Source organism: Engystomops pustulosus, chromosome 4, assembly GCF_040894005.1.
Source record: "Engystomops pustulosus chromosome 4, aEngPut4.maternal, whole genome shotgun sequence".
NCBI classification, from domain to species: domain Eukaryota; kingdom Metazoa; phylum Chordata; class Amphibia; order Anura; family Leptodactylidae; genus Engystomops; species Engystomops pustulosus.
In genome coordinates this window covers 80405080-80525985 of record NC_092414.1, presented here as the reverse complement: position 1 = coordinate 80525985, position 120906 = coordinate 80405080, and the positions used below count along the sequence as shown (strand labels likewise).

The following is a 120906-nucleotide window of genomic DNA, read 5'->3' as shown; positions in this document are numbered from 1 at the left end:
ATTGTTGGGAATAGGAAAAAAATTCTAGATATATATATCATGACAACATTATAAACATCAAAAGTGACAAATAGAAATAGAAATCGTTTTTTCCAGCTTCCAGTGCACACATTTTAACTCACATAGATGTTCTAGGTTTTAGACCAGAAGATGAGTAGAGAAACCCTAGAAAGTAAAGCAAAAAGTCAGTTTTCATCTAAACTTTTAGAATTAATTTATATAGGTTTTCTAACTTGTTTATAATTATTTTATATTTTTATTTACTATTTTACCTAAAATAAGAGAATACTGCTGACAGTATTGAATGACAAGGAAAACGCTTATAGCAGTACTTTTTAAGGCAATAAAAGGACAAGTAGGGACATTTAGTAATGACATGTAAGATGTGTTGTAACCAATATATATAATGTACCGTATATACAAGTATCTCATATAGTTGCAGTTTAAGTAATATAATTTATAAGTGATACATAAAAAGAGGAATATTATATGGTATTATAGTTCATACATTGTGATAATGTTTGGTCTCACATTAAAAGAGCAAACAGTCCTATGTAATATTAATTAAAACATTGTTAAATCTAGAGAAAGCAATGACTTACCTAGAATACAGAACAGGAAAGCATACAAGAAGAAAGTGTTCCCAGGTTTCATCAATTGGAGATTTCTCACAATGTTCATCTCAGTGTAACTTTGTATCCAGAACTGCATCCAAATAACTGACCTTTACTATTATGGCATCTTAGAAATAAGTTTCTTTGGAGTCTATTTAGATTGTTCATTGGATGCACGTTATTACCATTTCAAGGCTGCGAGTACAAAACATAGCTGTCTAATCTTCAGTTGCTCTGGGGGTTTTAGAAAAATTGCTAGCAACTTCCTTGGCTGAGATTTCCTCATTAGTGATGCATGATAAAGCCTTGTCTGTATCAGTTGCACATGCTCACGCAGACTGGCACATTGTCATCTGCTCAAGGTGGAATTATCCTTTTATAACTATTGTGGATGATGACACAAGATAAGGTGTCATATTAAGATGACTCTGTGTATTTGTTCACTATCTTTCTTTAACCCTTTGGTAAAAAACCCCCCACTCTTTTCAAACATTAATTTTACTAATGTCTTTATGTTACAAAACCACAATTAAATAAATCATGTGGTGTTTATACCATTTATAGATCTTCCATTTAATTTTTAATAAACTGAAAAAAATTGTTGGAAAAAAAATGTTATGCTGCAGACAGGAATTGAATTCTATGGGGCAGATTTACTTACCCGGTCTGTTCGCGATCCAGCGGCGCGTTCTCTGCGGTGGATTCGGGTCCGGCCGGGATTCACTAAGGTAGTTCCTCCGCCGTCCACCAGGTGGCGCTGCTGCGCTGAAAAGCATCGTTCCGCACTCAAATTCACCGGGCCGGATCAAGTGAAGGTAAGCGCGTCCCAAGCCACACTTTTTTTTGTTTTAAATACGGCATTTTTTCCAAATCCGTTGGGTTTTCGCTCGGCCACGCCCCCCGATTTCCGTCACGTGCATGCCAGCGCCGATGCGCCAAAATCCGATCGCGTGCGCCGAAATCCCGGGGCAATACAGGGAAAATCGGCGCAAATCGGAAATATTCGGGTAACACGTCGGGAAAACGCGAATCAGGCCCTTAGTAAATGACCCCCTATGTGTCAGTTTTCTGGTGACAAAAGATGTGATCTTTTTAAACTATTTTGAACTATTTTTTGTGCATTCTCATTTTTGGGGCTTAAGCAAAACAACATAAAAAAAAGACATATCTAAAGCGGGGGTGTCAAACTAATTTTCATCAGTCTCGTGGTTGCCTTAAAGTCATTCTGTATAAATGTATCTACTCAAGCTCTTTAGTACTTCAGAAAGAAAGCAGCACTCCAAAAGTCAGTTGAAAAAGCTGGGTGTCTTTATTCCATGTTGCCAAGCTCTTTAGTAGTTACATTTATACAGCATTACTATTACAAATAGCCATTTGAGGGCAACCACAAAACTGAACATATTCAACTCTTGGAAAGTCTCGGCCTCCCCATTGCTCCCTCAGCACCATGAGGGGGAAGTGCTCTTTCATAGTGTAAAAGCCTGTGAAGCGAAAGTATGGAACAGCTCTGGTAACACCCCAGAGCCCTTCTGGCTCATCAGCATAATTTTTAACATTTTTTAAAATGATTTTAGAAGGAAGGAGGTCATGGATAAAGAAGAAGATATAAATATAAGAAGATGACCACAGTTACTTTGCCTGTATCTATGAGTAAGTGTCCCTGGTTTATCATGCTTGATGGTAGATCTCTGGTAGAAAATCAGAAACATACGAAACAATGCCAGCAGCCAACAGTCAGAGTGCTCCCACACAGCACCCATTAGTCAGAGTGCCCTCACACTAGCAACCAATAATCAGAGTGCAACCACACCAAAAGCTTATAACAAAAGCTTATGCCCCAACACCAGCAGCCAAATAACCCCATGTCTGTACAATACTATGCTCCTCCTCCGATTTATGTCTTGCTGGGAAAAAAAGAAACATTTACTGACCTTTTCCCGCTCCCCCAAAGCAGCAGCAGTCTTCTTCTGCTTTGTGTTGTGGCTGTACGAGCTGGCTCTGAAGACAAAAGTAAATGAGAAGACTGCTGTATCTTCGGTGGGGCGGGAAAAGTAGAGTATCTGAGTACCCAAGCCCCTATGCTGCTCTTCTGACTATCGCAGCATAGGGATAGAACGATAATAACACAAGGCCTTGGGGGAGATGTTTTAATCTGTCTATGCCAGAAAACTGGAGTCATTTACACCTTAAATGCTGTGCGCCACATTTGGGCATGACCGGACAGAAAATAGCTCATGTGCCATAAAATTCAGTCCATGCACCAGAAAATTCTATATTGTAGTGCAGCATACTAGACCAACTAATATGAAATGTAAAGTACTCACCAGTCTTTTACTGCACAAGATTAATCATCCAGAATTAGGCAGTGATTAACCCGGTGCAGCACTTGTCTAGTTCTACTCCGCACTTGTCTAAAGACAGACACATTAATATTGCATCAATAGGCCAGTTCCGCAATTAGTTGAACCTATCCCATTTGAAAATATGTGTCTGTCCACATGTTCTCTATCTCACATGATCTCCTTGGTCTACGCTATGTTGAATCAGAAGGGAACAGGGAACTCTCTGCCTCCTTTTACGAGAGTGTGGGAACACACCCTTAATAAATCTTTTCTCCTGAACGATGGCAAAAAGTTTTTGTCCTGACCCATTAAGCTTCAGTTTCCAGCTGACTTCATCAGCTGAACTACAAACTCTTATCAAAATGGTATAGTACTCCATCCAGGTTACATCTGATGTTTCCTGAGGTCCCCTTTACCTTCTGGGGTTGCAGGATTGGTGAGGGCGACATACTCCATGGTGGACTTGCCATATCCTGTGCAAGCCCTCTGGAAAGAGGTATTTCATCTCTGCTCCAAAACTGAACTGACTTTACTATCGCTGTAAATTTTCAAAAAGTTGGCTCAGCATCCAGGAGATTAAATTCATTCCTCTTTATTTGAAAACATGAGGTCAAAAACAGCAGCAGCATACGCATTTCAGGGATCACCCCTTAGTCATGGCTATCTTAAGTTTCCATGCAGCCTCATTTAAAATACATACGGATAAATTGGGCATTCACACTGCTATCGCTGTACCGGGGTCCCACCTCCAAATTCAAGAAAAACTTGTTGTGTCATTTTCTTATGGCCATGAGGCAGATTATATCCCAGTTATGGAGATACTCTGACCCTCCAACAGTGCATGGAAGCCCTTAACCAAATTCTACATATTGCTTCCACAATGACTGGCCCCCTTTTCACACCTCACCTGCACCGAGCCTAGCTATGTTAAAATGGTTTAAGATGTTCTAAGAAAGAAATTGGTTGCAGCTCACCCCACGTTGTCCTGGAAGTTCCAGCGTCTTCGGATTCCACACGGACCAGGTGTGCGAATGCTCACAATTGAAGGACAGGAGGTGAATCCAGTGCTTGTATCCAGGTTCGTAGTTAAAACTTCATCTTTATTCAAAAATTGCTTATTCCCATACAACTTTAAAATACACAATTCCACCTGTATCACATGACATCAGATGGCTATTAACAGTTGTTAGTAGCCTGGCTTAGCCTACGCGTTAGAGTCACGGATGCCAAGAGGAAACTAAATGCACACGGACCGGAAACTCAGCTCTGATACAGCAGAGAATGGAAAAATCCGGTGTGGATTCCTTGGCGTGCGTGGCGCTTTGTGATTTCTGGTTGGTAACATTTTGAGTGTGAATACATCTGTGATTGAATAAGTTTACATAAATTTGTTGTACATTTACAAGGTATCCGCAATATTAAAAACAGCCAGTTCAATTAAAAACAAATACAGGTTACTATATATTCAAACCGCACTTAATCTGGGCGGTACTATTAGGACAGAAAGACCCTATCTTTCAAATTTTATCTCTTATATCTGGGCATGCTAATCATATAGATTTGCTCAATGTGATAATATTTCTTTAACCAGAATTTTATAGTGATATTAGTCACAAAAGAGACAGGGTGAAGGCAAGCCGAAGAGGAATTTGTTCAGGGACAGAGAAAAAACCCCGAGAAACTAAAACAGAAGAACACAAAGGAGCATATATTATTGGTCTATATGATTAAATTGTCCTTTATGTTGTTAGTAATGAAACCTGAGTTCATTTTTATGGTTTAGACCTTGAGCGTATCTGGTTTGTAGGTGAAAAATCCAAAAAGCCTCCCTATCGAAGAGGCGTTTCTGTATGTCACCTCCTCTTTTTCCTACTGATATTTTTTCTATATTGTGTTTGTCCATTATGAAATTGATTGAAATGTTTTGATGCCCCCGATATCATTTGTTTTTGTTGTATGGTATTTCCTATGTCCCTAAGGTGTTCCAGGAATCTTACTTTTAGTTTTCTCATTGTGGCTCCTACATATTTTTTATTGCATTGTATGCATTCGATAACATAAATTAAACCCTCACTGTTGCAATTCATGTATGACATTATATTGTGCTGTTGTGTATTATCGTGATTATGAAAAACTTTCGTGGGTAATGAATAGTTACATGTTTTACATGGGTGGGTGCCACATTTATAGTAACCCTTATGGTGTAACCAATTATTCTTGTTACCCATTTGGGAGAAACTAGGGGCTATGAGATTACCTATAGAGGTTGCTCTGCGCGATACTATGTTGTATCCGCTTTTCAAAATTTCTGCTACTTTATTATCCTGAAATAAAATTGGAAGGCAATTGTTGACAATTTTTTTAATTTGATCGAATTGTGGACTGTATTGTAACACTAATGTGGTTTTTGTATCCTTGTTAGAATTTCTTCCCTTAGATGTGAACTGTTCTCTAGCCATGAATAAGAGTGTCTGTTGACACTAGAAACGCGTAGGCTAAGCCAGGCTACTAACAACTGCTAATAGCCAGCTGATGTCATGTGATACAGGCGGAATCATGTATTTTAAAGTTGTATTGGAACAAGCACTTTTTGAATAAAGATGAAGTTTTAACTACAAACCTGGATACAAGCGCTGGATTCACTTCCTGTACTTCAATTAAGATGTTCTACCTCCCTCCCAATCCCTTTTTCTTCCCATCTCCTCCCCTTTTTTTTTGCCCTACCTCTGTCTTCTTACCCCCCCCCCTTGTCTATCCCTCTCTTGTGTTATTTGTGTCAGTGGCCTGTTGGGGCCCACTCAGGTTAAATATGTTTTTTATAGTTTTTTTTTGTATTTGTTTGTTGTGTTCTATTTGACATCAATTTGCACTGAAAATCCCATAGACAGTATGGGATTCATTGATTCATTGAAAGGCGTTTCATTGAAACTTAACATTGAAAACCGTATTGACAGTAGGCGTTTCTCTGCTTGGTACAAAGTCGGGAATGTTTATAAATGAAATAAGGAGCAGGGAATGTGATTGGTTTAAATATAGTACCAGGCTGTTTTACTACTTTTGTGAGTACAATAAATTTATATTTTTTTTAACTTTTGAAAGTCTGATCTATACCATGAATTTGTTTTGCTTTGTCTTGTTTTAAACCTGGATATCCTGTTGACACAGAGAAGTTTTGCTGTCACCAATCGGTGTAAATGGATCCCAAGTTAAATATACTGGGGAGGTGGTTACAAATTGGAAATTCCTCTGAGTATTATTACAACATGAAGAATGTACTGTGAATACTTGTGAACAAGTGGATGACATTGGCGGTAGCAGCTTGGCTTATTTTTACAATATTGGACGATATTGAAAGGTGATTGATTTGGACTTGGACATGTGCCTAAGTTCCCCCCTTGTGTTTAACACCCGTCATCTAACTTTACATTAACTTAAAAAATTAACCACAAGCTTTGTATGAATAAGTAGTTCAAGGAAACTATAATAGTCGCACAATAACCAGAGCACAAACATGTACACACAGTGGAGTACTACAGTTTGATGATAGACAAATTATTAATTTACACCTTAACTAGGAGTGACAAACTAATAGGCCACTGTGCTGTAAAACATAAATGGAGAGGGCTCGTCACCTGTCATTGATCAAAGTTTTACCATTTACTGAACAATAACACTTCTACTACAGTAGGTAGAAAAAAGTGAGAAAATAAGCCACCTTACCCAACCGTTAGATCAATCTAGGCTGTACACTATCCGGACATCTTCTGGTGCACAGAAAAGACTCCATCCATAGCCGTCTGGTACATTTATAAATTAAATCTTTGTTTCTTACCATTTACTGTTCTGTTCTAGTTGTATTTTCTTATGCTATCTTTTTCACAGACAAAAAAGTTTAATTATGCAAATGACTATGATTATGTTGGTAGATTTCCCTTGAAAGCATATGATTTACTTACCCAAACTTACTGCTATGTTACTTAGATGTATTCCCACACATGCCATCCATATATTTATTTTTATCATCTGGCTACTCCTTCTATGCCAAAACTGTTTTTATGGCCCCACATCTTGCTTAACCTAGGTGTCAAGTATCTGAAGAGAAAAGGATGTGAAAAGACAGCAGAAGTGTAGCAAGTCTTACTGCAGTTGAGACGGAGCCCTGAGGAGCTCTGCTAACACCATAACGGTATTTGAGCCTATTGTAGATAATTCAAAAGTTACAATAAACATACAGGCATGGGTGACATGTGTGGCTGGGCCGATTCTAACCATTTTGGTGCCTGAGCAATTGAAAATGCTGCCCCCCCCCCAATGATGCTACCTCACACACTAGTAGTCAGTCAATGACAAATACTGTACATTAGTGACATCTAGTATCTAGTAGCTTACAGGTGATGATCTGTTCCATCAGGCTCCTGGTCATAGTTTATCTCTGCTGAATACACAGTCAATTGTCTTTAGCTCCATGCAGCATGACTCCACGCAGCGCCCCCTAATAAACCACAGTAACTTACAGTATAATGGGTCATGTTACTAAATATATATGTTTTCCGGACAACAAAACAGAGCACATTATTCCCCACATACATCATATAGTCCCACTTATAAATTATCACACCTACAGCACCCATAAATTATTATATATATCACCCCCCTGAACTATGTCACAATGTTTAATTAAAATCCATTAGTATTTAGAACTACGCCACCCCCAGTAGCACACAACCTTACCAAGCTTCACACAGCCTCCCCTAGCATAAACAACCTCCTGCAGTATACACAACCTTTCCCAGTAAACACAGCTTCTCCCAGTATACACAGCCTCCCCCAGTATACACAGCCTCCTCCATTATAACCAGCCCTCCCCAGTATACACAGCCTCTCCTAGTATACAAAGCCTCCTCCACTATACACAGTCTCTCCAGTATACACAGCCTTCCCTAGTAGTACACAGTCTCCCCAGTATACATAGCCTCCTCCAGTATACACAGCCTCCCCAAGTATACACAGCCTTCCCAGTACATACTTCCTCCCCCAGGAATGCACATTGCCTCCCCCAACTCACACAGCTTCCCCAGTAATGCACAGCCTCCTCCATTATATACAGCCATGACACCCAAAAAAATAATAAAACTGGAAGTTAGCTCCACCTTCTGTGCTCCCCCACAGCTCCTCATCCTCTTCTCCCACTGATGCCAACGCCGACACCAGTGTTAAATATGAATAAGAGGGGAAAACTATATGCATATACTACAATATATTGAGGGGTCACAGTGTATTATCTTTATATGCAGGGGAAACTTTGTGGTCATTTTAAGGAGTACATAGCTGACATAAAGGGGATGTATTAACTGTGATGCTTTAAGGAATGGAGTGTGGAGATGTTCTCAAGAGGTGTAGAGGACAACATGGTGGCAAATGCTGCTGTGACAAGTCAAGGCCAGGAGAAGTTGCTATGTCGTTCTCTAACTGATGGTGAAGGACTGCCAACTTTGAGGAGTTTGTCAGTATGAAGCCCAGTACAGGCCAGGTCAACACAGATATAGTAGATAACAGCTGCAACGTAATTTAAACAGTAAGTGATGTCTGTGGTTGCCCGAGTGCAGCCCTGGTTTTCTGTAATTTATTGCTGGTATATATTTATGTGTGGTTATTTATTGCTGATATATATTAATGCATGCAGTATATTCATTTTTGGTATATATGAATATGTGCAGAATATTTTTATGTGTGCTGTTTATTCATTGCTGGTAAATATTTATATGTGAGGAATAGTCATTGATATCTATGTGTTGTATAAACATTTCTGGTATAGATTTATGTGTTTGTCACATTCATATTTAAATGTGTGGTATATACATATCAGGTATAGATTTATATGTGTAGTATTTTTACTACAAGTAAATATTTTTCTATTTGCACTATACTTACTGCTGGCGGTCTATGTTGTAGATCAGTGATTTTCAACCAGTGTGCCGTGGCACACTAGTGTGCCGCGACACATGGTCGGGTGTGTCGCGGGGAAAGTTCCCCAAACTATGGGTCCCCTGTGTTTTGTTTCCTGGCAATGCGCAGCGATGCGCAGTCACGGCTTCTTACAATGTAGGAGACATGTACAATAAGACATGCGCAAGCTTTTAACCTCGCGCAACAAAATGACGTCACTGAGGCTGGCGCATCATCCTGAGAGCAGAGAGACTCTCGCATTTGCCCTCCGCCAAGGTAATGCCCACCAATAATGCTGACTATATGAGCTTTTGCCTGAGTATATGAACTGTTGGCAGAATACTCAACATATGAGCTGGTACTTTTAGTACTCCAGCAGTATAATGCATATAACAATGAGAAATGTAAAATGAGAAATACTATAGTCATGAGGCTGGAGTACTACAAGTACCAGCTCATATGCTGAGTATATGAGCTGGCACTTGTACTTTGGCCTCATGGCCATAGTACTTCTCATTGTACCCCTGTATTTTGCAGTATATGAGCCACATAATAATCAGCACCATATACTAAAAACAGGGAGAAACAGAACGGTTGAGGAAGAGCTTTGTGTGTGTCTTTCCACCATTCCCGCCAGGATAACCCTTTTGTGTTTATCGAAACAGGCCCAGGTTTCACAATGAGTGAGTAAAATATATTTATTTCTATATTATTAACTATATGTATAATATGACTGTTTTAGTGTAATTTTGTGCTTTTTTGGTTGGTGGTGTGCCCCAGGATTTTCTAAGTATAAAAAATGTGTCCCGGCTCATAAAAGGTTGAAAATCACTGTTGTAGATGACCACACTATAGTTGGGAAAAGAGAATACCAACAAAGAGCATATGAGACCATGTATCATACTGCAAGTACCAATAAATACAAAATATAAATCTTTATTAATGCATATAGACAATCAAAAATTGGACATTAAAAACATACACATTAAAACCACAAGAACAAACAGCATGGTGGTGGTCAATGCATTAGCCATAGTAAAGAATAATACGTCATAACAATCTACAAAATCAATCCATGAATATAGAGATAAGGGCTGTACCGAGCACAGAAAATATAAACTACATCACAGTTAAATCACAAGTGTCAAAGTATTATACCTGTGCCTCAGGTCAAATTAGCCCCAGACCACCACCACAGCACCCCGACGCGCGTTTTCGCCTCTTAAATTTCTTTCCCATAATTTTTAATGGGGGGGAGGTAGCAATTTCACTCAATATCGGCCCTGATTCTGCCATGTTTTGCTACAATTTTACAGTGGAAGGGGGTGCAATTGTACTTGTGTGCCTAGGGCACTAAATGCCTTGTCCATTGTAGAGGGCAGTGCATGCATGTTAAGTGTTTTGCAGCAAAGACAGCACGTATAGCAGGCAGTACACTACATGTGTAGGTAAGTAGTAGCACATGCAACAAAAGGTAAATAGTAATACAGTAATACTAGCACACAGCACATGGAGTTCATGTGGATTTAAGTATAATACATGCAGTGTCCATAGAGATCAATAGAGGGCAATACAGTACATCTAGTACAAATTGAGCACAGTAACTTCAGTACAGATGCTTGCAGGTACAGTGAAGAGAAGAACATGTAGGGCTGGAAGAGAACATGTAATACAGTATATATGATATACAATATAATATGCCCCTAATATAATCTTGGACCTGATTGTTTACAGTGGATAACTGCAGGTATTTAATCAGTCAAATGGTTGTGTCTTTCAGCCGCCACTGCCTGTGGCATTCTGTATAAATTTTCCATATCATAATGAATGTTTTGAGGCCGCTATCATTGATTTTTTTTTGCATTTTTTGTATGCGTCATATGTATAAATAATACATGAACTTTATTCTTTGGTTCAGTGTCATAATGGAAATTACAAATGATTACCTTTTGTGGTACCACATTCAATTAGTCCTAATGTTTCCAGTTTTAATTAGTGTAACCATAGGAGGGCTTGTTATTTCTTTCCCATAGGAAGGGATTATTTTATTCTTGGATGAGGCAACCACAGTTCCCCGTAATGAATAGCTGTGTGTCAATAACATGTCAATTATTGGCCCATTATGGAAGTAGTACACGTCACTCAATGTTGGTGGTATGGGTGCACAAGTAGGCTGCAACACCTCTCAATAAATCTTGAAAAAAACTTGGCACTCCTGTGATAAGATGGAACGCATAGCCGGAACGTCACTTCCGGTTCCGGTCCCACAGTTTATATACCTGCGATCCGCGACATAACACCAGCGCTGCCAACCTACATCGGGGTCTCCCGCGCTCCACAGCTCCCCAAGCGCCACAACGGTCATAGAACCGTATTCATACCATCGCAAGCCGAGCAATTCGGTAAGACAGTTTCACCCTGGGACACTATAGGGTTACATTACTGGACACCATGTTGCCAGATATGACACCACTGATACCTTTTTATACACCTGCTGGACACAAACAATATCCTCTCAATACTTCCTTATTGCTCTATCTCATCTTGCCTGTACATTTGGTTCCTCTCTATGCTTCCTTAATATTCCATTTCATTGTGCCTGTACTTGGATCCCCTTTTTTATCTCCTAATATACTTCTCACCAGCATCTATCTAGACCTCATTAGTGGCCGTGTCTTCACCCCTGGATGGTTATGTCCACTGCAGCATCCACGATACCCATCAAGCCACCATCAAAATTTGGCTCACACTTATCATGATCCTTTTATTGTCATTTTTGTTAATTATACCGATTATTTTGCTTATTACCGAGATGTATGTATTTATTTTGTTTATATATTTCATTTTCTGTACAGTGCCTGAAGAAGGTCTGATATTATAAGACCGAAACGTTGCATCAATTTTGGAATGCCGATTCACTATAATAAAATATGCAAATCAAGTATCACAGAAGTGCCAAGTTATTTTCAAGATTTATTGGCCCATTGACTCTACATGATTTCCATGCGTAATTATCAACCCTATGGGCAGTGGATAGATGCACCGTAAGGTCATCACTTGTGTTCAGCTCCTGGAGCTGTGTGGCAGTGATCAAAAGCTATCCTCACTAGCTCAGAGACTATCCTCACTCAAGAAAAGTCCGTTCCCAAGGACAACCCTTGAGCTTTCCCTTTTTGATCAGGAAAAGTACTAAAGAAGCTCAGAAAAAAAATGTACAGAGAACTATGCAGACATTCAGTTACAGATGTAAAGTTTTTTTTCTGTCTCTTACTACTTCTGTGTAAAAAAGAAATTAAATAACCCTCCATTGTAGCCAAGTAGTATGCTGGAAGTCAGTGTTTCCACTGTACCACAGATATACAGGATAAACATTTCCAACACCATGAGAAATCTTGAGATTTCTCTAGACCACCAGGAATCCTTACTTGAACCACCTCATTGACCCAGACCACCAGGTATCCTTCTAAGGTATTTCCTCTAATATCCTATAACTGAAGGTCTTCTCCCTTTCCTAGAGCACTAGTATACTGACATTAGCCCTTTATTCCCCCTGATCACCAGGCGTACCACTATAAACCTTTTCACTGTCCTGGACCACTGGAATTCTGCTTTCAGCTGCTTTAGTTCCCATAATCAGCAGGTAAATTTATATTAACCCTTTCATTGTACTAGACTAGCAAGTATACATATAGGAACCCTACCCAGGACATGTACACCAACAATGCTGACTCCTACCTGCTTACTGCCAGATCAAAATAATGAATTCTGTTGAGCCACTTTAAAAACCCCTATTCATTATTATTACAGATGAGCGAGCACTAAAATGCATTTTTCAAGGGGACCAATAAAATGTGTCATTTTATTGAGAAATAAGGAAGTCAGTCCTGTTTCTTCGTTTTTTTTTATTCAATGGAATTTCAAAAAGGAGAATGACCTGTGTTAAACATCTGCAATGTGTTCTTCACACATATTGTTCTTCACATACTATTGTGAAGAACAACTTTCTGCACTCATGTGTTCTGATAAGTTAGCAGATGTATGGAAACATCTGCAATGTGTTCTTCACTTAAATGATCCTTAATGATCCTGTGTTCACTGTTTTCTTCACTGCGTTCTTCCCTTAAATGATCCTTAAGTGAAAGCTCGTTCTCGAGCAGGCAAAATACTCGTCCGAGCAACGAGCCGTTTCGAGTACGCTAATACACGAACGAGCCTCAAGCTCGGACGAGTATGCTCGTTCAACAATATGTCTAGGAATGGGTTCTTCCCCAATTACATCAGGGGCATGAGAGTGGGCATAAGTCTTAACATTCTTCTCTGCAGGACGGAAATGTATCATGAAGTTGAAGCAGGAGAAGAAGAGGGACCCACGAGCCTGCTGAGAATTGGGGCGCTGAGCAGTCTGGATAAATAGGAGATTCTTGCGGTCTGTGTAGATACAGACCGGATGACAAGCTCCTGCCAGAAGATAACCCCATTCTTCCAAAGCTAGCCTTTATGGCCAGAAGCTCCCAATCACCTATGGAATAATTCCTCTCTGCGGCTGAGATGGTCTTAGAGAAGAAGCCGCAGGTGAGGGTTCGACCCTTGGGCCCTTTCTGGGTGAGAACGGCTCCAGCACAACCCGATGAGGCATCAAATTCTAACAGGAGTGGTCTTTCAGTATCAGGCTGGGTGAGGACGGAAGCAGAGGCAAAGGCAGACTTCAGCTTGGAGAAAGCTTCTTCAGCTCCTAGAGGCCAGGGTTTTGGATCAGCATTCTTAGTCAGCGCCACAATGGGAGACACGAGAGGGGAAAAATGCAGTATTAACTACAGGTAGTAGTTATCGAAGCCCAGGAACCTCTGGATAGCACAAAGTCGTACTGGGCAAGGCCACTGAAGTACCACAGACAACTTGTCAGGATCCATCTGTGGTCCCTTGTCAGAGATGATGTATCCGAGGAAAGGAAGACTCTTTTGGGGAAATTGGCATTTCTCGAGATTGGCATTTAGGCGATTGGACATTATGGGACTCAAGGTCCGTGGAGAACACCAGGATATCGTCTAGATAGACCACGACATAGGTATAAAGTAAGTCTCTGAAAATGTCTTTGACAAACTCCTGGAACACTGGAACGCTGGTGCACTACAGAGTGCAAACAGAGTGCCCATCTCAAGTACTGAGGGCGGTCTTCCATTCATTGCCTTTACGGATACAGATGAGATTATACTGCATGCCCCGTGCAAGTCCAACTTGGTGAAAACCTTGGCACCATGTAGGCAATCAGAGCTTTCTGTGATCAGAGTAGTGGGTAGTTGTTTTCACAATAACTTTATTAAGACTGCGGTGGTCAATGCAATGGCGAAGAGAGCCATACTTCTTGGCCACCAAGAAGAATCCGGCACCAGCAGGAGAGGAGGACTTGTGAATGAAGCCTTTCTGTAGATTCTCCTTGACATAGGCTGACATAGCCGCAGTCTCAGGCACAGATAGTAGATACACCCAAACCCGTGGCGGAGACGTGTCGGGCATCAACTCTATAGGGCAGTCATAGAGGCTCGGTTCGATACTGGACCGCAGAGGATCTGCCCATTGATGACCAGCGTCTTCTCAATACAGACCACAGGGAGATGATGCTGGAAGACTAGGGCAGCATTCTTCCTGCAGAGATGGAATACAAGAAGGCAGAAGCCTGGAACTGGCTACCTGTCCCAGAGCTGAGCAGAACAAGGATATTCAAACGAGGAGAAGCTTTGCTCTCACCTAGGGATTCTTCTTCCAAGAACCCTAGGTGCATGCGTTTCCTGGATGCTGTGGATAGACTGGACAAGAAAGTGCTCCGGGCTAGCACAATAGAGGCAGAGATTCTCCTGTCTTCGTCTGGAACACTCTTGAGGAGTTAGACAAACTCTATCCACCTGCATGGGCTCCTCAGCAGAAACGGAGGATGGCAGAGGGGGAAGACTGGATCCAACAGCTTCTCTAAGACCATCTCAGCCGCAGAGAGGAATTATTCCATAGGTGATTGGGAGCTTCTGGCCATAAAGGCTAGCTTTGGAAGAATGGGGTTATCTTCTGGCAGGAGCTTGTCATCCGGTCGGTATCTACACAGACCGCAAGAATCTCCTATTTATCCAGACTGCTCAGCGCCCCAGCGCAGTCAACGGGTCCTGGTCTGCACTTGTTCAAGACAATGCTCCTCCAGTCAGTTTGAGAAAAGGATGTCAATCCGAGTGGCCAGGGAGATGAGTCCACTCAGAGAAGATGGCAGGTCTCTTGCAGACAGGGTGTCTTTAGTCTGTCTTGAAAGTCCTTTTGCCCCGGAAGAAGCCTTGCCGGCGAAACCCTGGGTCGGGCGGATAGGAAAGCTAACGTCCCATTATTTGAACTTGTGATATACGCATTTTTAATTCACTCTTGTGAGACAGGTGAACTGAAATAAATTTAACTTTGTTGGAACGTACCACACCATCTGCCTGCATATTGTCTTCCAGCTACAATATAATTAACCCCTACGGGACACAGCATCTTTTGGCCTAAAGGACGCAGCCCCATTTTTCAAATCTGGCCTGTGTCACTATAAGTGGTTATAGCGTGGGAACGCTGTGAGATATCCAGGGGATTTTGAGATTGTTTTCTCGTGACACATTGTACTTCAAATTAGTTTAAAAATTTGGATGAAATCTTTTGCGTTTAGTTATGAAAAAAAACAAAATTTGGCAAAAATTTTGAAAAATTCTTTATTTTCAACGTTCTAAATTCTCTACTTTTGATTCAGAAAGTCATAGCACCCAAATAAATTCATAACTTACATTTCCCAAATGTCTGCTTTATGTTGGCATGGTTTTTTAAGATTCCACATATTTTACTAGAATGTTATGAGGCTCAGAATTTGGGTGCCATTTTTCACATTTTTTGTAAAATCGCCAAAACCTGTATTTAGATGGACCTGCTCAACTTCTAATTGACACTGAGAGGCCTAAATAATAGCGAGACTCGTAAATTACCCCATTGTGGAAACTACACCCCTCAACATATGAAAAACCACTTTTAAGAAGTTTGTTAACCCTTTACGTGTTTTATAGGGGTTAAAACAAAATGGAGGTGGAGTCTGCAAATTGTAATATTTTTTCACAATACACTCATTTTGGGTGGAAAATTTTACATTTCTAATGGATAAAATGAAAAAAGGCTCCACAAAGTTTGATACGCAATTTCTCCCGAGTACACCGATACCCTACATGTGGTGGTAACCTGCTGTATGGGCGCACGGCCGGGCATAGAAGGGAAGGAGGCGCCATTCAAATCAGATTTGCTATGTCACATTGTACAGGCTATAATTTTTTTCTTTTTTTTATTGTGCACCTATAGGGGCTTATTTCTTTTGCCACATGAGATGCACTTTTCTAATACATAATTTTGGGGCATCTATAGCTAATTGGTGAGATTTAATTAACTCTTTGTTGGTGGAGGAAATGAAAATCATCAATTTTTAGGAAAATTTTTATGTGGTTTTTTTTTTTGGCCGTTAACCATACCATGAAAATAGTATATTATTTTTATTCTTTGGGTCGCCACGTTTATGAAAATACTTCATTTATATATATTTTTTTATTTTTTCCCATTTTTACTGTATAAAAAGTAATTTGGCAAAATTGTTGTTAATTTTAGCATCACCGTCTTTCATATGCATAACTTTTTTATTTTTCACCTCAAAAATCTGTTTAAGGGCTTATTTTTTGCAAGAATGATAGCTCTTTTTAGTGGTCTTATTTTAGATTGCGTAACTTTTTAAAATCACTTTTTTAGAGCATTTTTAAAGGGCATTAATAAAAAATCATCTTTAGCAGAGAGAGTTTTTTTAGGTTGTTTTTTACGGGGTTCACTTTGCGGATCTAATAACGATTCTGTTTTATTATACAGATTGTTACGGACGCAGGGATACCAAATATGTGGGGGTTTTGTGTATTTTATTCAATTGTACTGAATAAAAACTAATTTGGAGAAAATCTTATTCATTTTAGCATCACCATCTTTTTATATGCATAACTTTTTTATTTTTTGGCAGATAAATCTTGTTAGGGGCTTATTTTTTGCGAGAACAGTTGTTCTTTTTAGTGGGCTTATTTTGGAGTGCATAACATTTTTTAAATCACTTTTTAGAGCATTTTTTATAGGGTATTAATTAAAAATTATCTTTTTTCGGAATGTTTTTTGCGTTTTTTTCCTCCGGCGTTTACCGTGCGGGTCCAGTAACGATTCTGTTTTATTATGCAGATTGTTACGGACGCGGCAATACCAAATATGCGGGTTTTTTTTGTGTTTTTATGTTTTTTATACTTTATTAAGTTTTTTTATGGGAAAGTGACATTTTAGGGGCTTATATTTTTATGTATTAATTTTTTATTTATTATAATGTGTAGTGTTAACTGTTTTTGCATATTTTTACTTATACATACTTGAACTTAAACCAGTGATGCTCTGATCACTGGTTTAAGTTCAATACACTGCTCTACAATACTATTTTATTGTAGAGCAGTGTAAACTGTCTGAGCAAGCTTGCGCATGCTCAGACAGTTTACAGCCAGACCCGGAAGGGGTCTGGCTGCCATGGAGACCGGGCAGCTCCGGGGCACATGCCAGTCCTCGGAGCTGCCCGGAAGAGGATCGGATCCCCCGGTAAGCGGCACGGGGGATCCGATCTACAGCGCTAACACCGTTACACGCCGCGGTCATTTTTGACCGCGGCGTGTAAGGGGTTAACACCCGCGATCGGAGCCGGCTCCGATCGCGGGTGTTAGCGCAGGCTGTCAGCTGTACTAGACAGCTGACAGCCGCTGCTTCTGGTACCGGCTCCGTTCGTGAGCCGGTGCCAGAAGCAGGACGTTATAGAACGTCCCCGTGCGCTAAGTATCTAGCCCCGGGGACGTACTATAACGTCCAGGTGCGCCTAGGGGTTAAAGGAGCAGTGGATGAGAGTGCGATGGTGCTAGTCTGAATGGTGACATACTTTCAGCAGGAGAAACTGAGGATTGGTGCTGTTCATCGGTGGTTTAAGATGGAATAATGAATAAGAAAAATCATATTGGGAGCTCCAGTCATAGTGAAATTATTTTCTCTATTTCTGTGGAATTTTTAAGGTATGTTTGGTTCACAATGCATGAAAACAAATAGTAGATTTCCTTTATAACAGTATATAGTAGATATAACTTTATAAAATGCTGATGGAGCCCGAGAAATTGAAGAAGTATTCACAAGACTCCAATACTATAATACTGACAGAACTCACAAATTGTTCTGATGGGATCAGGTTTCAGGCTTCTTGCTGGGAAACCACACCCAGTGTTGTCATTGACAGCTCCATTTCTGATCCTGGGAAAGCTGGGTGTGTCTTTGAACACATTGGGGCAGATTTATCAAGCTGTCTGAAAGTCAGAATATTTCCAATTGCCCATGGCAACCAATCACAGCTCCCCTTTAAAATATTCATGAGCACTGGTGAAATGAAAGCTGAGCTGTGATTGGTTGCCATTGGCAACTGGAAATATTCTGACTTTCAGACTGCTTGATAAATCTGCCCCATTTTGTCTGCAGCTGCGGTTTGAGTGATGGACGGCTGAGCCAGTCAGTGCTGGAGATAATGTCCATTACTCCCTTATATCCTGCTTAGCCCATCATTGGGTGCTGGTTATTCAGTCTCCTGTGTTATCTAGTGCTCTTGCCATTGCATTTCTTGCTGTTCTGTGTATTAACTTCTGCTTTGCCTACTGACCATTCTATTTGCTATACGATTCTGTACCTTTGCCACCATCTTGGTTGTTACCCGGGTTGTTTGACACCACTTGTCTGTCTGTATCTGTCTGTATCTGTCTGTATCTGTTGCTTGTCCCTCAGTACTGTTTATCTTCTAGTGTGACCCCCACCTTCCTGTCTCAGTCTTGGGTCGGTTTCTGTGTACTAGTGTGAACACTGACCTATATCTGTGTTCCGGTTACCTGTCCGCTCCACCATCCAGCAGCTGCCAGACAAAGTAAGTTTTCCTGTCATCTTGTAGGGTAACTCATGGACCCTTAGTTAGGTTCTAGATAGTGGGTTCGCCCTTGTCATGGTGGTTTATTTGCTTTAGGCAGGGCCTTAGCCCACAGGGACGTCTCAGGGTGAGTTCGCCACCACTTACCTAGTCTGACAGCTAGTGCCATGCCTGGTTGTGGTTGCGCAGTTGCTGGACAATTACTGACAAATACATTTTCATGCAATAAGCTTCTTGGTTCAGCAAATAGCTTTGGACCTATTAAGACATTAGAAAAAAGTACCGTAATTGGTATGCAAGCTTGAAATCTATTGCATAGAAAGCTTGGGTGGGCCTGGTTCTTCTTTAATCTCCCAGTTAATGTATATTAACATTTATTTCCTCATATTTTTCTTAGACCATTACTTACCAATTAACATCTTTCCCTAGATTTATTATTATTGATATTGTTATTAATATTATTAATCTTTAAACATTTAGCCTGTGGACCTTTATATAGTATTATGTGTAGTGTGTCTGTGCCCTACAGTAGATTTAAGGGAAACTGAAAGCAATTCTGTAGAAGAAGCAAATGCTTATCTTGGTAATTGTGATATCCCTATCCAGCTGAATGGGCCCTAGAAATGACTTTCTCCTGCCTATTGACTCTTTACAGTGGCACTATATCATTCAACATATACAGTAATTGCGCTCTTCCACAGAAACTTGGCGTACAAGAAAGGAAGACTTGTTTATTTCTGTAATAATAGATGATTGTTTCTATTTTTAATGAAGAATAAATTAAAATGTAACATTAAACTGAGATGCTAGAATAGAGTAGTGAGTGAAATACAAGTAGTCTCTATACATACACAATGGCTGCATTTACGTGCTGTGAGAGAGAAAGCCCCAGAGATGCTGGCCTGCAGTAAAAGTTGAGACAAAATTCGTATTGATTTAGAGAGCACACGTCCTGGCATACTTTGTTTTCTTGGAAGCAATACTTTTAGTTAAGCCTCTTATCCTTTAAGCCTCCAAAAAATCTTAAGCACCCCAGATCAGCTTCTGACTTGTGAGATTTTGACAATGTCAGCCTGTCTCTTTTACACATTCTTGAAGGAATGCATTTTGACCACCCAAATGATATGTAATGCTATATGGCAGGTGCATGAATCCACCTCTTTGGTGTAATAGAACTGCATTCTCAGATGTTAAGTTATTGCTCATAATATATAGAAAATATATTCCGTCTTATGACAAAGATTAATAATTAATTGATGTCCATGTAAATATATTATTTATACCCCACCCAATGTTACAGAGCTACAATTCTAAATAATAAGTATTTATGTTTTAACTAAAATATCACTAGATCTATCATAAGGACAATTTAGGATGGGTGAAGTTGTTAAGACTCCCACCTTTTTTAATTTAGTAGAAACCAATAGTTAACATACAATATATAGTAATATATGCATGTTTTTCTCACTTTCAGTTATGAAATTAGAAGAAACTTTTCCAATTTTAGGTCAACTAGGATTACCAAAATTATGTATATTTTTCAAATTCCAGAATAAAAAGAGAGAGTCTTTGAACCTGTGTATATAATTCTGAGCATGTGCAGTTCTTTAGTTAACCATGGAGAGACCTGTTCCGAGTAGAACCTGTCTTGTTAACCCACTTGATAATAAGAATCATTCTTTATTTATATAGTGCACACAGATTACCAAGGGCTTCAAGAAGTTTGCCAAATTGGTCCTGTTCCTAATGGGGCTCACAATCTAGTCAACCTACCAGTATGTTTTCCAGTGTGGGAGGAAACAGAGGACGTGAAGCAAACACAGAGAGAACATACAAACTCTTTGCAGATGTTGACCTTTGGGCTTGAACCCGGGTCCCCAGCGCTGCAAGGCTGTAAAGCTGACCACTAAGCCACCGTGCTGCCTCATTCTTGGACACCATTGCTGCTGCTCAGCTCAATTTCAGGATAATGCAACCTTCTTATAGCCTAGGCCAATGATGGCAAATCACATAGAGGGTCGTAAACCTTGATTATGTGATAGCCACCTTTCAAGTGTAAGATGCCGGCTGAGCAATTTGTTTACAGCATGAAACGTTGTTAGGCTGGAATTGACGCTCAAGGCCACATCACAACCAACATTGACATTGTTTAGCCTGTATTAACACTAAATGGGGTAAGCACTTCTAAGAAAATCATTTTCTAGACTGCTTTTGCTTGATTAATTCAAACATTTAAAACAAAGGTGCTTTCTATCTACAGGTTGTGTGTAGTATTGTAGCACATCTCCAAGAGCTGCTAATTTCAGACGATAGGCCATCCAGGCAAAATCTTTTTTCTGTAATCTAGAAATAGATTATCTTTTATAATCAGGAAAAAAAGAGCTTATGTATGATCAATATGTGTAAATATCAATGATTTAACAAGGCAATTGGAGTTCCTTTAACCTCTTAAGGACACAACCTAAAATGGCCTTCAGGACAGACCTTTTTTTTACATTTTTTTCCTGCTCAAAAAATTAATTATTTTGGAATTTATCTGACATGGGCATATGAGGGCTTGTTTTTTGCAGCAAGATTTCTATCTTCCAATTTTTTATGGTAAAAATAGCATAACAATTCAAATTTATTAGCACTTCAACCATACAGAAAACAGCTGTTTTACCGCTTGTTTTTTAATTAAAGCATTTGCACAGTTCACCGTACACTATAGTAAACACAATATAATTTTTTTATAGGTTAAAGGAAACCTACCACCACAAATCTACCTATAAAGGTAAATCGGGTGGTAGGTGAATCAATGGGACGTGAGGATAGCCCTTTTAAGGGCTAATCCTCACGTCCCCGCACTTTTTTGTAAACTTTTATTACCCTAATATGTTAATTTTGATATGCGGCTACTTGGGCGTGGAGTAGCCACATCTGAGGTTACACGAGGCGGCTACTCCACGCCCCGGTAGCCACTTTACTCCTACTACTCACCATGTTCGGCGCGCAGCTGCTCGTAGCTGCGCGCCCTCGTCCGCCGATCCTGCCGTCTGCGCATGCGCAGAACAGCAGGCCCGCACCTGTGCGGTCACTGCTCCGAAGCCGGGGCTGCACAGGCGCGGGCCTGCTGTTCTGCGCATGCGCAGACGGCAGGATCATCGGACGAGGGCGCGCAGCTATGAGCAGCTGCGCGCCGAACATGGTGAGTAGGAGGGGTAAAGTGGCTACCGGGGCGTGGAGTAGCCGCCTCGTGTAACCTCAGATGCGGCTACTCCACGCCCAAGTAGCCGCATAACAAAATTAACATATTAGGGTAATAAAAGTTTACAAAAAAGTGCGGGGACGTGAGGATTAGCCCTTAAAAGGGCTATCCTCACGTCCCATTGATTCACCTACAGCCCGATCTACCTTTATAGGTAGATTTGTGGTGGTAGGTGCCCTTTAATACGATTAAGGATATACTAGACATGTAGAGGTTCTTATATTTTACTACTTTATCAAATAAAAACTAAGGAAACCACTATATACTGAGAGCAATGATTTATTTTATTCTTCAATCAAAAGACTGTTATAAGGCCTTGTTTATTGTGGGAAAAGATAGCAGTTAGATAAGTACTATTATAGGGTACATCTGACTTTTTGATCGCTTTCTATTACATATTTTTGTAAGGTAGGAAGCACTAATATTGCAATTTTTAATTAGTTTTTTATTTTTTGTACCCCTGACAATATGGGTATAACAATGTAATAAATGTTTGGCCAAGGTCGCTACAAATGTGACAATACCTATTTTGTGTTGGGGGTTTATTTTATTTTGAATACAAGTGTATATAGGAAAATGGTTGGCTTTTATTATTTTATATATTTATATTTATTTTTACTGTCCCACTAGGGGGACTTACACTGGGGATACTTCATAGGCCACCAAACATGGCAGACACAGAGGTCTTTGTCACACCTCTGTCTGCCATGGAAACTCCCCTGGCACCCCACCATTGCGCTGCAGGGGGTGGCCGCGATCGTACTCAATTGCGGCAGTTAAGGAGTTAAATTTCCAGGTACAATATCTTCTCAGTCTCAACCTCCCTGTGTACTTCCTGTTATCTCAGCAACAGTGAGCACACAGCGGGAAGGGAAGTGCTGCTGAACAGTGTAACAGTCCGTGAATCTGTAGCAGAGAATCTGTTAACACACCCATAGCTGTTCTGGCTCTTTAAAATGAGAATCTATTCCTCTCTTGATACACCCCATGATTTTATTCGCTTTAGCAGTAGCCGCCTGGCTCTGGTCACTAAAAGTAAGTTTACAATTCACCAATACCCCCAAGTCCTTTTCAGCTCCAGTTTACCAAGTAATTGACTTTTTAAAACATAAGTATACTTTTTGTTTCTATGGTCCAAGCACATAACTTTACATTTATCTACATTAAACCTCATCAACAAATTTTCTGCCCACTCCTCAAGCTTCCACAAATCCCTCTGTAATGCTAAACTATCGTCCTCAGTGTTTATTACTTTACACAGCTTAGTATCATCTGCAAATATTGAAACCTGACTGTGTAAACCCACTACAAGGTCATTAATAAAAATATATAAAATGAAGTGGCCCCAATACTGACACCTGTGGCAATCAACTGGTAACATCAACCCAATCTGAGAATGTCCCATTAATGACGACCCTCTGTTTTCTATCACCAAGCCAATTATTTACCCAAACACACAGATTTTCCCCTGGTCCCAGTATCATTTTATGTATCAACCTTTTATGCGGCACAGTGTCAAATGCCTTTGAGAAGCCAGATATACAAGATCCGAAGTGTCCCCCAGATCCAGTCTGGAACTTACTTTCTTGTAGAAGCCAATCAGATTAGTTTGACAGGACCAATCTCTCATAAACCCATGCTGACGCTGGGTTATAAGGTTATGTACAGTGAGATACTCCAGGATAGCATCTCTACCAAACCCCTCAAATATTTTCCCCACCACAGAAGTTAGACTCACAGGTCTGTAGTTTCAAGGATCGCTTTTTGATCTTTTTTTGTATATTAGTACCAAATTTGCTATGCGCCAGTCCTAAGTGAATCTTCAAATATTAAAAATAACAGTTTGTCTATCACGGTACATAGTTCATATAGAACCTGGGGGTGTATGCCATCTGGCCCTGGAGATTTATCTATCTTAGTGGTTGTGAGGCGGCGCTGTACCTCTTCCTAGGTTAAACTGTTGACATTCCAAAGAGAATTTACATTATTCCTCATTGTGTCTTCCACCAGGGGATTTTCCTGGGTAAAGACAGTTGAGAAGGCGACATTCAGTAGATTGGCCCTATCCTCATCTCCTTCCATCATGACTCCCATGTAATTCCTGTGAGGGCCCACACTCTCCGTTTTCAGTTTCTTATAATTTATATACTTGAAAAGTAATTTGGGATTATTGCTTTCCTTACAACTAGTTAGCCACATTGTTTTCTTGTTCCTCTTATGCTTTTTCTCATATAGTATGTGTTTCTCACAGGACTTTTTTAGAATATTTGTGGAAAATAGTCCCATTTTTTTTTTTGGGGGGGGGGGGGGGGGGAGGCTTTTGTCTTTGAGAACATTGTCCCAGTTTATGCCTATAAGATCTTCCCTTAGTTGCTGAAAATTTGCCCTCCTGAAGTTTAGAGTATTGGTTGCCCCTCCACTAACGCTCTTAGTAAAGCGTAATACAAAATCAATGATATGATGATCACTATTACCCAGGTTCCCCCCAACTTGTAGTTTTGATACCCTATCAGGTCTGTTGGTAAGGATAAGGTCCAGCAGTGCCCCCCCTCTTGTTGGCTCCAGGACTAGTTGCAACAGGTAATTGTCTTTTGTTGTTGATAAAAACCTGCTACCTTTGAAGGACCTGCAGGTTTCTGCCCCCCAGTTAATATCTGGGTAATTGAAGTCCCCCATGATAAGTACTTCACCATGCTTTGAAGCCGTATCCATTTCACTTATCAGCATTTCCTCTGCTGCCTCTATTATATTTGGATCCTTATAACAAACCCCTAGTAATATTTTATTCTTTTTCCCTCCCCTTATCTCCACATTTTCTGGCATTTGTGTACATACACTTTATATGGTTTTCCCTGTCCCTATTCCTTTTGTTCTTATTCCCCAATCTTATTCCAGCCCCCTTCCTCCCCCATGGACTGACTCTTCTCAATTCCCTATCTGCACTGTCTTTTTGCCCTGCATAGGTCTGTAGTTTAAACACTCCTCCAACCGTCTGGCATTTTTTCCACCAAAACAGCTTCCCCATTGAGGTGCAGCCCATCCCTACTGTAGAGCCTGTAGCCAACAGAAAAGTCAGCCCAGTTCTCCATGAACCCAAAGCCCTCCTTCGTACAATAACTTTTGAGCCACTTATTTACCTCCCTGATCTCCCGATGCCTTTCTGGTGTGGCACATGGTACAGGCAGTATTTCGGAGAAAATTACCTTCGAGGTCCTTGCCCTGAGCTTATGGTCTAAATCCCTGAAATAATTTTTAACCCCTTAAAGGACACCTCTCATCAGGTCTGTGTCACTAGTCCTGTCACCTCTACCTGTGGAGCAGCTCACAAGGATCCCATCCCAGCCTTTATCTAGTTATTTCATACATTAATCATTGTAAAATCATCTATTCTTTATCATATAAATGAGGCTGGTCACATGGTCAGAGGCAGTGATGTCACCCCTGTTACCCCTCCCCCTGCTCATGTCTGTGTGTAATGTATAGGAAAGCATGGCTAGTGTGTGTGCTGCATCTGCTGACATGCTGCAACCTCCTAATACACAGGTGAGAGACAGACATCAGCTACACATGAATCTGACATGTTCTGCTGTAACATGGAGCTACTGTATCTCTCCTAAACACACACACAGGCTGCAGGGGGCGTGGCCACCAGGAAGCACATTATTACACAGCCTCACATCATTATACAGACTGTCAGTCAAGAACTGGGGGTGTGGCTGTGCCTCCCACTCATGAATAAGGTGGACAGCTTGAATATGCTAATGCTTCATTGGACATTTCACAGGTCATTTGCATACAGCTTTAGGACCTCATTGCTTAGGTTTACAGGCATATAGAGGGATAATGAAGGGATAGATGCAATGCTCTCTAATGGCAGTTTATGAAAATATATTTAGTTTAGGGGGGTTATTTTGCATGACGGGTTCTCTTTAAGGATGTAGCCATTTTGTAGCTTAAGGCTCAGTCCCATTTTTTGTATTCTGACATGTGTCACTTTATATGGTTATAACTTTTGAACACTGTTACTTATCAAAACGATTCTGAGATTGTTTATGTCCCACATGTACTTCATTCTAGTGGTAAATGTTGGCTGATGAGTTTTGCGTTTATTTACAAAAGAAAAAAAATTATGAGTAAGTAGTATAACATTTTTACTTTTTTGGCTACAGAGCTGGTTGATGGCTTGTTTTTTTGCGGGACATGTACTTTGCAACAGTATCATTCTGGAGTACATATGTTTTGTTGATCACTTTTTATTGCATTTTTAGTGGGATTCAATAGGTAAAAATCATAATTTTTTGCTTTGAAGCTCCCTGTGCACGCTTGTAAACAAACTGGCGCACAGATGAGACGGACTGTGGTGTGGGACATCAGCAGCGCCGGACAAGGCAAGTACATATTTATTATTTTTAATAGCCCACCCTAGCGTAAATTATTATACCCGGATAACCCCTTTAATGAATCACCACTGAACATTAATAGAATAGAAAACAGCCAACCCCAATTTTCAGACGTTTTATTGAAAGAAAATGTACAATGCGATTAACGGTAAGACTTCTGGTAGCGAGCACGGGCTCCAGGTCCACCAAACTTCTTGGACTCGCAACGACGAGGATCTGCAACTAGGAGAGTCCTGTCATATTGGATGAGAATATCCTTGATTTCCTTCTTTGAAGCCTCATCAACATCTGAAAGAGGATTAAGAATTTGGTAAACCAAAGCTTTCCTGTCACTCAAGACACTACCTAGAAATGTGGGTTCATAGCCATTCTTTAAAAGCAGAAAAGTAAACAACCCCCCCCCCCCCCCCCCGTTTTCTTTACAGTGGTATATGAGAAAGATGGGGGGGGGGGGGGGTTTATAGCATTGGCAGGTGCATGCCTAGTTCCACAAAAAGTTATATGTGGCTCTGACAGATTACAGGCACATCTGGAAAGACACACCAATAGCGATATGGCTTCTATAAAATTAGACTAGGACATTGTGCACTGAAGGCACAGGAAAAGACAACAGATTTACTTGCATAATATCAAGTAAAGTGATTACTTACATTTCTGGTAGTATGCAACAAGGGATTTGGAAATGGCTTGACGGATGGCTGTAAAGAAAAAAAGGTTTCTTTATTTTAAGTCAATGTTGAAAACGTGTTTAGAGCCACACCAAATTTAACTCGCTATAGGAAATGTAAAGAGCAAGCATACACAATCTATAGTGCTACACATTAGCAAGTTCTAAGATTTAGCCATTTGGTTAAAAGCCTTCCCCCGCCATACTTACCATAGACTTGTGCAACACGTCCACCACCCTTCACACGGACTCTGATGTCAACACCAGCAAACCGCTCCTTGCCCAAGAGAAGAACAGGCTCCAGCAGCTAAAAGGTGAAAATACAATTTCTATGAGTAACAGTATGAAAGCTCAAGGAAAAAGCTAGACTTAAATAGTCTGGGCTCATTACCACCAAATCACAACTATGCATAAATTGTGGGTTTATTGGATCATTCAGGCAGAGGACCTTTTCAAAAAACATTTAAATAATTCAACTTTATTAAGCTTCTATGGTGGATTACCACCACACTGTGGTTCTAGCCACAGTTACCAGATTATACTGCTAGGCCATAAAACTTTCACATATCATACCAAAAGCATAACTATCTTAACAGGAAGATAGGCCAGTATATTTACATTGTAACACAAGAAACCACACACTAGAGTGAATGGCTCTACAGCACCCATGTACTCCGGGCCCATGGAGGAAACTTAAAGGACATCTGCCACCAGGATAAAGGATTGTAAACCAAGCACACTGACATATGGTGTCTATAAAAGGATCTGTTCATTTAGCTTCTTTTGCTCTGGTTTTTAACAAAAAATAAGGCTACTAGTACCACACACCACCGCTAACACTTGAATGGCTAGCAACAGTCTAACCCAACCAGTGTTAGGTTTCCAAAAGTAAAGGAGGGGGGGTGATCAGGTGTCACTGTTCATGAAGCTCTAGGTGGGCACACTCACTGATACAGCCAGTAAGTAATTGTCACAGCTTGGAGGGGCAGGCACACCTGCGGCACATCACACCCAAAGACAGTCAGCTGGCTGTCAGAAATTGCTGGTGGGGACTCCCTTATGGGTAAAATGGAAGGGGCCCTGGGGTGCACTCCCCTGTAGTCATCCCTATAATCTGGCCCTGCTTGTGGTCATACCTTGTATTGCAGGGTAACAGGTTCAATCATCTCCAGGGGTCTTCCATTCACTTTAATTAGGCCATTACCTCTTTTGCAGTGGGCAACAGCAGTTGCAGTTTTCTGTAATAAAATAGAGAATAAATATGAGGAATATTAAGTGTCGGAACAGTAACATTTTAGTTACTTATGGCAAACAAACAGCGCTCAGCTTTTACTCACATGCGATAATAAAATTAAAGCTGATTGGTTGTCATGAGCAACTAGAACAGTTCTGCTCTGACACTTCTGATAAATCACCCGAAATAATTTATAAGTGTGTTTGCGAGGCTAAGTTTGCACTTTGCATTTTGAAACGCAAAACAAAACGCAAATCTAAATGCTGAGGAGAGATCTAATTACATTGCTGTTAAAATTTGTCTGCAAAATGTAACCGCAATGTGTTAAAGGAAACCTACCACTTGAAGTGGCAGGTATCTGATGGAAATACCGGGCACCAGCTCAGGGTGAGCTGGTGCCGGAGCCTATTTTTGTTAGTGTTTTAAACCGCGGTTTAAAACACTTTTTAAACTTTATAGCCAGCGCAGGCAGGTACGCGCTCGGCGCTTACCATGTGTGCGGCTCTCCTTCACTTCCTATATAGCCGCGCGCACGGTCGCACGCATGGTAAGCGCCGAGCGCGTACCTCCCTGCGCCGGCTATAAAGTTTAAAAAGTGTTTTAAACCGTGGTTTAAAACACTAACAAAAATAGGCTCCGGCACCAGCTCACCCTGAGCTGGTGACCGGTATTTCCATCAGAAACCTGCCACTTCAAGTGGTAGGTTTCCTTTAATGCTTTTACATTGTGTTAAGACCCAAAGCTTAATGTGACGTTATCACATTCACATCGGATTTGGAAGTGCAAATGTTATGTAATTAGCAAGATCTCCTCGCCTGTATTGAGTTTCACAAAGCAGCGTAAACATTGGGTGTAAACGCTGTCTGAGGGTCCTGCAGCATTTTTAAGTGGTCCCGGAAACCCCCTTTAAGACCAGTTCAGTGATGTGGGATAACACAAGGGATTTGTATCCAGAAATAAAGATGCAACAAGGTATTAGGAGGGTAATCACCTATTAAATTTTACTGAGAATGTAGGCTCTAACCAGTGCAGAAAGTCAAGAATCCAGTGTAAAACATTAGTCACAGATATGGATGATATATTGCTACAATCAGCAAGTGCCCACCGAATATGGTGAAGGTAAAGTAACATTTTATTTTGGGTGCAGTTTATCAATATTCTTGAAGTTAGTAGTTTGGAAAGACAGCTACTCTGACAGCTAAACGCAGTTACATGGCGGCAGTGTCTTGTAAATGATGGAGGTAAGGATCTCTCAGCAGGACTGGTTTGTAGCATCAGTGTACACACACGGCCTCACTAGAGCCCTCTATGTATTTTATGTGTATGTCCTTAGTCTATTATTCTATGGTTACAGAGGCCTCCATCAGTATAGTGTTTACCTAAAGATGAATAGCAGATTGGCAGGTGTGTGGCATAAGCATTCATGTGCACATATTACCAGCACAAGTAGTGATTCGCACTACAGTACTGGCGGCTTGTGGTAGGAAAACACGTTTACACAAGACACCAGGTCTGCCGTTATTCCTGCATAACCCGCGGCCTATATTACTCGGTGCTCCGGCGCGTACCCAGCTGCTGCACATGTCCGCCTACTATCCAGCCTCGAACAGCGCTCCACACTACCGGCCCGAGCACAGAGCCTGCGTACAGCCAGCGCCGGCACCAGAGGACACGAGGCTTCAGCTCACACGGCCCCCGCACACTAACCTTACGTCCGAAAACCTGGACGGACTGCAGGGGACCCTTAGCCGGCATGTTCCTGCGGGGAGAGAGTGAGGACAGGCGGTTACCGGGCGAACAGCACACTTATTACTACAACATCAGGCCTGAGAGCGCTAGAGCCTCACCTCTCCGTGATGGGCAGCAGCGAGAAAAGGAAGTACGGGTTCTCCGCTCCCACTCATCAGGGGCTAGCGTGCCCTACGTGGTTACGTGTTACGTGACTACGCGCATACTCAGCGGCGCCATTTCTATTATGGGAACAATTTTCCCAAAAGTATCAGTCTCGGAACTGGAGTACATCAGCCTTTGATGCTAGTATTTGTATGTTTCATCTCGGTGTGATGTCCCTGCTGGAAGATGCTATATTACCCTAGCCGTCTGGATACATAATGAAAGTGATTAACACAGTCATTTGCTATACAAATGACACGTGTTTATAAAAAAATATATTTTTTTTTCTTTATAATTTGTGATTTTTTTTTATCCCTGGATTTTCTTGTTTAATTCTTGTTCCATAGTGGTTGGCTGCAGTTATTTATTAAAATAACACATGTGTATTGATACATTTACAGAAATCTTTATAAGAATACATGCTGGGTCCTTTTCGGGAGCCCAGATATGTAGAGTATTCCATGGACACAAATAGGTGGGGTGGGAGTCCCAGTATCCCCCCGCCTTCTAACCTCCTTCACAGTTGTGCCAGGCCCCTGGCTGGATAAAACCATTTGATTGTGCTAGTGGTGCACAGGAACCGTCAGTCCCTGCTCTGCTGCACTCCATCTCACAGACAGACAGCATGCAGAGGGTGCGTGATGATGTGCTTGGCCAAAGGTGCTGAGGCATATGACCATACTGTTGGGGGGAAGGGGACTGGCACGTGGCTACTGCAGTAAGTAATATGTTTAATGGCTTCTGTGGGGGGAGGCAAATCGAACAATATCTACTATGGTGCACACTAACTCAGCCGCTGTAGAAGCATTGCAAGTATTGGCTACTGAGGGGGCTCTGTAGCTATATAGGCAACAGTGTGGGGGGGGGGGGGCAATTGTGACTTAGCAATATAACAAATGGCTACTGTGGATTGGGAACTGTGACTACTGGCTACTTCGGAGGTACTGTGACTATAGTGGCTAGTGTGGGGCTCATGTGATTATATTGGCTAGTGTGGGGGCCTCTGTGACTATATTGGCTAGTGTGGGGGCCCTGAGACTATATTGGCTACTGTGGAGGTACCGTTACTATATTGGCTACTGTGAGCAGAACAGTACATACGATGTGTAAAGAAGTTCCTACAATGTTTCTGTTGCTAAATCTGCAGAGATGATTTGTGGCTGGAAGAAGAAGGGGCTAGGTAGAAGAAGAAAATGAAAGAGACTACTCCAAGCAAAAGCATAATATGTTGGCTATTCATAGTGCAGCTTTCATTATTCCACTGATGTTAATTCAAAACAGTGGTGTGATTTGTTACCCGTCACCTACGACATATTTTCTCTACGCATAAGCCCCTACTGTACTACATTACTTTCCATCTTCTAGTTCTTCCAACTATCAGCTGGATGGAGAAGGAGACGATGAAGATGAGTTCAACCGGCTGCTACAATGAGGAGACTCCTGCCTGGACCAGCAGATACGTTAAGCATAAAGCCCGGAAAACATGAAGGTCAGATTTGGGCCTTTAGGTTTGCTTCAGGATGGCTAGAGGAAATAAGTCAGGTACATCAGTGGGCAGATCTAAGAGAGATAAAGGGCTTATATAGGGGAGAAGGGGGCACAAAACAAGGGTGTAGCTAGACCATACATCACCCAGGGGAAGATTCGAATCACTGCCCCGAATTTTCTAAATGCCATGACTAAGCTTTGTTGATATCCAGAATCCGGGGTGCATGCCCAAACACTCCACTAACTATGACTATTCCTGAGGGTAAAGATGAAATCAATGTCAGTTAGGTACCCAATTGGATTCATCAGGACAGTTAGAGGGACAGTTTTGGTCTCTTTGGAACTATTATGCTATTTTTAAATTTGCTTGCCATAGTAGCAGCAGCAATTTTGTGATGGTCAGTAGATGGTGTCAGTATACAGATACTATACTCACATAGAGACCTTGATGCCCCTTATGAAGACAACATGGTAAAATAATAGCCCCTGCACTCATCTAGTGTACCTACAACTTAACTATATGCTATATGTCTATAATAACCCCACCCACATACTTTATATCTGCCAATACATCCCATGGCATTTGTGGCCTAACCCTTACGCACTATTGCCCAGACCTATTTACACACTGCTCTCTTACAGGACAGAAGACTTACAGCCTGACCTGGTCACTTCTGCCTGAACCCACTTAAAGACTGCTTTAAGCCTGACCCTTCTGCAAAACCTGGTCACTTCTGCCATAACCACTATGCAGCCTGACCACCTTACGCAAATTAGTCCCTTTTGGCCCTTCTGTAAGTGGGACCAAACAAAAGAAGATCAGGTTACTTGGTCCTTTAAGTTGTTTTGGGCAGAAGTGACCAGGTTGTGTATGAGGGACCGGCAGCATATGACCTGTCCTGTAAGAGAGTGGTACCTGTAAGTGAAGTCAAAGCCGAAGTGACAAGGTAACCAGTTGGGGTTAGTCAGTTTGGGTTCGGGTCAGCCTGTACAATAAGTAAGCATTCTGCAAGTGGGTCCAATCAGAAGTGACCAGGTGTGTTTGAGTTTTCAGGCTGTGAGTCATCTGTCCTGTAAGTGACCGACATTTAGGAGGATTAAGTCTGCCGTTACCCGTTTCTGGGTTCGACAACTAAATCGCTTTGTTTGAGGTCCAAACAGAGGTTACCAGTCTGTGAAAGACCAGGACAGTAGTTTCCTGACTTTTTTTTTTTATTTGGCCAATAGGAAACAGTCTGTGTGAACATCAACCCATGAGTAACTAGTCTGTGAGCGGGTCCGGTCAGTGACCAACATGTATATGGGTCTAGATAGCAGTAACAAGTCTTTTGTTGCTCTATTCAGCAGTGACCAGTCTGAGGGTCCAGCCTTTAAATGGTGTTTCCCATGAAAGAAAGTCCTCAAATTTTAATCCCCTAGTCATGTTTACACAATAAAGACCCCTTACTTTGCAATTTTAGTCAGTTTTATTGCTGTTTTGGTCCTATCACTCCCTAGTCAGTGTAAAAATCCAGAGTGTGGACGAGGAGTCTCTAAGCAGACACTTCATGATTCCTCTGTGCTATGATCCATGTGTCCTCACAATGTGCTTAGATTATTAGGGTAAAGGGTTTATGATAATAAACAAGGGGACAGATGGATGTTGCTAATGCACACTATCTGTCCTACTGATACAATACCAAACTGGGTTATCCTCATAAATCCGAGTGAAAAGAGGTGTTGAACATGGACAGAGAGACAAGGACAAGTAAGTAACATATGCAGGCAATATTAATGTAAACAAGAGCATACCATAAATGACAAAAGGTAGCCCAAAGTGAATAAAGTGCCTAAATAAATAAAATTGCAAGGTGCAATAAATAATGCAATAGTTATTCATTGCACCTTGCACTTTTATTTATTTGCGCCGTACACCAGGAAAAGATAGAGCCCGCGCTATCTTTTCCTGAGTGTGCGGCCGTGCGTCACTGTTTTCTATGGAGAGAGGAGGGGTCAACTCCTCCTAATCCTCTCCAGTGCACGGCGGTAGTGGGCATACCGCTGTGTGAATGCACCCTAAGCCTTTTCATACACTGTTAATAATGTAAATTTAATGTATTTTACAGGAAATCTACCATCAAAATCCATCATGATAAACCCAAGGCACTTACTCATAAATCCATGACTGTGGTAATCTTCCTATATTTGTAATCCATGGTCTCCTTCCTTCTAAAATTAACTTTAACATTATGCAAATGAGCTTGAAGGGATACCCTAGCCTATCTGTCATCTGGCTTTATAGACTGTTACACTGTTTTACCTTTATCCTGTTGCCCCAGCACTTGTGTAGTGAGCATGAAGTATAATACTACAATCATGGTAACTGGATCTATAGACAAGTGTTCATGGTTTATCGTGTCTGATTTTGATAGTAGGTTTCCTATAAGTCTTAGTGCTATTAGTAATAGGCCTCTGCAGTGTGTGTTCTCTCATTCAGCAGTGGAGATGAATAACAATCGAGCTGCGATAGGAGAAAAGACGAGCGCCATGCTATCGAAACCTAAAAAAGACATTTGCCATATTTTGCAGCGCTGGAGTTACGTTAGTGACTTTGTCAAGGGTTCTAGAACTGATCGTCTTTTCTTGGGGGTCAAGAAGGAATTTTTCCCTGAGAAAAAAGGTTTTTGCCTTCTTCTGGATCAGCAGTTTTAGATATAAGAGGGTTGTATATAATAAACCATGTTTTACCCACAATGTTCTGCGTGCTGGTTATTTTTCAGTTTTACATATGCAATGTCCTCCACCAGGGCCTAGCCTTTCTTCGGTGGTTACAGACAGCCGGGCCCCAGAATACCAGAGTGGCTGGCTTATGCCGCCTTGGGCAGGTTATGGTCACAGTGCTTGGTATTGGGACCGGAGGAAGGCCTACAGCCTGGCAGGTCTCCAGCAGGTGGTGTGTACAAGAAAAGTAGAGGGCGATGAAAGAGGTTTCAAGGGATCACATGGAGGCACGTTGTGCAAATCAACTCACGGTTCTTTTTTGGAACGTCCTTACATCAACACCAGGTTCAGCAGGCTGGAAAGGAAAGCCTGTTAATAGCTTCAGGCTGGGGTGGAAAAGATGGAGCCGAGTCCGGACAGTGGACCTCTGCTCTGGGGATTAGTCTCCTGACTGGCCCAAGGTGTCAGGCAGCTGGCCTGAGACACTTCTGGTTCCTGGCTTGTGCAGCACAGACAGGTGCTGCACTCTCTGCTTAGACTGAAGACTCACTGGGGCAAATTTATCAAGTGTCTGAAAGTCAGAATATTTCTAGTGGCAATATGGCAACCAATCACAGCTCACCTTTCATTTTACCAGTGCTCATGAATATTTTAAAGGGGAAAATATTTTAAAGTCAGAAATATTCTGCCTTTCAGACACTTGATAACTCTGCCCCACAAGGGGTTTTGGCAGCACTCTCCAATCAGCTTCCTTTACAATAAGAACACATCATACAATTGGGTATAGACAATGGATTTGTTAACTCTTGCCCTCCCTGGCAGTGTTTCCAGCTGCAATAATAAAGTTTCCTACTTTTGGAGACCTCCTACAGAGGTGAGCAGGTCAAACATAGGGTGCAGGCAATGTTAACCTTGATTGCTATTGAGGTTGGAAGGCAAGGGTGACATCCAAGGTGATCCCTACTCTTCGCCCCGGCTCCCTGCATGCTGCAGCATTGGTTTCAGTGTGTAGAAGGTGCGCAGCAGGAGTTGGGACAGGAGTGTCGGCCTTTGTAAAGGAACAGAAACCTGGCAGTGACAGTGCCACAGGAGAATGGGGTTGCCTGGAGGAGGTAAGTATAAGGTGTAAAGTATAAGGTGTTTATTTTATACCACTGTGTAATAAATATAGGCCAATGTGTCAAGAAAATAAAAGCCATAAAATCCAAATTTGTAAGAAATGCGTTTTTCATTCATTTCGCTGCATTTGGCAGTTTCCCAGTACAGAGCATAGAATACTGAAATAGAATTTATTACCAGCTCTTAGACGTATATGTAACAATAAGAAGTTCTGGCTTCCGTATTGTTACATAGGGAGGAAAAACGGAAGGGGTCCATGGAATGTATAGAAGAAACGTCACCGATAACCGTTTATAGCTCGCCATAGCTATTTTCCTAGCACGGACAGGCCAGGGCAGCAGCTGCCATGTTGTCACTGGCAGAACGGGAAGTGCCCGAGTGACGGTGACGTTCTGTGGGAATGTGACACTGCGCCTGCGCGGAGGGTTCTCCTCTGCCTGCAGCTTATGTTTACGGAAGCGGCTGTTACGTGTCAGTGCGGAGAGCAAAGGATTCTGGGAGTCCGGCTGATGGCCGAGCCGAGGGGCTGACAGCTCAGTGCTCAGCCGGGGACATGTTCTAGGAGCCTGGACTGAAGGGTGGCCGCAGGCTCCGCATTAGCGACTGCTCCCAGTCCCGCTTCTCCTGCCCTCTACCAAGTACTAACAGGAGCCATGTCCTCCTCCACCAGCAGCCCCGAGGCCATCAAGAAGCTCCTGGAGAACATGCAGAGTGACCTGCGGGGGCTCTCCATGGAGTGCAAGAAGAAGTTCCCTCCTGTCAAAGAGGTAATGCTAGCCGGGTTACAGCCCCTCTATAGGATGTTCTCCATCATGTCTTCTCCTCTGGACTCTTATCATAGGGATGAGGGAGATCCTATAGATTATAAGGAGGATGTGGGCACCTATACTGTTCTATAGAACCTAATAACTCTGCATATAGGGCAGCTCTGTGTGCGACGTATGATTGGAGCCCCGAAAGCCCAACGTTGAGCTATAGTAGGCTATAGTGAGAGTGCAAACACAAGGCCATCAGCCACACCTCCTCTTCACACCCATCCATGCCCTCTTGTCAAGTGGTACGGTGGCTCAGTGGTTAGCACTACAGCCTTGCAGCACTGGGGTTCAAGTCCCATCCAGGTCCAGATCCTCCACTTTCCTCCCACGTTCCAAAACATACTGATAGGCTAATTAGATTGTGAGCCCCATTGGGGACAGGGACTGATTTGACAAACTCTGCGCAGCGCTGCATAATCTGTGTCCGCTATATAAATAAAGGAATTATTATAGGCAATTTGCTTAAAAACAGTGGCGGACACAAGCTGCTTTTTGACATTGCCTGGTTCGCTGTCCACTGCAGAAATACTTCTGTACTTGATTTGTGTAGAGGATGATGACCGCATAGATGGAAGCCTCCTATGTTTTGTATTGGTGAATTTTAGAGACATCCATAGAAAACATTGATCTAGCCTCATTTAATAGGGGTTTTCATGTGACTAATATTGATACAATATCAGTGTCCAGTGAGAAATAATCCAACGTGCATAGAATCGGTATGGCCACAGTCATGTGTCATCCAATACGAGGTCCTTCTTTTCTTACATTTTACGCATTGCAAAGACCACAATTATAACAGGTTCATCTTACATTGCTAGCGTATTTTATATACTAGCAATACTTGTGGTTACACTGATGTGCACAACTTTTACCTGTCATGTAACTTTGCGTGATCCATGCTGCCTCTTCGGTTAAAGGAAATCTACCACCAGGATCAAGGATTGTTAACCAAGAGCATTTTCTTTTTCTTGTATCCTTGTTTTTATAAAAAAATATATAAAAATATATTATATTATTTATAAATTAAAAATGATGCAAATGAATCTGATGGGCTCTATTCTCCAGAGCTGTTAATTTAGCCCAAAGGCTCATTTGCATAATAAAATTTTTTTCTTGTAAAAACAAGTGCATATGGGGCTAAAAGAAGAGCTGATCTTACCAGAGGTAGCCACACCATGGTTGCAAGGGGTTGTCTGTGACTGTAAAAAAAAAAAACCTTGGTGGCCGGGAGGGGGCTGCTTAAAAAAAATAAACCTTTACTTACCTTCCGGAGTCACGCTGCCATCTCTCTGGTCTGTGCTCCATTTTAACAAACAGGGGCACGGAAGTCACCCTGCGCTCAGCTTCTGGCTGACCACACCCACCCATCCCGCATATACAGTGCTGGGAATAGGGACTGGTGGGTTCAGCTGGCGGGAAGCTGAGCACAGCGTGTTTGTTTACATGGAGCACAGACTGGAGAGATGGCAGCCCGGGGCGCCGGGAGGTAAGTAAATGTTTATTATTTGTTTAGTTTTTTTTAAGCAGCCCCCATCCGGCCACCAAGGTTTTATTTTTACAGTCTCGGACAACCCTTTTAATGTGATTTTCTGTGTTCATGAACATTTTCAGATATATAAGGATATTGTAAGGATTCATGTACAGGACAAAACCATGGCTACTTGCAATCTCATATATGTAACATATCTGTCACGTTAGTATCATACAGGAGCATACATATCCCATCATAGAGTGAGCAGAGACACTATAGTCACACACATGTGATTATATCTGTGTAATTATTGCTTCTTTTCATAAGTTGTTGAGATATTAGACTCTGTTCACATCTGTATTGAGTAGTTAGTTAGGAATCTCAATTCCATCTAAAATACTAAACTGATGGACATTGCGGCCAAAACCTGACTGATCTCATTGGGCACTGTAATATAACGGATCATCATTATTGGAAGTAAATAATGTGAGTATGAGCAGAGCTCAAGTTTTCTATAAGTGAATGAGGACAGGGTAACTGGCAGTGGCTGTACATACTTGCTCTTAGCTTAGGAGTGTATATCTTTGTATCCGGTCTATGGATACATTTGTCTCCAGTTTATACTTTGTATCTGCTTTCCTGCCCAGAGTAGGACTAGCTATGTTATGTTCTGGCTTCCAGTCTCTGCATTCACTGACACCAAATTTATAACTGGAAACGACTGAGGAATTAGAAGATTGTACACCTGAATATTGGTTGGTTATTAAAGGGGGTTGTATCAGAATTACAATTTATTGCTTACTTTATCCATGGGGGATGCTGTGTGCTATCCATTGATGCAGTGGTATTATCCTATAGGAAAGTGTAGGTTCCAGCACACAGCGGCTACTGTCCAGATGTTGTACCCCCATGGACTTCATACTGATGATCTTTGCTGAGGATGGTACAGCAGTATGAAAAATGCATAAACCATCGGACATCCCCTTTAAATGTTTTTTTTTTTTTTAAATTCAGAAACTAAAGGAAAGTTAACATTTTACTTAACATTACACATAAGAGAAACCATTATTACCGGTACAACATATTAACAGTATAAGTACATTGAGGAAGTATTACTACTTTGTAGTATTAATGTGTTCCTTAACTTTACATTATAAAGTCTTTGTGCACCCTGTTATTTGTTGCTGTTCTCGGTGGTTGACTGGTATTTTCCAGATTTTTTTCAGGCCATCTATTGAGTCACAATAAGTACCTCTCCCTAGAAAGATATTCATTATACATGACTAAGCGCCTATGATGGTAACAAATATAAAAAAAGATGAACATCAAAATCTGCAGAGTTTGCCTGTTCTTTCCATTGGTCTCCTCCGGGTCCTATGATTTCCTCCCATACTTCAAAAACATACTGGTAGGTTGATTAGATTGTCAGCCCCAATTTGGCAAGCTCTGTACAGCGCAGCATAATCTGTGTGCGCTATATAAAAAAATAAAGGAATTATTATTATTATTAGGTAAGAAGCAGCACTTAAAGGACATCTGCCATCAGATTAGTTGATGGTAAATGTGTACCACTCACCTCCTCACCAGCAATCTTCTTATGTTATATCTTAGAACTGCCTATATTCGTCAAAATTAAAGTTTTAAAAACATTGTAATCAACTCGATTTGCTCTGGCTCCGCCACAAGCTAGATTATTCACACCTCCTGGCTCCTCCTATGGACCGTTATGAATGCCGTTGACGCCACTGGGCCTTTCCCGGAAATCTTGCGCAGATCGGACCCCAGTGATGCCACAACAATGATCGGTGCCCCCCAAAAACGGCTCGGGGGGGGGGGGGGTCTGATCGTGGGGAAAGTTAAGTTACGGTGGCATTTAATGGGTTAAACATCCGCGATCGGAGCCCATCCGACCGCGGGTGTTACACTGGGGTGCCGGCTATTAATTATAGCCGGCACCCCGTGTTTCCCGATGCCGGTTCGGTTCAGTTCATGAGCTGAACTGGCATCAGCTCTATATCGGACGCTGAGCGGTAAGGGGTTAAAGGTGTCTGTAATGAAGCTTTAGTGTTAATCCTGGTTCTTATGACAACCCAATATTTTTTAAATCCAATTGTCACAGAGACCCAAATAATTTTGACTGGCGTTTAAATGATAAAATATCAAGTTCCAACTTACGGTACATACAAATTCAACTTAAGAACAAACCTGCAGAACCTATCTTGTACGTAACCCGGGGACTGTCTGTATTATGATTTTTATGTCAGAAACATGACAAGTTGCGACTTGTCTGACAAACCGGGGCATGGAAGCTGCGCTCTGGGGTGTTCACTCCCATCCATCCCCGTATCCCAGCGGCCACAATGCTGAGAGATGGGGACGGATCGGAGTGGATGGCCATCTCTGCCCGCCGAAAGTACCCCGGGCGCAGCTTACGTGCCCCTTTAAACAAACAGGTGCGCGGGACATCGGGAGCAAAGGAGAAGGTGAGTACTCTTTTTATTTTTTTTAAAGCCCTCCCCAGTCTGTCCTTAATTTATTGCTGCACTCGGATAACCCCTAAAATGAAAATCTGGATGGTATCTGCTTCTGAAAAAGGATAAGCTGCGGATGAAAAAAAAATCCACTGCCATACAGAAAAGATCTATGCCATGTATATTGGATTTTTGCGATCTCTCATTCATTATGGTAATATGACCTTAGACAAATGCCGAGAAGAGAAGATGCAGCAAATCTCAGGGAGAATTATACTAGGAAAGGCAGGTGAACAATCTTTTGAAAGCTGTTTGACATTCGCAGGGTCTCGTTTCACTCCCATTGTAAGGTTTTCTTCTTATTGTTACATTTGACCTCAGGCCTGTAATGATGTTCTTCTGGTTTTCTTAAGCTAAAGGTGTCTGAAGTCTGAAGTCTTGAGCTTCATGTATTTCATACAAAAAAGGTAGAGATGTGTAGGACATAAAAAAGTACTAATACAAGTATTTGCAGAACCGCAGATAAGTAGAGGCACTAGACTTTTACTCTGTCAGTGTTTGCAGAAAATGATAGTCAACCTCAATGATGAACCCCGGGGACAAACCGGACTGAATCTGACTGAAAATGCTGTGTTCCTGCTGTGGGTTTACCTTTGAATGTGTATTGCATCATTTCACTTCATTTCACAGAATTTTAAGTGGCATGTGGGTGGGATTAGTATAAATCGATGTGAATCACTGCTGGTTAGACATATGTAAGTACGGCCTTGGTGTTCCCTGGCTTAAAGGGTTTTTCAGGACTAATTTATTGATAACCCTTCCTTAGGATTTGTTTTCGGCATCCGATTGGTAGGGATCTGGAATAGCACTCCCATTTATCAACTTTTTGGGGTGGCATTTGTGGTCCAGTTCCATTGGTCAGCGACACTTCCTCCTCCCCGCCTGGCTCCTAGTCTTTGCCATGGCCTGTCAGCTATGGGCTGTGGCTCATAAGGTTCCTCCATGTCTTTTGGATTGTTTATCTGGTTCCTTCAGTTCTGCTCCTTCTTCTGACACTTACCTTATGAACAACTCTTCCGTCACTGTCCTGGTGTTGCTGATGCCAATCTGTGAATGTTCTTCAAACTGCAACCTAAAAAACTTTCGGTAGAAGAGTCCATCCCCGTGTTGTTAAAAATTGGTATTCCTCATGGAAATGTTTGCCCAATATTCTTAGACCTGTCAGCAGAGCTTATATTACCTAATTCTAACAGTTTGTATAAGACATTAGACAAGGCGCTGCGCTTGTGTAGTTGTAGAGGCTCTCGTCAGTAATTTTCACATCTTTCTTGTATGTTTGGATGAAAGAACAAGCATCCCAATTCTACTACAGCTATGAGAAAACTGGTAATTCCCAGGCTGAAAGCTGTTACCATGGAAAGCTAGCTATAGGTCTTGCTGAAAATGACTCCTTTATCACAAAGATCTTTGAGCTATACTGAAGATGAGCAGATTTTGTATGATTTTGTTGCTTTGTACAATCTTTTCCATTTACAGGCGGTTCCCTCCTTAAGGAAAGCCGACTTACAGACGAACCCTATTTAAAGACGGATCTCTTGATCACTGTGACCTCTGGTGAAGCTCTCTGGATGCTTTACTATAGTCCCAGACTGCAATGATCAGCTGTAAGGTGTCTGTAATAAAGCTTTATTGATAATCTTTGGTCCAATTACAGCAAAAAAAAAAAAATACTCTAAATGTCACTGGGGCAAAAGATTTTTTTGTCTGCATCTATATTGATAAAATTTACAGTTTCGACTTGCATACAAATTCGACTTAAAAACAAACCTATGGAACCTATCATGATTATAACCCAGGGAGTGACTGTACTTGGAAATGCTCACTTATATCCATGTGTAATTACGTTGTTTGTAAGTTGTCAGTGTAAATGAAATGTAGAAAACTTATCCCATATCATCAAGTTATTCCTGACCCCAAATCTCATGATCCATAAAGGTCTGGACACAATTACATTGGTGTTTGTATAACTGTTCCCCATTCACACAGTAGAATTTATAGACCCACTGTACATGGGAAAGTGACATATATATGAAGGTTTAGTCCCAGATCTCAGGTTTACTTAAAGCAGAATTAGTTATAAGCGCAACGTAGAATAAAAAAAAGAACCTAAAAATGCCACCTTTTTAGAAGCCACTTGGTTCAGTGCTATGATTCTTACAGTTTCGTCAGCAAAGAACCGGCTCACCCTTCACGTACACGATGAATGTGACGTTACAACTTCTGCTCTGGCATAAAATGCTGAATATATTGTACATCTGTTCCTCTGAAAAACAAAGCTACACCAGCTGGGAGATTAAATAGACCTGCACTTTAATCCACTTCAGGTTCTAATCTTAGTTATGTCCCTTCTTCCTTCAGTCCTGCCCACCTTATTTTAGAAAGTTTATAGCGTGACCAAAAAAAACACATAAAAAGTTATCGATATTTACATTATGACTAAAACTGCTTATTTAAACAACAAAAAAAAGACTGTCGGTTGATGGTATAATTCCCAGTTTTGTTGTTCAGAATGAATGCTCATGCACAGTGGAAAATTTCTAGATGCCGGAACTTGTGTAAATGGAAACCGGTGGAGATTCTGATACGATCTGCTCAATGCTCAGTGCATGCAAATAGATGCTCTGCAAATAAGTAAATAACGTCTACGTAAAAACCACTTGGCGCAATGGAATTGAATTAAAATGACAGAATTCATAACAATTGCATAATACCGGGTTCAAGTCTCACTATGGCTATATACAGTATTTTTCGGACTATAAGGCGCACCATCAATAAATGCCTGCTAAAACGTCTAGGTTCATATACAAGGCGCACCTGTTTATAAGGATGAATGACCAGCAGGTGGAAGACCTGTGCACAGTTCAAGGCAGATGTTGTCTGTAAGTATGGTTCATATATAAGGCGCACTGGAAATACGGTATATATAATATTGGGAAAGGCTAATGGGACAATCTGCTAAGTTGTAATGTAGCAGGTCTGTACCAGTAGGAGCAGACACTGGACGGGAGGACTTGCTAATTTTAAATGGAACCTGTCAGCATGGAAAGGGAAAAGGTTTATCTGACTTTAAATAGTGTACTGAATCCAAGCCAAAATACTATGCACTTTTTGATAAAAGTACAGAAACAGACAGAAGCTATGGGAAAACGTGAGTATTAAATTGAGGAGAGGGGAAAGAAGTGTAGGTGTGAATGTACATAAAATACAACTTTTATTGTTCTATATTAAAACCGGATGGAGAGAAAGCATATTTCTCCAACATTTGTGCAACTATTGTGTTGAATAAAATATTTACACTTAGTTATTTGCTTAGTTTCATTGAGCGATAGAAGGTAGAGGGGGCAGGGCACGGCCCGCGCCAGCACTGGGCATACCCGGGCGATTGCTGGGGTCCAGAACTGCTGGAGGGCCCACATAAGGAATCAATGGGGGTGAGAGGGGCTTTATATAAAATAATCATGTGGGGGCTGTTTGGTTTGATAAACTAGGGTATATTTTAGGCAACGGGAGACTGTTTTAGTTTCTGCATTTTTAATGCCGCCACGCGAGTTCACTGCATAGGGGCCCACTGAGGCTCTGTCACCCCTGGGGGGCCTACTGAAACCTGGAGCCAACCCTGAGAGGAGGGGAGGTGGTCCCTTTTGTTATAAATATCACCCCTTCTAATTACAAAATCTCCGATACATGCACAGTGTAAACTAAGTAACCCAGAGTAAACTAAACTTCAAGAGGGATAGTAATGAGCTAGGCAGTTGAATGTGCTGAATACTTGAAAAGACTGCCTTTGAAATTATATAGCTCACTTGTGAGTGTAAACGCCTATTAAATTATATCACCACTCCATGGAAACTGTTTAGTAGTTTAATCAGTATCTGTGCTATAATTGGTATTTATTGTGTTGGGGAGAAAATGATATAATAACGCTGCACTGAGTGGAATTATGTTATCCTTCATGGACAGGCTGCCTATATTGAATTGTATAACCACCAGTGGAGGTATTGTTCTATACTAACAGACGGCTACTCCTCTCTGAACACGATTGCTTTATGACTCTCCTGTTACTATCCCTAAGTAAGTGTGATAGATTGATTGTCCCCACATGCATTTTGCCAAGGGACTCTCCTTCATCTTCTGGCCAATCTTGTAGTTATGTGAAAACTAGATAGGTGTATACATTCCATATGGTATCCTGCAGATGGGCATGTAGACCTATCACACTTGTAGGTTACCTAGACCAGCACTCAAGCTATTCCAATTACCGCGTCATTGGTGATACATTTGGTGACTGGGCTGGCCAAAAGAGTGTTGTGATCTGGCAGATATTTCCGGAAAACCCCTTGTTTGTTTGGGCAAGTAGAAAAGCATTTTCCTGTTAATTGTCATTGGAAGCCACGAGACAACAAACCTGACTGCAGAATGTTCCACATATATCACTGAGATGTTAGTGACCCTTGTATCACTACTAGGGGTGACCTAAAATATTCAATGAAAACTGTCCAAAGATAATCTAGGTTTCTTGCTAATGATGATCTGGCTCCAGTCCATAGTCCAGGTTTCTTATTCATGACACAGTGGTCAGTGTCACCCCAGTCTCCTCCCGGCAATGGCTGAGCTAGTTTCATGGGTGTTTAATGAATGTGCCCCCTATGGGAGATGATCTTGGTACGGAAAAGTCCTCTCCACTGGTGGTCTGTTTGATCCGTCTGGACCTTGTTCACTGTGGGTGCGTGCTCTTACATACCCATTGGGGCTAACACGTTCCACAGACGATACAAATAAGGCCACCTCCTTTCCTAGGATTGGTGTTCTACATGAGATCAAACCCCATATGGTTTATGTATACGTGTAAAATCCTCATTAAATTTATTTAATTCACGAGTTTAGATTTTTATCTCTCTTATGTTTTCCAGGCTGCAGAATCCGGGATAGTGAAGGTAAAAAACATAGCTGCACGGAACACCGACATACTACCAGGTAACTGTCATGATGGCACCGCTCCACCTTTCATTAACATTGGCTCTAACATCTTTGTAATATAGCTTCAGAATTCTTTTAACTTTTAGGCTAATTTTACTTGGAAATAATACATAGAAAAATAAATAGTATTTAACCAATGAAAACCTCAATAGCACTGAATAAGTAAAGTACTGAATAAGTAAAGTACTTCATATGGTACACATAATTAATCTTTATTAATCACATCAGTCATAAACAATGACCAGAAAAAGTATTTAAAAACACCCCATTAAAAGAGAGACACATAAAAACACCACAGTTCAGACAGTGTGGTCATAGCTGGCTTAAAATAATTTGGGGTGATTTGGAGTATTAGACCAGACTTTGTGTATTTAACCTTCTGTGTTCCCCTAAAATGTGTAATTTCTGCTGTGATATTTATGATGTGTTACCAGGGCCTTGTTACAGATTTGATATATGATAACTCCCAGTCCAGATATTATCACACTGTCTGTTGGTTTTTTATGTGTATCTCTTTTAATGGGGTGTTTTTAAATATTTTTCCTGGTCATTGTGTATGACTCATGTGATAAATAAAGATTAATTATGTGTACCATATGAAGATTGGTTAATAATAATTCTGTGTTGGAGTGTGGGAGGAAACCGGAGTACCCGGAGGAAACCCACGCAAACACGGAGAGAACATACAAACTCTTTGCAGATGTTGATTCGAACCCAGGACCCCAGCGCTGCAAGGCAGAAGTGCTACTCACTCAGCCACCATGCCGCCCTACTTTACTTATTCAGTGGTAATGAGGTTTTTTTTGGGTTAAATAATACTTGAGTGTACCTCTATTTAGCCCCTTACTATTTGTATTATCAAAATTTGTATTTGTATTATCAAAATTTTTTAAGTATACCAATGCAAAAAAAAAAAAAATGGGTCAGAACAGGTTGGACCCCTTTATTCTGAAAATGGAGCATCGGTGACTGGAGATCAAGAGAAGGCGGAGATACTTAATAGGTTTTTTAGCGATAGAAGATAGAAGAAAGAACTTCTGACGTGGGTGGTGCCATGCATCCTGTAATATACTAGATTGGATCATGTCTACATTCAGCCAATCTAAGCTCAATAAAATCAATGTGTACAAGGTTCCTGGACCAGATGGGTTACACCCCAGAGTTCTTAAAGAACTCAGTTCTGTTATTGCTGTACCGCTGTCTAAAATCTTCAGGGATTCTGTAATGTCTGGTGTGGTGCCAAGTGACTGGCGCAAGGCAAATGTGCCAATATATAAAAAGGGCCCTAGAACTTCGCCAGGCAATTACAGGCCTGCAAGCTTAACTTCCATTGTGGGGAAACTACTGGAAGGGTTAGTAAAAGACTATATGCTGGAGTATGTGACATGAAATAGTATAATAAGTGACAGTCAGCATGGGTTTACTAAGAATAGAAGTTGTCAAACTAACCTGATCTGCTTCTATGAAGATGTGAGCAGATGCCTGGATGGAGGAGCAGCTGTGGATATTGTGTTCTTGGACTTTGCAAAGGCATTTGACACTGTCCCACATAGACGCCTGATGGGTAAAATTAGGGCTATTGGTTTGGCATTTGCAATTGGATTGAAAACTGGCTGAAGGATCGTATCCAGAGAGTTGTGGTCAATGATTCCTACTCGGAATGGTCACCAGTTATGAGTGGTGTACCCCAGGGTTCTGTGCTTGGCCCACTACTATTTAATATATTTATTAATGATATAGAGGTAGGAATTAATAGCACTGTGTCTATTTTTGCAGATGACTCCAAACTGTGTAGTGTAATACGGGCTATGGGGGATGTTCATAGGTTGCAGGGTGACTTGGCCAAACTGAATCTTTGGTCATCCACTTGGCAAATGAGGTTTAATGTAGATAAATGTAAAGTTATGCACCTGGGGGCCAATAATCCAAAGGCAAAATATTTCCTTGGGAGAGTAAATGTGGGAGAGTCCCTTGTTGAGAAGGACCTGGGGGTACTAGTAGATCATAAATTGAATGACGGTATGCAATGTCAAGCAGCTGCCTCTAAAGCTAGCAGGATCTTGTCATGTATCAAAAGTGGTATGGACTCTCGTGATAGGGATGTAATATTACCACTGTACAAGGCCTTTGTTCGACCTCACCGGGAATATGCTGTCCAGTTCTGGGCACCGGTCCATAAAAAGGATGCCCTGGAGCTGGAGAGGGTTCAAGGTAGAGCCACAAAACTGATAAGGGGTATGGAGGGTCTTAGTTATGAGGAAAGATTAAAACAACTAGATTTATTTAGTCCGGAAAAGTGATGACTACGGGGGGGGGAATGATTAATTTATATAAATATATGAATGGGCCAAACAAAAAATATGGTGGTAAGTTATTTCAGATTAAATCAAATCAAAAGACGAGGGGGCACTGTCTCCATCAGGAGAAAACAAGGTTTAATCACCGGAGGCGACAGGGCTTTTTTACTATGAGAGCGGTCAATCTGTGGAATAGCCTGCCTCAGGCGCTGGTCACAGCAGGGACGGCAGAGAGCTTCAAGAAGGGTCTAGATGCCTTTTTACACCTAAATAACATTAATGGTTATGTTATATAGAATTGTTTCCCCTAAATCCCTTCCTCATGCAATCCCTTCCCTTCCTTGGTTGAACTTGATGGACAAGTGTCTTTTTTCAACCGTATAAACTATGAAACTATGAAATTCCTTGTGGTTGATTATATTTTTATTGACTTAAAAATAAATAGTAATTCATACTTTTTACCTACAGTGTATACACTCCAGTATAAGGTGAGGTACATAATTTTAACTAAAAAAAACTGGAAAAACCCTATAAGCCTAGGGTGGGAAATGCATGCAGCAGCCCCCTAGTATATAGCCAGCAGCCCCTGCCCTCACTATAAAGACATTTAGCCTCATTATATAGCCTGCAGCGGAAAGGTGAGTACAGTGTTTGTTTTATTTATTGACTCAAGTATAAGCAGAGGTGGGGTTTTTCACAACATTTTCTGTGCTGAAAAACTCGGCTTATACTCAATTATATAGGGTAATTTTGCATATAAAATGAGTTCAGGGGTGCACAAGTTATTATTTTTGGTTCAGGATCCGGGCACACATGGCACTTACATTGCATTTTGCCTTTCTATTTGTACATTTGTTAAACTACAATGCAGATTGTGGTTGTCGGTGATGTTCTCTGTGTCCTGCTGCTTGAAGACATCAGGCTACAGAGTATAAGAAATGTTCATGTTCCCATGTAAAGTGACAGTAAAAATAAAATCAACGGGCACCAGCATCTTACTTTATCTGCAGAGAAGCTGCAATCACATCAACCCTGAGGTTTTCTCTTCCTTGTATCCAAGTAAATCTGGCGTACCGAGCGCTGGAAAGTACCCCCATTGTTGTTACTACTTTTATCATCTGAAACCAATTTCAATGTTGTTTTATTTGTTGTTACATTTTTGAAGCATTGAAAGAGAACAGTTCAGAAGTGGTCCAGCCTTTCCTTATGGGTTGTGGAACAAAGGAGCCGAAGATAACCCAGCTCTGTCTAGCTGCCATCCAAAGGCTCATGTCACATGAAGTGGTGTCGGAGGTATGGGAACAGACAATTGGGGGAGACCTTTCATCTCCTTTCAGTGTTATCTCTTGCGTACATTAACCCTTTGCTTTTTTTTTGTAATTTTTCCCATTCAAGGTTTTTTTTTTTTTTTAATAAGCAGTAGAATTAAATAAACATTTTACAAAATATATTAAAAATATACATAAATCCATCACTTTTTCGCATGTTCGGCTACAGATGCAGAGAGGGCATGTACTTCTGCAGACTCTCAGCTCTGTATCTCTGGAGCTCTTTCTCCATTCCACCTTCAGCTGACATGAAAGGACACATTTCAAACAGCTATAACTTCTGTGCCATGGCACCGAGAAACGCACTTCTGGTGTTATATGAAAGAGGAGAATCTACCATTAAATGTCACTTCAGCACTGGATATATTCACTGTTAAAGTTACTGTCTGGATTGGATGCTGTGCATAAATATTGCATTTTTGACTGCCACCTAGAAATACAGCCCTTTAAAATTACACCAGAGCTCTATTTCCAGGTGCCATGGTTCAGAAGATCTAGGCATTTGAAGTGGGACACCATTGTGACGTCTATACACATGCTATCGGCACATGGTATGTGCAAATGCAACCTATGTAGCTATATTATTATTATTACTGTATGTCACTTCTTAAACATATGTAAAAGGGATGTCCCCAAAAAGCATACATCCTCCAGAGGTCTCATGTAAAAAAAAAAATCTAAAAATAAATAGATAAAAAGGCATGTATGTGGAAACCTAAGGTATGCCACCTAAATGGAGGCCTTTCTATCTTCCATTAGGTGGGGGTCTTTGAGTGTTTTAAGATATGGACATATAACAAATACATAGGACCCAGTGTAGAAAAAGCTTTCCTGCAAAGTTCAGAGTAAACGGCGTTATTGATTTTGCATTACGCTCAATAACTTTACTCAACAGCCAATATATAGAGCTGAATTACCAGAGTACATACACATCCACTATACTGATATTTATAAGCCTGTGAATTATTATGACTGATCAAAGTGCATTGTGATAAGGAAATTGTGTAATAATATCCATGCAATTATTTTATAATGATCCAGAGGCCCTGTATTTTTATAGTGAGTACTTATCCAGAGTTGCAGTCACAATTCTGCTCACATTGATTTAATAAAATCAATGTAGCAATACCTAATATAGTACCTAAGTAGTAAATATGGGTTTTTGGTATCCAGCTACGTATCACTATGGATCATTTGTATGCAAGATGGTTACATGATAAGTTAAGCAAACTGTTCTTAACCCTAATATAGATAACCAGTGCCGCTAGTGAAGTTAGACTCTGTACATGCCCACTCAGTATATAGATAGCCCCAGCATATGTCCCCTCAGTCTTTAGATAGGTCCCTCCAGCCATCCCCACCCATTGATTTAATGAACATAGCAGCTATTCGGGTTCTACACCCCGGCCCCGTCTCATCACTATGACTTCATAGTGTAAGGGCCCGCATGGCGCATACACTATGATGTCACTCGGCCGCGACACCACCGTGTCATAGTGATGCGCCTAGCCCAGAAGAGGGTAAGACGGGGCCAGGAAGAAGAAGCTGAAAGGTGAGTATAGTTTTTTTTTCTCATATAGGGAATGGGGGAGGTTATAAAGCCCCTTGGGGCCCCCTTTTGACTGGAAAACAGGGGAGCCCTTGAACACAGTCCTACTAGACCCCCCATGATGGTGGCCTTGTAGATAACACACAGGGGTGAATTGAGACTGCCATGGGCCTTGGGCTGTATGAATATTATAGCTCCTACAAGCCCGGAATTCAGTTCCTACATATGGTACAGAACCAAGCTTTGTGGGGAATGGTGGTTGTGTCCATTGTGCCTGCTTTCACTCTGAAATAGATCTTGCATTGAGAGCAGGAACAGATGTGCGAGGATTTCATAGGTGAAGGTCCTTCTCAGTCTAAATTTGGTGGGTGGTCTGGGTGGCCATGAGCCCCGGGTTACCGCCCAAACCGCCTGTATTATAATCCACTACTGATAACACATAAGTTCTGCCACCGCACAGGCTCAGTGCAAAAAAAGCATGTGATTAACAAGCACTTATATATAAGGGTTTTATAATATTAGAGTTAGATGAGATCCAATTTTTTAATAGGTACCAGTATTGAGCATAGATCGTGTACCCATCTAATTAAGGGAGCATTTTTAGTTATGAAATGGGTGCCATACTTTGCATTGCCAGGGTTATGATTTGCTTTCTTTCTCCCCATAGTCTGCAGCTGGTAATATAATCAATATGTTGTGGCAACTGATGGAGAACGGACTAGAGGAACTGAAGCTGCTACAGACCGTTTTGGTGCTTCTTACAACTAACACAGTGGTTCATGATGACGCCTTATCAAAGGTAATAGTTCTGTACGAATGGTTCTATTCTATATATACAGGAATTTACCTGAGAGCACTCCTGAAGTACTCCTATACATTATAGCATGTAGCTGGCAACAGCTTTCCATACTGCTCCCTCCTGATCAATGATGTTTAAGTTCAGCAAAGGCCATAATAACTATCAGGGATGAATGACACAGTACTCGGTAGTGTACCCTTTGGGAGGTCCGCAGTGATGTCACTGCCCATATAAGGAGAGCTATGTCAGATGGATAACACCTTTAACATTTTCAGGGTGGAGGGGAGGACCAGCACAACAAATCCCCCTGTATGTGCATACAGTTGGATATGTTCCAGCCTTCCGCTGTACTGTACAGTGCAGTGCTAAAAACATGTCGGGAATGCACCTTTAGAATTTTAAGAAAGCATATAATTATTACAGAAAGAATATTATTATTTTCCAAAATAGGGGAGAAGACCAGTCCTCTTTACTAGCAGCCTTGCTCCATGTATAAATTAGGTAGAGTCCTATAAGAGTGGGCCAGCAGCAGTGTAACTGTGAGGCTGACGGGCGCTCGTGTAGACAGGGCTGGGGACATCAGACTTCCATGTACCTCAGGAGCTTTGGTAACTCAATCGGAAAGTTCTGTAACTGTTATATCAGAGCATTTAAGTACTTTTGAAACTTGTAATATATTTTGCAGGCAATCGTTCTTTGCTTTAGACTGCACTTTACTAAAGACAACATCACAAATAACACGGCCGCAGCAACCGTGCGACAAGTAGTCACCGTGGTGTTTGAGAGGATGGTGGCAGAAGATGAAAGGCACAAAGGTGAGATGGACTGAGCCGGATGAATCGGTTCTTGATTTTGAGAATTGTATTCTTCTTTTCATTATGTTTATAATTTTATACTATGTTGTCCGGTAGCTTTATTATTGGTGCATGTGTCATGGTCTTTGTACATGTAACATGAATACAGACTGTAATGAGTAAAGTTATGGTGAAAAGGTTTCTGCAATGGTCCCATAAGAGAATAAATCTGTATTTTTCTCTCTTCGCTCTTCTTCTGCTACGGTAGGGCCACTGCCATAAATGAACAAATAGAAAACGGCAGGAAGTGTAGAGTTAAAGGAAACCTACCACTTGTAGTGGCAGGTTTCTGATGGGAATACCGGGCACCAGCTCAGGGTGAGCTAGTGCCGGAGCTTATTTTAGTTAGTGTTTTAAACCGCGGTATCGCGGTTTAAAACACTTTTTAAACTTTATAGCCGGCGCAGGCAGGTACGCGCTCGGCGCTTACCGTGCGCGCGGCTACATAGGAAGTGAATGAGAGCCGCGCGCATGGTAAGCGCCGAGCGCGTACCTGCCTGCGCCGGCTATAACGTTTAAAAAGTGTTTTAAACCGCAATACCGCGGTTTAAAACACTAACTAAAATAAGCTCCGGCACCAGTTCACCCTGAGCTGGTGCCCGGTATTTCCATCAGAAACCTGCCACTTCAAGTGGTAGGTTTCCTTTAAACATGCCTCTGGCACAGTACTTGAGTAAACCCGTAAATGTCATTACAGTTGGACATGTGAAGGTTAATTATCCATTCATTGATCTTTAATGGTTGCCAGTGTAAGACCATCTACATGCTTATATGTCAAGGGATATATTTAATGGTTATCCTATAATGGCATCCAGATGTTACCCTGTCTGTTAATTTTAGGAAAACATGGGACTGTTCCCGTAAAACTCGCATGTTTTTCAGATTTCTTTAAAGATTAAAATCTATGACTTTATTATGTGCAGATGTTGTGGAGCAGCCAGTGCCTGTCACTGGTAACAGTAACAGGAGATCTGTCAGCACTTTGAAGCCGTGCGCTAAAGATGCCTACATGCTGTTTCAGGTATGAAATGATAAGAAAGAATTGGCTGTTATTTATGTAGATGTCATCTTAGCAATTTTGGTTTCTTTTACATTTTAAGAATATTTCATTTACTTGGTTCCCTTATTAGGATCTATGTCAGCTGGTTAATGCTGATGCTCCCTATTGGTTGGTTGGAATGACAGAAATGACAAGGACATTTGGTTTGGAACTACTAGAATCGGTCCTCAATGACTTTCCACAAGTATTCCTGCAGGTAAGTAACTGTCATATAGGAAGGCAGACTCCATCATTCTGTGTAGACACTAAAGAAATAATGTGGTGTCTTATAGTCATTGAGAAAAATGTATAGACATCTCCATTGATTACAATGGGTCTGCATTCTGCACAAGAATAGAAATAATGGGGGAGGTGTATCACATGTGTCTGAGAGCAAAACTGTTCTAGTTGCTCAGGACAACCAATCAGAAATTGGCTTTCATTTTCCAACAACAGCCAGAAAAATGAAAGCTGAGCACTGATTGAGCACCTAGAACATTTTTGCTCTCAGACACTTCTGATAAATCTCCCCATTGTTTGTATAAAAGGTTCTGAAGATGTGTATATATAGACGAGTCAGTTTTTTTTTTTCCTAAAAATAAATTTTTGATTTATCTTTTGTTCACAGCATCAAGAATTTAGTTTCCTATTGAAAGAACGGGTGTGTCCCCTTGTGATCAAGCTCTTTTCGCCAAATATTAAATTTCGACAAGGCTCCAGTAGTAACTCTTCTCCTGCTCCTGTAGAGAAACCCTATTTCCCTATCTGTATGAGACTGCTTCGGGTTGTGTCGGTACTTATTAAGCAATTTTATGGCCTTTTGGTAAGACATTTTTCTGTTGTTACATTAAGAAAGGTTTTTGTTAAAGGGAACCTGTCATCAGATTTCACATTTAATAATAGGTACCTGCAGCAATATTCATATACAGTATATACTGGAGTATAAGCCAGCCTGAGTATAAACCCAGGTACCTAATTTTAACACACAAAAATGGGGAAACCTATTGACACGAATATAAGCCTAGGGCGGGAAATACATTGGTCACAGCCTACAGACAGTATAAATCTGACCAGTCCCCCCCCCCCCCCCAGTATATACACTAACAAAGATGAAGAAAAATGGGCAAATGGTACTAAAAATTCTAAATTTATTAAATACACTTAAAAATAGAATATATGAACAAGAGAGGCAAAATCATGTAGGTGCCGGGCAGCGAGCACAGGAATAAGGCTACAGAATACATGGCGTTTATAAAGTGCTTAGTGCATAGCCAAAAGTGCAATACTTTTGCAATATAATAATTGGTTTGGGTGCTCTGGCTCCTCTTCAATACCCTGTGCTTTTCTGGCACACACAATTGTGCCAGTCGCTTGCCTACGTCATTGTTTGTGCGCCACCGGGACCTGAAGAGGAGCCAGAGCACCCGAATCGAGAAGAGAACCTGCGGGGGGGGGGGGGGGGGAATGGGCATGGGGGGGTCGGAATGGTAAGTACAGTATTAATTGTTTTATATACTCAAGTATAAGGCAAGTTACGTTTTTCAGCAAAATTCGGAAAACCTGACGAAAATGTGGCCGTGGGACCTTTAGTAAATAAGCCCCATAATGTTTACTACACATCAGGGCAATTACATATGAGCTGTGTAGGAATAAGTGAATGAATCTAACTTCTCTTGTAGGTAACAGAATGTGAGATCTTTCTATCACTGCTAGTAAAATTTTTGGATGCTGATAAACCACAGTGGCTACGAGCTGTGGCTGTGGAGTCTATACATAGACTCTGTGTGCAACCTCAGCTGCTCAGGTATGTTGTCCCTTACTCTTAACAGGTTTTATGTACTTGTCATTCTTTTTTATTTTGTCATTACGTCATTATTTTTTTTTAAGTTACACTATATTTTCTAAATGGTGTTCTTAGGTCTGATTTGAGTACTGTGTAATGTCTAATTGTCTGTTTATAAGCCAGTTGATGCGCTGCGGAATATGGTGGCTCTACATAAGTAAACTTTATTAAAATTACCATTCTCTTGAATGGGTATTGATGTCATGGACCCCTTGTACTTATGGCAGAAATTCTTCCCTAAATGTGGCCTTGGAAATCCTGGTCATTAGTAATATTTTATTTATTAATATAGTACAGTGATGGCGAACCTATGGCACGGGTGCCAGAGGTGGCACTCAGAGCCCTTTCTGTGGGCACTCAGGTCATCACCAGAGAAGACTCCAGGTATCTTCCTGCAGTCCCAGACAGCCCAGGACTTGCTGTGCACAGAGCTATTTTAAAGTGACAGCTGTACCTGGGACTATTTTCTGCTTTATTGGTGTCCTCTGGGCGCTGGTATCAATGAAAACTGTGACAGAGAAGGGAGTATAAATCACAAATTAAATTTCTGTGTTGGCACTTTGCGATAAATAAGTGGGTCTTTGTTGTAGTTTGGGCACTCGGTCTCTAAAAGGTTCGCCATCACTGATATAGTATGAGCTATTATGCAGCTCTGCACTCAGATTGTCATTACTAACCTTTATCCCTGTATCCATTGAGGAATAATTTGAAATGGATCTCCTCGTGAGTGGACACCAGAGAACCCAGATTAAACAGGATATGCATTAAAGGACCTCTACCACCAGGATGAAAGATTAACACTAACACTTATGGAGCCTGAAGCCCTCAGGCTAATTTGCATACAGTCCTTCATTCTGGTGGTAGATTCCCTTTAATTTTGTATGTTCACTGTGTATTTACATTGGATTTCAGTCACTGACACCATAAAGGCCCCTGGTCACTGAGTCCAAAACTGTAGTATAACACTGAGCACTGTGCCGTCCTTTAATGCAAATTAATTTTAACTAAGCAGAATTTCTTCTATTTTACAGGTCTTTCTGCCAATCTTATGACATGAAGCAACACTCCACTAAAGTTTTCCGTGACATTGTCAATGCTCTGGGGTCCTTTATTCAGTCACTCTTCCTTATTCCAAGTGCTGGAAATACATCTACACCATCCGTACCCAATGGTAACGTCTTGCACTTTGTCTCTATCTCTGAGACATTTTTTTTTTGCTTCTCCCAGCTCAGTTTTATGGTTCTGAGTTGGACGTAAATGTTAAATGTTTACAGTTTGTGAAACATGAGTCTTATTTACAGCTGGATCCAGCACCGGTGCACCAGCCACAAACCAAGGTACAGCTGGGATGGCAGCAGCAGCTGGTACTACAAGCGTGCTTCCTGCTTTTGAATACCGAGGAACCTGGATTCCCATCATGACCATCTCTGTTCAAGGCAGTGCTAAAGCAACCTAGTAAGTACTGTTAAATTATACGTTTACTTAAAGGTGTTATCACCCTCCATAATAGCCAGTCACATTTCAATGGTTGAAGGGGTGTGCCAGTGGCTGTGGCAGAGGGGGGCGTGCAGAGAGTACAGCTACACGCCTACATCTGCCAGAAGCCAATCCAGCATGGGATGTCACAAGAAGTCCCAAATCCAGCTGCCTGGGGGTCATGTGGCGCATAACCCCCCCGCAATTACATAGAAACGTTAGCAGGGTAAGTATAATATGGCTAATAGTATTAGGGTCTTACAATTATCCTGTTAAGGTTTAGTATGAGTAGCACGCTTCTTGAAAAGCAATCTACTTACTGATGTAGATTCCGTAGTAGGTTCCTCATAGCTTTACCGCTCCTAAACTGTTTTATATTCCCCAGTATTCTGCAGCCTTTGTAGTAAAAAAAAAATGATACTTTATTAATTAGCAAATTACCTTCAGAGGGTATTCGGGTGCGGAGGTACCTCCTGTGAGCTTTGGGGGCTAAGGCTATTCTATGCCCTTAAGTAGCCCCCCCTGAGTGTCCATGCTGCTTGTGAATGTGTTGGCATGGTCAGCGCAGGTGCAGTGGCTCCTGGCACCGCCGGCTTCTGCGGAGTTCCGCGAATGCACAGAAACTCCATGGTCCCCTGCCGGCTTCACTGTGGCTTCATGGCAGTGCCGTCGCATTTCATAAGCGACATTGACATGCAGGTAGGCAGCCATGATGCACTCATGAGGAATCTACCATGGGATCTACTTTGGTAAGATTCGTAGATTTCCTTTAAATCTGTTAGTGTAGAATCTGTGTATTATACTGGCACCCCTAATAATAGAAATCATGGTAATTTATTGCCTCTGCAATTCTACATGATTTAAATCCCTGCCCGGTCACGCAGCCACTTCAGTACATGATCCTGGATCTTGAGGGGTCATCCCATCCCTCCACAAAGTTTTGGCAATTCCACACTGCTAGCTGACATATGACACAGATGTCATATATAATAATGAGGGAAGGGCAATGATGAAGGTCCCCCACTAAGACTGAGGGAAGTGGAGAATGCAAAGGGGGCACCCATGTTATGATGTAGTGGAGGGATTTAAGAGCCGAGGCTATGGAGGCTTTAGGGAGTTGTGGATACTTTTAGGAAAGGAAGTTCCCAATTGAAACAAAACTTTGGGTACCATGCAGATCTGCAAAAATAATATGAGCTGCTGGAAGAAAGTCAATGGCATGTAGTGGAGCTAATGGTAATGCCACACTTGGCTGCTTATTCCTGTGGTCAGATAGGAGAAGCAGTGTAAGCTTAGGCCAATGTTGCTTGCATGATACATATAAAATATGATTCTTTCTATATAATTCACCAATAATATATTGTGCTCAGTGGTTTTGATATGTCATATGACTTCTGTTGCAGTCTTGAAATGCTGGACAAAGTGGAACCCCCTACTATCCCTGAGGGCTATGCCATGTCTGTTGCGTTTCATTGCTTGTTGGATCTGGTGCGAGGCATCACTACCATGATTGAAGGAGAGATTGGCCAGGCTGAAACAGATTCCCAAATATCAGCGGAAGAGCCTCCATTACAAAGTAATGAACAGAAAGATGTCAGAGCAGTGTCAGATCCTCCTGAGGAGGAACCAGGTAATCAAACATTCTACTGTGTGGCTTACTATGTTGATTATTAAAGGAGTTTGCCCATGAAAGAAAGTTCTTCCATTTGAATCCCCTAGTGATGTTTTAAAGATCATTTTGAACCCCCTTACTTTACAATTTTGCTCTGTTTTAGCTCCTTTAATTATGATGGTCATTGTGTGGGTGGGGACTCTCTAAGCAGACACTTCATGGTTCCTCTGTGCTATGATATGCTGTGTGCTTAGATTATCAGGGTACAGGGTTTATCTACACTTTCATTTAGCTTATGAACATTCCACTAGTATCTGGCACTAGATAATGAGAGATCAGAGTCATGAGATGGATATAAAACACAATGACACTCTGAGCTCTGCTTCCTGCCCTTTTCAATAAAACATAGCTCTGCGTATCTTGTCTGTAGCTAGTAGAGTAAGTCTGTGAACACTACTGCTTGCCGGCAGGAAGTGCCTGTGTCTGATGTGGTCTTGTAATGCGGGGGTGGGTAGGGTCAGGAGGCAGAGAGCACTGGAGTGTACAGAAAAGAAAAACTATTCATGAGAAGATTCCGTCCATAGTTTGAAGATTCACGGTCATATCCAAGGGCAACCAAAGTTGTTAACACCAGGACTGATAGAGACGGGTTGGAATTATATCTGTGAAATGCATTAGAATTAGAATGAAATAGAGAGTGTGTTATTTTGTTGTCCTAAGTATATTTAAGTTAAGAATACCCCTTTAATGGTAATGATCACAAAGAATGAAGTGAACACTAATAATTGTGTTTCTTCTTTTTAGTGGGTAGAACTGTGTGGGAAGAAATGATCAATGCCTGTTGGTGTGGACTTCTCGCAGCCCTCTCCTTACTTCTGGATGCAAGGTAAGAAGAAATCCTTGTTTGTATTTCTTATACTGAGGTAACCTCTGACATAAAACTTAGTGTTTAGGGGGTTTCCCACCACCACCTTGCTGTGTGAGCATGTATGTTGTACACGCCATCCTGCCAATCTCAAGCCTTATGAGCAGTGATCCAGGAATACTTTTTTTTGTTGTTGTTTTGTTTTATATATATATTTTGACTACTCTGTTTATTTACCTGTAGATGTAACATGTTGCACTTGCATAGAACATATTGATATTAAGATGACTTTGCTTTAAAAGCTAATAACTCCTCCATATGTCGTTTCATTTCAAGCACTGACGAATCTGCCACGGAAAACATATTGAAGGCTGAAATGACCATGGCAGCTCTTTGCGGAAAACTAGGACTTGTCACTTCAAGAGATGCCTTCATTACCGCCATTTGTAAAGGCTCCTTACCACCGCACTATGCTCTTACTGTATTGAATAGTACATCTGCCTCACTGTGCAGCAAGTGTAAGAACTTTTACTTCTGGACAATATTAAAAAAACATCAGCAGTGATAGTTATTGTAGGTGGTTAATAATTCTAGCCTGAAAATGTTACATTTTGTAATATGCATGAAGTAGGTAGGATACCTTGTTAATTGTAAAATGTAGACATATTTAGGCTATGATAATACATCTTTTTGTGAACATGTTTGGTGTATAGTCCAGGAAAGCTCCCTGTGTGCACGCTGAATATGTTCATAGACACATACTGGCACTTGCTGGTCTTCTTTTGGCCCCTGTATCATCAGTATACGCTTCATCTATCTTGAAAAGCAGGATGAAAAAGTATACTAGACTTCGCTTTTTTGCTTCCTGGATCTATCCATGGCCTAAAAGTAGTTGGTGTTCCCTAAACGATGTTGAAATATGAACAGTTACCTCATGGGGCTGGGGTAGAGCCAAAAGATGTATCCCACTGAATTTACATATATACATACATACAACGGACAACTAAAAAGGAAGTATTGCCGCCTTGTAGTTTTAAGAACCATATTCTTTTAAAGGGAGTGTTCAGAATTATTAAAACTTACTAGATATACATAGATTGTGCCTTTTTTTTGCAACTCCAAGCCATTAGAATAAATGGGAACGAACTTCGGTACTACAATTTTAAATATAGCATTATTTACAGGCATTCAATTTTTTAAATAGGCTTTTCATTTTTGCAGCATATTCCATCCAGGGGCAAAGCGTTCAGATGATCAGCCCATCAAGTGACTCTCACCAGCAAGTAGTAGCTGTTGGACAACCTCTTGCTCTGCAGCCACAAGGAACTGTTATGGTACGTATACGAAATATGTTTTATTTGGAGCTTTTCTTTATGATCAAAGAAATTACTTAGTTACATACTTGTATTTATTTATTTATTTGCAGCTCACAGCTAAGAATATACAGTGTATGAGAACACTACTTAATTTGGCACATTGTCATGGTGGGTATCTGGGAACCTCTTGGCAACTTGTGCTGGCAACTCTACAGGTATGTTTTATATTACAAGAACCACTTTATGTGTACAACATTTGATTTATATAGATGGCTGTGTTTACTATAGTTTACCCATTTGCAAAGTAACTGTGCAGTAAGTTTGTGTCCTTATTCTTTAGCACTTGGTGTGGATTCTTGGCTTGAAACCCAGCAGTGGTGGTGCACTAAAACCTGGGAGAGCAGTTGAGGGTCCTAGCACAGTAAGCCCCTTCTTTCCATTAAGAATGTCCCATTATAATATTAATGTAAGTTGCATTTCTTGATTTAATCAGAATATTATTATTTTTTTTTTTAGGTTCTGACCACTGCAGTAATGACAGACTTGCCTGTTATCTCCACAATCCTTTCACGACTGTTTGAAAGTTCGCAGTAAGAAATTAATAATTGACAAACCAAAAGGATGATGATGTTTTAACCTCTTTTGATGTTATAAGATATTTTCCACATTTTTACCACAATCAAAACAAAACAAAAAAAAATCACCAAAAATCATTTTCTACCAATATAAATGTAGAAGTTGGGACTCTGCCCATCACTGATGCCTATGTGCCCTTTTGTTTTAAAACATAAGGCTTGGCATGAGATGCATATCCGAGGATAAATGTATGATCTAAATAGAGGCTTAGATGGAAGAAACCCACAAATATCAAGAGGCCTGAGTAGAGTTGGGTAAAGGAAGGGAGATGTAAACCCTACACATTGGATGGGACCGTCTGACAATCTAGTTTGTATGAGGGCCCCAACTCTTCCCACACAGTTGATGTGAAAGATAAAGTTTGTGCCTTTGGCTTTTTAGAAAGATAAGACCCTGCCAAAAATGTCCCAGTGTCCAATGTGTACATGCACGTTTAATGAAAGAGTTGTTGCCAACAGATTATGTTATGTTTAAGAGGTGTATAGGTAGGATTTGTGATATAGGTATGGGTATTGTGGGTGTTTTAGATGAGGACTTAAACCTTTTATAGAAGAAGACTATCTTCTAATTTAAAGGAACAAGTCACATGCAGCCTGATCAGAGGCAGCATGTTATAGGGCAGGTGAAACTATAGTTTCAGAAGTACTTATCATTTATGTCTGTGTTCAATGTTGAGGAGTTGGGGGTGCGATGGATAATCTTCCCTCCGATTGTACATGTAGAGTTAGCTTGTTAATCGCCAATAGCAGTACCTATGTCTTTGGCAGTGAAGGTGTTAAGCAGTATTGTTTATACAGTTTCTTAATTTGGGTCGACTTTTATTTCTAGCGTATATTTTCTGATAGTGGGAACTTCTGAAATGAATTGATGGATGCTCAGGAAATGTTTACATTCAAGTTTGACACCATTTGTATTCATTTATTGGATTTATTGTTTTAAAATAGTTTTTTAAAATATTGTAGTCACTGTATTAAGAGATTTATTAAAATTAAAATACATGACTTTGCACTATGTTTCCTGGTAATGAGAAAGTTCTGTGAGACAGTGAAGCTTGTGCATGTTATTTTTGTAGAACAATAGACAATGAAGACTTCATTTTCTTTTCAGATACCTGGATGATGTATCTCTGCACCATCTCATTAATGCACTTTGCTCGTTATCTCTGGAGGCTATGGATATGGCATATGGAAACAGCAAGGTAAGACACTTCTGTGCTGTAAACATTTGCAGTAGGTTTAAATGGAAGATGTGAGAGCTGAAAGAGTGAAAAGTGTAGTAGTATGTAATGGAGGAAGAGAGTGACCGTCTGTGTTAGGCAACATGCATGATACTATACAGCATAACAACAAGGTGTATAATATGACAAGTAATGGGGTGATCCCATATGAAATGAATGGACAAAAGGTATTAAAGGAAATCTAACACCAGGATGAAGGATTGTAAACCAAGAACACTGACATGTTGGTGTGTGTCCTGTCTGACAGGATCCACTATTCTCTTTTTACACAAAAAACTCATTAAGATTATGCAAATTTGTGCATCCCCTGTGGCAGGTTCTGCCCTTTTTTTAGCTTCTGTATGCTCTTGTTTTTACAAAAAAAGCCTTTAAAGTATGCAAATTTGCATAATCTTAATGAGTTTTTTGTGTAAAAAGAGAATAGTGGATCCTGTCAGACAGGACACACACCAACATGTCCGTGTGCTTGGTTTACAATCCTTCATCCTGGTGGTAGATTTCTTTTAAACACTTAACACTTTGTACTAGAAATAATGAACAACACAAAGTTACATTGTGGAAAATCTTCCACATCTGTCATAAAGAGCTTTGTTACGGTGCATTCTGCTCTCACCTGTTACCTGAGGTTTAGCATATAGGGAGGATTATATGCTCTTCTACAGTTTTAAGGAAATTAGGAGGTCATGAATGGGGTATTTGCTTCCAGTAGTTTCTGCTCCTTTTGAAACCTGTAAGTCATATCAGCTCGGCTAGAAATCATTGATCTGTAAAGTTGTCACATTCTCTTATGATCGCTTGAGACAATATTTGGCACCATGAGATCTTGTCTTGATGGGATTACAGTACTACTTGTGTTTAGAGCTGGAGTCTGTTGCGATATTCTGTCACTTTAGTATTGAGATCAAAGTTTTCTTTTGGTTTAAGACCAGTTTACATCATCTTTGGTGCTGAAAGCTTGTGGCACTTTCTTGGTGACAATTTACAGACTAAAATAATCTGCATGGAAAGAGATGAAATTTGTAACTTTTTCTTGTTTTCTGTTGAGTGAACCTTGGATACTTGGTTACTTGGATAACCCCAGTTTCCAACTTCTAGTCATTCTTTTCCACATTGTTTGATAACGCCCGCACACTGAGAGGCTGTGCATCATATTTCCCTGAAGATGGCTATACACAATAGTCTGTTTTCTAAAACCCTGAGTATTATAGAAGGTTTTTGGTTTTACTGCACTGAAAGATGCACATTTTCAGGTTTTCATTAAAGGACATCTACCACCAGGATGAAGGAATGTAAACCAAGCCCACTGACATATTGATGTGTGCCCCCTCTGGTCAGATCTGCTCATCTTTTAGCTTCTTATGCCCTTGTTTTTAAGAAATAAAGGATTTAACAAATTTTGCAAATGAGCCTGAGGGGCTCCAGTCACCATTGATATCTATTGAGCCTGGAGCCCCTAAGGTTCATTTGCATACTTTTTAAAACCTTTATTTTTATAAGAACAAGGTCCTTGTATGTCAGTGTGCTTGGTTTACAATACTTCATCCTGGTGGTAGATGTCCCTTAAGAGAGATTTTATTCAGTTTTCAAAAGAGAATGAAATATGTAAGTAGGGAGTCTCCTTAGCTAACTTCTCATAACTCTGCTTTTTTTACATGTTTTATATAATTCTTGCACTTTTTTCTATTAGGAACCATCTCTCTTTGCTGTCGCTAAGTTGCTGGAAACTGGGTTAGTGAATATGCACAGAATTGAGATCTTGTGGAGGCCATTAACAGGACATTTAATAGAGGTAAACTGTTTCCTAAAGCTATAAATATGTTTTATAGTTTATTTTCTATTATATTTTATCTGCTTGGTGTTTCTGACCTATTGATGAAAACAAAGGGTAAAGTCACTAGGGGTTAAATGGATCTCTTCTAAAACTTTGTGCATGTGGCCCTTGCATGCAGTTTTATAAAATAAAAATAAATAAAAGAATACCTCCAAAAATCAACAGTAAATATGTTATATCTGTAAAGAAAAAGAAAGAATAATAAACAATTAATGCATCTGTAACAAAATTGGATAAAAAGGGATCAAATCGTTAGATGTGCCCCAAAACAGTAGCAATGTTATAAAATATAAAACCAGAAGGAAACAAATCGCTGGTGCTGTTAGTACATAATCCCACAGTGGACATATGTAAGATATAAAACGGCTTTATTCTAATAGTATGTATGTTTTGGGCAAAAGCATGCCCTTCTTACAAATATGTGAATTATGTAGTTGAGCATCTTCAGAAACCCCTTACCGTTGTTTAACCCCTTACCGACATGTGACGTAGTATTACGTCACATGCCGTGTGCGGGTGCATGGAGAGGGCTCACTGGCTGAGCCCTCTCCATAGCCAGTAAGTCTTTGCTGTATATTGCAGCAAAGACTTACCGGTAACGCACATACAAGGAACACTCTGGGAAGTACTACACACATGAATACATAAGCAGCTCTACTGAACACACTGGGAAGTACTACACACATACAGAACCCTTCCCCCCCCCTCCCCTCCTCTTCTTCTTACCCTGTCCCAGCGCAGCATGGCAGTTTTAGACTTGTGGTGATGTAAGCAGCATGTGATCAGTCACATGATGCTGAAATCACCGCAGGTCCTGTAGGACATCGGGGAGAGGGGAGAGCAGTGCAGAGGCTCCCCTCTGGGAGATCGGATGAAGTGCTAGGTCAGGGCATCATCTGATCTCCATTACAGCGGTCAGGAGGGTCTGGCAGTGATGGATCCTCCTGACCTTCGGTCTATAAGACGCAGGCACTTTTTAGCAAGATTTTTTTCTTGCTAAAAAAATGCGTCTTATAGTCCAAAAAATGCAGTAAAAGATATGGTAAATGAACAGTAAAAATCTTAAATACATTAGGTATCGCCGCGTCTGAAAATGCCATATCTATCAAAATATAATAACTGTTTTAAAAGGCGTTTAACCCCATAACGGAAAGTAGCACCCAAAGTCGAAACTGGCACTTTTCTGCCATTTTAAAAAATTTAAAATATTCTATTAAAAGTGATCAAATGGTCATGGAGTCCTAAAAATGATAACATTGAAAACATCATCAAAAGTTGCAATAAATGACACCACCCAAAGCTCTGTACACAAGTAAAAAAAAATTTATTAGCGCCAGAAGATGGCAAAAAAAATTTTTTTGTACAGGAGGTTTTAATTTTTGTAAATGTATGAACATAAAACCTATACAAATTTTGTATCCCCGTAATCGTACCGACCCAAAGAATAAAGTAGACATGTCATTTGGGGCACACAGTGAAATCTGTAAAATCCAAGCCCACAAGAATATGGCGCAAATGCGTTTTTTCACCAATTTCACTGCATTTTGAATTTTTTTCCCACTTCCCAGTACACGCCATGGAATATTAAATACCACCATTTTGAAGTGTAGAAAATAAGTGAAAAATGAAAAGCAAAAACGGCGGGAAGGGGTTAAAAAACAAGTGGCAGAAAAGCTGCTGTATTCCATGTCCTCACAGGAAAGAGCAATACAGTTTATCTATATGTTATTTTAATCCATAAAATAAAGCCATTGGAAAACTTGCCATACAAAACAAACCTTTACTTTTATTGAAAAAAAAACAGGTTTTGGAAAAAATGAATTATGAAAAACCTATTCCATTGGAGAATGGAAAAAAATGCTTAGTCCTGAAAGCTGTGTCCTCAATGTGATAACAGAAAATGATGAATTCCGAATAGTCCTAGGCAAAATTTACACTTGTATTAACTTGTGTTCGTGGTCTCCTTGTTTTTTACTGTTTTAGTTGTTGTTTTTTTTTTTTTTAATATTTTCCTGTATCATCAGGACCCAGAAGCTGAGAGCAGCTACAGAGCTCACTTTTTTAAGTTCAAAATGTCAGAAAATCTGTTTGTTTTATTTCACATAATGATTCTAGTTTGCGCTACTTTAACTGTGGACTGTATATGTGGTGTTTTCTGTCATCTGTTTTCATGAGCTGTTGTTCTGTCTTTTTCCTTTTACTTGCTCTTGTCCTGATCAGAAGGTATGTTTGCACTGCATGCATCTAATGTGCACAATTTTCTACATTTTTGTCTCTGTTTTTATGTTGCATGCTTCAATTTATAGAAGTTTAAAAAAATTTTTAAATTCTGTGTGATCTACTTCTTTAAATGCCGCTGGCAAAGCTGCGATCATTGCTGGCAATGTTAACTGTGTGTTCCAGTGTTTGAACCAAACTTTTGTTTCTGGTTCAGCCAAACTCAACCGGGTCCTCTCATCCCTAGTGGTGATCTAACACTTCCCCCATCCCCCACCGATCATACAGTATACAGATCAATTTGTACACTGTGTAGTAGCTGAGCCACGGTGCTGCAGCTCCTCACGCATTCATGTGAATGTTTATACTAATTGGGCTGATTGTTATTGCGATGCAAAAGTAATCTTGGCATGCTGAACAAAAATGGGTCACGGCATATGTATGTTTGTATGTGTGTGTGTTACAGTGTATTGACCAGATCAGCACAAACCAGTTACAGATCAGCAGCACCAGAATTTCAAGAACTAATGTTAAAAGAAAATCTTTCTGTTTATATAGTCACTGTTGCAGGTTGAAAACATCGTAGTATTGGATCACAACAAGTTTTGAAGCTGCAGGAACTTGTGTCATTTGGATTACCCTCATCTTGCATAGTGGGGGCATGTTGCTAGAATGTGCCATGTAGGTTTCTGAAAATAAAAATGGCACATCACAGACTCTGCCCCCTTTACTTTTTCCGCAAAAACTGCAGCCTATTCACATGAATTGTGCCATTCTGCATATCCCTGCACATCGGGTGTCCAGGGAAATGGGAGGCCACCAGAGTAATCCAGCACCACTGCCTTTCCATTCTCACAATTGATGTGGATGCCAGAGGCTGCTCTAGTACTGATCATATACTAGTCATATACCATCATTTACATTCAGTTTCTCACATTTGTTAAAAAACTTATTTTTATGAAATGGTCTTTTGCAGGTTTGCCAGCATCCAAACTCTAGAATGAGAGAATGGGGAGCAGAAGCTTTAACATCTCTAATAAAATCTGGACTGGCCTTTAAACATGAGCCAGAACTTTCTCATAACCAGGTATCCCTTCATCTTTGGTGAAGTGCCTTGCACTGCATGTATGTAACTAATAGGGGACCAGTTGTAGTATGTAGTTGTATTTTATGTGAAATTGAGGCCTAGTTTTCTATCCTAGAGACTTCAATTGCTTCTCCTGAACCCCTTGAAGGAGCTTTCTGCCATAAATCACCATGATATCCGCCACAAGCAGTTGGAATGTGTATTACAGATTTTGCAGAACCAAGGAGATAGTCTGGGACCTGGATGGCCACTGGTTTTGGGAGTTATTGGAGCAATAAGAAATGATCAAGGGTGAGCCTGGCGAGATAAAACCAATATTATATATAATATAAAAAATAATATATATATATATATTATTTTTTTACTACAATCCTGTATTTATTTTCTAGGGAGTCTTTAATACGGACTGCTTTCCAGTGCCTTCAGTTGGTTGTGACTGATTTCCTTCCCACAATGCCTTGCACATGCCTGCAGATAGTTGTAGAGGTGGCTGGAAGCTTTGGCCTTCAGAATCAAGAGTTGAATATTAGCTTAACATCTATTGGTTTGCTGGTAAGTCGTCTTCAAATGCTGCTGATGGTTTACAAATATTGCATGACATTGACTGAGGGTTAAAACCTAAATTTTTATTAGAATAATGATAAACATTGACACAAACACAAACCTAGAAAAGAGAACATTCAGATGTTTTTGTGAACTACTCTGCAGACTCTGCAAGAACAAACCCACTTTATTATCATGGCTTCCACCTTGAGTCTGGTGCATTTATTGTAATAAAACACTGTTGCTTAATATATTGCAGGTAAATTCTTAAAAGTATAATGTTACCAAGTAGCCTCTACACACATAGGTTTTAAGGGTTATGGTTCTTCCAGGCGTTTAAAAAAATTAAAGGGGTCTGAAAACTTCATGAACATTTTTGTTCTCTGTTTCATTGTAGCCAATTGGTAAGACCCAAAAAGTTTATTTTTTTTACTTAAAATATTTTTAATATACACTCTGCACCCCAATTTGACAAAAAAAAAATCTAAATGTTAATATTTTTGCTAATTTATTAAACATGAAAAACTGAAATAGCACATGGTTAGAAGTATTCAGACCCTTTGCTCAGTATTGAGCAGAAGAAGCTTTTGAGCTTGTACAGCCATGAGTCTTCTTGGGAAGGATGCAACAAGTTTTTCACACCTGGATTTGGGGATCCTCTGTCATTCTTCCTTGCTGATCCTCTCCAGTTCCCTAAGGTTGGATGGTGAACGTTCGCGGAGGCCATTTTCATGTTTCTCCAGAGATGCTCAATTTGGTTTAGGTCAGGACTCTGGGCCAGTCATGAATGGTCACATAGTTGCTCTGAAGAAACTGCTTTGTTAATTTAGCTGTGCGTCATTGTCTTGTTGGAAGGTGAAACTTCGGCCCAGTCTGAGGTCCAGAGCACTCTGTAAGAGGTTTTCATCCAGGATGTCTCTGTACTTGTATGCATTCATCTCTCCTTCAATTGCAACAACTCATCCTGTCCCTGCAGCTGAGACCCCCATAGCATGATGCTGCCACTACCATGTGTCACTGCCGTGATTGTATTTGGCAGGTGATGAGCAGTTCCCGGTTTTCTCCACACATACCACTAACGCCAAAAAGTTCACTTTTGTCTCATCAGACCAAAGAATCTTATTTCTTATAGTTTGTGAGTACTTCATGTGTTTTTTTTTTTCAAACTGTATGCAGCTTTCTTATGTCTTGTACTGAGAAGAGGCTTCTGTTGGTGGAGGGTTGCAGTGATAGTTGACTTTGTCGAACTTTTCTATTATCTCCCTGCTGCATCTCTGGAGATCAGCTACAGTGATCTTGGGGTTCTTCTTGACCTCTCTCGCCAATGGCCTTCTCCCACGACCATGTGGAGGAAGTTGTAGTTGTCCCAAACTTCTTCCATTTAAGGATTATGGAGGTCATTGTGCTCTTAGAAGAATTTCTGCAGTGCTCCTGTAACCTTGGCCACATCTGTGCTTTGCCATGATTCTGCCTCTGATCTCCTTCGGCAGTTCCATAGACCTCATGATTCTCTTGTGCTCTGACATGCAATGTGAGCTGTGAGGTCTTGTATAGACAGGTCTGTGAGAAAAAAAATCCATGGAATCCAGCACTTAAAATGAATCTTCTGCATACATCTTTCTGCATACAAAAAGTATTCCATGTACAAACGGCTATGTGTTTCAAGTTCACAGACTCTTTATCAGCCATCATCCCTTAATGCTCACGGGTGGGACAACTTCCTTGCTACACACTATCTGTGTGAACTATGTAGACAGGTCAGTGCCTTTCCTAATCAAGTCCAATCCATTTAAATAAACACAGCTGGACTCCAGTGAAGATGTAGAACCATCTCAAAGAGGATCAGAAGGAAAAGGACAGCATGTGAGTTCAACATGAGTGTCGCAGCAAAGGGTCCGAATACTTATGACCATGTCATTTTTTAGTTTTTCTTGTTTAATGAATTAGCAAAAATATCTGTTTATTTTCTGTCAAAATGGAATGCAGAGTGTACAATAATAATCAAAAAAATAAGTTTCATAAACGTAACAATTGGCTGTAATAAAAAAAAAAGTGAAAAATGTAAACGGATCTGAATACTTTCCATTCCCATTGTAAATTTAGATTGCAATCAACATTAAAACACTAAGTTGCTGAGACCTGCATCTATTTACAGAATATAATAAAAGGTTGGGTCTCTCTGTGAGCACTTGCCAACTAAAAGAGACTCGGACACTATATTTTACCCCATTAACCCCTGCAAGACCAATTTTTTTTTTTCCTTTTTCCCTCCTCTCATTTCACAAGCCGTAACCGGAGCTAGTTTGGCTGAGAGGTGTCATGAAGTAAGAGTTCTCACTGAAACTTTGCCAATTATGGCCGCCTTATAGGTTGTGGAGACTTATAGCCCTTGATGCTGCACTAGGGGATTCTGGGAAAATCTGCAAATAACTTTTCCAGGATAGGGTAGGAAAAACCATGCCTCTTTTAGATAGGGCTCATTCACACTGCCGTCTGCGGGGCCGTACATGCGGCCGCAAATTTGCTGCTGCATGTACATCCCCATAGACGGCGATAGCATGCTTTATCTTTCGGCGGATGTGCAGCCGTGTGCCGCTGTTTTCTATGGAGGGAGGAGGGGCCACCTCCTCCTCCTCTCCAGCACATGGCGGTATGCCCGCATGGCAGGCATACCGTGTGTGAATATACCTTTACCTTGAAAGACAGCACCCTTGACATCATGCTAGATGGTAAAGGGGCTGCCTTACAAGGTAGCTAAAAGAGGCGTAGCTTTTAAGCAGCTTCTTCTGAGCAATAGTAGATATTGCTCATGGATGTTTGCTGATACTTCATCCATGTGATGTAAATATAATATGACTATGATCTGATTACCGGGAAAAAGGTCTAAACAAAACTGGTTACCCTTTTGTTTTTCAGTGGAATATCTCGGATTACTTCTTTCAACGAGGAGAAACAATAGAAAAAGAACTAAACCGAGAGGAAGAATTGCTTCAGATGCAGGCAAAAGAGAAGGGAGTGACTTTGAATCGTCCCTTCCACCCCGCACCCCCCTTTGACTGCCTGTGGTTGTGTCTTTATGCTAAACTGGGAGAACTATGTGTTGACACGCGCCCTGCTGTCAGAAAGAGTGCGGGCCAGACCTTGTTCTCCACAATTGGGGCGCATGGAACGTTACTACAGCATCAAACCTGGCATACTGTCATTTGGAAGGTACTGAAGTCCTGCCTATAGACAAGGCAATACTAAAAAGTAGCTCCATTCCCAGATTGGTTTTCAGTCCATTGCTTTGCCATTTTGTATTAATCCATTATAAAACACTCAGTGCTTCATTTTTTTTTTTTCTCTTGAGTATTGACTTATTAGCAATATCAGCAGTTATTTACCTTTTAGAAAGGCATAGGGACTTATTTACATTTGATATTTAGTCCACATATCAAACAATGCTTAGAGTATGAAACCAAGAAAAAGACGTGTATAATGGACAAAAAAATAATTTTATTTAATTAAAAAAAATGATTAAAACCATCTAAAAGGCCAGAAAAACTGGACACAATAATTTATAAACCCTCTCGTAAAGTGTAAAACAGCAATGTAACCATATAGCTCCAAACACACTAGGTATATAATATTGCATACTAAAAAACCATAATAATACTGAGGAGCAAAATGTCTATAATAAATAGGTAATACATAGTAGGCATATTGCAATAAAGTTATAGTATTAGGTTACATTACCATGTAGTTGAAAATGAATGACCCGAGAGGGGAAAGAAGGACCTCCTTCATTTTCAACTACATTGTAATGTAACCGAATATGTACTTTATTGCATTATACCTACTATGTATTACCTATTTATTACAGACATTTTGCTTCTCTTTTGAGGTGGAGTGATGAGAAATTAGGACACTAGTATATGTAGCACATTAGGACTTGTTACATTCAGGGAATTACCCCCCCGAAACTGCCTCAATGTATTCATAATAGAGTACGAGACAACGGGAACATCTTTCCATACTATAGATGTACCTGCCTCCCGGCCACTGAGTTGACAAATACCTACCAATGATACATGTGGGTCATACTCTCTGAGCTGGAACTTATTTAATAAGTGCGACAGTGTGGCACGTCCCCATCGACCCTGTACACACGGTTGCACACATTGGAGAGTTTTTATTTTAATGTATATTTATTAAAAGTTATATTTTACATAATTTTTTCTCCCCAACGATACCTGTGATTCTCTCAGACATTTTGCTTCTCAGTATTATTATGGGTTTTTAGTACGCAATATTATATACCTAGTGTGTTTGGAGCTATATGGTTACGTTGCTGTTTATTCATATATACCATATATACTCGAGTATAAGCCAAGACCCCTAATTTTACCACTATAACCTATATTTTTTTTACTCGAGTATAAGCCGAGTTTGGTTTTTCAGCACATTTTTTTTGTGCTGAAAAACTAAGCTTATACTCGAGTATATATGATACTTCTCTTTTACATGTGTGAAGAGAACACATGTATACCTTCATTACTAGTTATCCATTTTTTTTTCTTTGTTTTCTTTCCATAGGTTCTTTTCCAACTTTTAGATAAAGTTCGAGAGTCTTCAACAACAGCTGACAAGGAGAAGATTGAATCCGGAGGTGGCAACATCCTCATCCACCACTCCAGGGACACAGCAGAGAAACAGTGGGCAGAAACCTGGGTATTAACCCTAGCCGGGGTGGCCCGGATATTTAACACTAGACGTTACCTCTTACAGCCATTAGGTAAGATCTGATTTCTATGTCAAAGAAATTCCACCATCAAAATCAAGCATGATAAACCAGTACTTGTAGATCCAGGCACCATGACCCTGTTTTTCCCACCTCTCTGCCTGTGTAATCTAGCACCAGAAGAAAGTTCAGCAGAGGGGGAAACCTGTACTGCGCAGTGTGACAGCCTGTAAATCTGCAGCACTCAGGGGCTCTAAAAACGACCACCAGAGCCCTGTTGACTCATTAGCATAATTTTAAAAATTGAATTTAGAAGGAAAGAGGCCATGGATAACAAATATAAGCATGTTACCACAGACACATTGCCTGGATCTATGTGTAAGTACCCTTGGTTTATCATGCTTGATTTTGATGGTGGATTTCCTTTAACTTTTCAACCAATTTAATAATTTTCAAAATCCCTTGGAGTTATCCAATGGCGGTCCCATGTTATGTACCTTCCATGGTGAAGAGTGGCTACCAAGACCGCCTTTTTCTGTTGAGGACCTTAAATGCTTAACCCATATTTCACTTGGAGGTACATTCACAAATGCTGTGTGCTCGCCCGAGCACAGGACTGGGAGGAAGATCAGGTAGTGCCCCTCTCCCCTCCTTACTTCATAGGCAGACAAGTGGCTGCTCCGCAAATCTGCCAACATATAGAACATTTTCTATACTTTGCATTGTGGCCGCCAAACTTGGTCACAGTACGGTGATACTCCATGTGCTCACTGCGCCGTTGGAAATCATGAGATCAGATCACTGCCCCCAGAATTGCCATGGAAATGAGCCCTTGCCCTCATAAACTTTCCTCTTCTGCCTGGAGGAGCCGCAGATCACATGAGCCCCTGCAGACACTTGCTACTTGCAAAGACAGGGGGCAGTGATATCATTAATAAATACATGTCCTTCCATGTCATTGGTTGGAGCCAAGGACATCCACATACCCCTCCTGTGAACATCATAACCGTTGTGTGTGCATTCAGGAATGAACACTTTGCCCTCTAACCTGCTGGAAGTCCAGAGAACTCACTGCTCCTCTCTGAACAAAGGCAGAGTTTACCAGTATATGTCAGTATAATATGGGAGACCCTATTATACTATTGTACTGACCTTTGTAAACTTATGTGGCCAACCCTTTTAATTGTCCTAAGGTGGCATATATCTTATAGAAAATGTATTCTTCAGTGTCTGATCAAGTCTCTTTCCTTTTTTTTCTATTGCATGTGGATGTAGGTGACTTTTCAAAAGCCTGGGACGTTCTCCTGGATCACATTCAGTCTGCAGCCCTCAGCAAGAACAATGAAGTCTCTCTAGCGGCGCTCAAAAGCTTACAGGAAATTTTGCAGATTGTTAGCCCAACAAGAGAAATGGATAGGCCAGAGCAACTGCCTGGTATTTCAGTGCCTGTACCTACTATCCTTGGACCAGTCACCGCTGCTGGGCCAGGTAGACCGCTGACCAGAGCGGACTCTGCAGGAGAGAGATTTACCAGATACAATAGCATTGAGCAGCCAATAGCCATAGATGAGATTGAAGACTCAGCCTTGTGGTGGGCCGCCTGGAACACCTGGTATAGGATTGGTTCAGAAAGTACAAAGCCTCCAACCACGTGTGATAAACTCACTTTTATCCCTAGTCAGCCATTCCTCACAGCTTTAATTCAGATTTTCCCAGCTCTTTATCAGCACATCAAAACTGCTTTTAACATGGATGACCTACAAAAGCTTGGGGTTATATTACATGGGGCTGTGTCAGTGCCTATAAGCTCGGATGCCTCTCCTTTCATCCTCCCCTCTTATACTGAAGCAGTGTTGACAAGCCTGCAGGAATCTGTGCTCACAGCTTTGGATGTCCTACAAAAGGTGACTGTCAGTCTCATCTTCACATATTTTGGCTTTTTCTTTCTTACATGACACCATGGAAGCATTTCAATAATCCAGTTCTGAAACCAACAATCCTCAGTAAGCTAAAATAATATGTTAATTTAGTTATGAGTTGGATAGTGCAGTATTTTTTGTTATTACTTGATTTTATTATACTTTAAACATGTTTTTATGCCGTTTTGGCATTTATACCGGTAGTTTATCTTTAACTCCCTGAGAACTTGAGCATCGGCATTGCTTATAGTTCTACCCAACCTTCCCCTTTGATTACGAAGGAAATTTACCATCAAAATCCATCATGATAAACCAAGGGCACTTACTCAAAGATCCAGACACAGTGACTGTGGTAATCTTCTTATATTCTCATCCATGGCCTCCCTCCTTCTAAAATAAATTTTTAACATTAGGCTGATGGGCCTGAAGGACTCCATGGGTTGTTATCAGAGCTCTTGCATGCTGAAGATTCACAGGCTGTTACAGTTTCCAGAGAGACGCGCTGAGGGGAGAGAGACAGAGAGACGGGTAGCAGCCTATGAAGCTACAGCACAGAGGGTCTCTGATAATAGAGCATAATTTTAAAAGTTGATTTTCGAAGGAAGAAGAACAAAAACAAATATAAGAACATTACCACTGTCCCATTGCATCAATCCATGAGTAAATGTCCCTGGTTTATCATGTTGCATTTTGATGGTGGATTTCCTTTTTATATTTATGTTGTTACATTTTATGGACAAGACTATTTTATCTATCTAATCCATATATCCCTGTTAATAACCCTGCAGATTATATTGTTGAATTTAGATTAGTTGTTTGGCAAAAGCAGAATAGAAAATTATTTCTGAGTGTTTGATACATGACTGTTCTGGTCATGGTCAATGAGGCTCTCACTTTACTCTTAGAAGCATCACTAAGGTTGCTCCAAGGTGATATCCTGAAATCTTATCTGTTTCTTTCCCTCTGTTTAGGCCATCTGTGTTGGGCCAGAAAATATGCAGATAATGTATCCAGCAATTTTTGACCAGCTATCTGCCTTTGTACAGTTTTCATGTAAACCTCCTCAGTATGGCAAACTAGAAACAAAGCACATTGCTAACGCCAAATACAATCAGGTATGTATCGCTGCAGGCTGGAGGAGCGCAGGAAGTGACTAACATTTATTGACCGATCCATACACCCTTACATGCTTTTTTCTATTTAATAGGTCAGGGATAATTGTACTTTCAGGCCACCTGTTATCTCGCATCCCGATACTAGGCTTCTTGAAAGTCAGACATTGATGTAGCGGAAACTGCATTATTTAATGTAGCACTAAGGCATAGTTCATTTTCCTAACCCTAGAAAACTTGCTTATATAATCCCTACTTCCTAGTTAATAGTAACTCTTGGAATCCAATATTGATTGTCTTTCTTTTAGATGATCAATATCAGACTGGCAGTGAGTGCCCGCCTGCTTCACATACCTGTAATCTTTGTCCATTTGTCACATGGCTTTCATGACACTCGGTCCCATTTAAGTGAATGGAACTGAGCTGCAATACCAACCACAACTGATGTGTAACATACAAGACTCCAGGATTGTGAAGCAAATCTCACATATGATCTATGTACATGATAAGCGTCCATAGCTTACTGCAGATGGGATAATAATCGCTTTATTAGACACATTGCACATTTTATACAGCCGCAATAAACTACAATCTCAGAAAAAAAGTTTTATTTCAGTAATTCAATTCAAAAAGTAAAGCTTCTATATTATATAGGGTCATTACAAACAGAGCAAACTATTTCAAGTGTTTATTTAGAAATGGTTAATGTTGATGAGTATGGATTACAGCCAAGGAAAACCCCAAGGTCATTATCAAAACTGTCCAAAAAAAATTTTGAGCAGAGAAATATTGGCCAAATGAAAAGTTTGTAGAGTAAATGCACTAACTACTTGATCGGGGCTCCTCTTGCATCTATGACTGCATCAATGTGGCGTGGCCTAGAGGTGATCGGCTGATGGCACTGCTGAGGTGTTATGGAAGCTCAGGATGTGAGATATCAGCCTTTAGCTCTTCTGCATTGTTCTCCTACCAAAAACAGGTGAGAGTACAATAGCAATACATAAAAATCAAAACTTTAATGCATCATATAAATACAAAGATATAATTACAAAATACTGAATTCATATCATCAGGAGAGACAGTCAACAATATAACACCAAAGACAGCTGACAAAAAATGGTGGGTAGATACTTAACCGACCGCTGCGTGGATATGTAACTGACAGGTGGTATCAATGGGGACAATACCAGTTATAACATGTCTCCAAAGAAATCACAATTAGCAAGTGGCGCTACAAATGCGCTAAAAATACCTAAAGATAACTAGTTGAAAAAGTACATAGGAATCATATAATAATGAAAGTCATGTCAGAATAACACCAGCACCTATAATGTATATATTATAATATTCAGGAGACAAATTTCTTCTTACTACACACATTGGCTGGAAAGAAGAACCCCATACAAAACAGACATGAACGATCAAACAAATGATGGACTCCTATGTATACCTTGCACCATCCTGTCAGTAAGAACAGAGCCCCGCCGTGGCCAAGAACACCTTGATGTATGTTTCATCGTGCGGTTTCATCAGGAGGGCTCCTCTTACATGAATGACTGCATCAATGTGGCGTGGCATGGAGATGATCAGCTGGTGTTATGGAAGCTCAGGATGTGAGATGGCAGCCTTCAGCTCTTTTGCATTGTTCTATCTGTTGTCTGTTATATTCCTCTTGACAAATACCTTATAGATCCACGTTTTATCAAGACCAAAGTCAGTGCAGCTGTGTACCAGGAAATTTTAGAGCACTTCATGCTTTCATCTACCAACAAGCTTTTTAGAGCTGGAATTTTCACTTTTCAGCAGGACTTGGCACCTATCCACTCTGCCAGAAGGGCCCATACCTGGTTTACTAACCACAGTATCACTGTGCCCACAAACTCTCCCGACCCTCACCCCATAGAGAATCTATAGGATGTTAAGAGGAAAATAAGTTGCACCAGACCCGACAATGCAGACGAGCTGAAAGCTGTTATCGCACAATCTCAGCTTCCATAACACCTTAGTGGCGCCACCAGCAGATCCATTCATGCCATGCCGCAGTAATGCAATCAAAATCATTGAGGAGGAACCCCACATAATGATAGAGAACTGGGCACATGAAAAAAGCAATAATATGAAACAACCATGTGCTATACCAAAATAATAATCTTTATTCCACTAAATATGAGCAACAGATGTGTAATATACACCCAACCAAAAACCAATAAAAACATTTAAAAAGGAAAAATCCTCTATACAAAAACCCAAGGGAGGACCGGGCACATGATAAGGCCCACCAACACAACACCTCCCTACCCAGCCCCAAACCCTAAGCCTGTCCAGCTTCAAAATAATGAAAAATGACCGATGGATATACAACATGGTAACAGATAGTCAAGAGAAATGAATAATTAATATAATTACCAAGCAGGCCGGACAGACGGGGAAGGGGCTGGGAGAGCCCCACGTGTATCGCCACTCACAGTGGCTTCCTAGTATTGCAGTATGTAGTATTAGCAATCGGACCCTGCAGGGTTAAATTACCCTGGAGGATCTTAAATAATTAAAAAAAAAAAAAAAAAATTAAATCACCCCCCTTTCCCTAGAACTGATATAAATATAAATAAACAGTAAAAATCATAAACACTTTAGGTATCATCGCGTCCCAAAATGTCCGATCTATCAAAATATATTAGCAAATTTTTCCGGCGTTTAACCCAGTAACGGAAATTGGCGCCCAAAGTAAAAAATGCCACTTTTTTGCCATTTTGAAAAATATAAAAAATTCTATAAAAAGTGATCAAAAGCCCATACAGTCCTCAAAATGATAACATTAAAAACGTCATCAAAAGTCACAAAAAATGACACCACCCACGTGCACTAAAGTATGAATAAGTTATTAGTGCCAGAACATGGCAAAATGAAGAATTTTTTTTTTTTTGTACAGAAGGTTTTAATTTATTTAAATGTATGAAAACATTATAAAACGTATACAAATTAGGTGTCCTCATGATCTTACCGAACCAAAGAATAAAATAGACATGTGATTTGAGGCGCTCAGTGAAAGCTGTAAAATCCAAGCCCACAAGAAAACGGCGCAAATGCGTTTTTTCATCATTTTCACTGCATTCTGAATTTTTTTCCCACTTCCCAGTATACGGCATGGAATAATAAATACCATCACTATGAAGTGCAATTTGTTACGCAGAAAACAAGCACAAACAAAGCTCTTTACATGGAGACATAAAAAAGTTACAGATTTTTGAAGGTGGGGAGTGAAAAATTAAAATGCAAAAACGAAAAAGGGCCATGTCCCTAAGGGGTTAAATGTTTTTATTGGTTTTTGGTTTGGTGTATATTACACATCTGTTGCTCATTGATTCAAGGGGAGCCCCAGCAAAGTATCGACGGCATTTATCTGTACATACTTCTCATTTGGCCAACATTTCTCTGCTCAAAATGTATTTTATAGTTAGTCTTGTATAGTATTTTAATTTTCTGAGATAATGACTTTTGGATTTTTCTTGAGTGTAATCCACAATCATCAACATTTAACATAAATAAACACCTGAAAAAGTTCACTCTATTTGTAATGTCTCTTGTAATGTTCACTTTTGAAATTGGTGAAAAAATAAGTTATTACTGCTATTCAAGTCTATTGAGATGTTCCTGTATAACCCACTATTCCAATACCTAGCATGCCATGACTTTAGATCAGTCTGTAAGGGGAAGTTGGAGCTGGAAGGGCTTTTAGATCTCGCTTTACAAATCGGCTGCTCTATTTGGTTGACACTTGTGTTCCCAACTAACTTGTCTTGTCTCATTTAATTCAAGTCACTATTTGATTACTTGACAAAAATGGGAAAATAATAAATTAATTGGAACTATGTTAATTAAACACCCTAAAGAGGGCCTGTCACCTCCCCTGATATGCATTGTTATACCAATGAGAGAAAAATCCTGGAGCATTAAAAACTGTGTGGCCTGTCATACCTCTGATAGTCCTTTTAGTTATTCATGAATAAATTGACAACTGGGTGTTACCTTTTGATTGTCACATTGCTTATAATCGCTCCTCTTTGACAAGTAAGACTGTTACACCCAATAGTCTATTTTTAGCAGGAATATAATAGATATGGCACCATGCAGAATTATGGGAAAATGATGTTCCAGCATTTTTCTTCTGACTACTACAGTCATGTACGGAGAGCTGGCAGGTCCTAAATGCCTTTACCTCATACGCTCCTCTAGAATTAACATGTATATGTCTGTGAATCCATCTGAATTAACTTCTCTCGTTCTGTTTATTCTGCAACAAAATGGAATCACAATAGATCCAACTTTTTGCACCGGTGAGTGATATTTCCTTAAAGATTGCCCTGTCCTGACAAAAAATCTCAAATGATAATAAAACCAATAACAATCATGTACTCCTCCTGTACACTGGAAAACTGACAGTAGTATTTCCTTGTATGGAGATTTTTCTTACTTTTCTTTGGGCATGCAAAGTGCTTGTTTCTGCTTTCCTTTTTAATTTTTGGATGAATCCCAACTAGATCGCATGCAGAACATCTTGGTTCTTTTCATGACACGTGGTTTTTCCTTGGAATAGTCTTGAAGTCTCATGCACTATGTTTCATTTCTTCCAGGCAGAGTGGGTTGCCTTAAACTATGTACCTTTTGCTGAAAAATCTTTGGAAGTAATGGTTGACCTTTACCAGAAAACGGCATGTCATAAAGCTGTAGTGAATGAAAAGGTCCTCCAGAATATTATTCGGGTATGTAGAATTTTTTTGTTCGAGCTTTGGGAATGTCCTAATTGTTAAAGGGAACCTGTCACCACAGATCTCCCCCATAAAATGTAACCATAACTATTAGTGGAGTGTTACAATGATGCCTTTATGTACATTATTTCTGGCCATAGACTTCTGAGCCGCAAAGGCTACATATCATCTGTGTTCCTTCTGTATTTGGTGATCACCTCCTAGGTAATACAATCATGTGACCGTTTAAGGGGTTGTGACAAACTAGTGACATCATTTGTCATGCTTACATAGTCTCTGCGGGTATGCAAAAGCGGATGGCAAACAGATCACACTGGAGCTCTTGGAGCTGTTGATACACAGACCGCAATACAGTCAGTCACCTACTTAACAACACCCGACCCCCAGTTACAAACGGACCTCTGGATGTTGGTAATTTACTGTACTTTAGCCTTAGGCTACAATAAACAGCTATAACAGTTATCAAAGGTGTCTGTAATTAAGTTTTATTGTTAATCCTGATTCTAATGACAATCCAACATTTTTTAAATCCAATTGTCACAGAGACCAAAAAACATTTGGTTGGGGTTACAGTTGTAAAATATACAGTTTTGACTTGCTTACAAATTCAACTTAAGAACAAACCTACAGAGCCCATCTTGTACATAACCCGGGGACTGCCTGTAGTGGACTATGGAGCAGTTGTTTGGGGCCTAAGAACAAGGGGCAATGGCTTGGCAAACAAGCTTATTGATGGAGATTCAAGAACAAACCTTGAATCAAAAATGGATTTGTCAATATGAGGCAATTGCTTTAACCTGTGGGAGGTATTATTTTTTTCACAACTGATAATTTATTTTACGCACTGTTCTCTATATTAAGCCCCATTGTCACAGGCACAGTAGAAGTCTATGGCGAATAGGGCAGCCATGAAGAGGGGAGCGGAGAGGAGCCCTCACCCTTCTCTGTGTGCTATGCCAGGGATCCGTTTTGGGCCATGTGAATGTGGCCTTAGAAAATGTATTCCCTATTAGAATAAATGGATTTTTAGTAGACGTAAGAACTCTTTTAACCACCAGATGTCAGTATAGACGAGAGTTGTCGGTCTATAGAGAAGAAGTGTGCTATCATCCAGTTCAAAAAATGCACACGCATGAACACAGTCGTTTTTTAGTTTTCTAACACTAATTATTTTACGCCAACACTTTATTTTGTGCTATATTGTTCTCATGTTTCCCATATAACCCTTTTGTTTTCAGACTCTCCGGGTGCCGTTGAGCTTGAAGTATGCGTGCCCCTCAGAAAGCACATGGAAACTGGCCGTATCCTCCCTACTGAGAGTGCTATCCGTTGGCTTACCTGTTGCGCGACAACACGCATCTTCTGGAAAGTTTGACAGCATGTGGCCTGAACTGGCAAACACTTTTGAAGACTTTTTATTTACAAAAAGGTAAAATATGCAGATGGAGGTGTTGAGGGTGCAATTCTTTAGATTTTAGGATTTTTTAAAAAAAGTCATGTGACTTTCTAAGCTAGTATTTATGGCAAAGTGAAGCTCTAGGTTGCAGCCACACATTTTGTCCATGTTTTGCAGAATTTCTTTTTTTTTTTTAATAAATCAACAATGAACTTTATTGAATAGAACAATGAGAGACAACAGTGCCACAGGGGAGGCACGAACAGATTAGTCAGGCAGGACTGTTCATAATAGACCAGAAAAAAGTAGACATGAAGGATATAGGAATAGGCGGGTGGACGGCCTACTTAGAAATGGTGTCAACTCCATAATGTCCAAGTGATTATGTGACACACAAACATTTGAAACAAACTCTAAACCAAATGGTACATAAAATACTCATCATTGATCAGGAAAAGCATCAGGTAGGACAAAAACAACAAAACACTAAGAGAAGCTTAGTGAGAGAAGCTACAGGGCAAATTGGGAAGCCAGAAATCCCATGATCGGATGTGTGACTCAGCGGGGTGCGTGTTTTTGCTTTTGAAAAAAGAAAATGGCATAAAATGATTTGAGATTTTAAAATTTTTATACCCAATCCATTCCTGTTTTACACATGAATTGTATGGCAGCACATTGTCCTACTGGTGACTGTTGTGCAAGGGATAAACTACAAAGGAGTTTCATTGTCAGGATTGATAGTGGTGTCACCTCACAGTATCATAACTGTTATTTGTGGCCAGGAGCCCTTGTAATAGTTCAGCTGTAATACAATCTTGTTTGCAGTCCAGAAAGATGCATTTTAGTTACTCAGCATTTTCCATAGAAGAGATTTTTTTTTTCTCTTGGCAGATGTTTTTATCTGCATGTGTTTTACATTATCCATAAATATCCCAGCATTCTCTATACTTCCTTACAAAGTATCTTGTCTAAAATGGAATAATAGAAAAAAAAACCTTTGTGTCTGAAAGAGCTAGTTATGTAACCTGCGGCTTTCTACAAGGTGGGCTGTTATGTAGCAGACCAGCATAACTTTATTTTTCTTGGGGCTGTGAAGTGTTTTTAATATCTTGTATTTAGCATGTGCAGGACATGTGGAAGGGTTGGATTGGACTTTTTACGTATGCATAACTTTGAAATGTTATTCGGTACGAAGCATCGCCTTACTTCCTGGAACTGCGGCTTGAGTAATCCCCTTACCCCCCTTGTTTTCTCTTTCTAGCTCACCTCCAGATAATCTTTCAATTGAAGAGTTTCAAAGAAACGAGAGTATTGATGTGGAGGTGAGTGGAGCAAGGAGAGAGAGCTCTCTTTGTAATCTCATCTGTGTCAGGAGGGGAAGGAAAAATGCCAATATTCTCTTGCTAACTCAAGCTGATAGAAAATTTCATGGACAAATATAGATCTTTAGTGAATGAAGCTGCTGCATGCAGTAAGGGCACTGGATTATTATGGATGATGTTATTTAACTCAAAAGCAAATCTCTTATTGACCTGAACATCAAGTAAGCAAATAGCAGGACACCCACTGCAAGGTAGACCCAGGGCAGAGACTTGTGCTTCACAACCAACTTGTAATTACTTCTTGAACTAATGAAAGGTTTTGTCTTCCGCAAATGCATAATTCAACATTTGGTTGCGTAAATGAATCTCTGTAGGGGCATCACGTTTATCCGGGTCTTTGTGAACGACTCTTCTCAGTTTTCTATAATGAAGCTTTTCCTTGATATAGTTTTTTTTTAATTACATTCAAAATAAAGGAAACGTCAAAGACGTTAGTTTTAACCTGCAGTCTATCCTAAGGCCTCTCTTCCCCCGATAAAATATTCATTTGAGACCAAGTAACACAAAGAACAGAAATCTGGTCACAGCAGGTAAATGCTAAAATGTACATTTTATAAACATATACCGGTAAGCATAAGCAGAACATACCAAACGAACATCTAGAATCGTTAAAATATATAATAATATATAATACTCACTAGAGGGGGAAAACTGGAATAATCGCCCTCCAACACCATCACTCCCCCAAAAATGTCAATGGTGGTCCATAGTAAAGAAGACAAATATCACACAATATCACACCAACCCAGCTCCTGTCCAAACCCAATATTGCTATTGTCAGATAACGTACAAGGGCAATTCAAGGTAAATAAGACAAAATGGACCAATGCTCAGAAAATAGCATATGACCCCATATGGACAAGGTGCAATGCTGTGGAGACAGACCACAGGGAGTGAGGGAGGGAGTCAGAAAGGCGTAGCCAGGCTTCTTCATATGACGGGCAGTACCTTAAAGGGCATTTATGGCATATAGGCAGCATGTCATAAATATATCATAGGTGCAGCTTCCACCTTTGTAACTCACTCCTTTGTAACTCGCCTTCCCACAGCATGGACAGATACAAAGTTAGATTTTCTCTCTGTCCAATGATCTGACCCCCACTCAAGTTTCCAAAAATTCATAGACAGTATTATAGAGACATGTCAAGCAGTCAGCAGTTTTTACCCCTAGATACACCATTTTAAAGTAGCTTCGAGAGCCTTTTTAAAGGGCAGAGGGGGAATATTGTTACACCCTCTTGTGGCAAGATCCATTGTGTTACCAGATCACATCTGTAATCATTTCCACATCTGTCACTTAGCTGCACGACGAGATTTGCAGCAATCCAATATTTCTGGGTGCATTATAGATACAGGCCCGTGCGGTAAATAAGTGTCATAGTATAACCCTAACTTTTTACTTCTTCTTTTCAGGTTGTCCAGTTGATCAGTTCAGAGATCCTGCCATATGCCAACTTTATTCCAAAGGACTTTGTTGGTAAAATCATGACCATGCTTAATAAAGGCTCCATACACTCTCAGTCGTCTTCATTCACTGGTAAGTTTCATTCTTGTGAGAACCTGCATGTACCTTTTAGCACTGGGAACTTTGTGCTATTGGGATTTTGTAATCATCCCAGATCTTTGATAACATTAAAATATGTATCCGAAAATAGATACAATAGAATAGATGGTTATAGATATATCTATATTACATAGATATAATAGAAACCTTCTTCACATAATAGAGTAATTGATTTTAGCAGAAAGATGCATATTTGGGAAGCTACCACATCTTTCAGAGTTCTGCTGTTTTTACGAAATTCATTTTCACCTTTTTTTTTCTCATTTTTTTCATTTTATCATTGTATGCCAGCTTTCTTTGAAAATTGCAACTTTTTTTCACCAACACATCTCCTCCACGGCAAGTGGTTGGGGAGGGGCACAGAGTGGCCGGAGATGAAGGTTAGCGTTATGCATATGCGTTATTTTGTGTTATGCTACGAGGTTGGAGACTCTTAGTTTATCCTGCCCATCGCGTTATTGTCGTCGGTCTCTAATACCTTGTCCCTGCTGTGGGGCATGATGCAAAGATCAGCAGGTGTCTGGGAATCATCAGAATGGGGATCAGTGAGGTTCAAAATTACTTGTTTCACAATTTCATAACATTAACTGATGTTCTGTATGTAACATGGCGAAATATCTACAGGTTATATATTTGAGGGAAAGAGTAAGGCTACATTCAGACAACAGTGTGCCATAGCAAGGCAGGCACACGTCTGCGCCCGGGAGAGGAGAAGGGGGTGAGCGCTGCTCGCCCCTGCCCCTCTTCATAGCGCATTATTACGGGGAGAAATAGGACATATGCTTTCTTTTCCTCACGTGCGCTGTACTGTACCGCTCTGCACCATTCCGTTCACTCATTGGCGGCCTATGGAGGGCGTATATACACCAGCCTTGTATACGTCCCCCAACGGTCGTGTGAATGTAGCCAAAGACTGATTTGGTTGGATCTACGTAAGACTAGTTTTTAATTTGCTCTGTGTTTCTTATGAATGATGGGCATTCTTACCCTGACCTTTTAGATGTTTGCCAACACGCTAATAAGAAGTTGTTTTTACTGCTTGGAGGACAGAACTGCATTATTCATGTTTCTCCATAATGTAACCAGCGCAGTGCAGAGCAACATGAATGCCTATTGCAGGTCCTCTTTAAATAAAGTAAGCCTTGATGCGCTTCCCCCACTGAAAAAATAACAAACTACTCAGGGAATTGGACAAGTAGATTTCACAAGAGCTGCTTTCCAGGCAAGGGTGTGACTTTGTATGAATCACTGTGATTTTGGATAATACTGCTTACGTGTCTAATAAACTGCAGCATCAAGTGGAAGTGAGTGAAAGGAAATGACTTATTGGTAGTATTGCCTCTGTATAAAGTGTTAGTCTAGCTATGTGGATTTGGGAACTTGATTGGATTTCATTTAGAGGAACAGGAGGGACTCCACCCCACTACACTTGGCCCTGAACCCCAGCTCTTTATCATAAATGAATAAAGATGAGTCACCCTAGCTATAGTGTTGTACTTGACAATGTAGTTATTCAGTGTACGAAAATTAAACTAGTCTCTGGCATAGTGTATTCAGGTATTGTTCATAAACCCTTGGAGTTGGCATTATACCGGCAGAAAAACTGAAATGCTGATGGAGAGAGAGATTGATGCCTGCTATTGTGGATGCAAACCTATCCTGATGGACCCTTCTGATTATATTGGGGTCTGTTGGGTCTATTACTTTGCTGGAAAAAAAATCTTCAGAGGCTCAGAACCTGCTTAAAGGCAAATACCTCATTACAGAATATGATTTAGAACTATGAGATAATGTGATTATAATTACAGGTGTATTAGGAGTTATGTTTTTTATGTACTTAAAAAAATAAACTTTCTTTTTATGTAAATTAAGCATAAGGGCTCTAAGGGGCGTCACCAGAGTCTCTCAGATTTCTGAGGCTCTGGCTCTTACACGCCACCTCGGGGCCCATCTCCATCAGCTCCATGCTACCTTTCTCACTCCTTCCACCCCCTGAAATATTGAGCCAGCAGTGAGTATTTTCCTGATGCTTATAGTATACGTAACAACTGAGTTGGATTTGATGCTCTGCCAGAATGAATAGCCAAAAGATGTGAGGATCGATCAGTTTATTGGTAAAAATGGACTACACGTTTCAAGAACAGAACATTTTCTTCTTCAGGTTAAAATGAATATTAACATATATATATATATATTAACAGTTTTTAGTCCGATTTACAAATGAATCCATTGATCCTTTACACACTTTGGGATCCAGGAGAGGCAGCAACCACTGTCACAATATATAAACCTCAAGAACTGTCCACTATTACCGGATAGCAAGAACATATTTGGGTTGTTTTATTTGTTAAACTCAACAACAAAAAAAAATGATAGGGCCACTGGGGCAGTCTCATCAACTTAGCATAGTGGTGCTCAGCGATAGAAATCATCCCATTGACATAGGCCTATGAAGCAAAAAATACTGAGACACTTACCAAATAAAATAGTTCATATTCTTTATTTAAAACTCCTTCTTAAAAGTGTCAGTATATGGACTATTTTATTTGGTGAGTGCCACAGTTTTCTTTTGACTTTATTTGCTCAACTCTATGCTGTGTAGGGGCTTTAGATAAAATGCTCACCAGAATAGAAAGAAGCAGAAAAATGGCACAGAGAAGCTCTTTCTCAGCGGGGGGCGGGGGAGGATAGAACGGGTTTTATCTTCCCCATTAAATATGGGTGTGCTATGCCTCTTCCTATGGAGATGGGAGTGATGAGCAGCGATCACCCCTCATCCTTTCCAGCTAGCTGCCGTGCGCTCGCCCGAAAGGAGCCGTAAAGGGCATCTACCACCAGGATGAATGCAAATGAGCCATAGGTGTTAATGGAGCCTGGAGCCCCTTGGGCTCATTTGCATACAGTCTTTCATCCTGGTGGTAGACGTCTTTTAAATAGCCAATAACAAACCATTATTAAAATGGACATGACATTTGCAATGTGGTTTCTGCTGGTGGTAGGTTTGGAATTTTCTTCTGTGTTCGTGCAGCTCCATTTACCCAGACAAGACTGCAAAAAGGATGTTTGTGTTATGTGCTTATTGTGAGTTATGTATCTGTGTGTGCCGGTATAAACTGTCTGCATTGTGAGAATTCACATATGTTTCAAGAGAAACCTTCCATTCCTGCATTCCATTCTAGGAGATAAAGCTGTCTCCCAGCCTAGAATTGTCATACCTCCAGAATGAATGTTCAGCATGATATTAATTCTAGGCAATTACACCAAATGTTACTCTCTTTTTATTCCCTTTGTGATCCTGTGATGAATCCCATGCAGAGATTGTAAGAATTGTAGCACTTTCCTTTTGTACACACTTTTTATGGGGCAAAAAAATTTAATTTACAGTTGTATTTATTTCTTATACAAATAAGGAGTCGTCATGGACTAGTTATTGATGACCTAATTTTATCATCAGTTGGTAATATTAGAATGAAGAGGATAATAAACCTGATGTCCTTACTGCTTAGCTGCAATGGCTACTGGATGTTTACAGTGTACATGCCAAGAAGAACCCCATATATAGTATGAAAAAACTTTGATGTCTATTTTACCCCACTTTTGTCTCCATGCGCACAAACAGATAACCAACCGCACAATTTGCAGCCGGATATCCATTCCCATATCAGCTGCATGCGACCAGACGGAGAGGGAAGGGGTGAGCAGATACAGGCAGTCCCCGGGTTACATACAAGATAGGGTCTGTAGGTTTGTTCTTAAGTTGAATTTGTATGCAAGTCGGAACTGTACATTTTATCATTGTAATCCCAGCCAGAACTTTTTTGGTCTCTGTGACAATTGGATTTTAAAAATGTTGGGTTGTCATAAGAACCAATATTAACACTAAAGCTTCACTGCAGACACCTCTGATAACTGTTACAGCTGATTATTGTAGCCTAGGAGTAAAGTACAATAAATTACCAATATCCAGAGGCCCGTTTGTAACTAGGGAACGTATGTAAGTCGAGTGTTCTTAAGTAGGGGACCGCCTGTAATCTTGTGCATAGTCAGGCAACCGGAACCTTTTTTTTTATTCTGTACATTTAAAGCAAAACTAAATGTTTAAAAACAATTTTTTTTTTAAATTTGATAAATGAATAGTGCAGGTGGTAATAGGAAATTTGGTAATATTTTTATATAAGCAAAATGCTTCTATTTCCTGTTCCTCGCCTTTTACTTTTAGCATGTATTATTGTCTAAATAAAGTTTCTCTCTGTACTTTACAGATGGATAAGCGGAGGTTGCTAAAGTTTCTTGTGGCGTAACTCCTAAAATACCTGAATAGACTTAGAAAGGTTAAGGTTTAGCTACTTCTCCTTAGCTGCAACAAAAGAGGGAAGGGAGAAAATAGGACAGAGTTTTACAGCGTTTACTAACACCAGATAAACTATTGATTTCCGGGGGAGCCAACAAAGGTTTAATTAGTTTAGTTACGCTTTCATGCAGGCACATTGGGGCACATTATATAATAATAACCTTTATTTAGATAGAGCCAACATATTCTGTATCACTGTATAGATTTTAGGGAAGATAAACCGATAAAATAAGACCTAAAAGAGCAAAACCATAGCCATATGGAACAATAAGAGCTGAGGAGGAAGGGATGACACAAGAGCCTGTACAGATTAAAAATAATTTAATAAAAATGCAGCCACTTGAACCTATCATCAGAAAAAGGAAAACTACACCTTTTTTAGCTACCTTGTAAGGCAGCTCCCTTGACATCAAGCATGACCTACAATAGGCCTCATGACATGATGTGGGATTAAAACCAAACCAATATATCTATTCCAGAAGGAAAAAAATTAACATTTTGGTAAAAAGTTCTAAATTTTCTGCTTTTCATATAGCAGTAGCACACAAGTAAGTTTATATATCAGCTTGGCTTTTTATTCATCTTCTCTCTTTTTTAGGTTGTTTGGAGGTTCAGAATTTTGGGTGCAATTTTTCCCATTTTTATGAAAATCGCCCAAACCCTTTTTTTGAGGCACCTGCTCAGCTTTAAGTGATTTTTGAGAGGCCTAAATAGCAGTAAAACCCTGTAAATTATGCAATTTTAGAAGCTACACCCATCAGTGTATAAAAAATCCACTTTAAGAATTATGTTAAGCCTTCAGATGTTTCACAAGGGTTACAACAAAATGGAGGTGTAATTTACAAGCTGTAATATTTTTTAGACAATACATCCATTTTGGCCAAAAATTAAAACGTCAGAAAGTATTAAATGACGAAAAAGCCCACAAAGTTTGATGCCCAATTTCTCCCGAGTAGGAGGATGTCCCATATGTGGTGGTAAACTGCTGTATGGGCACATGGCCGGGCATTGAAGGGAAGGAGCGCCATTCAGAGCAGGTGTGCATTGTCACATTTTAAAAAACTATAAAATGTTTATTTTTTTAAATTTGGACTTTGGGGGATTATTTTTTTTGCGGATGAGATCCACTTTTCAGGTACATCATCTAGGAGGTTTAATAGCTACCGTGTATATTCGTGTATAAGCTGAGTTTCTCAGCATAAAAAATGTGCTGGAAACCTCGGCTCGGCTTATACACAAGTCAATAAAAAAACAATTTACATCATCGCTTTCTGGCGGTCCCAATACTTGGCGCGGCCCCCGATGCTAGGCGCAGCTCCTCTTCTGTCTTCTCTCTGCTGTAACAGCCAACAGAGGCTCAGCTATGCACTCTATGGCGCACACTATGATAGCGGTGTCACCGCTGATTACGTCATAGTCTCCACTTGGCAGCCGAGACAAGAAAGAAGAGGAGTTGCAGGGACGGGAGCATCAGGGACCACCGGAAGGTGAGTATGTAAGTTTATTTTTTTTATGTGCTGGGCTGGCTGGCTACTGATCATTTGATCACTTGTTCATTGTAATATACTGCAATACTAATGTATTACAGCATATTACATAATCAGCCTAGGCTGACATTAGCACTGCTAGATCTTGCAGAAAGCACCATCTATAAGGCTTTTACTGAAGGCAGCCCTGGGGTCCTTCATTGGAAGTCAGGGCTGCCATGGCAACAATTGGCACCTCCATGCCCTGCATGGAGGGTGCCAATTGTTGCAATAATGCCCTATGGAAGGTTATGCTCAATAGGGTTAAACCGGCGGGATCATGATAATCCAGATCCCGGCTGCGGGATCCCGTGGTGATCGCAAAGTCCCCGCTTCTGAGCATGGGCGATCACTACATCAAGAGCAGTATTAACTGACTTAAACTAGTCACAGAAGGTGGGGCGATTCAGAATCTGGCCACCGTTTTTCTGGCACAGTAAGGGGCTTCAATAAGAAAAGCATGGTCAGTGGTAGAATGGGTCTACTCATCCTGTTGAACAGGAATTTACGGACTTGCTCCCAGTTCCCCCTTAACCACAGGGAATGAGCACTGTAGGTGTAGGAATGTGTCTGAGGTTGCAGAGCACATAGGGCACAGGTCTGGGCAGCCAGGACGAAATCTATTAACTCAGGCAGTCGTTTGATATGCCCGGTGGAGTATGTAGATCTGAGACCTTCTGTTTAACAGGTTAGGAGAAACCATTTTAGGCGTAGAGAGAGTGTCTCCCACTCATTGGCCCACATCTGTCAGAGGCCCAAGCTACCTCTCCCAGCGTGCCCATGCCGGGACAGTTGTTTGCTTGATGTAGGTAGATAAAATTTCACAGTTTAAACGGGAAATAAGGGCTTTGGGAGAAGGAGAGGGATGGGGAAAGGATTGCCTACCAATTGATCTCTTGGGAACTGGGCATTTATGGCATGGCGAAGCTGAAGGTACAACAGATGGAAGGATTTTGGTAGGTCATATGATTCTTTCAGCTGCAGGAACAAACTAAGAACACTGTCCTCGCAGATATTTCCAGTATATTGCTCGCCACTGTCCCTCCAGCTAACCCCATTTGGCACTGAGGAGACTGAAGGGATTATTCCATAAGAGGGTATACCTGTCAAACACGATTGAGTAATAGCGAGATCGCATTCTGGCGCACAGCAGGAGGAGCTGGTGCAATAGGGGGGATGCCCCTCTAGTCTTCCCTTCCCCACCAAACAAAAGGTGTTCGTGTGAAGCGAAAAGGCCAGAATGGGGATAAATGAAGAGTGCCATAGTACAGGGTTTCTCAAGTTGAAACATCCAGGGGAAGTGAGACACTTGAGCCGCCCAGTAATATAATTTGAAGTTGGGAAATAGCACCCCCCCTCCCATGATAGAAACAGCAAATGGGTGGCTTGGCCTATTCCTTCCCCCCTCCCCCCCAAAAAATGGGAGGCCACACAGCTTTGTAATTTCTGGAAAAAATGGTACGGTATGTACACAGGGGACTGCACCAGGATATCCAGGACTTTGACTAAGTTCACCCTGGCAGGGAGGGAAATGTAGAGTTTTGACCATGCCCTGGTATGCTGGCGCGCCAGAGACAGCAAGGGGAACACATATTCAGCAAGTAGTAGTCAACCACAGAGCGACTAATTCGCACGCCTAGATAGATGACCTCAAAGGCAGGATCCGAGGGGTCAATAGGGAGAACATGTGATTTGGACCACTTGATCCTACGTCCTGAGTGGAGACCAAACTCCATAATAACCTCCAAAACCGTGTTCATGAGAGTTCCCAGGACTCCAGGAAAAGTAAGGTATCGTTGGCATATAGGCTAACTGTCTCTGCCACCTCTCCCATGAACCTGAGGGGAACACCGAAGTCTTCCTGCAAATGGCTAAACAGCTATAGCATAAAGGAGAGAACTGTCTGGAAGGAAACCTGTTAACTAGAATCGAGGCCACAGGAGAACTGTATAAGAAACTGACCCAGCCCACAAACTCCCCGGGGAATCCAAATTTCTCCAATACCGACCACGAATAGGGCCATTCCACAGAGTCAAAGGCCTTGGCAGTGTCCAGCGAGACCAAGACCCTTGACTCTACAGTATCATGGGCTGCCTGGAGATTCAAGAATAACCTGTGGATTTATAGGCAGTGGATTTTCCTGGCATGAAACTGTTTTGGTCAGGGCCACTGATCGACAGGGATATGGAGTTAAAATCTTAGCCAAGGTTTTTGCACGCAGAATTAACATCAACCTGAAGCAATAGTATGGGTTTATAGAATTCACACTATATAGGGTCATTTTCTGGCTTGGCAACTACTACTATACGTGCCTCGGATGTGTAGTTTGGACGCCATGGGGGCAAGAATGTCAGTTTATAAAATTGCCTGGTAGGCCATTGGTGCCAAGGGATTTACAGTTAGGCCAAGCCTAGATAGCCTTGGCAATGTCCAGTTCAGCAATGGGGGTTGTCAAGGCTGCACTTTCCTGAGGGGACAGGGAAGGGAGGGTGAAGGAGGGAAGGTATTCAATTGTCTCTCTCTGGTTGTCACAGTGTACGTGGATGATTACAAGGTAATGTAGAAGTCACCAGAGGCATTAGTGATCCCTGTATTGTCATGTAGGACAATATTGGTATCCCTTGGTCACAAATCTCAGTGACAACTACACGGGCAGAGTCCACCGAAGCCAGACAAGCAAGCAGGGACCCACAGCAGTCCCCATGCTCCAAGTAGCTCTTTGCATTGTGATTTATAGGTTTTGAGTAAGTCTGTTGTGCATCATGCTAGTTATGTAGGAGCTGTTCAAAGGGGGTCACAAACATAGTCCAGTTCAGTCTGCAATGTTTCTAGTTCCGCTGTGGTCTCCGTAGAGGCCTGGTCTCTCTTCTGATCATGTATGGCTTCGGACATAGTTCCTGTTTGACGTAGAGAATGATAGATGAAAGCATCCCAGCGTTCCACAACACGGTCATCCGGGCAGTGGGTGTGAAAAAAGGAAGACCACCGTAGAAGTGTGCAGAGGGCCACAGAAGTTGCTTTTTGGGTGCATCAGTGTTTGGCACATCTTTATAGCATTAAGTGAGGCAACAAAGTGAATATGCAAATATGACCAGACAGTCTTAAACTCCGCAAGATTTATCATCCAGCATCAGCCATGGGGAGAGACTTATTAAGAATACTCGCAGAACAGGCATGAAAATGTCCCCATCCCCACCAGCAAAAATCTCCACCAGGTCAGACATGGTCTAAACAGGAGGGACCTAGAGGAGATTGTGCCTGGATCTACTAAGAACAGCAGCGTGCTGAATGAATCCCATCCCCCTGTTGAATCTTGCTCTAGCATCTGGATGGAAATTGAAAACTTTTTTCTCGATTCTAGATCCGTAACATCTTTAAGATTTCTATATGTTGGTTTCCGTTATAGTAAAATTAGAAGTGGCCAACTTTAAAAAGGTTTAGATTTCATATGGTCAATGCACGACATCTCCTTTAAATGTAGTAAAATTTAGTAAAAACTCCAATCATTCCAGTACTAGTGAGGTCTGGATAGTCATGAGGATGAAAAACAGTGCATATAATCATGTGTGCTATAAAAAGAAAAGTTCTATAAAGTGAAATAAAGCACCACAAAAGTTTGTCTCTTTACCACGCAAAAATTCTGATAATTTTTTTTCTTAGTTTGACATATTTCTAACCTCTTGGGTGGGAAACAGTCTAAAAACTGTCATCATACACTCTATTGTTCTGAAAAATCTACATGAAACAAATGACTAAAAAAGGAAATATTTAATGGTGACTTATACAGTATGAACTGTGGTAATATTCTGTTTTGCAGAACTACTCTCCTTGAGATGTTGTCTCCTTTTGTGTCCTCTTTTTTTTTTTTTTTAGGTTCTTTAAACATGGGGGAATTTTATGGACAGATATTTCCAATCTATAATTTTTGAAATGAAACACTCCAACTTGAGTATGACGACAATGAGTGATAATTACATAGGATATTTATAATCTCCTACACATTGTATTTATAGGTCCTTTTCACCACACTAACTCCTACTCCATTTATTTTTTTTGAGATTCAGAACCAAATATGCTAAAAAGGCACTCTACTGTTCGTTTGGTGGTCCACAACAGGAGTAGGTCTTCATTAAAACCTTAGTTACAGTGTAAAAAGATTTGGTGAGGGAGATTGCTAAAAAGTGTCTGAGGACAACCCTGTTCTAGTTGGTCAAGGCAATTAATCAAAGCTCAGCTTTCTAACAGCAGTTTATAAAATGAAAGTTGAGCTCTGATTGGTTGGCATTATACACTTGATAAATTAGGTGCAGTACCCAGTGGGTGTGTAAATACCTACAAAAGCAGTAGAAATACAGTTTATTTCCAACCTTTGGTCATACATCAAGTTTCCTTAAACATTCCTTCTTGTAAACTGTGTCAAAGAATTTTCAGAATCAGCTGTAACTTCCCAGAGTTCCACAAACTAGTTAGCTACCTGCTTTGTCCAGAAAAGGCTGCGGGTTACAAACCCCTATAGAGCTTATAATCCCCTATTCCTGTTTTCTCCTTGTATCAGTTTGCTATGGCCTGCCCAGGGCTGTGGTCACCAGTAGAGTGTCTGACTGTCAGCGACCCAACATGAGAAGACAGTTGCCTTTTGCCTGGTGTTCAGTGACTACTTAATTGTGTCTGGTTGTTAAAGGGGTTGACCAGGTATAAAAGAAAATTTGACATTTGGCTGGTGGTGAGGGACGCTTAAACACCAATAAACAGTTTACAAAGGTTGGCAATACCGCCCTGACCTCTACCGCGCCTTCTACTGCCTGAACTCCTGCTGAAGTAGGTGCATACCAGTAGTTGGAAAGACACCTCCGGCCCCTCTATACGAACAGAACCCAGCAGTGCTGGTAGCGCCAGAGGAGTCAAGTAAAAGTTGTTGTTTTTTTTTCTTCAAAGACCCTCCCCCTGCCATATATCAATTTTGAAACCTCATAGAAACTCTTCTTAGCCATTTACAATTGCCAATCATTGCTGGCCTTTTCTTCTGCTTCCCATTGAATACAGCCGAGACAGAGACAAATTTTTCAGCTAGGCAGACGTGAATGAATGTGTTATCCATGTAATCGAAGGTCAGGTCCAGTTTGACAGTCTTACAACACAAGCCTCTGACCTGGATTGTAGTGGCTGCCTTACAGGGTATATGGCAAGACAACATTTATATACCCTTACAACGTATACGGCAAGGCACTATACAAACAAGGTTAAATGTTTAATCTTTGTTGTTCAAGGGTTATTGATAATGAATTCTCTAATTCTTCCATTAAAATAAATGTAATCTACTTAAAAATATTTTCTACCCTAAAGCCATTACTAGCTATCTGCTGTATAGATTGATGTTCTATTGGTTGGAGTCTGACAACCCCCTACAATAAGCACTTGGTCCAGCTGCTAAACCACTACCAGTATGTTATGAAGCTGATGAACATCTTCCAGATAATGTTTATACCCCTACATGGTGACATCCTCCAGTGGGATGTAAATTGTATAAAGTCACGGAGGTGGAGAGTTCAGTACTAAAGTCAAGCTCTCCCTGCCTCGGCTGTGACTGACATTTATCAGACCGCTCTGGATATAGGACCCCTTGCTTACAGTGAGGGGGGAGTTCTGAGGTGGGGAGAGCTTCACTTAAGTACTAAATTCTACAGCTCCATGACATACATCCAGTTTGCATCTCACTTGAAGTTGATTTTGTGGGTGATGTCAATGTGCTGGGTCATGAAACATGATCTGGATGGTATTTAGCTACAAACTGGCAGCAGTTTACGAGGTCGATTTCTGCTGACAGGTTTCCTTAAAGAAATTAAAAAAAATATTTCTGTACACTTATGATATTTGAATACATAAAACCTCTTGATATGGGAAAATAAATGAGGTATTATCTTGATGCCTAGTAGCAAACATGTTTAGAAATGTAGATCAGGAACAAGTTTGATTTCCAGCCACATTCTGTCTGTCTGCCAAGGGCTGGGTCGTCTGAATTCTTTTCACAGTGTGATGGCTCCATTGCAATTCCTTTCTAGTACTCTCAGCCCCTAGTGCAAATGTAATTGATTTCTCATATAATTGTAGATCGTGAGTTGGTTTTCTTTCTGATTGCCACTAAATCCTTGGTGTCTGTTTTGCAGAAGCTGAAATAGACATTAGGATGCGAGAAGAGTTTTCCAAAGTGTGCTTTGAGACGTTGCTTCAATTCTCATTTAGCAATAAAGTAACAACACCACAGGAAGGCTATATTTCCAGAATGGCACTTTCTGTGCTATTGAAGAGATCCCAAGATGTCCTCCATCGCTACATAGATGATGAACGGCTGAGCGGGAAATGTCCTCTGCCAAGGTATGGATGGGTTTTATATGAATTCCTGCTATGGGTACTCAAGATGCATCCGGGAAATAAATTATGCAGTGGAAATTTTCATCTGAATGTATTCCCATGCGCGTACATTGAGAGATAATACATAGCAGTCCACAAAACCGCTTACAAGCCTTCATATCGCAAAGTCAACACATTGTTACAGGATAACAATGAAGAATGTAGAAAGCACATATTGCTAAATTAATATTACAACTAATCAGTTAGATGTTTTCTCATGTTGGTGATCTGCCTACTGTTCTGTCGCCATAACTAAGTTGAAGATCATCGTGCTACTTCCAGATGTAATCTATTTATGAGAATTCACTCCCTGGAATATACACAGAATACACACAAAAATATACACAGACTAACAACACACTTAAATCAGCAATTTTAAACCTTTCTGTACTGTACTGCTACAGAGCAGAAATTATTAGGAAAGCTGGTTTTCTTCAGATGCCGCTGTGCTTCTCATTACACAATTACCAACCAAGGTTAGTTAGTTACTGCACCTTATTTCTAGCTAAATCATCTTTCTGTATAACGAGGCTTCTCTGCGTTTGCACAATTCCATATTTAGGGCTCATTCACATGGACGTACTCGGGGCCGTGACCTGGTCACATGATTTGCAACCAGATCATGGCCCCTTAGCCTTCAGTGGCTCCGGGCACGGTGAGCACACAGAGTCGAGCAGCCGTGGCGCTAAGTATAGGACTTGTCCAATCGTGATCACTCGTCTGCCTATGGAGGGAAGAGGGCAAAAGAGCGCTGACTCCTCCTCTTTGCTCTCCTGGGATCCAGTCTGGATGAGCACACAGCCATGGGAATGAAGCCTAGAAGTAAGAATCTCTTGTGTGTGACTCCAGCAGTATCCCATTTCCATGTGCATAGGATGCATAAGTCTGTCACATTAAATTGAACCCAGGTACTTATTGAGCTGTACTTGCCCTGGTCCAGAGCTCTCAGGGGCAGCAGGGTTGTTGTGTGAAGCTGGCATAGTACACTTCTGGTTCACTGCATATGTGTTGTGTGGGTACAGCACATGGACCGTGAAGGCGGGGTGAACTATGCCACCATCACTGAATCTATGTGCAGGAGCATGGTGCATCTCACATTGTTATATTTTGTACATGATTAATTGGGGAATATTTATTATTAGGCAGGATTTTGAGAAGTTTCCACCAGTCGGATTTATAGTCCGGTGTATGTGCAGTGTTAAATGTCTTGTTAAAAGCTGTGTGTGCCCTATGTGAATAGACTGCAAGAGTCGCACGTATGTTTAACATCTGCTCAGTTTCTGCCTTTCTGCAATGTTTTTGCACAGATACCTCAAACATAGAATTGAGCAAAAACTTCGAAAGTGAGCAAAAACGTTAAAATTGTGGACATTTTGAGATAAATCTCCCCCCTGTAGAAGCAATGAACCCACATACACCACCTCCTATGTGGTGTAGTTTTGCAATTAAATTTGCGTTCTTTTGACAATTCTCAGTTGATAAATGTGGTGTAGCACACTCTGCGGTGTATTTTTTCCACCATTGCGTGACTTTAAAGTTGCGTTTTTTTCTTGCTGAAAAACCAGCAAAAACGATGTTTGCGCACAAAATTGCGACAGTTATACGCCAAGAAGCTACATAGGACTAATGCTAAATTTCCCCCATTATCTTTAATGACATTTTAATTGAAGTCAATTTAGGTAAAGGCTTTAAAGGGGTCTACCGCATTATCCCAAGTAGTAAAACAGCATTATGCTATTTTCTATGAAATCATGATCAGATTACTGGGAGACAGGAAAGGTATGCGTGGAAAGCTTAAAAAGTGGCCTACACAAGGGTTTTTTTTTTTTTTTTTTTTTTTTTTTTGCTGTCACCCCCTTTAAAGAGAGAGAAGGCTTTTCACCACCTCCATAAACACCAGCTTTTTACATCATTTAAAAGGTGCCCATCCAAAGATTTTGACGCAACTGGAATTATCTCTTTGGCCCCCGTTGTTCCTAAATAATCTGTGTTAGTGGAGAGCTAAAGATTAACATTGATCATTTAGGATTGGAGTGGGCTAGAGAAAACGGATTCAATGCACCATCATCAGTGGAACAATGGCTAATAAAGGATTCAAAAAGTAGGTGTAGCTAAAGATGAAGAATGGTCCTCCTTAAGCATTGGATGGGTCAGTGGAGACGGCCTCACTTATTGACCACAGAACTCCTATAACAGAACATTTTAAAGATCATCTACCATCAAAATCATTTTAGAAAAAAGGAGGCCATGGATAACAAATATACATTGAGAAGATTACCGTAGTCATGGTGTCTGGATATATGAGTAGGTGTCGATGGATTCTGATGGTAGATTTTCTTTAAAGTCTGTAAAACTCCAAGCATAAAATGTCATAACAGAATACTCGGTGACTGAGCATGTAATTCTTAACGATTGTTGTCAATACTATGGAAATGATCAATCGGTCCCAATATTGGCTCTCATCATTAGGAAATAAATACACAGGGATTTTATTCTTTACTTAACAAAGGTGAATTTTTATTAGAGACATCCATTAGGAAAGTCATGCTCTTCCCCTTGAGGCTCTGCACTAGGTGTAACAATTCATCATTTTAACCCGGTATGTTTCTTTAATTAAATATAGTCAATTAAAAAAAAAAAACATAAAAAATATGTGGTGGTACCAGTAGTGTACAGGGGACTATAAATAGAAATACATTGCCCTAGTTTTTGATGTATACGCTTACACTAATGGAGAAAAGGTATGCACATATTTGTCTTACTTGTAGCCTCTTGGTATGATTTATTTTTCCGGATCCAGGAATACACACACCACACTTCTGTTCTGAGAAATCTTTTGATTTTAAGGCAAACCTTGAATGCAAAAATTAAGAAATTGTATATGGGGGAAAAGAGTTTGCATAGCCATAAATATTGAAATGTTTGTTAAATGCTTTGAAATTCCTTCAAATATTGTGCAGAATTGTATAATATAGTTCACATTAAGTAATGGAGGTTTATATTTGACTTTTTCAGGCAACGTGTAACGGAAATCATATTTGTATTAAAAGCTGTCAGCACTCTTATTGACTCGCTTAAGAAAACTCATCCGGAGAATGGTAAGTAATGCAGGAGATATGGTTTATTAATGGGAACCTATCAGCAGAAATGGGCCCAATAAACTACTACCATGATATGTTGTCAAACACTATCCATATCATGTTCCTTTCATAGACCAGCATGGTGGCTTCATCTGGAAAATCCACTTTGAAGTAAGAAGTAAACTGGTCTTATAAAGTCATAGGGGCGGAGAGTTCTGCACTGGCCAGGGGCATCAATCATTATGGGCACACGAAGTCAGGGAGAGCTTGATTTCTGATCCAAACACCCCGCCTCAATGGCTTTATACAACTATTTTACATCTCACTTCAAAGTTGCTGTTTTTGTGGATGATGCCAACACACTGGTCCATGAAGAAAAAATATCTGGAAGGTATTAAGCTGTTTGCCAACATACTGGTATTGGTTTACTAGGTCAGTATTTACAGACAACTTCCCTTTAACCCCTTCCCGACATGTGACGTAATAGAACGTCACATGACGGGTCCCGGTACATGGAGAGGGCTCGCGGGCCGAGCCCTCTCCATAGCCGGTAAGTCTTTGCTGCATATTGCAGCAAAGGCTTACCGGTAACACCCAGCACCGATCGCGGGTGTTTTACTGCTGATCACCGCCGGCAAAGGTGCCGGCGGCGCTCCCCGTGACGTCACGAAGACCCGAAGCTACTTCGGGTTAACCCATTCATTACCATGTGCTGTCGGCACATGGTAATGTATGAGTAGTAAAATCCCCATATACTGCCATACTGTAGTATGGCAGTGTATGATAGGATCGATCAGACAACCTAGGGTTAAAGTACCCTAGGGAGTCTGAAAAATAGTAAAAATAAAAATAAAAAAAAAGTTAAAATAAAAAAATTATAATAAAAAAACCTAAAAATTCAAATCACCCCCCTTTCCCTAGAATTGATATAAATATAAATAAACAGTAAAAATCATAAACACATTAGGTATCGCCGCGTCCGAAAATGCCCGATCTATCAAAATATGATAACGGTTTTTCACTGCGTTTAACCCCGTAACGGAAAATCGCGCCCAAAGTCGAAAATGGCACTTTTTTGCCATTTAAAATTTTTTTTTAAATTCTATAAAAAGTGATCAAAAGGTCGTACAGTCCTAAAAATTATAATATTGTAAACGTCATCAAAATCCGCAAAAAACGACACCACCCACAGCTCCATACACCAAAGTATGAAAAAGTTATTAGCCCCAGAAGATGGCAAAATTCCCCAAAAAAATTTTGTACAGGAGGTTTTAATTTATTTAAATGTATGAAAACATTATAAAACCTATACAAATTTGGTATCCCCTTAATCGTACCAACCCAAAGAATAAAGTAGACATGTCATTTGGGGTGCACAGTGAAATCCGTAAAATCCAAGCCCACAAGAATACGGAACAAATGCGTTTTTTTTACCAATTTCACTGCATTTGGAATTTTTTTCCCGGTACATGGCATGAAATATTAAATACCACCATTTTGAAGTGTAATTTGTTACGCAGAAAATAAGCCATCACACAGCTCTGTACATGGAAAAATAAAAAAGTTACAGATTTTTGAATGTGGGGAGTGAAAAATGAAAACGCAAAATCGAAAAAGGGCCGCGGCGGGAAGGGGATGGGAAATCTACCATCAAAATCAATCATGATAAATCTGGGACACTTGCTCATAGATCCAGGCATTGTGACTTTAAAAACTTTTAGAAATATATATATACATATATATATATATATCAGCCAGGAAGGCTCTGGGGGATGTTACCAGAACCCCTCTGTATTCTGGCTTCATGAGCTGTTGCATTGCCTCACCCTCCCTGCTGTTCCTTTAGCACTTCCCTCTGCCTCCTCCTGGTGTTACCAGAGCCCCACCATGCTGTAGCTTGCAAGGCTTTTACACTGTGCTGAAGCACTTCCCTCTGTGTGATAGTACAGCAGGCAATGTATAAGAGGGAGCAGCTTACCAGTGTCTGGATCTATAAGTAAGTGTTGCTGGTTTATCATGCTTGATTTTGATGGTAGATTTCCTTTAAGTAAGACACTGCGAGAGGTTCAATCATTTTACAAAGATATATAAGGAATGTAGTCATCTTGCTTACCCCCTCCGAGCTTTTACCAGTGTTTGGTAGGGCACTTAGAAACAGTTCTGTACATATCTATGTATCAAACTTGTACCGACTAGACAGTCTTATTCTGTCCCAGATTTGTATACCATATATACTCGAATATCCTCCACTCAGCTTACACTTTGGTATATTAAAAAAAAAAACCTGGGCAGCTCCTCTTCTTTCTTTATGTGCGCTGGCTCTAGGTCATACTGTGCTGGGCATACTGGGGGCTGGCGGGTTATATATTACACAGGGCTGGCTGGCAGGCTATAAAGTAATTGGGGCTGGTTGGCTATATACCACTGGGGGCCGGCTGGCAACATACCACTGAGGGGCTGGCTGGCTATATACCACTGAGGAGCTGGCTGGCTATATACCACTGAGGGGCTGGCTGGCTATATACCACTGAGGGGCTGGCTGGCTATATACCACTGAGGGGCTGGCTGGCTATATACCACTGAGGGGCTGGCTGGCTATATACCACTGAGGGCGGGCTGGCTGGCTATATACCACTGAGGGCGGGCTGGCTGGCTATATACTACAGGGGGCGGGCTGGCTGGCTATATACTACAGGGGGCGGGCTGGCTGGCTACAGGCCCGGCGTCAGCACCTGGCTGACCCGGGCAAGTGGCAGTGCCCCAGAGCTCCAAAGGGGCCCACCACGACGATGTGGCGCCGTAATACAGGGCCCAGGTTCGCCGCTGATTGCAGGCCGCATAGGAAGTGGGCCCGGGGACAAAGTATAATTCGGCATCCCACTCCCGGCCCATCCCTTTACCTCCCCTGACTGCTGCTGAAGGACCTTAGCTGCCCTGCCCTACCCACCTCACATGTGGCCACCCTGCGCTCCCCGGACCGCCCGCCCTGCACTCCCCGGCCTGCTTCACCTGCGGCCCGGCTTGCTCGCCTTCTGTCGGACCCAGCCGAGTGCCTCACATCCGGCCCTACCGCCGTCTCCTATGCGGTCCACTTCACCTGCCACCACGTCCCGACCAAGTGACATCCAGCTGAGGGGAGTATATACTGGATGTGTGTGTATATATGATATATATCTGTGTGTATGTGTATATATGCTGTATATCTGTGCGTATGTGTTGTGTATATACTGGATGTGTGTGTATATATGCTGTATATCTGTTCCTATGTGTTGTATATACTGGGTGTGTGTGTATATATGCTGTATAGCTGTGCGTATGTGTTTTGGTATTTTAAATTTCTGTTTTCTAATGTCGCTACATAAGTTCACTGTTAAGGGGCCCACAGAGGCTCTATCGCCCAGGGGCCCACTGAAACCTGGATCCGGACCTGGCTGGCAATATACCACTGGGGGCGGTCTGGCAATATACCACTGGGGGCGGTCTGGCAATATACCACTGGGGGCGGTCTGGCAATATACCACTGGGGGCGGTCTGGCAATATACCACTGGGGGCGGTCTGGCAATATACCACTGGGGGCGGTCTGGCAATATACCACTGGGGGCGGTCTGGCAATATACCACTGGGGGCGGTCTGGCAATATACCACTGGGGGCGGTCTGGCAATATACCACTGGGGGCGGTCTGGCAATATACCACTGGGGGCGGTCTGGCAATATACCACTGGGGGCGGTCTGGCAATATACCACTGGGGGCGGTCTGGCAATAAACCACTGGGGGCGGTCTGGCAATAAACCACTGGGGGCGGTCTGGCAATAAACCACTGGGGGCGGTCTGGCAATATACCACTGGGGGCGGTCTGGCAATATACCACTGGGGGCGGTCTGGCAATATTCCACTGGGGGCGGTCTGGCAATATTCCACTGGGGGCGGTCTGGCAATATTCCACTGGGGGCGGTCTGGCAATATTCCACTGGGGGCGGGCTGTCTATATTCCACTGGGGGCGGGCTGTCTATATTCCACTGGGGGCGGGCTATATACTCAGAAGCTGTGACCAATGCATTTCCCACCCTAGGCTTATACTCTAGTCAATAGGTTTTCCCAGTTTTGGTGGTAAAATTAGGTGCCTCAGCTTATACTTGAGTATATACAGTAAGTGTCTGGTGCTGGGTGATGAATCAGTATAAGACGGTCTAGTCGTACTCTGCACCTCCTATTTACACTAGAAATACACTGCCAGGTCAGCAGTATTTTTTTGCACACTGACCTTTTTGGGGCCTTTTCACAGGCCACGCCTCTTTTGTCGAGCTAGTCTTAGCTCTATCTAAAACCCTTTATAAGTGTGGTGCAGACACTTTTTTTAGTGCAAAATAATACTGTTGCAGACAGTTTAATAAATCTCCCCCATTGCGTTTACGTTCAGCTAATATTCCATTGCATTTACACCATGTTTGCATGAACTCAATGTTACCCCAAAGGCAATGTGAATGGAAATGCAACGTAAAAGCAATGTGGTAGAAGAGAAGTTATCCCGGCACTGCTTCACAGACTTGAGAGGCATAAGTTGTAGAAATCTTCTTTTATTGAATGTAAGGCATGGATTAAAACATTGAACACATATCCAAAGAGACCAACATCCAGACCTACGCGTTTCGGCAGTCACGCCTTATTCATAGTAAAAGCAATGGGAACACAATTGCGATGTGAATGTAAGCTCGATGGAAACATAAGCGTGAAATTACCACTAAACAGACGGAAGCGTAACACAATGTAAAAGTATTTGCGTTGCTTTTGCACAAACATGGCATTCACATTGCATTTGTGTTTACATTGCATTAAAGGGGTATTTCCATGAAGTTTCTTAAATGTACTCAGGATAACAAAATAACACATTCTCTAATTCACTGTTATGTGGTGTACACAATTTCAGTTGCCCCTAGACATGACCCTGTAACTTCGGACTTGGGGTCGGGAAAGCCATCTTGGTTTTCTGTGTGAGGGCCATGGAGCTGAGCTTCTCTCTCTCTGCTCCCTGCACTCTAGCCCTGCCCCCTGCAGTCCAGGAAGGAGCTATCACTGATACACAGACACTGCCAACTACAAGCTACAGGCAGATAAGTTCTCTATCTGAAGAGGCACAGCAGGAAGGCACCGGAGATCTAGTGTGTTGTGGAATTGCAGAGATGTAGGAGAGCTGACTGAGTCATTGTGTGCCATAGGCATCTCATGGATCTCATCATCTCTGATCTGTCTCATCTCTTTCTGTGTGTCAGATAATAGTACAATGTTCATAAGTTAAAGGAAAGTGTATATAAACCTGTACCCTGATAATCTAACCACACTCTCAGCTCACAGAACTAGAGGGTTCATAATGTGTCTGCTTAGAGAGTTCCAGCCCACACCCTGGAATTTTACACTGTGCATCACTGAGTTATAGGAGCTAAAACAGGAATAACACTGAGTAACATTTTGAAGTAAAGGGTTAAAAATAATCTTTGTGTTAACATTACTAGGGGATTTAAACTTGAGAATTTTCCTCCATGGGAAAACCTTTTTTTTTCTTCGTGACAATCTCTGAACACTTTGTCTTGATGAGCATAGATCACAATGGGGGTCATTTATCTTTTTTTTTTTTCCTTGCCATGGGTGTTTTTGTGTCTATTTAGCGTTTTCTTGGAATGTTATGTCTCAATTCACCGTGCGTTGTTGCGCCTATTTGTCATTACATTGTGCCTCTTTACAGATGTTTGCTTCTGATTTGTTATACTATTGCGTCTATATGGGCACAAATAATTATGCAATAACATGCCAGTCCTGATCATGCAAAGAGCCAAAACGATAAAAGACCAATGAGGTGCAAAAAAATGGACTTCCAACAGGCGCTAAAAGAGCGCAGAGATGGGGGAAATATGATAAGTGACCCCCAATGTGTACTCCATAGCAGCTTATCTGACATTGTCTGCTGCTGATTGGACAGTATGAAAATTATCATAAAACACGCCCCCAACCTCCAGCTCCTCCTCTCTGACAGTACACAGTATTATAAAAGTCAGATACTGGGACTGATATCCTTCAATCTGTGCATTTTGGGGTTTGTTTTCATAATCACATGTGTGAGGTAGTGAAAGACAATCAATTAATAATTTCATATGGATGTTACAGAAATGAATATATTGGATAAAGTGTTATGTATACTGTACTGTATCTATAGCAGGAGCCATAGAAATAAGAGGCTGTACAGTGATTCTTGTGGAATTTGGCAGCCCTCCCAGTAAAGCGCTGTGTAAATAGTGTTTGTCTGGGCTTACCCTCACCAAAGAAATGTTATGAGGTAGAGGGATTTATACTCTGAGGCTGGAAAACTCTTTTAAATTACATTGACTCCTGGTTATGTTTAATTTAGACAACGTATAGCTTTGGGATACGATGATAAATCTTTTCAATCACTCCACCAGGCATATGAATTCATATAAATACTCAATTTTCCCTGTAAAAATTGTATCTTTTTGCGGATCTGTTTATTAAAATAAAAACCATTAAAACTGAATGAAATGGTTGGAAATGGAGATTGAAAGAATTTGATGAAGCAATATTGAGGCTGTGTGACCTTCAAGGTTAGTGACTCAGACGTCCTCAGGCTACAGATTCATCACACCCGTCTTCCTGTGACGGGGTCACCATAGTGCATGACTTGAAATCTTGCTATTTTTCTTACCCCCCACTCATGTATTGGCATGCACTGTCACAGCAGCTTTGGGCTTTCACTCTATCTAGTCTATTCTATCCAGTGCAGATAAATACTGTTTGTATCAGAAAAACAATATATTTTAATAGGATATAACAAATGAACTGTTCCCAATTTCCTAACTGGACCAATGTATTTTATTGAATTTTGGGAAAGCTCTGTGCTGCTGTAATAAACACATTACTTCCATGTACACAGGAACTGTCCAGACAGGACTAATCAACCTGAGCTGGATGACTCCTACACAGCAGCTGGGGGATGGTGCAGCAATTGATTACTTCTGCCTGTCAGGGACAACACAGTGATTAGTCTCATCAGGACAAGACTTGAGTAGTGCCCTAGAGGAGAGTGCTGGGAAGCCACAGGAGCGACAGAGCCTCATTATCATAATTTTAGCAAAACCAGTCAGTCCAGGGGTTAAACAATATATGTTTCTGCATCAGTGTAGCTACAGCATTCTCAAGGTATGTTTGGTTCGCAAAGCTGTCCGACGTATTCATGAGGGGGCGGGGTTGGGGCGTGACTAGCGGCGGTGACTGCCGCCTAGCGCGCGGCAGTCAATGCCGACCTATGGAGCGAGCGGGCCGGTCCGGGGTGGAGGCAGCGCCTCGGACCGCCCACCCATCATGAATACGTCTGACAGCTTTGCGAGCTGTCCGATGATTACACTGTACCCCGCCGCAGTGTTTGATAGCGTTACCGGAGGTTTCCGGTAACGCTATCACTCTAACACTGCGGCGTTTGATCAAGCACTAGGAGCTGCTTACTTTAGTAAGCAGCTCATAGTGCCGATAAATGGGGTGACAGGTCCTCTTTAAGGAGGCACAAGGTACACGCACCATCTATAAAAAAATGGACAGAATGATCCTTTAGTGTGAATATCTGTTAAAGGAGTTGTCCATACATATGCAAATCTCATCTGTTTGCATATGACTTTTGTAGATAAATGAACAGAGAAGAGTCCCTTTTTTGCCTGAGATGAGTCACTTTTATAAGTTTGAGGGCAAGTGTCACTTTAGTATTCTATAGTAATATCATCTTTCCTGGACTGCAGGAAGAGTGAAAAGCCACAGATGGGGTTGGATTATAAATTGCAGCTCCTTCTTGTAAGAGTCCAGTGCCAGTGCCTCTGTCTGTTGTGCTCTCTGCCAACTGTCCCCCCCCCCCCTGCAGTAAAATAGAAGCTATTCATGCCAGATGAATCTGCCGACCATAGTCAGGAGTTTATGGTCGGATCTAGGCACAGCCAAAATGCCAACACCAGGACTGATAAAGACAGGTTGGACTTATATCATTTTAAGAATCTTGTCTTCGTGGGAATACCCTTTTAAGATCTTGAATATGTAAGATATAGTTGGTCTGGTTATCCTTATTTACTTGGACATGTAATTTTTGGAAATTAGTGTAGCACGATAACTCCAAGATACAAAATTGATGCAATACTTCGAGATGGCAGTATAAAAAGTGTTTCACAATGTGTAGTTAACCATTTCTAATGCTCAAACATTGCTAGTATGTACTGTCAGCCAGGGTTACAAGTGATTACTTATTGGAGATATTCCCTATCATACATTCTTGGAAAAACTTGTATTGTGAAGGGTCGTAGACGTTGGAGGAAACCTGTCAACAGAGGGGTATTTTTCACTGGTGACAGATTCCTATAAACACTATACAGTGTATAGTGTTTTTATCAAATGTGTGGCTTACTTTGTTAGTGAAATATACAATATCAAACTTCACCTGGCTCCCTACTACCACCCAAAGTGAAGTCCCGGAGGTTGCACATTTCAAATTCGAATGCACAGCATTTCTAATTATACATACTCTTAGAATAAGATTATTTCCAGATTGGGGAACAAAAACAAATCGTAAGATGTAATTACTATGTAATTATCTGATCTTTTGTCTCTCTAGTACCTATTTTATAGCAGTTTTTTACCATAATCTTGGTGCTGCTTAAAAAAAATAAGTGACATAGTAGTGTAGCAGTGTCTTTCCATTTCTTGGGCACAGGAATTCAGAACCTACAGTACTGTATAGACCATCATAAACTATGGTTACTTTCACACTGCCGCAATATTGTGGCTGGACATAGGCCCCTTTCACACTGACCGTGTGGGGACGTAAGTGTCAAAGTGGACCCTGGGCAGTAAAGAGACTTTGGACTCTATAAACTATAACATAACTAAATGCATTACATGGGGACAGTACAAAAACAACTACATAGATATGTTACCAGAAACACACTTGCTAGAAAGATGCATCACCAAAACCAATCTTCCTACAAAGACAGCAGGAAAGCAAGCTTACTAAATAGATACAGGACCTGAACCAAGATTAGTAAATAGTTATATCACAGTACCAAATAGGATTTAGTCAGCCACCAATAGTGTAAGTTCTCCTACTTAAAAAAGATGAGAGGAATGTAATTGCCAACAAAGGATATATAACAGTGATGGCGAACCTTTTGGAGACCGAGTGCCCAAGCTACAACCAAAACCCACTTATATGACGCAAAGTGCCAACATGACAATTTAAGCAGTAACTTATTGGAACCTGCTGTATCACAGGTTTTAATTGTATTGGCGTCCTGAGTTCACCAATACAACTGAAAGATGGAGAAATTTGGATTGTAGCTTCCCACCAGGGTCCCCTGAAGAGGAAGGATCAGGTAACCCAGAGCAGGAGCTCCAACAATAATCCATCTCTATCCACACCTTCTTGCTCCTCCTGTAGTCCTGGCAGCCAAGGATGTTGCTTTAAAATAGCACAGAGCTTGGCACGTCCTGGGCTGTATTGGATCAAGGAAAGCCTTGAGTCCTATCTGGCAAACTCTAAATTGGGGTGAAGGCCTGGGTGCCCACAGAAAGAGCTCAGAGTGCCACCTCTGGCACCCGTGCCATAGGTTCGCCACCACTGATATATAACAAAGTAATGAGATGAACTTTTTGTTATTGACCGAATACTTATTTTCCACCATAATTTGAAAATAAATTCTTTAAAAATCAGACAATGTGATTTTCTGGATTTGTTTTCTCATTTTGTCTCCTAGTTGAGGTCCTACCTTTCATGTCCATTACAGGCCATTCTCCTTTTTTAAGTGGGAGAACTGGCACAATTGGTGGCTGACTAAACACTTTTTTTCACCACTGTCATTGTCACCTTCTCTATAGACAGCATGTAGGAGCTCTGATTCCTTTTTAAAACTATTCTTACAAAATATTGAAGCAAATCTTCAGTACTGGCATCACAAAGTATAGTAGCTTATAGGAGGCTGGTGTTTGCCAGTAATAACCCTGCTAATTGGCTGTTTCCAGCCAGTATCAAGTCTCTCTATCTATCAAATGGAACCTCCCCATGTAGTGGATATTAATGCCGCTGGCTCGATCCTGTTCCAAAACCTATACAGCAGCACCTGGGGGAGACTACTTGGGGTCATTATTAGTTATCATTTGGAATTTACTAATGATACACAGGGGAAATTACTAGTCTAGAGGGACCAGCAGAAGGCACTTGGGTTTGGGGACCACTGAGATATCCGCCATTCACACTGTGCTCTAAGCAGGAGAGCTGCTCCGTCTCCAGGTGCTGGTGGTGTGAACAGGGGCTATATTACAGTGATTAGTGAAGGGCCCCGAGCTGTCCTGCCTCCGGTGCTGTTAGCGTTTCATAGGTTATCTATCACTGGAATAATTGTATGTATTATAGGTTACAAATACTTGCTGGTAAATTCTCTGTTTTCATGATTTTGTAAAAGGACTTTTCTGTTCATTGGATTCCCTGAGCCTTTCAGCACACAAGTAATGACTATATATAGATGCATTAGGGTTTTATTTTTAGGAGCAGTGAGAGTTCTGTTTACTGGCAGTGTAAGAAAAAGGAGAAAATCTCCTGCAGATTAGTGTCGGGTAGCCAGGGTAACCTCCATTTCTGGCCCCTATCATGATTATAATTCCAGCAGTAAATCATTGCAGCCTTTTTGCTGCCACTAAATGTTTGAAAATCTTCAGTGTCTCGTGTAAACTACCTGCTGCATGCAAATAAGAAAATGTTATGTCTTTTCAATGCTACTGTGTCTTTTTTATATTCCACTTGTGTTTCTATTGTCGGAATTTTTATAATTTGAGCATTGTTTATTTATGAAATAAATATAGTGGAAAATGTATCATATGCTGGGGTACATTAGGACACATTCTTAGGGAGCATTATACAGTTTATGAGAGGAAAGTAGCATGTTCCCACTATCACAGTGAGAAATCACTGAAAGTTGGGCGGTGGTATGTGATCTTACTGTATTCATTCGCTCCTGTATGATATATAACGCCTATTCTTTGTTACAGTTGATGATAACACCTGGGCGCAGGTGATTTCGCTGTACCCCACATTGGTGGAATGCATCACGTGTTCCTCCTCTGAAGTGTGTTCAGCTCTGAAGGAAGCTCTGGTTCCATTTAAGGACTTCATGCAACCACCAGCCGCTAAAGTACAGAATGGAGAGTCGTGACTGCTTGGAGTGATTGTTCTGGAAGACATGACACAGAGCGTTCTGCAGATGAATGTTTCCTCCTAAGTGAAATTATTATTTTTTTCTGAAGGACACATTTGATGAACTAAACTGAGCGTCCGCCTCGCCTGTGGCCTCCTTTTATCTACTAATGAGCTCAGCCATTCATGAAAACAAACTTGCACCTCAATAAATGTCCCTGTGTGAGTAGCATTGTGGGCCCTCTGAATATCAATTACGTGCAGTAAATGATCATTTGTCTCACAGACTGAATGGATGAGGATTGATCTGATTGTGGTAAATTGTAAAACACAATAACAAAAATTAAATTAAAAAAATAACCCCATTCGGTCGATATTTTAGACTGGTGGATGAAACCCTTGGGAGGTACAACCTGTACTTAATTTTATGCAAAACGATACTATAACATTCCATAATTTTTTTGTTAGACTTTGTAAACCGAGAGAACTGTCATATTTGTGTGTAAAATAAATGGTACAGTTCTGTAATAAATTGTCCCATTATTTAACAACCTACTGGTCCAGGCCGTGTTCAGCACATAACTGTATGTCCATTATATCATCTCTATCTGTGCATACATTATTATCAGCCAAGTCACTTCTAGATGACTGTAACCCCTTTGCTGTTTTAGTAAATGCTATTATTCCCAATTCGGTACCATCTTCCCTTGTGCCATTCCTATGTTATTCCTTCTAAAATGTTCTCACCCACATTCCCCTACTTATGGGGGGAGGGGGGGGGATCAGTGATGTTCTGATGTATCCCACTGAATTTCGGACCGCAATAGTCCACTCAAGTTCCCTTCCAGGGACAGGAAACCACTGAAGCGGATTAGGAGGAGCTTATTTTTAGGCTCAGGTTTCCTGTCCCTGGGGGTGGGTCCTTCTCTCTGGTTGGTGCCATCATGGTGATGTGGAAACCCATCTGGTGTTTTCTTTCATGTGAAAGGAGTAGAAGCTGAGCTGTGAGATATATAGGTTTTTATATGATTTAGAACAGGGATTTAAATGTACAAATCGGAGTAGGAAAGACCTTAAAAGTCGTTCTTACTCTAGGATTGACTACATTCCCTCTACCAGTGTGTATACACAAAAAAAGCCTATGTGGGTAGGACAAACAGGATGCTTGGGCCAGAAGCACAAGACCAAGAACGCTCCATGAAAACATGAATGATAAGCGCTCAAAATCGGTACTGTCCAATTTTTATTCTGCAATACAGTAATACCATGGATAGGAGATACAAGGAGTAGGTACGATCGGCACGTTTCGGGTTACACACACAAGTCTTAGTCTTGTTCTATGGTGTACTACATGCCATGCAATTTAAAAAGCTCTCCCCATTGGGTCACTTTCAATGGGGGGAACTAAATGTACATGGTTAAAAACATAAGGGGACCACTGAAAAATCTCCCCCATAATTTGTATAATCACCCAACCTGCCTAATGTAGAGTCCCTACACTAAAAATCAGTGCCCACTCTGTGATTACAGCGGAGAAGAAGGGACTCATTGCATCATATATTACTATGGTGATTGGAGCCCCTCATGTGCTTCTAGTTGTACTGTCTTTTTAGGAGTCTCCTCAGGATGTATTGCATGGAAATAAGTTTTAAGTTGTGGTATAAAATTTTCATTATAAGGCCGACATAGAATTTGGGGCGTATCTCGCATACGTGCTTGAGCCAGCTATCCAATAGAGCAGGTCTTATTCCTGCTTGTGTTTGCTCTTTGATTGTTCTTGGCACACGAGTGGATGTCACCCACTGATGCCACGCGGGGGGTCAAACAACACGTTGTGTGCAAGTAGCCTTAAAAATTTCTGCCCGGGCAGTCGCTCTATATTGTCATTGGTGAGTGACTTTGGGTGCTCACCTGCTGATCACAGGCGTGCGGCTCAGTTCACACCTGCATTGGTGCTTTCTGTTCTACCCTCCTTTTAGGGGGCTCATTATGGAAACTAAAGGTTTTGTGTTGCCCATAGACCTTCTGTTATATTTTCATGATAAATAGCAGCTATTATATACTATACATGACAGTCCTGTGTTGTCTATAAAGTTACATGTTGTAAATGGGTATTGTTGGTGTAGATGACAGGGGTAATGTATCCTCCATTATACATAGTGACAGCCATTGGGTGACGCAGTCTAAATGGGGGGGCAGGTAAACTATTCCTCCGTTGTATAGTACATTGATAGGACTATTCGGTTAGTGAATACTTTGGAGAACTACAGTCACAGCTCTTCAATTTGAACTAGCTGACAACAGAAAACAACAGCTCGCACTGGTGTGAATAGCACACGCCGTGACGGCAAGTGATGCTACACTGAGGCGTTGCCGCCTGTCTAGCCGGGGGACTACATTTCCCGACAGCCTTCAGGCCAGGGTTTGCCTTGGCTCTCAGTTCCCGCCCAGACTGACGCTTCCCGCGAATTTCATGCAAACTGCAAGAGCCATAAGAGGCAGAGCCGGGAGAGTGCGGCGGGGCTGCTGCGCTCGCCTGCCCTTGGAAAGAACACGCGTAGGCGAAGAGGCGCGGCGGGAAGAGAAGCCGCCCTGTGTGGACGGAGCGCTACATGTCATTGCGGAGGAGTGTGGAAGGAGACGCGCTTTGTGTGTCACGTCTGGAGACCTACATGAGGGGCGGGAGGAGGCCGCGGAGAACACATGGACCAGCGCTGACCGCTCGCCTTGCCGGGAGAGACGTCCATCACCTACAGGCGGATAACCGGGGCTCGCAGCAAACTCTCTGCTCTCCATGCAGGGGACGGCGGGCTCTGGGGATGGGCGACATTTGCATCGCTCTCACTGTAAGTGGCTAGTACTGTGGGCTGCGCGGGTGAAGGATGGAGCGATGTGCGCCTAGTACCTGCTCCTCTCCAGGTGAGGGCGCCACTGCAGGCTTGTCAGGGGAGGTGCTCGTGCACGTGGCCCTCCTCGGGGAGATGGAGGGGTCAGGAGCAGTGCACGCCGGGGGTGGAGGGGGTATGACCCGGGGAGGGGGAGGCTGTAGACGAGACGTCTCTGGTCTGGAGGGGGCTGTAGAGGATTCCTCCCTTTACAGGATGTACTTGCTCCATGGATCATGGCCTGTTTTTCCAAGGTGCTGGGATAAGTATATAATGGGGAGAGTGGGCCGGGACTGATATATAGCTGGCAGAGGGTGATGGGGTATACGTATATAATCCAGCACATTCCCTGGTGACATAATATGTAGGTACTGTGCACACAAGTCGTAAGATGTGGGGGTCACTCAGCGGAAGAGCAGGGGGGCAGCACATGTATCCTGAGGATCTTCCCATCATCTGACTGGTAACCCCTGCTGTGACCTTGCCCTGTGCCCCAGTCCTGGCTGAGGTAGTAGTTTGTGCTGTTGGTCGGGTTGTGACACTGCCCGCTGTGGAGATAACTGCGCAAGCTACTGCCTTGCTAGTGCTGGGGGCCAACTACTGATGGAGACTATAGCAGGGGCTCCACATCTGTCTCCCCATCAGGACAGCCGTGCGTCTGCCTCATCTGTCACTGACAAGTGTCAAGCCCTCGTCCTCCATTATCATGGCTCATCAGATATTGTCCCTCCAGGCAGAACTTTACTGTTTCTTCAGTGATAAATTCACCTGTGTTATATACAAATAATCTATTGTTTCTCCATTACTTGCTGTATTTTTATATATACATGCATGTAAAAGGTTGAGCTATCGGAGAGGACCCTTCTTTAAAATGTGACCCCCTGAGTCCCATTCCTGGGATTATGCCATGAGAAGTTGCCGTTGTTTATGTAGTGGCCGCTATGTAATATATTGCATCGTTGTGAGACAACACTGTGTACTCTGCCATCCCTCACACTACCTGCTATGGTAATATCACAAAATATCGGTAGACAAAATTTTCACTGTATAATGTAGATGTGTGGCAGCTTTTATCTACAATGTGTTGGTGACTGTATGACGGGCTAGGAGAAGTCTTTCTGGTGTAACCTCCAGATCACATTGCATCTTGGCGGATCCATAAGGAAATGTGTTGTATAAATTACACTAGTAATTCACCGTCTGTTAGCCGCCATTGTGACAATTTGGCCAACTCAAAAAAAGGTTTTCATTAACCCTTTCATGACTGCCATACAGCTATATGGCGAATTTGCATATGCCCCGTGCAGAGTACAGATCTGGGTAGATGAAATGACCATTTGATGTGAGCTTCTCCAGCCTGTCGGCTGAAGCAGCTGCTGGAGACGCTTTGCAAAAGTATATGCACCCAATCTGAAAAAAGGTAATGGATTGACTACATATTTATAGTATATATTGGCAAAGGTTTAGACAGTTTTACCACTTATTTAAAGCATTTTGACTGTTTTGTATCATTTTAAAAAGTTAATAAAATTATTTCATCAAGTTTGTCTCGGCTGTCATGGGAAAAAAAGAAAGTATAAAGTTTTATGTAAAGCTTTGAAAGCTTTTCTCGTGCAACTAAGAGGGCTGCAAAAATTTACCACTGTCCCCCTTTCAAGAAGGGGTTAAACAATAACAAGGGAAATCTTCACAAGTTGGGCTCACAACTGCTTTCGCTAGGTTTCATTCCACTTTCCCTTATGAAATAATTTCTCCAGCAACCAGTGTCTTTTTGTGGTTCGGCACTCCCCACCCCAGGTATTATAACTAAATTGAATGAAAGTCAACCTTTTGGGGAACAGAGACTTTCTGTTAAACTCCTAAAATGCAGTATAACAGAAATCCTCTCCACATGTGTGAACTGAGCCTTAGTGTATTACTGCAGATTTTCAGTTGGATGTTTGAAAATTGACATTCTGCAAACAAGAAAAAATAATGTGCTATTTGAATGTTATTAAACTAGAATCTCATAGGTGCTGCCTATTAATTGGTACTGTAGTTTTGGGCAAATGTGCTGTGCAGACAAATGGGCCACACTTCTTCTATGGGTTTGGCTACAGAAGATCAATTTAATGGAGCAGAATTTCCATAGCAGATTCTAATTTACCTTATGCATTTCAGAGGTGCAGTAGAAATTTTGTTGAAACTGCTTACATGGATCTGTATATGCTGTATACTTGGATATAGAACAGCTATTCTGTCTAATTCCAGGTAAGGTACAAGATGTTGGGAACGGCATGAAGTCAGGTTAAACAGGTAGTTTTAATTGTAACATTTCCTTCTGTTGGGCTAGTAATACAAGTGAAATACACCAGATTTTAGTTCTGATGTCCTAGTTTGCAAATACTGTATATTTCTAGTATTCTAGTAAATCTAGTATTAAAACTTGGTTGAATTCATTTGCATTTACCATGTTAGTGTCACTGACCCTTTAGGAACGCTTTCACACTCATCTCGCCCTATGATCACGGACTGTGCAGAGTGGGGTGTCACCTCACTGCTAGTGGTGGGATTCCTGCATCATATTGATATATAATGCATGGAATTCCTTTTCAGCACTAAATAGCAAGGCTGTCCATTGTACTTTGCTCAGTCTGTGGGATCAAACCCCATGTGGTCATTTTTCCACAGAATGAGCCTGTATAGCCAGCCTAAGGTTGCAAGAATTTTAAACTGGCAGGAGTGTAGCAAAGATAAAAATTGTACCTTTTTTTTTTTTTTTTTGACGTATGTGTATGTCATAATGATGTTAAGAATGTATGAAGAGGGCTCTTGAGGACAATTTAGATATTATTTCAACCTGTCTCTAACAGTCCTTCTGCTATATACAATTTTGGTTGCCCCTGGATGTGACCGTAAATCTTCTGCTTAAGGTCGGATTCTTCTCTTGAGTAGCTTCTCATTTCTGTACGCTGCAGTGCTCTCTGGCTCTAGACTGTCCCCCTGCATTACAAGACCAGCTCAGACACAGGCACTTCCTGCCGGCAAGCAGCAGTGTGCAAAGACTTAGGGTGCGGTCACACGTCGCGTTTAACGCATGCGTTTAAAAACGCATTGGAATAGCTGAAGAGTGATTTGCCTAATTAAACAGCTCTTAACACTTGTGTTTACAAAACGCATGCGTTAACTGCGATGTTAACGCATGTGTTTTGTAAACGCAAGCGTTAACAGCTGTTTAATTAGGCAAATCTCCCTTCAGCTGTAGCAATGCGTTTTTAAACGCATGCAGTAAACGCGACGTGTGACCGCACCCTTACTCTACACGATACAAACAAGATAAGCAGGGCTGACTGTGTTTTATTGATTATGCCAATTACCCAAGCTGAGTGTCATTTTGTTTTATATCCATCTCATGGATTTTATAATCTCTGATCTCTCATCTTTCTTTTTCTATGTGTCAGATACTAGTAGAGTGTTCAGAAGCTACATAAAAGTGTAAATGAACACGAACCCTGATAATTTTAAGCACATTGTCATTACACAGAATCTCCTAGCACTAGAGGAATCATGAAGTGTCTGGTTGCAGAATTTTACACTGACCATCACTGAATTATAGGAGCTAAAACAGCAACAAAACTGAATAAAATTTAAGGGCTCAAAAAATGATCTTTATCGTGTAAACATCACTAGGGGATTAAAATTTCAGAACTTTTTTTTCACAGGAAAACCCCTTTAAATGTTTAACTGCCTGCAGCGTTTGTAGCGCCATCTTGGATTGATTCCTCTCTTCTTGTGATGTCATCGGAGAGCGATGATCCGTTCCCATGACATCACTGGACTCCAGAACCTGACATTCGGCGGGATCTAGAATATTGTGCTTGGGATCATTAGCATATTCTCCATGTGCTGTAGTATATGGCAGGAGTGATCAGAACCTCTAGGGTCTGAAAAAAAATTTAAATTCACCCTCTTTTCTTAGAACTGGTCCCATCCCAATTTATCAAAATTAAAAATCTATTATTCCCAGCGTTGAACCCTTTAACAGAAAATAGCATCTAAATGTCTGAAACGGCACTTTTTCACCATTTTGCAACAGATAAAAAAAATAAAGTGATCAAAAGATCTTACACAGCTCCCTACACTGAATATATAAAAATATTAACAATATAAATTTGTTATTTGTGATCGCAACGTTCCAAAGAATAAATTGGAGCATCCTTTGGATTGTACAGTGAAAGCCATAAAAATTGTCCACAAGAAAATGGTTCAAATACGATTTTCTCTGCAATTTCATTCCATTTGGAATTTTTTTCCCAGCTCCCCAGTGCAAAAGTACAAATATTTGCGACGAGACGAGTGCATTGCATACACATAGCCCTGGATCCCAGTGAAAACTAGAGGGAAAAAAAAAAATCTTAGATTTTATCAAATAAAAATTCTCCTTGTGCTAAAGATATTTGCACCTCTATTTGTTATATGAACTAGGAATAGGCGGTAATTAGTGAAGTGACAATCTGTATCAACTGTATGTACACAATCACTCATAGAATATGGAGTTCATAAGATTTGTTTAGTCAGAGATGGTTTCACAGGATGTTACAGTATAGTGGGTTTTTTTTAATCAACAACCACACCGAAAAATTCAATAGGCGTACAGATAAATGAGACCATAAAGTTATGTGTAGTGGTAGCAGAATGGCCGAGAGATTCGCCCAGTAGTAATCCCACAACCTTTCTGCAAGCATCAGAAACAATTCTGTCACAATCCTGCAGCTAATACACTACTGGTACTAACAGATCTATGCCTTTCTGTATCCGATGGTATAACCCATGTGTCCCAAACAAACTGAAAAAAGGAGGAGCGTGGCAATGCCCCAGGCTGAGGTGCGTCTGGTGGATTTGGACTTGTAAGACTGGTTTGGAGGATGCCATGAGGGAAGGGATTTGAAAGAAAGTCATTGTTTGGTATCTTTTTGCCATGTCTTGTCACCCATACAAACTGAACACATCTAAAAGGCTTGAAAATATGGAATTGGTATGGACGGGGTGTGTTTTGGACTGAAGTGACATAAGTTGTTAAAGTAAACATTTATGATTTTTTTAAGACCAGGTCTGATACTCTACTCAAACCCTGTGTAGTAATACACTGGAGAAATTCCAATCATGGCTCCAGAGCAGCTTCATACAGGTGCAAACACTTACTCTCCAAACTACAGATAAGTTCTTAATAGCAGAGGAAATGAGGTATTGCAGAGCTGACTGTGTCATAGCTCAGATGTAGTAGAGTTGAGAGTGTCCTTGTGTTTTATATCTTGTCATCTCTCATTTGTCTCATCTCTCTTTTTTTCTATGTGTCAGATACTGCTGAATGTTCAGCAGCTAAATGAAAGTATAGATAATCTAACCACATTGTCCGCACACAGCATCTCTTACCACAAAGTGTCTGCTTATAGAGTCCCTACCCTCACTCTGGAATTTTACACTGAGCAGCCTAGGGAGTGATAGGAACTAGAACAGAAAAATTGTAGAGGAAGGGGTTAAAAATTATTTCTTGTGTGATTATCATTAACCGGTTAACGCTCAGCGTCCAATATATCGGAATCTGAGCTGATGCCGGTTCAGCTCAAGATCTGAGCCGAACCGGCATCGGCAAACGCCTGTAACAGTGTAACACCTGCGATCGGAGTGGGCTGTCTGTGACGTCATCTTTCAGCCACAGTGCCAGAGCCTATGCTAGTGCATAGGCTGACACTGCTAATACCCTGCAATACATGATTATTGCAGGATATTGTCATGAACAAGCAATCAAATGATTGCTTGTTCATGTCCCATGGTGGAAGTAGTAAAAAAAAAATGTTTTTCAATAAAAAAAATAAAGTAATAAATCACTAAAAATGCCCATAACATATAAAGAGACATATAACACTAAAAAAAGTCTAAATCATAACACAAACCCCACATATATAGTATCACCGCGTCTGTAACAATCCGTAGAATAAAACTAAATAATTATTGAACCCGCACGATGAACGCCGTTAAAAAAACTGTTAAAAACTCGCCAAAAATGATTTTTTTTTTGAACCCCACAAAAAATGCAATAAAAAGTGTTAAAAAAAAACATATGTACTCCAGAATGATACTGGTGCAAAGTACAATATGTCCTGCAAAAAACAAGTCATCAACCAGCTCGGTAGCCAAAAAAATAAAAATGTTATGCCACTTGAAAGACGGCAATGCAAAAATTATAGATTTTTTTTCCCACATTCAGGTTTTTTTGGCAAATTTAGTAAAACGTAAGAAAAAATATTCATGTATGGTATCCCCGTAATCGTATCGACCCATAGAATAAGGATAACATGGTTATTAGGCTAAACGGTGAACACAAAAAAAAAAAAATCCAGTACAGAATTGATTATTTTTTGCTCCTGCCTTCAAAAAAAAAGTTCTACATTTTCAACAATAGGGGATGGTAACACTGGAAAATGGATCTCATTCTGCAAAAAAAGTGCCGTCACATGGCCCCAATAACGAATACGCCAAAATTTTATAGCCTACAAAAGGGGCCAATGAGGAAACTAAAATCCTCCTTCCCTTCTGCACCTCGC

At 41.0% G+C, this 120906-nt stretch overlaps 2 protein-coding genes across 3 annotated transcripts; one reads left to right on the top strand and one right to left on the bottom strand.

Moving 5' to 3' along the window:
- Positions 1 to 26662: 26662 nt before the first annotated feature.
- Positions 26663 to 30411, bottom strand: RPS16 (ribosomal protein S16). Its single transcript, XM_072146489.1, has 6 exons — positions 30310 to 30411; positions 30170 to 30221; positions 28365 to 28466; positions 27439 to 27535; positions 27212 to 27259; positions 26663 to 26849 (listed from the first exon to the last, which is right to left on the bottom strand). Exons 2-6 carry the CDS (start codon positions 30215 to 30217, stop codon positions 26704 to 26706), a joined length of 441 nt encoding a protein of 146 aa, XP_072002590.1. The 5' UTR covers positions 30218 to 30221; positions 30310 to 30411; the 3' UTR covers positions 26663 to 26703.
- A 5665-nt stretch (positions 30412 to 36076) lies between these two features.
- On the top strand, positions 36077 to 111969 carry MON2 (MON2 homolog, regulator of endosome-to-Golgi trafficking). 2 transcript variants are annotated; one of them, XM_072146487.1, is made up of 35 exons: positions 36077 to 36429; positions 45390 to 45453; positions 48919 to 49046; positions 51298 to 51429; positions 52115 to 52244; positions 53207 to 53304; positions 53414 to 53539; positions 53951 to 54145; positions 55002 to 55126; positions 56197 to 56336; positions 56467 to 56620; positions 58045 to 58271; positions 59058 to 59139; positions 59455 to 59636; positions 60340 to 60452; positions 60545 to 60649; positions 60775 to 60855; positions 60951 to 61024; positions 62178 to 62268; positions 63995 to 64096; positions 67332 to 67442; positions 67558 to 67733; positions 67832 to 67994; positions 70902 to 71195; positions 72561 to 72759; positions 73981 to 74609; positions 75596 to 75739; positions 80053 to 80070; positions 80368 to 80496; positions 81741 to 81931; positions 83160 to 83220; positions 84694 to 84817; positions 96886 to 97093; positions 100145 to 100227; positions 111293 to 111969. In XM_072146487.1, the coding sequence occupies exons 1-35, from the start codon at positions 36316 to 36318 to the stop codon at positions 111454 to 111456; spliced, it is 5157 nt and encodes a 1718-aa protein (XP_072002588.1). In that variant the 5' UTR covers positions 36077 to 36315; the 3' UTR covers positions 111457 to 111969. The 2 variants fall into 2 exon arrangements, with proteins under 2 accessions (XP_072002588.1, XP_072002589.1); XM_072146488.1 differs by lacking the exon at positions 80053 to 80070.
- Positions 111970 to 120906: the final 8937 nt, after the last annotated feature.

Excerpts from the sequence above, each read along its gene's own strand:
- MON2 (XM_072146487.1), top strand. The coding sequence starts at position 36,316 with ATGTCCTCCTCCACCAGCAGCCCCGAGGCCATCAAGAAGCTCCTGGAG. Across the intron at positions 36,430-45,389 it reads AGTTCCCTCCTGTCAAAGAG|GCTGCAGAATCCGGGATAGT; the intron begins GTAATGCTAGCC and ends TATGTTTTCCAG. Across the intron at positions 59,140-59,454 it reads TCCTTACTTCTGGATGCAAG|CACTGACGAATCTGCCACGG; the intron begins GTAAGAAGAAAT and ends TTTCATTTCAAG.
- RPS16 (XM_072146489.1), bottom strand. The coding sequence starts at position 30,217 with ATGCCGGCTAAGGGTCCCCTGCAGTCCGTCCAGGTTTTCGGACGTAAG. Across the intron at positions 27,536-28,364 it reads CTGTTACCCTGCAATACAAG|CTGCTGGAGCCTGTTCTTCT; the intron begins GTATGACCACAA and ends TTCACCTTTTAG. Across the intron at positions 27,260-27,438 it reads ACGTGTTGCACAAGTCTATG|CCATCCGTCAAGCCATTTCC; the intron begins GTAAGTATGGCG and ends TTTTCTTTACAG.